At 39.5% G+C, this 110614-nt stretch overlaps 3 protein-coding genes and 1 non-coding gene across 8 annotated transcripts in view; all 4 read right to left on the minus strand.

Moving 5' to 3' along the window:
- Positions 1 to 56, minus strand: part of LOC131220343 (polygalacturonase inhibitor-like) — a 1132-nt gene extending 1076 nt beyond the window's left edge. Inside the window, exon 1 of the mRNA XM_058215292.1 lies at positions 1 to 56. This exon is cut by the window's left edge and continues 1076 nt beyond it. Coding sequence (XP_058071275.1) covers positions 1 to 14 — 14 coding nt within the window. The 5' untranslated portion in view covers positions 15 to 56.
- A 5457-nt stretch (positions 57 to 5513) lies between these two features.
- On the minus strand, positions 5514 to 65569 carry LOC131220350 (clustered mitochondria protein). 5 transcript variants are annotated; one of them, XM_058215304.1, is made up of 29 exons: positions 65413 to 65569; positions 64813 to 65088; positions 58488 to 58549; positions 54581 to 54770; positions 54353 to 54484; positions 53604 to 53760; positions 52239 to 52432; positions 52034 to 52135; positions 42939 to 43074; positions 42635 to 42763; positions 41684 to 42092; positions 39558 to 39662; positions 35616 to 35734; positions 33004 to 33112; positions 32778 to 32918; positions 29679 to 29813; positions 29411 to 29581; positions 29243 to 29329; positions 27994 to 28128; positions 24599 to 24754; positions 24443 to 24511; positions 14450 to 14608; positions 14257 to 14313; positions 14134 to 14174; positions 8187 to 8306; positions 7771 to 8080; positions 7576 to 7683; positions 7361 to 7432; positions 5514 to 6558 (listed from the first exon to the last, which is right to left on the minus strand). In XM_058215304.1, the coding sequence occupies exons 2-29, from the start codon at positions 65078 to 65080 to the stop codon at positions 6097 to 6099; spliced, it is 4335 nt and encodes a 1444-aa protein (XP_058071287.1). In that variant the 5' UTR covers positions 65081 to 65088; positions 65413 to 65569; the 3' UTR covers positions 5514 to 6096. The 5 variants fall into 5 exon arrangements, with proteins under 5 accessions (XP_058071287.1, XP_058071293.1, XP_058071304.1 ...); XM_058215310.1 differs by lacking the exon at positions 65413 to 65569 and adding an exon at positions 65247 to 65265; XM_058215321.1 differs by lacking the exon at positions 65413 to 65569 and adding an exon at positions 65192 to 65216 and having other exon boundaries at positions 32823 to 32918.
- A 13611-nt stretch (positions 65570 to 79180) lies between these two features.
- Positions 79181 to 79288, minus strand: LOC131223111 (small nucleolar RNA R71). Its single transcript, XR_009160295.1, has one exon. It is a non-coding gene; the product is annotated as a small nucleolar RNA R71 (small nucleolar RNA).
- Positions 79289 to 93280: 13992 nt separating this feature from the next.
- Positions 93281 to 94033, minus strand: LOC131249732 (uncharacterized). The gene has a single exon (XM_058250502.1). The coding sequence runs from the start codon at positions 94031 to 94033 to the stop codon at positions 93281 to 93283; it is 753 nt and encodes a 250-aa protein (XP_058106485.1).
- Positions 94034 to 110614: the final 16581 nt, after the last annotated feature.

The following is a 110614-nucleotide window of genomic DNA, read 5'->3' on the forward strand; positions in this document are numbered from 1 at the left end:
CGAACTGCATCCATAACTGAGTATGAGCTTGGATAGAGAGAGAGAGAGAGAGTTGAAAGATGAAGTGAATTTATGGGAGGGATGGGTGGGCCGCACGTGATCTCTTTGACGTTTGACCATGTGAAAGATGCCGAGCTTCCGCGGCGCACGTACTTGGGACGCGGTTTTCTGACTGAGTAAATTCTGTGGGGTCCACTGTTATGCGTGTGTGACATGCAGTCCGTCCATCGTTTGTGCTGGCTCTATGTTAGTACGTTACCCGAAAATTAAGTAGATTTGAGATTAAATGAGGTACACAAAACAGTTAAACAGTCGGGATTAGATATCGACCGTTGAAACTATCTTGAGATCCACTAAAGCTTTGGATCAAGCTGATATTTACTTCTTTTTTCTTTTTCTTTTTAAAATCCTAAGTCCTGTTGGGACTCACCTTATGAACGGGGTGGATGGTGACGGGACCCAAGGGGATCCAATGGTGGGCGTCGCTGTTTCAAAGGTTCCCTTTAGCCCACTGAGTTTTGGATTGGGCTGACAGCTGACTTTTTGGCTAATCCTTACAGTTACAGGCGCATCTGAGGATCGGAGTACCGTTGAAATCACGTCCCGTGGGACTCCGCAGCTGCTTGTTTTAGTTAGCGGGTTAGGTGTTACCCGTTTTTTCAGCACACACGTCCCATGGGGCTATCTTGATGATTTGCTGTATATCCACGCCGTCCATCCTTTTTTTTCAGTACATTTTAATACGTGGTACGAAAAATTAAGCAAATCCAAATTTCATATGGACCACACCACAGGTAACAATGGTGATTGAATCGACCACCATTAAAAACTTCCTAAGGCCCACCTTAATGTTTATTTTCCATCCAACCTGTTGATAAAGTCAACATAACTGGATGAAGGGAAAATACAATAATCAGATTGATCCAAAACTTTTGTGGCCCATAAAAAGTTTTTGATGGTCATTTGCCACTGTTTCAAATGGTGTGGTCCACCTGAGATTTATATCTGCCTACAATTTTTAATCATGTCCTAAACGGATCTGGAAAAATGGATGGAATGCGTGGATATTCAGCTCATTCATCAAGGTGGGCCCCACATGGTCATGTGTTACCCGGGTTAACCCTAATCCGCTCCCCTTTGTTTCATGGGTTCCATGCGACAACAATTGTAGGAAATTCGCTTTCCCACCTACGGTGGGGTCCATCCGATGATATATCACTGCACATAAATGTATTTACGGACTCGGATGGCTCATTTTTAGTGGACCCTTTCCTCGATGGTCACGATTAGAAGAATAACATTTGCCGGATAATGCTGTGATCTTTCGATTTTGATGGTGGACCATGAGAGCAATCTAATGGGCCCACTGTCTAAAATGAACGTCTAAGATTATCTGGGCAGTGCAGTTCTTATATCATGACCACGTGTCGTCATATACAAGTAGCCCCACCGGATGGATGACCAGGCCCAAGAACAGCCAAGGAGGTCAGTGGGAGTGGATAAAATACATAAATCACGTTCAATTCACACTCTTTCCTATGGTGTGGTCCACTTAGCTTGAAATATATTCCAATTTTGGGCTCTAGTACTAAAATTATCGGATAAAATGGATGGACGGAGTCGATAAAATACATAAATCACGGTGGGCCCACAGAGTTTACTCACTACGCAATCCGCTTACTCAGTGAGTATGAACCTCCATGGGTTAGTCTCGACGAACTAGAAAGTCGTGGTTGAATTACAGGTGGCAATTATCTCGCAGAATGGATTGGCTGCTCCCTCTGCCACCTGCCCCGTGGCTGGTGGTCGGTGCTCTGTGGGCCCCACCATGATGTATGTGTTTCATCCATGCCGTTCATCCGTTTTTAAAGATCATTTTATGGATTTATACCAAAACTTAGAGGAATATAAATGTCATATGAACCACACGACAGGAAAATAATAGTGATTGGATATCTACAATTAAAATCCTCGTAAGGCGCACTGTACTATTTATTTGACATCCAATCTGCTGATTAGGTCATACAGACCTAGATGAAGGGAAAAAATAAATATCAGCTTGATCCAAAACTTTTATGGCCCCCAAAAAGTTTTTAATGGTCGATGCTCATTCAACACAGTTTCCTGTAATTTGGTTCACTTGAGATTGGGATATATTTCATTTTTGGTCTCATACCCTAAAATGATCTAGACAAATAAATGGACGGCATGGATGAAACAAATACATCATTGTGTGGCCCACAGGGCACCGACCCACCACCCATTGGCTGGTGGCAGGGGGCGTAGCCAATCCGTTTCCCATGCGCGTTGTCTCGTGGCCCGCCGTCCGCAGGTATTGTCGTTTTCCATCCTGCGTCGGTCGGGGAAGCGGATTGGGTGGTGTACCACACACCAGCTATATAGCTGCTGTAGATACGTGTCGCGCGGTCCCCACGGCGTGAACTGAGAGGTTTCAAGAGATATTTTATATCCTTCACATTTGCGTGGCCCATAGGAGCTATTATCAAGGTGATACTTTGTATGGACATTCAAATAAGGGTAACCATCTGATGGACGGAGTGGATTTATATATACAACACGGTGGGCGAAGCAGAGCTGGGTTATTTTACCAAAGGTGTTTTCGACGATTCCGGTCCGTTGTGCTGGACTTGAGGAACGCTCCTCTCGCACGTGGGAGTTCACTTCAGGGTTTGCTTGTCGTGCACATTGAGCAAGATCCGAGCCGCTCATCAAGCGGATCATGTGGTGGGGTACACATGTGCGTTGAGTACGACCATTAGGAAATCAGATTGCTTACTGGGTAACTTAGTACGGTTTATCATACTGAGTAAACTATGTTGGGCCTACCACGAATGTATGGGGCTTATCAGTGCCGTCCATCCGTTTTTTGAGCTCATTTTAGAAGTTGGGTCCAAAATTGAAGCATATCCAAAGTTCATGTGGACCCCACCACAGAATCGGTGGTGGATAATGATATGTACCGTCGAAACCTGCAGCGATGTTTAACCGATTCATATGGTCACACAGACATGGATGGAGGAATAGAAAAAAAACAAAAAAACAAGGTTCATCCAAAACTTCTGTGGATAAGACACATAACTCATGGTGGGCCCCACTTACCTATTTGGCCCATGGATTTCTTCTCTCACAGCCTGGCATGCCTAATGATTAGATCTACCTATTTTGTTGTTTATAGTATACAATCATGCAACTGGGGAAGGTGCTTTAGCTGAGAGAGAGAGAGAGAGAAGCCAGCGGCCACGCATTCAGACTCCAATTTTGACCGTCCACTGTTGACTATGTGCTTCGCTGGCCCCACACGCACCTTTATAGACAGCACGTGCGGCTACCTCGTCGTGTGGAACATCTAGACCGTACATAAAGTGGATTTCACGGTCCAGATAAACAGGCGTGTCTTTCATTGCTGGCCTGCCTGATGAGGTGAACGAGCCTGATTTTTCGTGTCATCCGGACAGTTGGTCTGAACTTGCGCCGGGGCTATCAGTGGGCTGGTTTTTCCAGGACAAGGTTTGTCAAAGCCCAACCCACAAAGTGGAACTTGGACGAAGCCTGTCCTTGGACGAACAAGAGGTTTTTTTTATTTTTATTACAATGGCCTTAAATTTTAACCATTACAAGGTTTTGGCCCCCAACTTCTTAACTCTTATTTATTTATTTATTTTTAGCATTTGGTCAACTTTTGGTACTTTTTTTTAAGGCCGAAAAGCCTTTTGTAAGAGCTGATGTTATTGTTTTTCTTTTTGTAGGGGGGCCCACTACCCATCGACTGTTAGAACCATGGCCCCTGGGGCCACGACCAACCTCCGAGGATCATCCAATGTCCATTCTCCTCCTTCAATGACCTTTTCGTGCTTTCTTGGGACCAAAATGCCCTTAGGCAATAACTAGTGTTATTTTTTATTTGGAGGGGGGCCACCACGCACCAACCTTTAAAACCGTTACTTGTGAAGCCACAGCCAACCCCCGGTGACCATTCATCATCCATTATCTTCCTTGATGACCTCCAGCGACTGTGCCAAGAAAACATCCTTACCATCATCCTTGTGGTGACATTTTTCATTTTTCAGCTTTATTTTCCATCTCCTACATTCTTCATTTGAGACATTGGGATTGCATCTAGGATCTTTGGATCACACGTGTGGGACACTAAGATCGCACGTGGGGCACTTTTTTAGAAAAATGGTCATAACTCCCTTGTTACAAGTTTGATTTTAGTGATCTTTTACTTATTGAAAAAATAATTTGAAAATTTTTTTAATGGATTTCAAATCATTTCATTTAGACACCATTCAACTGCCCAAAAGTAGACCCAAAGTCCATCATGGCATGAATTGATCCATTTTAGGTGTAATCCAGGCCAAAATGGACTTTGAGCTCAATTTTAAGCTATCAAATGGTGTCTGAATGAGATGACTCTAAGTTCATTTGAAAGTTAATCAAATTATATTTCCAATGAGCACAAAATCACCTTATTCAAAGTTGTAATGAAGAAATTATGACCATTTTCATGGAATTACTCTCGTTCTTATCATGTGTGATACATGCTATGATAAATTTTAGACTCACTTTTGAACTATCAAATAGTGTTCAAATGAGATAATTTTAAATCTATTTGAAATTTTATCAAATTATCTTTCCAACAAGTATAAAATCAATCTAATTAAACCTGTAACGAGTGAGTTGTAACCGTGTCTCAGGTACAATCCTAGTATCCCCAAGTGCAATCCCCCCTATTTATCTTCTTCTTCAACCTTGACTCCTTCCCCAACAAGGATATCTTTATCAATTTTATAAACAAGTTAGCCAAACACATCTATTTGTTTACCTACAAACAAATTACCACTTAAAAGCCAGACAAAATAGCATGTAAACAGTTTATACCTAAAACTCTTATAAGGTATAAAGTGTTTACAACTAAAAACTATTTCATTAATAGTTAGGAGATTGAATGGCCCACATTGAATATACCAGAAAAGGTCTTATCATTAATATAGATCATGCACCACGTGAGACCAAGTTGATGGACATACTTGTCAAAAAGAAATAAACAATTTGATCAAATGATCCTCAACATTTCATTAATAGTTTGGAGAATGCTGGCTCATCATGTCCAACCCATCTTTAATGGCCCATCTCTACTAAGGATTATTTTGAAAAGATTATCCTAACCATCGTGATGTAGAATGAGCGATTTGTACTGATTATAATATTAGAAAAGGTTGAATCATCTAGCACATGGCCCATCTCTGATGGCCCATCCTTGACAAGAAACACTTTGATTGGAATATATGCTAATTATGTGATCAATGGCCTGGAGAATGGTCAGTCCATATTGGTTATGGCAGAAGGTCTGACCATCATGGGCATCCCACCTCTGATGGCCCATCCCTCTCAAAATCACTTTCATGTGGATCCTAACCATCGTGATCAACGAATAGGATAACAAAATGAAAATAAGCAAATTCATGGTTAAGTTAAATAAAAATTGATGAGCGAAAATTTAAATGTGATTTTTTCATGAAAATCACTCTCTTTAATTTTAATTTCCACCAAAAAGTGAACTCAAAAAACAATGAAAGCTCTTCAACAAGTGTGGGCTGATATGCGCCGGACAATATACCGAGTGTAACTTCTTTCAACAAAGCATGCTCCCATATACATGGTGCAGTCACCTAACTTACCTTCATTTTATAGTTTTATTTCATCAAGGAACCAAGGCCCACCTTTGAGCATCTAACTAATCAGCATATTAGCTGATTATTCACAGATTATACCTAGACTTTGGATGTGTTGATGGTTCTTCCTAGGATCCTAACCATACAAGTATGACCAAAATCGTAAGATCTTCCCCCACCTTTTGCAGCTCCCCGTTCTCATTAATCCTATGAAAAGGCCATGTTAGGATGATTGCAAAACCAGCAATATAAATAAGGAAATGACCGCACACCACTCAACTCGACCCAAACTACCCTCCAATTGGCAGTAATTCGCGAACGACTGTAGCACAATCCTAAAAACTTCCACTGGCATCCAAAACTCAGCTGCCTACTTGTGGTTTCTTTTGCGACATTGAATTCAAGCTGCGGCCTTTGCTTTCACTTTCTGCTTCTTTGAATCCAAGGAGGCTAAACCAGTGCCCAATCCAACAGGGGCCGGGTCTTCCTTGCACTCAGCAGATCCATTTTCTTTACCACTTTCCATCCCATTCATGGTGGGGCCATTAGTTTCTTTCTTTGATTCATCCACTTGTGCGTCACTTGGAGCTTCTGGCATCACCCCGGGGTTGAAGATGTTGAGGAGCTGTGCAAACGGTGGCAAACCTTGCACGGGAGTCCCAAGTGGGCGTACACGGAGACCTCTTGCTGCTGCTTTCTTCCTGATCTCGGCTGCTCTTCGGGTGGCCCGCTCGTCGACTCCCCTTCCCCGAGCAAGGGTTTCACCAATTATCGCTGCATTAACGGATTTGTTAACTGATGACCCAGCATTTCCAGATCCTCCAGCTGCAGCCTGGAATGCCTGTACAAGGTCCGGGTGCGCCTGTCAGGCAAAGTATTAAAAAACATCCAGAAGCCTGCATAAACTTATTCCAGAAAGAAATGAAAATTTATTGAAGCATGGGAATAGCTGACCATCAATTGACCTCATTGTTTAGCTCCCTCAGATCTTAGAAGGGGTCGTCAATCTGTTTCCCCAAAACAGATTCCCAGTGAAAGGGATTCTGCCTGTAATGTTTGGGTACTGGGAAATCTATTCTCAGGAATCCTTTTTTTGTGTTTAGATACTGGGAAAGAGTTCTTAGGAGAGGAGAGGCCTCCTTCCAAAAATATGACCGTTGAATGGGAATCCATTTACCAAAATTTGATAACATATCTTAAAGATGGGAATCATAAATGGGACAAAATTTGGGAATCGGATTCCATGGGAATTCATTTCACAACCTTTCCTAGGATCTGAACACAAATTCAACGGCTTGCTAATGGAATAATTTCCCAGGAGCTGGATTTCCAGGAGCCAAATGACCCCTGCTGGTGTCCCACAAATCAACATATGGTTCAATATGTAGGCAAATGGTTCTGTCTTGAACCAACCGAACATTTAGGGTGTGGTGTGGAAACAAACCCAGAAAGATGGATATCAGTTTTCAACCTTTCCGCCTGAAATTACAATTTTGCTTGTTTCAAGTGCCAGTTGAAAGGAATGAAATTTACATTTGCAGAAAAGCATTAAGCACACCCACAGTTCTGGAGGCATTTTGAAACGTGGAAAGTATTCAAAGAGTACTCTGGATGTGGCATTGGAGGAAGAAAAAAATAACAATAAACCCAGGATGTGAAAATACCCTCAAAATATCTATAGCCTTCTGAGTAGAAGCTGCATTCACTGCTTGCCCTTTCTGTTTCTGCGCAATTACCTGCCCCAGAGAAATTTCCCCACATCAGTAATCATGCATTTACACAACGTGCATCAGTGCTGATTATTTTATATATACCAGTATGCAAAAACATGGATTGGACCTCGTTAAACACCCATGGTTTTACTATCGCATGCATTTACCTGCTGCTCACGCATTTGAAATGTCTTTATCCAATTTTGTGAGTCCCGCGTCCTTGAATCCTCCTCCCCGAGTTGCTTGACAAGTATATCATATGTTTTCTTTTCATGCTGCCACAGCCACACAGTGAGTACCAGACATAACTGCCCAATTCATGAATCTGCACAAAGCTGTACCAGACGATTCCATGAACAAACCTGGAGAGAGAGCTTGTATGTGCTCATACAGTTGAAAGCAATTGCAAGGGCATGGTAGCAAACTGCAGTTTGAATGTGTTCCTGGCCAAGAAGCCGCTCATTCTTTGTCAAGGCCTCTTGAAGATAACGCAAAGCGACATTCATCCTTCCAATATCCTGATACATCATTGCTACATTTATGAAAGTTGCAGCAACATCGGGATGATCTGGCCCACATGATAAACCTAGTAGGAGTAATGTACGGGACATGTGCCGTAGTGCAAGCTCCGTTTGGTTGAGGCCATGGTAGAAAAGAGCCATGTTGCCGTAACTGCAATAACATGTTTGCAGGTAAAGAAGCACATGGACGACAGCCAATATCAGTTCATTGCCAGATGACGAAAGGAAAGAATAAAAGAGTGACGATGAGTTCATACCTGTGAGCAGTGTCAGGATGATCCAAACCAAGACAACGCTCATTTATGATCAGTTCTTTATGCTGTTGCATTATGGCTCCTGCCATGTCTCCCGCATGATATAGAACCATAGCTAGATATCTGCAATTTAAGAAGAATGGAAACAACAAAAAATGTGACTATTGAAACTTGAAAGTAATGTCATTCAAAGAGACTTATGGTGGATCCTTTTGAATGTTTCGGGGGCGGTACGTTCAAAATTCAGGGTGTATCACTGACTGATATAGATAGAAATCGGGAGGAGCTGATAATTATGCTGGCAAGCTGCCAAAATTATTCCGCTATTGGATCCCTCCACATTTAGGTTGGCCAAAGTTGATTGTGGATGGCTGCTCTCTTGGAATTCAGGGCCCTTGAGCATTGAGGATGTGATTAGAGATGATCAAGGAAATATCAAGCTTGCCTTTTTGGGTGCCATGTTGTTTTGGGGTCTCTTGTTGGGTGTGACTGGAAGCTGTCACGATGGGCTTGAATATGTCTAAAGATGCTTTTGGCTCCTGAGATCCTCTCACTAAGGCAGGAGACCACAAATGTGCTATTTCTTTGGCTAATGGATCTTCTGATGTTCCTTGATTTCTTTTGTGTAAATGAAATTAGAGGGCGGATTGTTCTGTCCTAAGTTTCTTTTAAGTTTGTCCCAAGAGGGTTACACCATGGCAGATGACCTGGCCAAAAGTGGTGTGGGCCAGGCGTTCCTTGCTTGTAGCAGATTCTTATCCATTGCCTTAGGGTATGTTTGGATTGGAGGAATCCTTGGTATGGGATAGGAAATCTCAATCATTATGTAATTATTATTTGCCAAAGGCACTATACAAACATGGAATCCATTTTCAGTAGTCGTGTTTGGATAACATGTGGAAATTGCACATTCCTCGTCACCTCGTTTCTTATGCTTGAGAATTCAAACTATATAAGAGGCCAATGATAACTTGATGGAATCAACTATTTTCTTTGCTATCCACACAATACAAAAGGTCAAATCAACGGACAACTTTTTCCATTTCCCTGGATTTCCATGGTTTGCCTCATGCCCAAACATGCCCTTAATGGATAGATTCCCCTTTTCCTTTAATAAAATTATTGTTGCTTGGTAAAATTTTGGGATAATGACCAAATGTCCCCTCAATTATACTTCTCGACCAGCTGCTCATTCCTTCTATTTTCCTTCCAACTTAGTTCCCAAGTTTAACAAGTAACCTTGTCTACCACCTACTTACAATAGAACAGCAATCGGGTGTTCACATTGAGGTTTGCCAGAAATAGAATACATCCTGAAATATTGTAATATGACAAGTCGGGACTTTAATTTTTGAATCCGAGGTCACTTACTATGATGCATACAGTTTGTGTGATGGGATGGAGGTTGAATAAAAGCTATTAAATTGGATTATTTCAAACCTCGAAAATTTGGCTCTTTTGCAGTTAATATGGACTCACATGACCTTTACATGATCAAAGGATTGAAATGCTCAATCTCAGATTTTATTTTTCTTTGGCTATCCCCCATCCAAGTTGAGCCCTATCACATGAACAGTTGAAAAGAATAAATTTCTGATTTTGGGATGTATTCTAGCAACAGGGCATATGAGGTTTGCTGATTTCACATGAGTGTTGAGCACTGTCCCTATAAACGCAGGCATACAAGCCAATAAGGAACACGTGTGAGATCTGAGCAACACTAAGATCTTCCAACTAAAAGATCAGGCAGCTTTACTCCTTGGGTGAGACATCATAGAGATTAAATAGGCATCTGTTTGCTTTTGTGAGCTGTGGCCCACCTGAGATATGAGATGTTCTAAGATGTGTTTCCTACCAAATGGAAAGCTCGTATCTGCTACACATGTTCCATGTTGGCACACATGCCTGTGGATGGGTAGGGCCTACAGATCCACACGCATGTGTAAAAATAAATTGAGGCTTCCTCCTTCAGCCCGTGGCATACAAATCAGTAAATTCGAGGACTGCCTAGCCTGACTACGTGTAATCATACAGAGGGCATGACTTGGGCATAGTGGAAGGAACATGCATCAATCCACCCTGACCATAAAGTAGACTGCCGCATTTTTGCCATGGATCCTAAAACTCAGTCCAAGACATAGGTGGGTCACACCACAAGGAATGGTATAAAACCATGCATAAATCCTCTAAATTCACATGGTATGCCCGCTTTAGTGTTGAAATGTCCTGATTTTTTAGGCTTCCCTTCATCCTAGCAGGGTGCGTCAGATGAATAGATTGGATGGCATGTACATACCACAGTGGATCCCACACACAATTTGGAGATTTCAATGTGGGCGTCCCATCTCAATTGTTCCCCATGGTGTAGCCCACCTGGTTTTTTAATCAGCCTAACTTTTGGGCTCCAGCCCAAACACGAGTGGCACACCTGATGGACAAGGTTGATCTCATCCGCATGAAGTTGTTCAATCCACATCAGCAAAAGTCACTCCCCCGTATGACTAACAAAGCCATGCAAGCCTTTTTGCAAAACCAAAGCAAAATAAAATTAATATCATAGTTACTAGGGAGCAGATGAGGTTATTTACTGAACGTGGGGAGTGGGTTGGAAAGGAAGTAGAAAGAGGGGGCTGGTGGTCTCGAAAATATAGGCGAGGGACAGTCATATCCTTAACCCAAATATTTTCTTTTTCATTGGCTTACAAAAAAATACTACTAGAAATGAACTTAAAATAGGTCATTAGAAGTAATATTGATAGTAAAGAACTTGAACATATCAACGCATATAACTGGTGGGACCAACTCTCAAGCGCACAAAGAATGCAATACAGTACATAAAGATTCCTGTACATAATCAAACAGTTAGGGTGCATTTGGAAAACCCCTAATTTGCAATTTAGATGCATTTTAGCCCAATACTATTATTTTATTTTTTTGAAAGATCACGAGAATTGTATTAAAAGAAGAGAAAATTGAAGTTACATGGTTTGGATGGTGCAATACCATTAGCTTGAAATACCATTTAAGGCCTTCAAAATGTTGTTTGTCAGTTTCTACTCCCAAGTGTAAACTAAAATTGAAATGTGGGCAACATTCTCATGTGGTTGACTAATTAGGATCCTCAAATGAAAGTTATTCTTGAGGCACAAGCAACCAAAAATGGGGTCCATATGATGAACCACCATTTTCTTGGCTATTGATCAAATGGTTCAGATCGTCCAAAAAAAAGGTGACTATTTAGAACGAGCAAGCAGAGGTGGGATGATTCAACCAAATGGTCACAGGAGCTGATTTATCAAAGATCTAATGGATCCAACCATTTGAGTTGTCTTGATTGATGATTTGGACCAGACCAACAGTCCGATGATAAATTTGACGAGATCAATGATCAGCTTGTGCTTTTAGGCAATGGGATCAATCAAGGGACCATATAATTTAGAGTTTAACTATTTCAAGTCATTTTTAGGGTTATATTTGGTCATGAATTAATTAATAAATTTCCTTTGTATTTTCACCACTTTCATGTGGGCAACTTTTGGGAACCAAACAATGTCAGAATGACATGAAGTTGGTCCTCTTTGATAGCCTATTGGGTTAGCTTTCAAACATGCCCAAAGATTAAGCAATTTTGATATTGCTTGAGTGACTTATGGCCCATTTACGTAATAGAATTGTGACGAATATTAGGGGTATTTTAGTATTTGTCTTCTATGTTCGGGCTTGTCTCTTTGTTAAGCACATATAAGGCATCCCTTTGAACGTGTAATGCAATTTTTTAACACAAAGAAATAAAAAGTTGGGTTCCCATTGTTTGGTGTGTGCTTTCAGAAGAAGATTTGGAGAGGGGGTTTTCGTGCTCTAGCATTTGGCAAAAGAAATATTAGAGTTCCCTACAATCCTGTTAATCTTCTTTTGATCCATTTGCACCCATCTCGGGTTTTATTTTGGGGCATCCATCATAAACAGTCAAGATTTACGATTCTAACGTTTCTGTATTAATCTACATGGGCCATCCATTTTAGTGACCATTGATCGGATGCTAGAATCACCAATCAAAGTGATTCTTGTTCATTGATCGAATAGTCTTAACGACCCATTCAAAGTGTTTATTGAGAGTTACGTTATTTGAAGAGGGTTCCATATGATGGGTGGTCCGGGTCAATGATAAGAACTTTTCCACTCAACCATTTTAGACCATCTATTTACCTAGCCACTAATAGGGTAGTTAGAATCAATTGATCAAAGTGGTTCCTGGGAGTTATAGTCAACTAAAGGTAGTGCCCAAATGATAGACTGTCTAGATCAATGATCAAACCTTTTTTCAAGAAAATTAATATAGGCCATCCATTTTCCTATCCATTGATTGGATGGTTAGAATCACCCAATGAAGTGATTCTTGAGAGCTATGCTCAGTCAAGGTGTGTCTACAAGATAGACAGTTAGATTTTTTTAGCATAATCAATCTCGACCGTCCATTTTCTTGAACTCGGATCAAATGGTTGTGATCACCTAATCATAGCAGTTGTCGGTATTAACGTCAATCAAATGCGAGGCGTGCTTGATAGACAGTTGAGATTTTATTTTTTTTAGAAAGTTAATCTAGGCCACACATTTTCCTGCACATTGACTGGATGGTCGGAATCACCAGATCAAAGTGAACTTCAAAATTATAATCAATCAAATGTAGGGCCCACGTGATAAACAATCAAGATCAATGAATGGACCATTTTTTTAGTATAATCAATCTGGAAAATTTGTTTTCTTGGCCATTGATCGAAGTTTGAATCATCTGATCAAAGTGGCTCTTAAGACTTGTGGTCAATCAAAAGTCAGCCTACATTATAGACGGTATGGATTGATGCTTAGATTTTTATTTTAATCAATCTGGACCATCTATTTTCTTGGACATTGATCAAATGGTCAGCATCATCTGGTTAAAGTGGTTCTTGAGAGTTATTGGTAATCAAGTGTCGGGCCTACATGACAGACAGTCCAGGCCAATGATCAGACAATTTCCGATATGTTACTTTTGGTCCAACCATTACTTAGACGGTTAAAATCACCTCATCAGAGGTGTTCTTGAGTTATGGTCAATAACAGGTGGAATGTACATGATAGAAGGTTTACACCAATGATCAGACCTTTAACATACTTTCCATTTTCCTGGCATAGATCAAAAGGTTAGAATCATCTGTTCAAAGCGTTTCTTAAATCCATTTTATTGGCCAATTTGATCGGATGGTTGGTATGAATCTCCATACGTCATGTGCATCTAATGCTACTTTTGACTCTGAAAAAGTTGACAAATCTACCTGCCAAACACATGCAAAGACCAAATTGGAATCTGGTGATGCGTTGGCAAAAAGTGCAGTTTGCAATTGACTTTCAATTGCAAAGTTGTTAAATACTATTTGAAACTCAAATAGTATTTAGTAAAATTGTGTCCAATACATAATGAGTTCATACTGATAGTTATTACTTATTATGCATAGAGACCAACAACTCCAATACTAATTACTGTTAAGTGAGATAAACTCATTTTTAGGTGTCTACAAAACAGGGCCTTAGGAGTTGGGAATAAACAGTAATGTTCAAAGAACTGTAGTGATCAGACAAAAAATTGGTATCAAATAGGAGAAGTGGGAGATGAACCAAATCAATTGTCACAGAACCCTCATACCATCAAGTATGAGATATCCCCGTCAGTACACCAAATTGTTTTCATAAGACTCCCCAACACATCTCTTGTGAGTTCTTATTACTTGATTTTGCTGGTGCCAAATGTCATACTGTTTTTATAATGGGAAGTATCAACTTCATAACACATGCACGAAGCAGATGGATTGAAGGCAAATCAATTTACCAATTCAAAAAGTTTAATTAAACACAGGACCTGTGGAAAAGGATTGGAAGTGTATATATGAAATGGCTGAGCAACCAAAATGCTTACCGGCAGCAATTAGCAACCTCTCGATGCATTGGACCAGTAACCTGCAAAACCCATGTAGAACAGGTCATGCTAGTTCAAAAAGTAACTCAAGGAAGGAAGCAAAACATACGGGAAATAACCTACTTGTTGAAGTATAGAAAATGCATCAGAAAATAATGTGTAGGCTTCATTAAGCATTCCCTGAAACACAAGAATGTAATGAAGCATTTATAGCTACATCTATCGATGAAATTATAATTCCAAGCAATGTAGAATCATTATGACTGGAAAATTCAAAATTTTAATCAGGCTAAATACAATAAAGTAGTACACATACCTCCGCCAATCGGACCTTCCCTGTTTCTACAAGATCCCTAGCTTCTGAACATACTGGAACTGAATGCTTCACCACTGGCTGGAGATTCAAAATATCTAAAGCTTGGAAGGGGGCTGCAGCATCAAGGTCATATTTGCGTGCTGCAATGGTTATGCCAACCTGCAAAAACATGCTAGATATAAGCATGATATCTTGTGTTTTTTTTTTTTTTTCATTAAAAAATTATCTTCATTTAAAGAAAAAAACAGACAAGCATTATATAGGTTGTGCGAAAGCATACTACGGCGTGCAGGAGCATCATTACCATTCCAGGCTGTTCTTTTGTAATATCAATTGCAACAATTAGGAAATAATAGTAGCAAAGGAAATGTGTCTAAATGAGAGGATATTTATTTCAAACCAAGAGCATCAGTTCCACATGGGTCTTCCTAGAGATTGATATACTTGTAATGGCCATCAAATACTAACAAAATAAAGAAATACACTAGAGATAGAATATAATTGCATGTGCATGAGATTGTTGTGAAATACACTAGACATAGATTGATATACCTGCATGTGCTTGAGATTGTTTTGAAATACACTAGAGATAGAATATTAGCCACCATTCACAAATGTAACTGAATTGTGAACATTCAGTTTAATCAGGAGTAAGTGACAGAAATTGATAATGTATCCCAATATTTGTAATGAGAAAGTACCCTCAACATGCACTTAATCTCTTTCAAATGAAAATGAATTGTAGACATTCATTTTAATTAGAAGTAGTAAATGACAGAAACTGATGATGTATCCCAAAATTTATAACGAGGAAATACCCTCAACATGCACTTATTCTCTTTCAAGAACCCCCACAGACACAAAAGAAAGAGAAGAAAAGAAAAACTTGCCAGTAACCCACAGATTGCAATTTGGAGATGAGACCTCAATAAGAATGCTTAGGATAATACAAAAAAAAAAAAAGGAAAAAAGAAAAAGGGATAATACAATTTAGTAATTTCCACTATAAAGCATCCAAATATTCCTAATGTAAACCAAAGAAATAATGCACAAAAGGTATAATAACAACAACAATAATAATAATTGTAGATTTGTAAACTAGAAGTAGAAGAAAAAAGTAGAAATAAGTGGAGAGGAAAGAGTTGGGAAAAAAAAAAAAAAAGAGAGAAGAGGATTGTAGGGCTGGACGTCCCCTCTCCTCCTATTTATATTAATAGTAAGCAAGTGAAAAAGATAGAAACACCCTTAAGTAATAAAAGCAAAAATTAAAAAGTCCTAACTTTGAATCATAATCCAATTTGACAAAAGAATAGACAAGAGAGGGTACTAGGTGGGCCGTACAGTACAGCTTTACAACCCACATCCTTATCCATTAGGTGGGTCATATAGTAGTACAGCCCATATTTCTCATGCGTTAACACACCCCCTCAAGTTGGGGCATAGATGTTGTTGATGCGAAGCTTGGAATATGTGCATGTAAACTAACTGTGAGGTAGAGCTTGGTGAATGCATCAGTAAGTTGATGGGCTCGGCCACTAGCAGACCTTAGCTTGAACTCAGCTCGGCTCGGTCCTCGAGCCTGACTGGCCAACTCAGCTCGGTTCGGTCAGCAACTCAGACCAGTTCGAGTCGAGTTTGCCATTGCAGCATTTTCACAAACACCTTGACTGCACCTTCAAAATCTCACTGTATTTGAGACAGCAGCAATGGTTTTACAGGTATTTTATCAAAAACCTTCTAAGCAACATAAAAATCAAGAAAAAAAGGGTGTTGGTTTCATATACATACCTTCCTTGCCACCAGCCACACTTCTTTGAGTCATTTCATCAAACATTTGGTGAGCAACATCAATATCAACGTAACCGAGTCACCGAACTGGTTCGATCCGAGTTCGATTCGAGCTGGTTTTGATTCGAGTCGAGTCGAGTCGAGCTGGGGCCAGCTCGAAATCCGCCCGAACTCATTTTCGAGCTAAAAAAATCAGCTCGACTCGGCTTGAACTCAGCTTCGAACTGAGTTGAATCGAGCTTTTTCGAGTTTAGTCGAGCGAGCTAACCGAGCTAGCTCGGTTCGTGTACACCTCTACCTGAGACTAGACATATGGAGAAGAGACTTCACCACTAGAGACTTTCTCATGCATAAAGTGACAATCCACTTACATATATTTGATTGTTTGCAATGTGGAATGTTGCCTGATTATCACAAAACAATTGCATAGGTAAATTCACCACGAACCCCATTTCCTACTACAAATTTTATTTTTATCCACAATAGCTCATAGGTAGTGCAAGCCATTGCTCCATATTCTGCTTCAACGCTTGATCGGGTCACAACACTCCACTTCTTACTCTTCTACAGAACTAAACTTTCACCCACATACATTTAGTACCCAATAGTTGACTGCCTACCCATCAAAGAATCTATCAGTCTGCATCATAATACCCTTATGACCTAAAGATGAATGTTCCATCCGTACAGAATTCCTTGACTTAGTGCTCCTTTAAGATGCTGCAAAATCCATATAACTGCATCCATATGAAGAACTCTCAGATAGCTCATAAATTGGCTCAGCACACTCACAACAAAAAATATATATGGGCGAGTAATAGTTAAATAGATGAGTTGCCAACCAATCTTCTATACTTCCCTAGGTCTTCAAATACATCTCCTTGACCACGAAAAAATTTGTAATTCCGATCCATTGGTGCATCAACTGGCTTGGTAGTTGGTACCAAGAAGACTTTTCTGTATGAGCAAATCTTAAAACATATTTCCCTTGGGCAAATTAATTCCTTTATTTGATCTGGCAACTTCCATACCCAGAAAATATCAAAGATGACCTAAATCTTTTGCGATAAAATGCCTCTAAAGATACGTCTTCAACTCCTCAATCCCCCTATCATCACTTCTCGTAACGACAATATCGTCAACACATACTATTAACACAATAAGGCATGAGGTACAATTCCATATAAAGACAGAATGATCTGCATGAGTTCGAACAAAGTCATAGTTCATCACAACTTTACTGAATTTGTCAAACCATGCACGTGAAGACTACTTCAACCCATGGATCGTCTTTCTCAATTTACACACCTTGTCTGACTCCCCTTGAGCAACAAATCCAGATGGTTGCTCCATATAGACCTCATCTATGAGATCACCATGAAAAAATATATTTTTAACATCCACATGAAAGAGAGGCCAACTATGATTAACAACCACGAAAATGATAACAAGAATAGAGTTAGCTTAGCTATAGGAGAGTTTCAATATAATCACTACCATGGGTATGAATATATCCCTTGGCAACCAAGCAAGCCTTTAAACGTTCAATAATTCTATCAAGGTAAAACTTAATGGTGTACACCCACCTACAACCAACAACGGGTTCACCAACAGCTAAATTGGTGAGCTCCCAAGTGTTATTTTGATACAGGGCAGTCATTTGCTCGTCCATTACCTACTTCCACTTCTTGTCTAATAATGCTTCTTAATATGATTTCGGAATAGAATAAGAAGCCAATGATAGCACAAATTTTCCAAAAGTGAGAGACAAACATTGAAAGGAAACACATTTTAAGATAGGATAATCGATACATGCACACTTACCTCTTCTCAAGGCAATAAGAACATCAAACCTTTTTGGAGAAATCATTGAATCACTTGGCTCGGAAAAAGATATGGTTGATGGCACATCATGATTGGTCACACTGCTTGTCCGTTTTCGTCGCGAGTAGACTTTTAGCTAAGGAGCAATGGGAATGGAGGAGTCAACAGGGGTAGGAGAGGATTATGTCTTCTTCAACCACAACAAGTCCAGGCAGTCATGCACAACTTCCACATCAAGAGATTTGTTGTCATGTAAGAAGAACGGAGTGGACCCAAAAAATATAACATTTGCACACACATATTGTCTTCGAAGCAAAGGACTGTAACAATGATAACCTCTTTGTGTCTGTGACTACCTAAGGAAAATACATTAAATGGCTCCTGGATTGAATTTATATCGTGGCACAACCCCAATTGGTGAACAAAACATACACATCCAAAAACTTTTGCAAGCAAATAAAACAACGAAATATCCCGAAGTAAAATTCATTAGGTGATTTATCCGTTAAAACAGTCTGTGGCATTCGATTTATCGAAAAACATGCCATAAGTACTATACCCCAATATCTTTGAGAACATTCATGTGAATTAATAAAGCATGAGTCACCTCAAGCAAGTGATGATTTTTCCATTCTACGACATCGTTTTGTTGTGGGGTGTGAGCACACAACCTCTGACGCAATATACATGTTTCAAAAAACTCTAGACTAAGGGATTGGAACATATATTCCTTAGCACTATCTGAACAAAACACAGACACTGTTAAATTAAACTGATTTTGTACTTCCAAGTCAAAAGTCTTAAAAGTTAAAATAGAGAATAATTAACTCTATTTTTCATCAAGTACATTCGCGAATAATCATCAACAAACATAACAAAATACCTGTACCCTAACCTACAAGAAATTTTGACCGGTCCCCAAACATCTGAATGGACTAAAGAAAAGATAACTAAATTATGTTTTTCCATTCATGGCGGAAAAGTAATACGACGATATTTAAGCAATTCACACACTTCGTGGCGTAAAACTGAGAAAGACAACAAGGGAAAACACCTTTGAGAATCTTTAAGGATGGATGACTGAGATGGCAGTACCACTAATAAAGAGGGATGTTCTTCTGTGTTGCTACACCAACAGCTTCACAATCAAGATTGTATAATCCATCATGGTCATGCCTTCCAATCTTCTTCTTCGTCTTTAGATCTTGGAAAAACGCAATGTGAAGGGTAAAAAGTCATAGAGCAATTAAGAGATATGATGAGTTTACTAATGGACGGAAGACTTTAGGGACATAAAGAACGAAAGGCAATAAAAGGAAAGAACATGAATGGGCAATACCAATACAACATACTTTGGATTGGATACCATCTGTCAAGGTGACAGATGTTCCCGTTAATACTATATTGATGAAGGAAAATGCACTGAACTCACCTGTCCATGGTCAGATGCTCCGGAGTCAATGACCCATGGAGTAGGGAATTTAGATCCTAAACAAGTCATCTGAGGATACAATGTAATCATAGAAGTGGAAGGGGCAGCAAAAGTAGCATTAACGGACTGATTCTATAGATTTTTCAGCAACTTGGAATACTCCTCTTGAATAAGGGTAACCATCTCTGCAGGCATACATGGTTGTTATGTTGTAGAAGTGGAACTAGCCAAATGAGACTCACTACTGTCTCCAATGTGAGATGCTTGAGCTTATAGGTGCACTTCCTAGGATCCCAACATTTTTCAACTACATGATTCGTAAACCAATAATAGGTGTACTTCCTAGGACTACGACTCCTACTTCACTACAATTGCCTTATTTAACCGTGTCGTCGCGACCACCGCCTGTACCTCGTCTAGTACATGATGCCAGAGTAGAGCTATCATTGACTTCACATGTAAACCCCAATGATACACATTGGAGGCATGCATACAACTCGTTTAGAGATGGCACATCCTTACCACCCAAAATTTGTGCATGAACCGGCCTCTACTCAAGCTTTAAACCAGACAAAAATTGACCCACCCAAAACTCCTCACATTGTTGATGTTGCTTTTCAAAATCTGTAGTGAGAGGTTGTTACACATTCAGTTCCTCTCACTTTTCTGTTTCTTTTTTTGAAAGAAGGCAATTTATTGATAGAAAGGTTGAAAGGCCAACAACATACAACATATTACAACACAACTCAATCGCTACAAGAGAAAGAACAATCTCTCAAAGCAAGAGACACCAACGCCCAATCAATTACATCGCTTTTAGCTTACTAAAGACCCCCAAGAATAGTTTCTCCTTCATTCCTTTAAGTTTTGAATAATATTCATCCAAGGAATTCTCTCCTAGTTGAAATCCAAAAAACCTCTTCAAACAATTGATACGTTTAAAAGATGTTTTGGTCAAATAAATACATCTCTCGTAATGCATCCCACACTTCCTTTGCAATATCCAAAAAATCAAATTAACACTGATGGATGATTCCACATTATTCCACAACCATGTCATAATTTGAGCATTCTCCTGGATCCATTGTTCATATGTACTAGAACTCTCATCGTGTTTTGACACAGTCAAGTATTACAATGTTCCTTTTACCATTAAAAATGCTAAAATGGACTTAGACCATTAGAGATAGCTTGTTCCATTTAATTTAACTGAGGTTATTTGAACCCATAAAAAATAAATAGATATATGAATCTAGTTCTCGAATCACTTCTTATTTCTATCTGAGACAAGGGACAAGAATATATATCGTAGGTTATACAAACACAAGCTGACCTTTAGTGACCAACAAACACTCAACTTGTACACTTCATACACTTCATACAGTATGCACACCACACTTGAAGAGAATAACCAGCCCACTCGTCCACATGTAGGCGTAACAGCCGTCGCCAATTTTTTTTTGTCAAAAAAATATGAAAAAATATTGATTAAATCCGGAATATTCTAAGCATTCCAAGTATGCATTCATTTATAAATTGGAACATGTTTATGGTGGTGTAACGGTCCACTCTTTGGTGAGAAGTTGTATCGAATTGGTCTGATTAATTTTTTAACCAGGTAACTTGAATTTGACTACAAAATTCATATATTTAATTTTTTTAAATATGTAATTTATATACTTAACAACTTGATATCATTTCTCCCAATAGTTCTTTAAAAAAAATGAAATTAAATTCAGGTAGATGGCATTACCAATTTGGGGCTGACTTGGAGGACCAATCTATTCTCCAAATCAGCCTCAAATTCTTGTCATTTATTGTCATTATCCCACTTATAAATTGGTGGACATTTATTGGATAGTGAATCATAAAAAAAAAATAAAAATCAAAAGGCCCTATTTTAAAAAATAAAAGCTCACAAATTAACATTTAAAACTATTCAAATAATTTGATTTTGGCATTGTGAGTTAGCAATTGCAGTCCATAATTTAATTGTCAAATTTTAAGTTAATATATGTCTCGTGTACAATTTTTTAAGGCTTGAATTAGGAGGGACTCAGATGTAAAGTGCAGCACACATGTCAAAGTTTTTTGGGCCCCACCTGTGATGAATGTGTTATATCCACAACGTCCATTCATTTTGCCAAATAATTTTAGGGCATGAGCCCAAAAATGAGGCACATCTAAAGCTCAGGTGGATTGCACCATAAAAAACAACAATAATTAAATGTTCACCGTTAAAAATTTATTAGGGGCTAAAAAAGTTTTAGATCAAGCTGACATGTGTGTTTTCCCTTCATCCACGTCAATGTGACCCAATTAATAGGTTAGATTGAAAATAAACATTACAGTGGACTTTAAGAAACTTTTAATGGTGAGCATTCTATAACCACTTTTTCCTATGGTGTGGTCCACCTAAGATTTGGATATTACTAATTTTTTGAATCCTGACCTAAAATGATGTGGCAAAATGGATGGACGATATGGATAAAAAATATATATCATAGTGGGGCCCAATCGGGTCTGATCAGATTGGATGGAGAATAAACGTTACCGTGCGCCCTGCGAATAACCGTGAAAATCATCATCTCTATTGCTATTTTTGGTGTGGTCCAGATGATCTCTGGATATAATTCATTTTTTGGGTGGTGCTTTAAAATGATCTCTGAAAATAGATGAATGGTGTAGATGTAATAAATACATCACTGTGGAGCCCATATAACTTTGATCTCCTTTGAACCGTTTGTACAACTCGGAGCTCGAGGAGTGTCAGCGCTCGTCTTTGCGTGACACGTACCTACAGCAGCAAGCTGCTGCAAATTAAAAAAAAATGGAGCGAGAGGGAAACCGAAAAGAAAAAAAGAGGGACAGAAGAGAAAAGAAAACAGAGTGAAAGGGGGAAAGAAGAGATTGAGAGAGAGAGAGAGAGAAGAAGAAGAAGAACGAAGAAGAAAGTACTTCCGAGAAGAAGAAGAAGAAGAAGAAAGAGAACCCATAAAAAATAAATAGATATATGAATCTAGTTCTCGAATCACTTCTTATTTCTATCTGAGACAAGGGACAAGAATATATATCGTAGGTTATACAAACACAAGCTGACCTTTAGTGACCAACAAACACTCAACTTGTACACTTCATACACTTCATACAGTATGCACACCACACTTGAAGAGAATAACCAGCCCACTCGTCCACATGTTCCAACCAAGCATCAGGGTTGATGTTAAAAACACTGCATCTTACGAAGGCAATCAGCCCACACTTTCATACATCCCATGGGAGGCAATGATCATGAACATTTCATCCCATTTCTCATGCACGAACCATTACAAAGGCCCGACACAACCAAAGAAAAGGAAACCTTAAGTTTCTTAAAAGATTTTCAATACAAGAGGGATGAGATAGCCCAAAAATAAAAGAAAGAACCAAGGATAGGGTAGATCAGAGAAGGATTATATCAGAAACAAGATTTCTTTGATACCATGTAGATTTGTAAACTAGAAGTACAAGAAAGAAGAAGAAATAAGAGAGGAGAGAGTTGTGAATATAAGGAAAGAGGATTGCATGGTTGGACATCCTCTCTCCTCCTGTTTATGTTAATAATAAAACAAGGGGAAAAGACAAAAACACCCTTAAGTAACAAAAGCAAAAATTTCCCTCAAGTCCTAACTCCTAACCAAGAGTCCTAATCCAATTCAACTAAAGAATAGACAATGGAAGGGACTAGGTGCGCCATACAGTACATGAATATCCATTAGGTGGGTTGTACAGTTGTACAGCCCATATTTCTCATGTGTTAACAATGATGATGATGATGATGATGACTATAATAATAGTAATAATAATAATAAAGTAACCTTTTATTGCAAACACTTCCAAGTTACTTGCAGTTGTTATTTTTTCTTAGATCCGCCAATCCCTACTCAGACTTAGTGCAACCAAGAAAACTGAGTTCTAACTTGATTTTTGATAGATGAACACTTTATTGAAATTGTACCTGTTCATATTTGTTACAATGTCCAAACTTCTAATAATTTCAACATTTCAACAAGTTAAATGTCAAATAATTGAAATTTGACCGAACATGTTTAGTAATTGATGCTGAAATGCATGCAGTTTTTTAAATATTTTATACACCACCCAGGCACTATAAATTATTAAGAAAACTCTTTGGATTTAGCATAGATTCATATGTCCATGATGATTTCGAAATATAAAATTTCAACTACTCATTCAAATACAAAAGCAGGACTGGTCCAATAACTCATGATTTTCCTACCCCCACAGGTAAAGGAAAGGTCCTTGCCTTTTGGGCCAGTTGTAGGCGAGGGGGGATTTGTACCCCCGACACCATGGTTCATAGCCACATGCTCTAATCCTCCGAGCTAGTCATAGTCACATAAAATACTGACTTCATGCATAATTTAGTAACAAAAACACAGTCAATATTTTTCCGGCATTTCTCAGCGAGAGACCCTTTCTAACTCAGTTGCATTTAGCATCAGTCATGACAGATTCAGTTTACCCTCAAGCACAGTGTTAAAAGACAAGCATTTATGTATGAAGCATATGTAAGCAGAAAGATACAATAAATATGAAAGATATTGGAATGTCAATGAATGAATAAATCTTGCAGTAGATAATAGTTAAAACTAAATATAAAAGAGCAGGAAAAAAAAAAAAAACAACCATGAAATTTCCAGTTTGTCCTTTTTCTTTTCCAAGAGCTAGGTTTCCAATGATATTAATTTATATGTATGTATGATGTATGTACATACATACGTATGTCTATCTGTATGTATGTATGTATGTGGATATATAAATGGAGAATAAGATAAAATAAAATGCAGCTGCAGACAATTAATGGCAATAATGTTGGCTTCAGAAGATACCAATAGTTTTCCTTTTTTAGATTTATAAGATGCCAATATGAAATGAGATAAAATTACCTTTTGGCATAGATTTCGAATGGCTGAAACTTTTTTTACCCACAACCTTGCATCCTCTGGCAATTCAAACTGCAACAAGAGCTTTATTCAGAACATGAAATAATATATGATACTCACAAAATTTCTCTTAGAAACTCTAACACAGACTGTTTATACCTGATATTTGAATTTTGCAAACTCCTGAATGTCAGACCACAGACTTTCAGACGTGATATGCATGTATGCAGATTGGTTCTTTCTTGTAGATGATCCATGGTTCCACCTCGTCTGCCCCCTGAAAGATTTTCCTGAAGATCGATGACTTCCTTGGTCCTGAAGATTTTTTTTTAATACAAGATCCAGGCATAGTTAAGAGTTAGAGCATGCAAATGTTCCATAGAATATCAGTGAAACTACACGTGTGTCTGCATCTAGGGTTTGCATATATATAGAACACATGTCAATGCACTCAGTGACTACAGAAGCTGGCCTACACACTATCTCCCACCATTGAAAGACAGCCGACAAGCATCTATTACACTTCAAACTTTGAACTTTCAAAAGTCCATTTTGAAATTCATGTTAAGATTCCCAGCCCTGATTGTTGGACAGAGAAGATGTGCGCACTTGAGTATCAGTGTGCACTAAGTGCACCCTCAGTTGAGGACCTGTTTCCATGAAAAGACCAATGTTCCTTGAGATTACTTGGACAAGAACGCATATCTCCAAGTTTTTAACATGGATCCTTTCTGGAATACCCATCGTTACATTGCCACAACTTCCCAAGATTACTTGCTTTATATGCATGTCTCCAAGATTACTTTTTACATGGTAAAACTAAATAGGAAAGGTTGCAGTCTTTATATTAGCCCGGTGGCGGCCTTTGCTTGGTCGGTGGCTAGAAAAAAGTTGCTCACTATAGATGACCTTCAAAAGAGGAAGAAGATGATTCCCAACATTTTGTGTGATGTGTATGCAAGATGCAGAGTTGATTGGCCATCTATTTATCTATTGCCCTTTTGCTAGAGGTGTGTTGGTGAATTTGTTTGAAGCTTTCGAAACACCGTGAGTGATGATTGGGTCTATTAAAGGCTTTCTTCTAGATTGGCATGGGGGTCGGGAAAAGGGGAGGGCACATTGGTGGTTAGCCCTTCTAGCAGGAATCTGGGCTTTCTGGGGAAGAGAAATAATTGGTTTTTCTGGAGTAGGAGTGGGTCAGTGGTGGCAGTTTTTAGAATGGCTCAGTTTGATGTTTTGGGTTGGGCTTCTTATATAAAGATCCTTTACAAGAGTACTTTTTCTTCCTTGCTTTAGCCCTCATGGTTGTATTTCGCCTTAAGAATTCCTCTTTGGCTTTCGCTTTTGCTTCTAATAAAATACATCATCTTTCAAAGAAAAAAAACAAAAAAGAATTTCCTGAACCAGACCAACAACAAATATGCACTTTTTTTCAAATAAAATAATATATTAGAATGCAATCACCAAAAGGCAAAGACAACAGACCCCACCAAGGCAACACAACTAAGGCAATCTCATAATAAGAGGAAACTTTTCCACTCACCCACAAAGTCGACCCTCCTGTACCTTGCAAAATCCTAAGGGCCTGTTTGGAGTGCCGGATTGGATCATAATGTAGTGTAAAAATCAAAACCATTACATCTTTCCCTCGTTTGGATAGAAGCAACAATGAATGTACTTCAGCTGTCGAAGCAGAGGGTTGTCATTTCGTTGTAAATATTGCCATATCTGGCGAATCCCATTTCAGATACATGCCAATTTTCAAGAGCAAGAGAAATGACCATTGCAACATATTGCACCTGGGGGTCCATCTACAGTACCATAAGAACACTCACTGCTTCTGTCTTCTATTTAAACGAGGGAGAAGTGCATTCATGTCTCCTTCGTAGGTTGAGGAGATATTTCTAGCCTCAGCGGTGGAGACGTAAATGGCTACCCATTGGCCACCACCTTGCAGGACCCCACCATCAGCAGGTATGAATTCCCCACTCTATCCGCTGTCCACATATGAGGGTTTTCATCGAACGGATAGTGGATAATGTTACCTGCCTACAGGACGACGAAGGTAGTGAAAGACCCGGCGCCATTAACGGACGGCAAGGTTAGTGCTGTCTCCTCAAGGGGTGGCTAGTTGTAGGTGGATCATCGAAGGACAAAGGTGAAGACTCCGACCCAAATCACTCTAGTTGATGCCATACACGCTTCAGTCATGGCATCCACCCTCCGTAGCTTTTCTAGTAATGCAAAAATCCCTTCTTCCCCCCATTTTTTTAGCTATGATCCTGCAAGTCTTTCATCTTTTTAGTTGGTGAAGGGAGAAATTTCCAGATTCATGGGTTCTACTGTCCAACCGTCAGCACCCTTACACATCTTTTCGGTGTATCTATATTTCATACAACAACAAGGATTCATGCCTTGCTCGACGTACAGATAGACTTGAGTCCAATGCAGTCTTACATGGTGGGCCAGTTTTTTTGGGGTAGCTAATCACACTCCAACACGATAGCAAACCATATGTACGTGAGGCTGTAGGGATCAGAATCTCTTCTCAGCCGTGTACATGAGGTAGAGATATTATAAGGATGAGGAAAGCATGAGATGTAAGTGTAAATTTCCAGTCAATCTAGCAGAGATCAGTATGGCCTACTCTCACATATGGGGATTCGTAGATCGTATACGAATACATTCAGGTTGGATTGGAAGAACACTGTATACTTATTTGTTGATATACCCAAATAAAATACTTGTCATGTGCATACCATATTTAATAGAGGTGGAGCACCACAACAATTTTTTTAACCATTTACAGTGCATTCAAGATCAATTTCCAAACGGTGTGTGGTAGACGGTTACCAAATATCATGTTGAAGAAAGTGGACCATTCCTGCAGCTTACCACGTTCGGATGGATTATGGCCATTTACACTGACAATCCATGGAAAGCGTAATCATTACACATATACACCACAATACAGCACAATCCAGCAATCCAAATAGGCGCTAATCAGAAAGCGAGCAAGAAATCCCTCTACCCCTTCTCGGGCATTCACATTTTTCATCCAATGAACCAAATCACCACAAGGAAGCATGACTTCCAAAACTTCCAATCTCTTTCCCCTCTAGGACCAAACATTATGTCCTTTCAGCATGCAGGTGGGAAACATTGAAACAATTCCCAAATGCTTTAAATCATTTGCAAGCTATTAAATGTTTAAATTCCTTGATGAGTTCTACTGACATTTACGATCTATCAAAGTTTCGGAAACATTCTTCCACAATTTCCTTCCCAAACTCCCTACATTCCCTCAGATTTATAAACATACACACCATTTATTATATGATTCACTTTGGAACACCAACGAGCAGTAGAATGTGCATTAGAATTTCCCATCAAGAGAATGTACCACTCCTTAGAAAGAAGTTCATCATCTTGAAAAAGAAATTATTTGAAGAAAAATGGGAAGGCTCAGGCACCTGAAGACAGCAGGTGAGAGCCAAAACCCAAATACTTGCACAATATTTGAAGAAGAAGAAGAAGACGCTGTACTTGCATACCTTCTTATTGGTTCTTGACTGCATATTGTTAGCACTTCCTTTTGTGCCAGCAGCAAAGCTATGTCCAAGAAAGCAATTAAAGAAGTGTGAAACTGCAGGCCCAAGATCATGATCCTGTGACTCACTCAAAACCTCCTGCATGCCACAATAAGTGAGATTTAACATGATGACCCAATTTACCCACCTCACCACCACGTAACTGTAGTTCACATCTGAACAAATTGGTAAAGGAGATTGCACATTTCAGTTCACAATGCCCTAATTAGATGATAAATTATAACACTTTGAGATTAATTTGCCCAAAATGAAACAAATAACATACAATTCATTGAAAAAAGGGTCTCCAAATCTAAATTGGCACTAGATCAATATTGACAAAAATCTTGACACAGACTATCATTTGGCAGACAGCAAAAATAAAACTCATAGAACTCAAAACTCCATTCTACAAAACAATTGATAAATCATGCCACAACATATCTCACTCTGACTGCATCATCTGGGTTTAAACAGTCAGGTTACCCCACATATTCAAAGCTCTGTTATCTAGGCACAAACATGAGTCTGGATTCAAAACATAAAGGCACGGTTGGACATTCCAAAACCCAAACATGTAAAGGGCAGATAAAATCATTAAATGGCTCAAATGGTTATGTATATGTAAACAGTTGTCCAGAATAAGTGCCTAACGTAATCTGTTTCCAGAAGTAAGACTTGGAACTCCCAGAGAAGTGCAAAACTACTGCTATATACTACAATATCAGGAAGAATGTTGCTATTTTAATACACCTAGAAATGGTGCTGTAGGAAAGAATGAACCAGTACTGATTGCCAGTCATGATTTAGTAGAGAAATGCACAATCTAGGTGGTTAAAGCTTGCCGGATATTGATACCGTTCACACAATGTCACAATCAACTATGAAATGTTTATATAGAAATAGAATACTAAGTTCAAAGCAATAGTGGATGACCAGAGACATCAGCCCATACAGAAATTGAGACAAAAGTTTAATCTATAAAGAATTTCAACCATTCCTGACATATCTGAAAAGATAATTGCTCAACTTTGGAGATTTCGCATAGCCATATGCAGCAGAAATATTGAGAAAATAAAGATTGATGATAGATATAGCAAACAATCACTGCATGGCTGTAAAAGAGAGTCATGCTGAATATGATGCCCATCTGCTTTCCCAACAGAATGGTTTAATACTTTAGTAGTAAACTTCAACTAATCAAACCACATACCTTGAGAATATGTTTCGCAGACCTAACAACAATCTCAGTGACACAAAGATCCCATATGTGAGGTAAATGTTTGGTCATATCAGCTACCTGGAGAACATGGTAAGGATCATAACCATCATATGGTGGTGGACAAACCATTTTCCAAACTCTGAACCAAGAAATGCTTACTTTTCCAATATAACGGACATTTATTCCATGAGCATGGAGTGCTTCAGTTAATGTTTGACCATCCATGGGTGCTACCTCGAGTGTGTAAAGATCTTGGATGAACTTAGGAAGAATGACATCTATAAGATACTTGCCAGCTTTCCTGACACTTGCTTCATCTGCAGCTATCTCCTGGAAAACAGAGAGATAGTGTACATAAGATGAGACTTAAAGGGGGGTTTGCGGTGGTGAACAGACAAGACTATAAAAGATAAGGATGTATACTTACCTCTTGACTGCCAGCCAGCTTGAATTCAGTAAAGACGTTAGGATTCAGCAGCACTTCCTCACATGATTTGTCACTTTCAGCAGGTGTAGAATCACATTTTTGGACAGCCTTAATATGCTCTTCTTCCTTTGTATCCTACATACAAGAACAATATGAAGATATGACACCCAGACTCAATTCTATATGTATACGAAGTGATTATCAACAATATATCTTACTGCATATTGAGCAAGATCACATTGTGCCAATGCCATTGTTATGGTGCACCATGGTGTTCCATAGTGCGCTGTACAGAACTCCTTTCAACTTCTAAGAAGGATCCTCTTTCATGCCATGTGCCATGGCATGTCATGATGCACCAAATGAGATAGATGCAGTGCATGATTTATGTATTTGCGAAAGGGGTCAGTTGTGTGGATGTCGCACCTCATCATCGGTGCCACATGGAATCCCACGCGGCATGGCACCCTGGAGTAGCATGCTATATTATGCATGTTGCAGTTGCAACCTGACATTCACTACTTGACTCATTGTGCAATCCATGTCATGTCAACCTCAAGCTATATGCCGTGGTCTCCCATGGAATGGTACTTCAAGCACCAAACAACTCTAATTTAATCTCCTTCGAGTGCTTAAAGAGTACAAGCTGGTTATGGAAGCAATGTCAAGTAAATTAACCAGTACTGCAACTATTAGAACAGGTAGGGTGAAGGAGACAGCAGATTAAGCTCTCATTAATGATCTCATAGAAACAAACTGGGAATATATATATATATATATATATATATATATGCTCACCTACGCACCTTCTTACGTGAGCACCCGTGCGCACCTTTGCACATGTCTTGGCACAGAATCTGAACGGTCCATGTGATGTGGCACCCCTTGAAACCCCACGAGCCCAACTTTCAGCCCGATACAAAACCTTGGTGGGCCATGGCAAAAGGAAATAGTTTCCTCCCTTGATTCGCATTTCTCTTTGCTATGGCCCACTAGAGTTTTGGATCAGGCTGAAAATTGGGCCCATAGAGTTTCAAGGGGTGTCACGTCACATAGACTGTTCAGATTTTGTGCCTAAGACGTGTGCAAAGGTATGAACGGGTGCTCAAGTAAGAAGGTGCACAGGTGAGAATATATGTATGTGTGTGTGTGTGTGTGGGAATAGTTCTATGCGGTCGAGCTCATGGGAACTTCCCATGAGGTTGAGTTGTGTGGGCCCTACCGTAATGCATGTCAAACATCTACCCAATCAGTCAGATGCACCATTCCATGGTGGGCCTCGGGCTTAAAAATCAAGTCAATACATGAGTTTTGTGGGCCATACCACATACAAAAGTTGAGAGGGGTTATCCTCCCATTAAAACATTCATAATCGTTTTTGGGCCAACCGAGATGTCATTCACAAATCCAGCCCATCCATTATGTGTGTCCCACTTGGATGAGGGGTCAGACCAAGTTTCAGACGTATCCAAATTTCAGGTGGGCACCACCAAGTGCTTTTATATATTTTAAACATGTCTTCATATGATTTTAGATGGTATGGCCCACCTGAGTTCCGTGTATGGCTGATTTTTGAGATATCCCATAACCTAGAAGTGACCCATCAAATGCACGGTGTTAATGTTTGACACACATCATGGTGGGGCCCACACAGCTCGACCTGATGGATATATATATATACATATATATATATATAGGGAAATGGTACTATGAGGTCGAGCTCATGGGAAGTTCCCATCAGGTCGAGCTGTGTGGGCCCCACCATGATGTGTGTCCAACATTAACACCGTGCATTTGATGGGTTGTCAATGCCTAAAACGTACAAAAGTACTTGGTGGGGCCCACTTGAGTTTTGGATGCAACTGGAACTTGATCTGACTCCTCATCCAAGTGGAACACACACAATGGATGGTCTAGATTTATGAACCACATCTTGGTGGGCCCAATAAATGATTATGAATGATTTAATGGAGAGTAACCCCTCTCAACTGTTATCTGTAATGTGGCCCACCCAAGTCATAGATTGAGTTGATTTTTAAGCCCGTGGCCCACCATGGAATGGTGCATCTGACTGATGGGATAGATGTTTAACACACATCATGGTGGGGCCACACAGCTCGACCTCATAGTACCATTTCCCCCATATATATATATATATATATAATTGGGAGCATCCAAGGGCAAGAATTCGCATGCACTTAGTTTTTAATTGCCTAAAACTTTGCATTATTTGACATGGGAAGGGTTTTTAACCAAATAAAGGGGTATCTATGTAAGTTACAAAGACTCCAGCCATTTGCTCAACAAAGTCTTGTTGGGATGTAGCTCTCCCCAAGAAACAAGAGGACAACGTAGATCTTACCCTCATAACTTGAACACCAAATGGAATCCTCTACTATAACATGCATTGTACGAAGTTGGTAGAGATTTGTGGGGCCCACCATGTTGTTTGTCTGACATCCACCCATGTCCATCAGATACAACCCCTCATGGTCACTGTACCCAAAACTCAGGCCACGATATGAGGAACAACAACAAATTATGACTAAAACCTCTATAAGTTCATGTGATGTGACCCACCTGAGTCTTGGATCAATCTGACTTCTGGGAATCTTTTCATCCAGGTGATTAGCACCTGATGAACAGGTTCAATGGGACAGACACACCATTGTGGACCCACACAAAAACCTATGGTTGGCATCCCATTCCAATTGTGCATTGTGGCATGCACACCTGAATTGTGGATTCAGCAGATATTTCACCACAATACCTAAACATCGAGGGCACAACTGATGACAGAGTGGATGCCATGTACATTCACAAATAGGTGAGCCACACACAGATGTTGTAACTGCTGCGCACAATAGGTAGTCGAGACGTTTTTGGTCCTTTTATTTCTTACAACCACTCACACCTTCCATCTCTCCCGTGTCTTGCAAGTGCCTTACTCTAGTTCCACGTGCATTGCACGTGTCACATCACTAGTATAAAAGAAATGCACACGACTTGTAGATTTCTATGCAGCTAAATGAGGTAACTGTCGTCAACGACAAATAATTATAGGTTAAAATTTTTGACAGGACAGAAAAAACATACTACCTGGGAGCAGGAAGCAGTCTCCAACGCGTTTGTCTCAATACTCACCCCTGCATCAGCACTAGTAACATGTTCAGAATCCCGTGTCACTGAGACCTCTCCATCAGTTTTAGACACAGATTTTGACCTCTCTGCAGCTTCAGCCTGACAGATTAACCCATGCTAAAATTAGAAAGGGAACATAAGAAGAAATTCAGAACATGATCTCATGAGAGATTACAAAGACTACCTGGCAAAAAGCAGCAACAAGTTCAGGCCTCAGAACACAAAATCGTGACCTTGGCCCAGTGTAATTTGCATCCCGAGGGGTTACCCGCATCAAGTCCAAAAGATAATGCCTGAGAATAAAGCAGAGGGTTCAAAAAGCTGAGAATGACTATACAATTGTGGTGCTAAAATATCTCTGTATGTCAGGTGAATTCAAACAGTTTAGCACCGGAAACACCAAATCTTGAATTGGTAAGCAGCAAGGAAAACAACACAGCTGACACAAGAGTCCAAAGAGATGAAAGCAAATAATAGTCACTCCATAGGCCTACTTTAACCATCACTGAGAACAGTGTCTGAAGACAGAGATGGAAGAGAATTTCTACAGATCTAAGCTCGAAGGTTTTGGTTGAAGAAACACACTACATAATTTTCAGAAATGCATATTGCAACTTAAAAGAGCTTCACAAGGTATTCTGAGAGTGTTCCATAACTGAGCAATAAAATTTCATTTGAACAAAGATGTAATATAAAAAAAGCCCACCTAATGTGCAGCAATGATTTATTAGTTGATTTCAATGAACTAATCTAAGGGATGAAGTTCGATATCAAGCTATAAGCACAATGATTAGCGTGTTTGTGTGTGTGTGCGTAGAGGATGATTAGTATATATTTTAACCTACGCATTTATCAACATTGTTACTTAAGAATGCATAGGCATTAACTTTTCCTTTCTTTTCTTCTCTTTTTTTCCCAAATGGTGGTGTTTACTTCAACGACAGTTCTGAAGTCCATCATGGTCAGAGAACTTTCCAAGTCAACCCTTGACTCCCTCAAGTAAATTCCATTTTTGTGTGGAACTTGTCAAAAGCTCACAAGATTCACCCTACACAAATAGGCCTTTGACTCATCCAATTTTTGCCAAGTTTTTTTACGTGACTCAATTCCTTGGTAGAGAAATTGGGGGCTGGTTCCAGAGGTTGAGTTAATAGCAATCAACAAAAGGCAACATTGCTAACTCAACTACCATATGAGATGGATACACTCAAGATATTAAAAAGGTCAGGCCTTACTCTCCTTACTACCGAGTCAAAAATAAACTTGTCTAAATCATGCCATTTTAATTGATATTGTAAAAACCCAATACGATCAAGGCAACCTAGTTGAATCGTGACTCAACGAGGTTTTATATATATATATATATATATATATATATATATATATATAGAGAGAGAGAGAGAGAGAGAGAGAGAGAGCTGAATGCTCAGCTGCGCACCAGTTCGCACGGAACTGGTGCGAACTTTTTGAGAACTTATCATACATGATGTGAGTCCAAAATCTGAACGGTCCACGTGATGCAGCACCCCATGAAACCCCCAGGGCCCAACTTTTACTTTGATCCAAAACTTTGGAGGGCCATGAAAGAAGAAAACAGTTTCCTCCCTCGATGTGCATCTCTCTTTGCTATGGCCCACCAGAGTTTTAGATCAAGGTGAAATTTGGTCCTTACGGGTTTCATGGGATGCCGCATCACATGGACCATTTGGATTAGACGCCCATGACAAGTGTGCAAAGGTGCACAGGTGAGCATGCCTCTCTCTCTCTCTCTCTCTCTCTCTCTCTCTCTCTCTCTCTCTCTCTCTCTATATATATATATATAAGTGCCTCATTAATTGGTTTACAATTCAATTTATAACCTCGTTGAGTCAATTTAAAAGGGTAGAAGAATGCAAAATCCCAATTAGTGATGTGCTAATTTACAAAAATCCCTCTTTTATGAATGACTTGATGGGTTTACAGTTCAAAAGATTCTCACGAGTTTAACTTACATAAGATGTTTTAGACTTTTTCATCTAAAATCTAGGTAACTTCTGAGATTTGGGTCATTCTACTGAAGGACATTATTTTTTTGAGTTCAAGTTTTGTTAATGGCTAGGTTTTTTTATATAGTCTGCCAATGAACAATTGACCAACAATGCATGAAAATTACAGCAATGAAAGGAAACCATCAACGAGTTCTGTTGAAGTTCGTAGGGATATTGTTTTGCTATCTTACTTTAGAAAAGCCCCAAATACTTGGTTTCTTAATCAAGACAATTCTAGATTGTGGATTCTGTCCTTCATCAATTTAGGTCTTCCATTGGCAGTAACCAATATATACATACATACATAAATGCATACAACATGCATAAAGCATGATATATATATATATATATATATATATATATATATATATATTGTTGTAATCATGTCAGAATGGCAATAATTATATTTCTTATTTATCAAATGTGAAAGGATCTAACTCTTCAAAGTCAAAACTTTGTCTAGGCAGAGTCATTTCCAAACCTCGTATCAAATATATCATTTGTCTCTGTAGAGTAAGTACACTAAATTCTATGCATTGCATTAACTCACTGGACCTGTACCTGTAGAAATTTCTACTTTATATGTTCTATAGCTCACAGCTATGTAAATTACAATTACTAAGAATATGGAAAGAGATGTAAAATCAGAATATGACCGATTATTGATTAATGCCTAGAAATGGAACTACTGATGCATATTATGACTAACTAACAAAAAACGGGGACAAAAAAATGCATAATAACGCAGTTAGGACAAGTTAGTGATCACCGGTCATCACTGCCAACAATTCCCTTGCATTCCACAGGTGCAGCTAATCTGACGGCATTTCCAGATCCATCTAGGACTGTGTGTTCCTTCAAATGGAGGCGCTTAGCAGCCTCTAGTACCTAAGAGAAACATAAAAGTCGGTTCATCAATCCATGAGATACGCCATCAACTAATAAAAGCAACTACAAATAGAAATTGAACACAATAGAAAGTGGGTGGCCACTATATATGCATTCTGACTTTTTCGTTCTTTTGATAATGGACAGGAATCATTAATAGGCCACAAGAAACACAAAATCAAGAAAAACACTTAAGAGAGCCACAGAGGAACCAAGGGGAAGTGATGCCCTAGACACACCTTCGTCTGGTTTGTAGCAATATCATTCACCTCCTTCATTAATGACAAAAGGAAACATCCAAGAAAAATGTTATTTCCGGAATCTTGTCCTTTTTTCTTTGAATTTTGGACGTGTATAATGGTGTATAAGACCATTCTTTGATAAGAATGTTATATGTCAGTGTAATTTGTTGAAAGTCAACCAAATGGGCCCTAATTGAACATAAATCAAGCATGAATTGGTGAATTAGGGACCATTACATTGAAATACAACAAAAGAAAAAGATAAAAGCATGAAAAGGAAAAGAAAGAAGTGAAGGTTTGCCATTTTTTTCTGATTTTTACTGTAATGGTCCATTCCATTTTGATTCATCGAATCCATTCTTCTTTTGCTTTGATCCCCAAAATAAGGCCAAGTCATTGGGGATGCCTAAGTCAATTACAACTCTTTTTTAAGCTTTGAATAGGGCTTGTGAGCAAGGTTTGAATATCGGTGTCATATCAGCCGATACAGCCATAGCCTATCCATGTTGTCCTGATATGATGCATGATATGGGACCAAAACAACCCACCCTATGGGCCGATATGCCTACAAAGGCCCAGATATGATTTTTTTATTTTTTTATTTTTAACTTGCTTTTCTTTTTCTTTTTTCATTTCAACCATGGAGGAAGCTTAGTAAGTAATTTTAGACTATTGGCTTGAGGCAAGTGGACCGGGGATTGACTATTAGCTTTCTTTGTTGTGATGGTAGTTGAGGCTCTAAGCAAGATGCCAAACAAGAGAAAGATGGAAGGCAAGGTATTCTGTAACAATAATGGTGGTCGTTATTGTTACGGTCTCTCTTTTTCTTTTTCCATTTTTTTTAGGAAAAAAAAAAAAACATGTATTAGCCCCGTAATGGACAGCGTAATAACCATAACGGGGTTGATATGAGTCCTTTTTTCCATAAAGGTCATTATGGCCGTTACGACCGCGTAACACATAACGGTTGGCACCTTACCGTTACGTAACAGCTGATACGGCCCCATAACAACTGTTACGGGGCACACCTTGATGGAAGGTCTTGTTAGAGCATTCAAGATGGATCATATGGATTTGGAATATCCCACTTACACTTTACGGATCATCATCATCATTTAAGCCTTAGAGTTTGGAGATGATAAATTAATTCTATTTAATGTGAATGCTCATTAGGTGACCCATCTGAAATGCATCCTAACGTATATTGAGGAAGTATCCAATCTTTCTTTTTTTCTTGGAAAGGTATCCAGACTTGAAATCAATCTCCCTAAGAGTGAGACAATGAGTGTGAATCTGGAAATCAGTGAGGTAAGCACATTAGTGGAAGTTATGGCCTGCAAAGCGGGCTCCTTTCCTTCTTCTTATCTCAGGATGCCACTTTGTGTCAGCAAGCCATCCAAACCCCTTTGGAACTAGTCATTGAAAGAGTGCACAGCCAAATCAAGGTAATTAGCTCTGGGAGGTTGAATCACTCTAAAAAAGGCTACATTGTCAGCTATGCCCATTTACTTCGTGTCATTGTTTCAATGCCCCAGGCTGTGATTGGTATATTGGAGAAATTGGAAAGGGATTTTCTACGGCAAGACTCTAGTGACATCCAGAAATACCATCATATGGAATGGAAAGAGGCATGAAAATCTTATGATGGATGGGCATGGATAAAAAAGCTCAAGATCATGAATCAAGCATTGATAGGGAGGTGGCCTTGGCATTTCTTCGGGAAGAAGAAAATGCTATTGAGAAAGGAGATTGTTGCAAAGTATGGGGTCCACCATGACGGGTGGAGCACGAACCCATCGTATAATTACAAACTCTCTAGGCTGTGGGGAGGTATTATGTCCCACGGAAATGTCTCTCTCAAGACATTAGATTTGATGCAGGTGACAGGCCGACAGCAGCTTGGTAGATTCCGGGAAGAAAAGCGGAGTTGTGATGAACTGCTTTGCTTGAGCTTCTCTTAGCTTTACAGGCTGTCGACTTCTCACAAGCAAGAGTAGCAGACATACATGGAAGAAATGAACAATACATAGTTTGGACCATCTCTTTTAAAAGAAATCTCAAAGATAAAGAAATGTCCAATCTGATCAATCTTCTGGCACAGCTCAGAATTTCCAAGATAGTCCATGATATGCAATAAAAAGATGTTGGAAATTGCTAAAAGCCAAAGCTTCTCCATTAAATCCTATAATCATCTTTGGAGCTCAGGGAGGAGCGAAGTGGTGAATTTGCCTCCTACAGCTCCCCTCCACCCCTCCTCACTACCGATCACTTCTTGAAGTATAATGAAAATCATTGCCAATGTATGCAGTATGTGCTTAAAGGATGGATAATCCGTGAGCCACTTATTTATTCATTGCTCTTTTGCTTCTTTGGTTTGGGTTTGGTGTCTTGAGCATCCTCATGCTTTTGGGTGATGCCAAAATTCATGTCATGTCATCTCTTCTATATGCTTGGAAAGGGGCACCATTCAGAGGAAAGATCAGAAAGCTATGGAATCTTTCTCTGATAGCTATCATTTTCACTACCAAGAAAGAAAGGAATAATTGCTGTTCTCAAAAAGCTCAAAGCTGGTCCAAGCGGTGATGGATCATTTTAAGTCTCTTGTTGCTTTTTATGTTGAGTCTACCAAGGATTTTGTGGGGCTTTCTGATGTAGAAATATGGAATGTCTTGGATAATCTCCCTTTGTAAGTTGAGCTTTTGCTAAGGCTTGTTGTTCTCTTCTTTATGGTTTTTCCGGATCAATCTTTCCTATAAATCCAAAAAAAAAAAAAAAAAAAAGAAGAAGAAGAAGAAGAAGAAGAAAAAGAAGAAGAAGAATTGAAAATGATCGACTTTTCACTCAAAACTCCAACTTCCAGTTCATTATAATTGTTCATGCCCATACTCGAATACAGGGACAGATGCAACCAAGCAAGATATAGACCTGCATTTTCAAATATGCATAGATAAGACTACATTCGCAAATCATATGACCTGACAGTTATTTAGATAACCATTGTAAAATAAATCAGCACTCCGTATGTGTATTTTTAGAAGATCAAAAGGTAAAACACATCATATGCTTTATTGAAGCAACAATTATGATCTGGGTGAGCACTCAAGTTAGAACAACTACGATTCATCAACTAAACCTACATGCTCCTCACAAGGTAAAGAGGAGCGGGACCTGCTTAACATCTTGAGGTGGTTTCATTGTGTGAACACCATCAACAAATAATGGGATAGGAGTGGTAAAACAGAACACTGCAGTCAGCACAGCACAGAAGATCTGAGGAATAAGCAGACAAAATATTTCACTGATTCCAGTTAAGTGAAACTGGATTTTAATCTTTGGTAAGATTTTCTCTGACTAGACTTTTTTTCATAACTCTGACTTGACATTGATTAATTTATTGTGTCAAATTAGATCTACAAACATTATTGCAGATAATTATCCATTCTTTCACACTTAGGAGTTTGTGATTTGTTTCAGGGTCATTGGCAGAGAAGTATTTGTTAACAAAAAAGAATCCAACAGTTTTGCACACTAACACAAATTAAAAGGCAATGGGGCAAAATAAAGTCTAACAAGTACATCACCTTGGAATGAAATGCTTCATTCCAGCAAATTTTCCTGCCATTGTCGACAGAACCATAAAGAAGAGAGTCTGATTTATCTCCTTGGAGAATACCAGGTATAATGCTCTGAAAAGAAAAGGAAAAAAAAAAAAAAAAAGCATAATTAGATGACGAAGGGGATTCCCCAAACAAATATAGACAGCCATAGCATAAAAGAAAGCAACCAGAGGTCCAGAGCTGCCTAGAAAGTAGAGGATGATGAAATTTATAAGAAAATACCATAAATCTGAGATGCAAAGTTATTCTAGAAGAAACTACATCTGCTCAATTAGTTGATACAGTTAGATAGAAGGGCATTAATCTCAACGATAGTTGTCAAAATCCTACAGTTTACGATTTGAGTCAAATCTTAAGCAAAACTATGTGAATCCCACCTTGAATCCCTTTTTATATATTGAATCCTACAATGTATGATTCAAATCTCGATTTAAGATTCAAATTATACTCACTCTTCTACTTTACGCTTCACTTGGCTTTCCTTTTATGTTTTTAATTGGTGGGAGCTTTAAGAATGGTTTGGAAACTGTGCATTTATTTTAAAATTTTCATTATAAGAGACTAAATGATATATATTCTCTTTAACGTTAAATCGTGGAGCATCTTTTTTATGTTTTCTTACTTTTCAACTAGTTGAAACACCAAATTGATGTATGACTTATCTGGGAATGTTTTTATGGATGGTTACAATCATGCTTAATATGTATTGTGGAATGATGGTTAGAAATCAAAATATCTTTCTTCATCGGTCTACAAAATCAAATGGCACTTTTCCAACATGATTCTACGTTCAAGAAAGGTAAAAGGAACATTAATTATTAAAGGATTCTTGCATGTTTTTTAAGGGAAATTTCTTGAGTGAAAAAAAAAAAAAAGGAAGATAAGAATCCTTTAACACTGTCATGATCTAGTATTACTTGGTGCATTATATTGATAGCAAAAGGATGATAGAAGAGTTTTTTTTTTCTGATTTATCTATATTTTTCAGATTTTTTTTCAATTTTTTAATCAAATCATTAAAAAAATCTTACAATTTACGATAAGATTTGCGATTCGATACAATACAACCCCTATTACATATGATACTACCCCTATTACGATTTGCAATATGATAACAATTTTGACAACATTGATCTCAACCAACCAGGAAATCCTATGACCTTGGCAAGGACGTCCAATATTTCACAAGGTTATTTCTCAGGACCACTGTTCACATTAATCGATGAACATGGGCTCTAATTTCCCTCTGCTTAGCATGTTTCTATTTGCAAGGTTTCTCCTCCAAATCTTCCAATACAGCATTAGTCCATTCAAAGATCATACTGTTTTCCCATCATTGTTTTATGATGTTTAAACTAAGCATGCATCAATTCATAACCAATTTGAATTTCAGCACTGTTGCATTGTTGTGGCCCTACTCAATACTATACACAAGTTTCTTGATTCAAATCCTCATCCTCTTTGCCATCCTCATAGCCTAGTCCCAGCTACTTGGTTCAGCTTTACGGATCTTGGTAATTGAACAGTCCATATCCTTCACAACACCTCAATCGAAAGTCCTTTTAGGTCTTCCTCCCATCATCTTTTCAGGTTCTGCAATCCTAATCAAGTTCCTCTCTTTAAGGAGCCATCTCGGGTCTTCATTAAACATGATCGTACCATCCCATCTGCTCTCCATCACTTCATCTCTTGGACAGACAATTTTCAAATCCTAACTTGTATAAAGCTGACCCCAATCAGTTGGGTAAGGCTTTGACGATGATGATGATGAACTTGGATATGTCAAGATAAAGAAGAGAATACATTATCATAATGACAGTCCAAGCAATGTAGCCAGATGTAACCCCGATGTTCAGTACCCACGTGCAGGCATGCCGCTGGACGTTGTCAATGCATGAGATCCTACTAATTTTGAGTGATTGAAAATAACAGAAACTACTGAAGAATAAACAAAGCAATCAATGAATAGGGCAATTAACAACTGCAGAGACCAAAAGCCATCAAGGAGATGATAGCAAAGAGTTACCCTCTGAGAAAGAGACAAGATACCAAAACCAAAAATAAATAGGCTACAGGATTTACATATGCACCTGTGCTACTACTCTATGTCCCCTGTAATCAATTATTGCCATAGCAAGATTGTATAGACCAGGAACATCAGCTTCCTGGTAAGCTCTGGTTCCTTTCAAATCATTATTTGCAGAAGCGTATGTGGCCTGCTCATTGTCAGCCACCTGTGCCTCAGCAGATGTATCAGAGGCCACATCAGAGACACCATTAAGCTCCTCCACTTTTGAGCCCTCGTATTTCTGCATTTTTGACTCATTGCCAGTCCCATGATTGGAAGCCTTGTCCGATGAATCAGGTAAAGATTCCGCATTCTCACGATGTTCTGCATCCTCTCCGGACTTGAATTTGACACTTGATGCATTTTCTTTGGACATCTGCCCAAGGTCTGCATCCACCGCAAAGCTGAAGAATATATTGTTGTGTACATACCTGAAATGAAATAGAAAATAAATAAAAACACTTCAATCCAACATAAGCTCCATTAGCTCTTTGGGGACTTGAAAAGACAGCCAATAAGCACCTACAGTAACAGTTTTTACTGTTCTAAGCAGGATAAACAGAAATTCTACAGACATGAAAAAACCATCCACTATGCTTCCAACTAACCATAACAAGCCATAATTATTCCAAAATTAAGATCTTTCAGATTATAAGGAAACCCGCTGCATTTCAAGTGTTCTTTCTGGTACTCAATATCTCACCAAATCAAACGGTGAAAAACCATCCAGATCCTCAGACTGTATTTGCATGTTGATATCCATGCAGATAGATTGACTTTTATCTATCGCATTGCACAAACAAAAAGTTCAACATGGACTTAAGAGTGCAAGGACAAGATACTGTCTTACATGCAGCGTGATTGATTGAGCAACGGTTGCTCGAACATTGAGCAATGTCACTGTTCAACTATCCACAGGAAGAAAAGGTGTAGAAATATGTTTGAACTTTCTCAGGGTCATGGTCATACTCACATATGGAAGCACTCCGGATCAGTTGGATTAATGGGGGGTATACATCTGCTGATTACTCCAACTGCACCACTAATTGCAGCATCGACAAAGTCACAAGTTACTTTATAAAGAGCTCTATCACGCAATATCCTGCAACAAGATTGTCATCATAAGTTATAAACAATGTGCTCGGAATACTGCCAGTGCACTAAAAACAAAAAATAAAGACATCAGTAGAACTCACATGAGGTTAAAGAGCATGAAACAGAAATCAGTAAATGGATGCCAAGATGTAATAAATAATAATCGGAATGACCATACACACCTTTCCTGAAGAGACGAATGAGGAAACTCCCGGCAGGACTGTAATTCCTCATTCCAATCTCGCTGCATGCCGATTAGCTCACTGCCATATGAAAGGGCCAGTGCATCTTCTGCTCTAGCCGCATCCCTTTTGTGATCTGAGAACCAATGAGGGCCACAAAAGCTCATTCAAAACATGGAAACAAACAAATCATGGATTTTGCTAACATCCCCACCTTCAAGGGGGCATTAGCAACGTCCACAAACCTTTTAAATGGCACATGGGTGACCTATTGTTGATCTGAACAGTTCATTCATTCATACAGCTAGAAGCAAGCTATGGTGCAAAATTCAAGCCAATCAAGTGAGCCTTAGCTTCTGATCACTAGCATGAAAATGGACCATCAAGATTGACCAGAAAAACAAATAGGTTCAATCATCATCCTGAAGCATCCTGGACCATCAAGATTGACCAGAAAAACAAATAGGTTCAATCATCATCCAGCCCCCCCCCCCCCCTTGTTATTCTAAAGTAACACTTTGATCTGATGGTTCTAGCCATGTGATTTATGGCTCATAAACAATAGATAGTAACAAATTTGCTGCATCAAAGAGTTAGGATCATCCAATCAGCGTGATTCTTGCACAATGGCTTGCTCCTAGTTGTATGAATGAATGAATGGTTTAGATTGACGAAAGGTCACCCAATGTTCCATTTAAAAGGTTTGGGGATGTTAGCAAAACCCATTAATTATATTTACCCATATGAGATATAATAAAGAACCACTTCTGGAAAAATAATAATGTCTTGTTGAACAAACATGAGCTGGGCATGGAGATCTATCAGGACACATGTGAAATTGTCCAAGTTACATTGCCCAAAGGAAAATACAAAAGAGAGAGAAAAAAAAAAAATAGCAGTGTGATAATTGAGAGAGAATTAGGGTCTCTGAAGGGCCAGCTGCAATGTTTTAAATAGCACCAAAATAGTGTAACTCCCAAGTAGCGTACTCTATATGCTATGTAGCTTATGGTATAGGCAGCATATGCTACCGTGGAAGTGCATTTTAAAGCTTAAAAACTTAAAAAGCTTTATATCGTGATACTTTTATGTTAGTTAAGCACAATTTAAAACTTGGTGGTGAGTCATTCTCCTCACGTGTGGCATTGATGTACAGTGATCCAGACCACTCAAGTTGTGGTCCCTACCGAGGCTGGATCATATATATAGAATCATATGTATCAGGCAACTGTGACATCTGCCAAGTGCATTGTTGAAGAGTTACAACCATTTTTAAATTGTGTAAAACTAACACCGTACGCTAACACATAAAAGCAAAGATTTTTCAATTTCCCTCTTTCAAAAGCACTATTCCCTCAACCATTTCTAAATTGTGTAAAACTAACACAGTATACTAACACATAAAAGCAAAGACTTTTCAATTTCCCCCTTTCAAAAGCACTATTCCCCCTCTCACCGAAAGCCATGTTCCCTCTTTCAAAGGCCTTCTTTCGGTTCTCTCAATCAACACAATGGTTGAAGACATATTTAGAGACACAACCCGCCCGATGAGAATATCTCTTGGCTAAATTTTGAGAAGCACTGGAACCCAAACAAAGGAGAATGTTGATTTCTATCCGTATGGTCGTGGAGCTCAAGTTTTATGTCTTTTAAATAAAAAAAAATACACGCGCACACACTCACGCTAGTGGAATTTCACCACCTATGGGTACTCAAACCCTTGACCCGGTGTTGAAATTCCTGAGAGTGTCTACCACTGGAGCAAGAGCAAGGACCCTTAATCTTCAGAAATGATTTTTATGTCTTTTTATTGATTTAAAGCTCAAAAGAGGTAGTATCTTCCCCTTAATCTTCAGAAATGATTTTTATTTCATTTTGGATGTAGATTTAGGAATTTTTTGCCATTTTTTATCATTTTTTTCTTTTTGGGAGGTCAGATCCTATGCAACATCATTCCTACAATCATTTGTTAGCATGGGGCCTATCGTTGGTGTGTATGGCATGCCATCAAACCTATACAGTCCATCATGTGGACCACCGCACTACAGTGGTGGTTTCTGAGTTGTTGTGCATTGTTTTCTATATTGTGGCCCATCTTATGGGTGGATGGCCTTTTTCCCTCTATGGTAGTTGTCTATTGTTTTCTATTTTGTGATCTGGTATCCAACCCATCCAATCAGACATTAGTTGCATAACTCGTACATGTTTAGTCATTTAGTGATACTTGGCCATTTGTCCTTTTTTCACTAAAGCTGAAAAAAAAAAAAATTAACTGTGTACATTTGATGTTATTTGTTTGCTTTTTAATTTGTTAATGTTATTTGTTTTGGATTGAATGTAAGTAGATTGGCTTTCAATAACTTGTTTCAAATATAATTTCACTTGAAAAATGAAGCCTATTTTTCTAGGCCTCATTTACTTCTTTGCTATTTCTATATTTATTTTTACTATTTATCATTTTTCTCTATTATTTTAATTAAACATTAGAAGTATTGTATAGCTTGCACTATGTGCTATAGAGGGGTTAAGACTACGCTATACGCTACACTATTTAAAACACTGGGGCCAGGCCTGGTCCCATCAAAAGCAAACTTTTGAATAGGCCCGGCATGGACAGTTCAACATCTAGGCAACGGTATTTTAGGACCTCCCGATAGCGAGAGGGGAAAGAATGCCTCCCGATAGCGAAGGCGATATCTCAGGAGGTTCACGCGAGCGCAACGACGGTATTTTAGGACCTCACCCAGAATCCGATCCTCATCTCCACAGCGATAATGGAGGAGCATGGGCTCGGGTTCGTTCACGAAAAGGAAAAGCGGTAATCACAGAGAGGAGGAAGGAAACGGCGGCACTTCTCAAGCTGTTCGTCAGAGGCTTCCCTCCGAGATGGCTTCCCATTAATGTATTTAGGGTTTTTAGCAGAGCAGGTGCTGTCATGGATGTGGTAATGCCACAAGATCGTCTCAGCGGCCATTACAGGGGTTTTGCCCTCGTGACGATGAGATCGAAGGAAGAATTAGCTAGGGCGGTAGAGATGCTCCATGGTGAGAGCTTCGGAGGGATGAAAATGCTCATCCAAAGAGCGAGATTCGGACCGGAGCATAGACGTAAATCAGATCTCAAACGGGCTCCTCTTCTGCTACCGTCAGGCCCCCAACGATTTCTCAATCCCGCCCATCCCAGAGCAAGGGATCCTCCTTTAAGGAGGCCCTACTCAAACCCAGAGGTCCCCCAGAGATGCAGGCCCCTCACCAGGCCCCAAGCTCCAGCCGGAATACCGACAAGGTCCGGGACTCGGTAAAGTAAGATGACCCGGCAGAGCAGCAGCAAGATGGAATTGTTCGAGTCAAGCAAGACCTTCTGGAGCGATCCCGCAGTAACCTGAAAGACTCGTTGGTGGTGTCAACCAGAGAAGGATCCTCCATTTCTCAAGTTCAACAATGGATCCTAAAGTGTTGCGGGATTAGTCCTGCCAAATACAGCATCAAGCCTATTGGGTATAATGATCTATGGATCAAGCTATGTCCGGGCCTTCCCGAACATGTTGCTCATAGCAGGCATCTTACATTTAGATGGGTCAGTTCTCAAAATCCATAAGTGGGAGGAATACTCCATTTTTGGCAAGGAGAAGGTTTGGGTTCTCATCTGGGGCATCCCTCTCGATTTATGGTTCTACGAATTCTTCATCGACGCCACATCAGTGCCCGGATCGCTGCTCGAACTAGATACAAAGACGAAAATCGATGAAGAGATGGCCGTCATCAGGGCGCGAGTGCAAAGAAAAAAAGGGGACCCACTTCCTTCACAGATCATCGTCTCCGTCGACAGCAGGACGATTTCTCTCCCAGTCCAACCGGAGCCTGCTGGAGACCCTCTTCCCAGATGGGGAGATTATTGGCGAACTAAGGAATCTCGCCCCGCAGTTTTGACATCCCTCCCATCTCCGAGCGAGGATGAAGGTACACCAGCCTCATGCTCCAGCGAACTACCTCCTAACGTCTCGCGTCAGTCAAGGGTTCGTCGTGATGAAGAGGTCAGATCCTAGCCGTCCAGAGAGATACGGGTCGAAGTCTCTGCTACCATACCTCCAGCCATCCCCGCCACGCAATGCCTCGGCTGTCAGGATGAAGCTCCTGTTGCCACGTTGGCCTTCCTCGAGCCCAGAGAACACATCGATCGCCTCACCTTGATGCATGTCGACGAAAGATAGTCGCGTCTCCAACCTCTGTCGTCACATGTGATCCATCAAGGAGGTACCCCCCGCAATTTATCGCAGAAGGCAGGTAGTAGGTAGGTTCGGTCTAAACCTCTACGGTTCGGAGGAGTCGGGTTCGAGTCCTCGTATACCCAAGGCACATGCGGTTACTACTGTCTTAACCTTAGATGGCGACACGTGCGCTGGCTTGGACGCCTCGGGCACTGATTCTATCGTCGAGCCGTCTCTTAGACTCTTTATCCCAGCCTCGTGCCCTCTACCTTCTCCCATGTTTCTGCCTCAGTCTCTCCCCTTTCCTGTGAAGGAACGAGAGAGAAATGGCCTTGAGAGAGCGCTTAGTCTCCCCTCCCCTCCAGCGGGGGCTTCTGCCTTGGTCTTGGATGACCGCTCATGGTCATCTGAGAACCCCCCTACTCCTACTTCCCCTTCTGTTTCCATTCTTTCTAACCAGGAATGGCCAGATCTGTTGATTGTCTCCCTTTTTCAGGATGGTTCTGGAGACGAAGTCATTGAAGCAAAGCTGTTGCAGATGCGAAGGGGTCAACCTTTGCCTCAGGAGGAAGACAGTGCTATGGAGGCAAAAGACGACTTGAGCAGGACAAAGCTAATCGACTCCATATACAAAAAAAAAAAGAAAAGGATTCGAGATGCTCTAGGGCACGTTAGGAGATCGGTGGGCCTCTCCTTTGGGGATAACTCAGAAGACTCCATCGCTTTGTTCCAGTGCGTGGAATCTCACGGTCGCCCTCTTCCGACTCCAAGGTCTCCCATCCATCGGCAGGTCAGGTCTACAAGCAACAGTGATATCCCCGCGACGATCCAAGATATTCATCCAATGGCTATCCATCAGGGTAAGCGGGGCAGATCGGTTTCCCGATGAAGGTTCTGTCCTGGAACATAAGAGGAGTGGGGTCGAAGCAGAAGAGGAGGCTTATCAAATTCTCATGTGGAAGTCACAACCCGGAAGTTCTCTGCTTACAGGAAACCAAAGTCGGCCAATTCAACGATTCTCTTATGGGGACTCTATGAAAGGTTAGAGATGCAAAATGGGCAGCGCTTGAGGCTTCGGGCAATTCCGGAGGAGTCCTAGTGGCCTGGAATTCAGCCAGATGGTCCTTGATCGATAGCAGGGTGGATCCTACTCAGTATCAGTGATCCTGCAAAACGCTTCCTCCAATCTCCGGTGTCTCATCATGTCGGTCTACGGTCCAAACATGGAAGCCAAAAGACGAGTTCTTAGCCGAGCTCAGTGAGCTTAGACAGAGTTTTTTGGGCCCTCTCTGTATAGCAAGCGATTTCGACATGATCAAATCCTGCGAGGAAAAATCCCACGGCAACAACTCTTCTGCTTCTATGAGGCCATTTTCTTCCTGGATAAATGACCAAGATCTTCTCGACCTTCCGCTTGTGGGTGCCCAATTCACCTGGACCAACGGGAGAGCTGCTCCCTGCTTGTCCAGACTAGACAGGTTCTTGTTGTCGCCGGAGTGGCTCGAAACCTTTTCGTCTGTTTCCCAATCTGCCCTACCTCGCACGACTTCCGATCATTGCCCCATTCTCCTGTCTGCGGAGGAAACTAATTGGGGTCCGACACCTTTTCGGTTCGACCTCTCCTGGCTCAACATAGAAGGCTTTCATCTCCTGGTTGCTAAATGGTGGGGCAGTTTCAAAGTTGAAGGATTCACCGAGTTCAGACTCTGTTCTAAACTCGGGATGCTAAAAGACAAGTTAAAGCAATGGAAATCTGAGGTTCTGGTCAAAAGACATCTCGAACTCGATGAGCTAGTGACCCAAATCTCAAACATTGATTCAGGCATCGAAGACGGGAGGGTTTCTCTGGAGATCCTCTCCAAGCGCATCCACCTGATCCAATCTTTGTCTTCCAGGGTTCTCGAAGATGAGATTTCTTAGAAACAAAAAGCTCGGGCAAAATGGTTAAGGGAGGGAGAAAAAAATACCAAATTCTTCCACAATATTGCAAGTATGAATGCCAGAGCCAACAAGATCAAGAGCATAGTAGTTGAAGGAATCAGAATTGAAGACAGAGAGGTGATAGCTGGAGAAGCAATAGCCCACTTCTGATCTCTCCTTCAGACAGATGGTTGGATCAGACCTCAGCTGGACAATCTCTCTTTTGATTCAATTACGAAAGAAGAGGCTCTGTCGCTCGAATCCCCTTTCTCAGTGGAGGAAGCAAAAGCGGCAGTTCTCGGGTTAGGTGGAGATAAAGCCCCCAGGCCAGACGGGTACCCAATTCTCTTCTTCCAATCGATCTGGGAGATTCTGCAAGAGGATGTTATGGCCTTTATCAATGAGTTCCATGCGAGAGGTCGGATCTCGAAAGGTCTAGGTTCGTGTTTTCTCACTTTGATTCCCAAGTTCTCTAGAGCTGCAGCTTTTAAAGACTTCCGTCCAATATGTCTGCTCGGGGCCCCTTATAAAATTCTAGCTAAGCTCCTCTCGGCCCATCTGCTAAAGGTTATAGACAAGCTCATTTCAACTAATCAGAGTGCCTTCATCCCAGGGAGACAGATCACGAATTGCGCTTTAATCGCCAACGAAGTGCTGCATTCTAGCCATCTGTCTGGTCTGAAGCATCTCTTCTGCAAGCTAGATGTGGAAAAAGCGTACGACCACGTTGAATGGAGTTTCCTGCAATATCTGATGAAGCGGATGGGGTTTAGTGAAAAATGGAGATTGTGGATTGGGGAATGTATTGGATCAGTGCACCTGTCTATTCTCCTTAATGGCTCGCCGAGAGGTTTCTTCCAGAGCTCTAGAGGGCTGAGGCAAGGGGACCCTCTGTCTCCGTTTCTGTTCCTCCTAGTCGAGGAGGCCCTTTCCAGGATGTTTCATCAGGGCCAGCGCTCAGGTATTCTTAAAGGGATTGACATTAAAGATCTCCCTGCCCCTATGTCTCACATTCAGTATGCCGACGACACCCTTGTTTTTAGCGTAGCCTCTCAGGAGTATGTGGACAATCCGCGCACGACACTTCACTGCTTTGAGGCAGTATCAGGACAATCAATAAATCTGCCTACGTCAAAACTCATCGGGGTTAACATGAATCAAGAAGAATCCGAGTGTTGGGCCTCTTCTCTACAATGCGCGGTGGCTTCCCTTCCTCCATTGTCGGTCTCCCCCTGTGCATAGGAGCTCCCCCTACCTGGGAGAAGGTTTTACTCAGGATTGGCTCCTATCTGGCTAAATGAAAGTGTTGATTCCTTTCGTTGGGGGGTAGTCTCACCCTGATCAAAGCAGCCCTCTCCAATCTTCCTCTGTATCTTATGTCTCTTTTTCGCTGTCCCATTTTTGTTGTCAAGTCCATTGACAAACTGAGAAGGGATTTCCTTTGGCATGGGAATTCCGAGAGATCCAAGTTCCACCTGATGGACTGGAAGATAGTCTGCAATCAGCTCCAGCATGGTGGTGCGGGGGTGAAAAATTTGCATCTTATGAATCAAGCATTGTTGGGGAAATGGTCATGGAGATTAGGGGCAGAAGCCGGGAGTCTTTGGAACTCTCTTATCAAGGGCAAATATGGCATATAAGGCCTACGGCTGGTGGACGAAGGAGTCCTCTCGATATCGATCTTTGGTCCTGTGGAGAGGTATCCTTTCCATGAAGGAAACGGTTCTTTCGGCTGTCAGATTTGAGATCGGAAAAGGCGATAAGATCAGATTCTGGGAGGACATATGGCTGGCTGATGCCCCCTGAAAGTCACCTTCCCGAACATTTTTCTGCTTGCTCCCAACAAAAATGTTCTTGTTGCTGACCGTCATTCCTTCTCTGCTGGTCAAGTCATGTGGCATGTGGAGTGTAGGCGCAACCTCCAAGACTAGGAAATTCAGGAATACGTGAATCTCTTGGCCTGCGTTCATAGAGTAGCTCCTGACCCCTTAGCCGCAGGTTCCATTCTGTGGAGTCTGGATAAATCCAGCGTCTTCACGGTTAAATCCTTCTACAGGGCGTTGGAGAATCCTACCATTGTTCATGCATCCCACTTTAATCATATATGGAAGTATTTGGTCCCTCCCAAGATCAGTGTCTTTGGTTGGCTAGTCGGAAATAAGAAAATTTTGACAGTGGATAACCTGCACAAAAGAGGGATGCCCCTACCTAACATCTGCCTATGCTGCATGAGAAACGCAGAGAGGGTCGATCACCTTCTCATTCACTGCCCCTTCATCTACCCAATTTGGGCCGAGTTTTGTTCCCGCTTTAGTGTCAGCTAGTGTTTCCCATCATCGGCAGATCTCCTTCTCAAGGCCTGGCATGGAGTTCGGCTTGATAAGTGCAGAGCTTGCTTGTGGAGAAGGTCGTTCTCGCCGTGTGGTGGGCGGTGTGGAATGAGAGGAATAGCAGATGTTTTCGGGACACCGCTCTCTCCTCCTCCATGGTGGCTTCAAAGGCTAAGGGTTTCATTGTAGAATGGGCGGCCCTAGTGCCTGCTTTGAAGGGTTATGACCTTATTTTTCTAGGTGTCTAGGCTCGGTTGCCGTCTCGGCAGCCCTTTGAAACAACACCTCCCCCCCCCCAACCAAATATTTTTCTCTTCTATCTTTCCCAGCTTAATACATTCGTGGCTTTTCAAAAAAAAAAAAACATCCAGGCCAAAGATAATCGAAGGCCTGGTCTGTTGACAGCCCTAGAGATAATCATGAGCTCTTCTAAAAAGAAACAAATCATGATATCCAAAGAGTACTATGGCCCGTATTATACAGTTCATATGAAATGTCGGTCACCATCCCCATTATTCTGCATTTGCGAGGGTTCTTGTGAGGCTGATGTTTCACAAAAAAATAACAAAAAAGAATTTTAAAAAACAGCAATTTACAGTTCAGCACAGCAAGTATAACTTTTGAGTAACTGCATTTACCCGGTATAGGATATACTCCTAGCCATGAATTAGCTGGCAACAGAGATTGAACATTTTCAAAAGGGTGTGCAGAGGCCTTCCGGTCCAAAATTTCACGAAAACCTTCACAAAAAAATTAATCAGAAGTTAGATGCCAACGAGGATGATTAATATATTCATATTTCATTCCTTCAAAACAGTTAATATATCTGCAAACTTTTTTTACCTTTCTTGAACTTTGAGCTAATCTTTTGCAGGAGACCGATAAGTGTGGTCGCCTCAAAAGTAGGCTTAGCTGGCCTAGGGTCTAGTATATTTCCTGTGCTTGAATTCACATAAAATGTCTTTGTGGTTCCTGTGATGCAAAGCTTATTTCCCTCTAAAGTCACCACATCCAAATAAATCAAATCCCCAACAAGCCTGTAGAAGACGAAAGCATTAAAAAATTGATAAACCTTTTCCTACAAGAACTTTGTAAGAGGCAAACTGTTGCATTCTGCATGGCATATACAGATAAATATCGTGGAGTAGATTCAATGGAAATGATTTCAAATGAGAAAACAGATAAAGTTGTCTAGGGCTTCAAAAAGTCTCTATGAGTAGTAAGAAAGGTGGATTCATTGAAGGTTACGCAGGCTTCAAAAAGCTGTGGAGGGGTTCACAAGACTGGTTAATGATTGGTGGGGTTCCTTTGAAGTGGAAGGTTATGCGGGCTTTATATTAAGTCAGATGCTAAAACTGTTGAAATTGAAAGTAAAAAATCAATGCTTGGAAGAAGGAAGTGTTGGGGGAAAGGGAGGCTTAAGTTGAGGGCATTCTTGCCAAGTTACAAACGCTTGACTTGAAGGCAGAGGAGGGAAAGCTGTCGGAAGAGGAGAAAACTCTTCAAAGAAAGTTAGCACAAGACTACGCATGCCGCATGAAGGAAGAAGAAATCAAGTGGAGACAGTGTCGAATAAAATTTCCGTTGCCTTTCATAAAAAAAACAAAACAAAAAGGTCAATTCATTGAAGAAGTTCAAGTGCATTTTTCATATGAACTGAAATATCAAAAAGTCTGTACCTTAAACTTTCCAAAGGATCACAATAATCCACCAAGTAAAGCAGGCAGGTCAAATAGGTGCAAAGCTCTTGAAGAGAGAACACGTAACACTACTGAAAACATGCCTCTTAACAGAGATATTTAAATAGGACACCAAGTCCAGAAAAATGGATTATAACTAGAAAGAATAATATTTTGTTGCAGGAGTTGAAGCAGTGCAAAGATTAACCTTAAGCATTTTCTCATGGATGGTTCTACTGCACATGCAGCCATTTCTTTTTTATGGTAAGAGACTGTGCTATGATCCAACTTATCAATATGATGATCTGTTCTATACCAACTAACAAAATCAACTTAAAGCTTCAGTGGTACAATAGGATCATCACAAGACAAACCAGGAGATGTGATGAAAAAAAATAGAAACTAGAGCAGCTGAAGTCATCCAAATACAGATGGGAGTCATGTGGTCATAAAGACAACATTAAGATAAAACTAAAACAAGCCATGATGATGATCCTTTAACGTGCAAATGTCTGACAAAAAGAACTACCTCCTGTAACTTGGAGGAGGATTAAATGAAGAAAAAACAATGCTGTCCACGCATTTGATCTCTTTAGATAAAGATGACATCAAATTGCCAAGTGAACCAGTAACATCCTCCAAAAAACCCAGACCGTCAAGCTCCGGGACTTCAGATTTCATGGCATCTGAATAACAGTAAAACCAACACCAAAGCAAATTAATTTTTAAAAAAAATCAAGTGGCCAATGGTAACAATATTTACTATTTCTGAATGGAAATAATCATTTATAACAATTAAAAACACAAGATGCATATTTTGGATGGCAAGCAGAAGAGGAAACCTTTTTTCCTCGATGATTAAGAATTAATGAAGAAACTTAGGCCATGTTTGGAAACCATGGATTCCGTGCTAAATAATGGAAAAGGAAAAGGGTTTACCTTTGATGTGACAAGTGGATTTAACCAAGCAACTACACCTTTCCATAATTTGGCTTGTTGGCACAATTATAACTAGGTGACTATTGTGAAAGTGAGAGGACTATGAGATTGCCACTCGCTATCCAAACAAGAACTCAAAATTGGAATCCATGTTTGAATAGTTATCATGGAAATCATCATTGGATAATTATAGTTTTTTCCTTAGATTCCATGTATCCATAACATGCCCTTAAAACATATCTACATGTGTGTGATGTGCAAAGAGTCTAGATAGACGAAGAATGGCTAGAAATTTTGGCATCATTAGCAATGCAGGAATCAACCCCAAGAATAACAAACCTGTAGGCTTTTGTTGTGTTGTCTCATGTTGCAATGCAAGTGATGTTGATAAAGAGGCATGAAGAGTTGAGAAAGAAAGCAATTCTCTGGCACGGCGGACCTGAGACCTTACAGATCTATCATCATAAAATGCTGCACACACGTATACCTATCAGGGCCACAAATTTTTGACAAATCTTGCTAGTTCAATCAAGGCAAAAGAATACTGTGTATGGGGGCTGAACATACTGGCAACCATCTCCAAAGAACAACCACCAGCAGTAATATCTGCAACTTCAGAAATTTCGTTGTAATCTTCCAGATGATGAACTGAGCCATCCTTTGTGTGCAGTATCAAATCATAACACGTAAAGAAACAGGTCTCCGGAGCATCAAGAAGGAACTGTCTCAAATCCATAACAGAATCTCCTGGATTTAACTGCATACCCAAAGCCAAAATCAATATATTTCAGTAACAGTAGGTACTTCGATGAACATACAAAAAGATGCTGGTTCAGTTGTGCAACAAAGACAGGCTCTAGTAAGGAGGGGAATATTGATTAGGGTCGAAGGGCCTGAAAAGAACATGGTAGAAAGACCTAAAAAGAATCAGATTGAGGTGGCGAGAAGGGATACAAAGGCTTATTGTTTGTTGAGAATGGGGACTTGGAAATGAATGGAAAAATGGGATTCATGAAGCCAACCCCAAATAGCTAAGGGCGATGATGATGATGATAGCAAAAGGATGTTGTGGTGAGCCCACAACCTATTGAATCTAACACATTTTTGCATATAACACTCTGATGTTATATGGAAGTTAATATGATTGGATAACATACCATTCACGGCTCTGAGATTTTTACCAAGTGTACAACTGGTTATTTTTCTTTGGTTCACTAAAATATGCTTCTAAACCAAATGAGGTCGGTACTCCAATTAGTCCTTGTACAATTAGCTTATCCTACAAGGGTTGCATACATGCTGGCCCACTGCAGTGTGTGTATGGCATCCAACCTTTCCAGCAGGGTTGCCCCACCGTGTGTTGGACGCCCCAAAAATAAGCCAATCCAACCATCATCTAGACCAATGTTTTAAGTATCAAGGACATCGGACGACATATCCCACAATACACCTTGTATCCCACTAGTGCAATACGAAACACACAAGTAGTGGGATATATTCCACATGTTCAATCTAGTGAGCATTTTCGATTTTCGATCCTTTTTTTCTATAAATCATGTTAAATCAGTGTTGTTACGAATCCATGGTTTTTCATGTTTTGCATGAAAAAATCATGAATTATGAACTTCAATTTCGAGATTTGGAGGACATGGGCCGAATTGTAAAAATTTGAAAAAAAAATCGAAATTTCTCAATTTCTCACAAATTGGTTGCAATTTTTGTGTCCAAACATAAAATCAAACATGTATGTAACCTAGTCTAGCTATTCTTCTTTTGCTTTTGAATGTATTCCTTGCGTTTCCACACGTCTTCTTACATTGACAAATTATATGATTAAACTTTGAATATACTAGCATCAATTCAGTTAGACAACGCATAGATTAGGACCCCATACAAAGAAAACCTATTATGTGCACTTGTTTTTTGTAATGTTTTGATTTAGAAGTGTGTATTGATGTCTTTTGTAACAATCACTGAAAAATTTGACCAAATTCTCAATGTTTCCCCATGTTTCCAACAACAGCAATGCATTATGCGATACCGATATATCCCATGTGATAACCGATACGTATTTGTATCCCAAGGGTGTGATGCGTAACGCGATACCAATATTTCGAACACTAATCTAGACCACCACGTGAATTTGGAGGTTTTTACATAGTTGGCAATTGTTTTCTATGGTGTGGCCCACCTAGTGATTGGATAGGCCTAATTTTTAGGAATCCCACTATCATGGTGGGGCTCACTAAATGCACAGGTTGGACAGCATACATACAACACAGTGTGCACCACAAGGGAATAGTGAATAAGAAGGTGCCTTTTTATGTAAATACATAGGTGAATAAGTAGGTGATTTACTTTTATACGCACATGAATAACTTTTAACAATCAGGTTAATCACTTGTAGGATTAGCTTATTCTATAAGGAACTGTAGAGGATCTGGCCTCAAATCAAATATGACAAAAAAGGGATGAAGTAGCATGGATGCACCTACCTGAATAAAACCACGCTAAAACAATGGACGCTCATCTGGACTCCTAATATCCAGGGCATTAATAACCTTTGCATCAAACACTTAGAAGAGAGTACTGGTCCAATCGGTCCCGTGGCAGTAACATGGATCCCAAACTCCATACCTCCTTGAAGGGCAAATTTGATAGGATAGCTAAAGGGCCAGCCATGCTTTATGGAACAGAATATCGGGCAATTAAGAAACAGCATGCTCATAGAATAAGCATAGTTGAAATGAGGATGTTGAGACGGATGAGCGGCAAGACAAGGAAGGATATTAGAAATGAATGCATTTGAGGGGACTTAGGAGTAGCACCAATAGGTAATAAGATGAGGAAAAGATGATTTGCCCATGTGCAACGAAGACAAAGAACTGCACTAGTCAGGAGGAGTTGGTTCAAGTTGAAGGCTTTAAAGGGCAAGGGGAGGCCCAAAGGGACATGGGTGTTGAAGGCCTATAGCTTAGCTGAGGATATGATCTATGATAGAGTAGAATGGTGAAACATGATTCATGTAGCTGATACCAAAATGGGATTAGGCTTAGCTGATGGTGGTGCTGGTGATGATTTATGGGCATTTTTTACCGCAACTACTTTTCCCATCCTGGCACCATATCTTACTAAAATCAACCCAGTCGACCAGTCTTGTGGGTCCAAAGTTATGGGGCTATCCAGTTGGTACAGTGGCCTATTTTACTTACAAACTGTTTTTGAGGAACCAAAAAAAATCAAAGAAACCGTTGACCAGTCTTGTGGGTCCAAAGTCCAATCGGGCCACTAAAAATGACATCTGAGTGATCTTGTGGGATTACAAGTCAATAAGATGGCTTTTCATTCAATCAGTAGCATATGGAATCGAATCTTGGGTCCTTTTGTGGAGACCAGATTGTCCTATATCGCAAAAGTTTTACAATCAGCTAACCCAGTCGGATACCAACCTTCCTCTTTTACCCCGCCTTTTGGTCATGGTAGAGGCTGACAATGACAACACTCACATGCCAGAACAGTCCAACCTTGCACTAAACTCGCAGCCCAACAAACACATGCACACCCCAACAAGCAAGCAAGTAAACGAGGGTCATGGAGGGGCAGTTGCCAGACACGTCACCGGGAACAAGGAACTCACATATGGAGTTCCCTCATGTCAGATAATAAACGCAATCACCCAAGTTGGCTTTTAGTCACATAAAGATACCGACCAAAGGTGGAATGGAAATGCCCAAGTAGTTTGCTGCAAGGGATAGTAGGGAGCCCACTGGTACACATTTACTCTTTTATATCATCAACCAAAAGAAAATGCACATTAGGGCCACTCCATGACAAATGCACTACAGTTTTGACACGTGCCCCGCCTCACTTTCTCATTAAAGCCAGCTAATGATGTAGATAAGATCTCTAAGAGAGGACCCAATACATAAAAAACCCAAACATTCCAAGCAATGATTTTCAGTAGAAACAAAAAATTTATCCACTTTCCCCAAGTCCTGATCTATTTTGTTGCCCTGGCAGTCTATCTAGCACACAGTTTTAAACCTTTATACAGTGTCAAACCACTAGGCAAGCACAGGAGACCTACCTTCCAAGTGTTTGGCCAGCATAAGTTCCTGATCCTATTGCAGAGCCTAACCCTACTCATAGCTTGAGTACTCCTCGGTGTTAGTCCACCATTATAGATGCATGCACATGTCTAATCACATGTATGTGTTTAGCAAAGCCTGGAGTTAGAATTTCCAGTTTTCAACTTAAACCAAGTGTGAGAAAATGTCAACTAAACAGACAAAAAAATACATGGCTTCACAATCATTATGAGTCAGTTTAGGCCCTGTCTGCTTAAGATAAGATGCGTGCTAGCAATGGATAAATTTCCACAATATATAACAATTCTACTCATGTTTAGCTCATACTGCCAATTATTTGTTTCAAAGAGATAAATGCCATACCATCATTGATCAAGTCAACTCACCTGTAACTCTAGCTTTTCACCAGATTGTGTTTTGACAGAAACAGGATAGAGATGAAGATCACCTGTTCCCAGAAAACCACAAAAAAATATATATATCAAAAATTATATTTTGATTTACCCATGCCCATAACTTCAACATTTCTAGCCTTCTAGGAGAAAACATAACATTAGACATGACTCCCTCTCATCATCATAGCCTTATCCCAGATATTTGGGTCCAGCAGGCACAGGAGGGAAAGCTAAATTATTCGGGCCCAATCGCAGTTAAGGATTTTCATGATATAGGAGTGCCTGCCCTGATGCAAGGACCCACGTGCCGAAGCGAAGGAAATCGTGGACCACATGCTCCTCCATGTGGTGTCATTACTTTGACCTTTTTGGAATCAGATGAACTCTTAACGGGAGCCTAATGAATTGGTTAATAAATGCCACCTGGTCCATTACAGGTTAGGGGTTATGTGCTCTGGAGTATGATGTCGTATACCATTGTGCAAGGACTACGGAAAGAAAAGAATAGAAGGAATTTTGCAGAAGAAAGCTGCTTTTGTGGACATAATCAAAAGGAAGATATACTTAGTTGGGTTCTTGTTAGATCCGAGTTCTGGGTGACTTCGGACTAAGATTTTCTGCAGAACAGGAATGTTGGCATAGAAGGGAAAGGATAAAAAGAAGGCCAAAGCTAAGTGGAAACTGCCTCGTCCCATTTTTGTTGAAGCTTAATTTCAATGAGTCCTCTACGGGAGGCTTAGAACCAATGTTCTAATAAGGGGACAAACCTCAATCCATATCTGCACAGACAGTTCAATTCAAACCAGATTCAACCATGATACCCATATGCAATCTAAAATAAGCAAGAAATATAATACAACTGGTTTTGAAGGCAATAAGGTGCCTGTGGTGATTAAAATGTCTCTATCTTATGGATGAGGTTGTTAGTTAAACCTTGCTTATGGACCAGCCTGGTTGTATAGAACTAAAGTCAAACCCTGACAGATGTACTAGTTTCATCAAGCAGTTCGAAGAGTCCATTGCTCAAAGGAGATAGCTTTGATACACTAGCAGAGTGTGATGGATGATACTCAGGAACTCAGATATTGCACATGTGGCTATGAGTAACTCAAATTAAACCATCTACATAGCGGGTCCCACTTTAGAGGGTTTATAAAATACTAAATGTACTGAAATGATGCCTAAACTGGTTCAGTAGATGATATAAAACAGACAGTCGACATGAAAAATAAACAAAGTTCAAATTCAACAAACAATTTTTTCAAATGAGAAACTAGCATTATCCAATTAATATTTTGGGATTTTTTTTACAGATAATATTATGGGATTTCATACCTCTTTAATTTGGAATTTACATCCCGGCACCTTTTTTAATTGTTTTTTCATTAAGATACCTCATTCGAGTATTCTGCATTGCGGGACCTTCTAACGGTTGTTAAAGATAAGAAGATTCTCACAATTGATAATCTCAGGCGAAGAGGGATGGTCATCCCAAACATTTGTCTATGCTGCATGCAGGAAGCAGAATCGGTTGACCACCTTCTTCTTATCTGTCTGTTTATCCAATCTGTTTGGGCTGGAATTTTTTGCACTTTCAACGTTTTTTGGTGCCTGCCGGAGAAGATTGACGCTTTGCTCCCAGCGTGGCACGGTGTGTATTTAGGCAAGTCCAAAACTAAGCTTTGGAGGATGGCGCTCTTAGCGGTCTGGTGGTTCATGTGGGAAGAGCGAAACAATCATTGTTTTCGGGACAGGGCTAACTCCGCTGACTTCATTTTGTCTAAGGCCAAAAGTGCCGTTATTGAATGGGCTGCTAATGTCGCTTCTTTTACAAACAGCGATTTCCTTTTTCTAGGCTTTTAGTTTCCGATCTGCCATCTCAGCAGATCGTCTTTGTTCCTGTATTCTGTTTTCTTTTAATAAATTCGTTATCTTTCAAAAAAGAAAGTAGTGGATGGTTTGACAAAAACACCCTTTCATGGGAAAAACTTAACTCACAAATTATTCCACTTGTCATGCGGCATGCATGCATCCAAACCTAAGTTGTTCAAATGGCGGAGCCCGCTGTACATGGATCAATTACTGCGACTGCCAGATTGGAAGCTAACAAATGGACAGTCCATGTTCAACAAACAAATATACTAAGAGGTTAAGAGAGTCCAATGACATACTATTTTATAGAAATCCCTAATATGTTTTAATCATCCAATTACTATTATATTCAAGGTGTCCCATATCGGTATCGGTTGGCGTAACGGTGCCCTCCGAAACCAATACAGATACGGGGGCATAACGGCGATACAGGCGCGTAACGGCGCAAATTATTTTTTTTTGGCCAAAAAAATATGAAAAAATATGGATTAAATCTGGAATATTTTAAGCATTCCAAATATGCATTCATTTATAAATTGGAACATGTTTATGGTGGTGTAACGGTCCACTCTTTGGTGAGAAGTTGTATCGGACTGTCTGATGAATTTATGAACTAGATAACCTGAATTTGACTACAAAATTCATATATTTAATTTTCTAAATATCTAATTTATATACTTAACAATTTGATATCATTTCTCCCAATAGTTCTTTTAAACAATGAAATTAAATTCAAGTAGATCACGTTGCCAATTTGGGACTGACTTGGAGGACCAATCCATGCCCCAAATCAGCCTCAAATTCATGCAATTTATTGGCATTATCCCACTTGTGAATTGGTGGACATTTATTGGATAGTGAATCATGAAAAAAAAAATCAAAAGGCCCTAATTTAAAAAATAAGCGTCCACAAATTAACAATTAAAACTATTCAAACAATTTGATTTTGGCATTCTGAGTTAGCAATTACAGTCCATAATTTAATTGGTAAATTTTAAGTTAATACATGTATCGTGTACAATTTTTTAAGGGCCCGAATTAGGTAGGACTCAGATTGTGAAGTGTAGCACACGAGTGTCAAAGTTTTTTGGACCCCACTCGTAATGAATGTGTTATATCCACACCGTCCATCCATTTTGCCAAATAATTTTAGGGCATAAGCCCAAAAATGAGGCAGATCCAAAGCTCAGGTGGACCGCACCATAAGAAACAATAATAATTAAACGACTATCATTAAAAATTTATCGAGGCTACAAAAGTTTAGATCAAGCTGACATGTGTGTTTTCCCTTCATCCACGTTAGTGTGACCCTATTAACAGGTTAGATGGAAAATAAACATTACAGTGGACCCTAAGAAATTTTTAATGGTGAGCATTCTATAACCACTGTTTCCTATGCTGTGGTCCACCTGAGATTTGGATCTTACTAATTTTTTGAATCATAACCTAAAATGATGTGGCAAAATGGATTGACGGCATGGATAAAATACATACAGCATGGTGGGGCCCATGTGGCACATGTACATTTTATTGAATTGTGCAGCATGCTGCGTAACGCGTACCAATCCATTCATTTGATGCAAGCAAGTCCTGTGGGTCTGATAATGAGGTATGTGTTATATCTAAACCGTCCATTCATTTGACGAGCTCGTCTCAAGGCTTGACACGAAAAATAATACAGATCTAATTATCAAGTGGACCACACTGCAAAAGGTAGTGGGGGATTGAACGTCTACCATTGAAACCCTTTTTGGGATCACAGATCTTTTGGATCAATATGAAATTTGTTTTTCCTCTTCATTCAGGTCTTTTTGACCTTTTGAACAAATTGGATGGAAAATAAACGTTATGGTGGGCCTACGAATTTTTTAACGGTGAAAATCATCATCTCGCTGCTATTTTTGGTGTAGTCCAGATGATCTTTGGATAAGATTCATTTTTTGGCTAATGCTCTAAAATGATATTTAAAAATAGATGAATGGTGTAGATATAATAAATACATCACTGTGGAGCCCATGTAACTTTGATCTCCTTTGAACCGTTCATACAACTCGGAGCTCGAGGACTGCCAGCGCTCGTCTTAGCATGACACGTACCTCCAACTGGTGCATGGTACACCTCCGAAAGAAAAAAAAAAAAAAAAAAAAAAAAAAAGAAGGGAGAGAGGGAAACCGAAAAGAAAAAAGAGGGAAAGAAGAGAAAAAAAAAAAAAAAGAGTGAGAGAGAGAGGAAGAAGAAGCAGCAGGCCACCACGGCTGCAGCCGCAGCCGCAGCCGCAGCCTCAGCTTCCCGAGAAGAAGAAGAAAAGAAAGAAAAAAAAAAGGAAGTATTTGTTTTTTTTTTTCTATTTTTTAAAGGCTGTAACAGCCGTTACGGGTCAGTAACGGCCGTTACGCCCATAACGGGCCCGTAACGGTCGTTACGTGTACAAAAACGGGACTCGGCTAATACGGCCCCGTATCGCGTAACATGTACCACCGTTACCGTTACGTATCGGCCATTACGGCCGATACGTAACCGTTTTGGGACACCCTGATTATATTAGGTTTGTAACCTATCTACACTGGGTTCCATGATTTGGACAATATAATTTTAGTTACATATATGTCATGTCCACAAATGCAATTACCTTCATATCATCCATCACGCTCTACCAAAGTATTGAAGAACTCCTCTTTCCAAAAGAGGTTTCTCATTAACCTGAAACGCTACTTTAGCAAATCCCAGTCCAACCATCCAATGCAGTCCAGGTTCTAAAACATTGCTTAGGTGCATTGAAAAAGGGCATGTGGGATATTGTGATGGTGTTTTGTGGTCATTGTGGCACAGTGCGGCAGGATGAGGGCAACTTGATTGCTTTAAGAGAAGGGATGCAAATATTCTCATCCTCTTACAACAAAAAGCTAATTATGAAGGAAATGCTCGTCTGTCTTGACGTGGGTACTTGCTGATCCTGTGGAGTCACACTCCTTGTATCTTATAGATTTAAGTATTTAGTTCTTTCTTTGGGAGCCTTCTGCTGATTTTTTTTTCTTTTTTTCTTTTTTTCTTTTTTTGAAGTAAGCCTTCTGCTGATTTATTCCGAGGGATGTTGATAATGTGGCCAATAGACTTGCTTGTGAGGAATTGAAAAGTGGGTTTGATGTTCCTTCTTCATAGTAGGAGTTATCTCCTTTCAAGAAAAAAGCAAAAAATTATACATTTTATAATTTTGGAGAGTTAGCGGTGGATGGATATTCCTAAAACACCATTCAATGGGCCAATAGAGTCAAATTCTCCCTTGGCGAATGACTAACGAGATAGAAGTACATGAGACATGATAATGAATGTTTTTTCGGCTGCATTCATTGTCATTAGATATCATGTGCAACAGAGACCAAGAACTATGCCGGTTAGGAGCAAGTTGGTAAAAGTTGAAAGCTCTAGAAGGGCAAGAGGAAGGCCCAAAAGAACATGAGCGCATGTAGTAAGAAAAGAAATGATAACAAATGGTCTTAACTAAAGTCATGGCCCTTGATAGAATGGAATGGCAGAATAGCATTCACATAGCAGACCCCAATTAATTGGGATAAGGCTTAGAAGATGATAATGATTGATTTTCAATCAAATTCAAAGGTAGGATCACCCACCAAGGATTGAATTTATGGATCCCCATCATTGATCGGGCCCAGATTCTGGCTTCTGTGGTTCTGTTTCATTGTTTAGCATTTCCATGTCCTTTTCTTTCTCTTGATAGAAAATTAGTTGGTCGGGGAAAAAAGAAGAATTCACAGGAAAAAGAAAGGCCAGTCATTGGCAAGGCAATAAACCAATTGCTACAAGAAGAGTGCCTACAACAGCATATAATAGTCCACAGATTCCTCAATCACCCCTCTTGAATGGCAATGCACATTTTACTTAGTGATTTTGAATAAAAAAATTTGAGGCAGATCAAAAATAATAAGAAAAAGAAAAGGCAGAACCAATAAACATGACGTCCATATTTATGCATGACTGTATATGTAATAGAAATAATGCTATGACATGTGCGCTTCATGGACTTCTATGAAGTGCATTTCTGGTATACATGCAGCACTTGAATGCGGTGATCAGGATCGTTAACCTGGTGGGCCACCACATGATGGGCCACAGCCCGAAAGGCAAGGGCATCAGACTCTGGTAGCCGTCCTACCAGTGACCATGAATAGGAATGCGTAACTCAAGGAAGAGGAAACACCATGCGCTAAATCAAAATAAATAAATAAAAAACTCCCACCTATTAGCCCATACACATAGTGGCCCACCAGATTAACGTTCTAGATCACCCTACACATCAGTCAAACGTACAATAGGGACAGCACTTCACAGTAGTACTGGAATCAAATGATGGTAGCATTCTAGGATAGATAAATAAGTACACGGCAGGGAAGCAACGAAAGAATCAAATGGGGAAGACCAAGATTACCTTCGGCCTGCTTAGTTCGATTGCCTGAGGTCGCTGATGGCGCATCCGCTGCCTCCGGCTTGGTATCAGCTGACTCAGCTATTGCTGAGGGCTTATCCCCTGAATTAGGAATCTCTACTCCAACCGCATCAGCCTGAGATGATTCGACGGTGCTAGATTTATCTTTCAAGGCTGCCGACGAAGTGAGCGAGTTCGTGGCTGGTTCCGAAGAATTTGTGCCATTCGACCATTTTCCTCTATTTCTTCCTTTGTTGGATTTCCCTGCCATTTCTACCCCTACAAACATAGAAAGAAAACCTCTCAGAGCTCAAGAAATATCATCGAACAGAAGGGCTTCACTGTCATCTTTTATGCGGACGGAATACAGAAATGCAAATACATGTTTCCATCAGAACCGTTCACGAAATCAAGGGCAGGATTGATGACAGATACACCTGATTGTACATCATGGTATGAAGTAAGTAATTTCGATGAAAACCAGGTGCTCTAACAAAAAGCTCGAGAGAGCAGGAGCATGGAACTGAGTGGGGCGCAAGATAGCAGACATATGCATCAAGAAGCTAAGAGGCGCCAGGTGTGAGAGGATGGAAATTAGGTTACCTGGCTTAGCTCGAGGTAGTGAGGAAAAGGGAAGAAACGGTGGCGGCGCTTGGAAATGAAATGAGAGATGATGGGAAGAGAGAGAGCGGGCGTTAGCTAATTTAGAAAAGGAAAATCCATCTCAGCTCTCTCTCTTATAATTTCCCTTTCCCTAGTTTTTAGGGCTACATACCTTTTTCTGAGGAACGGAAATGCTGTGGCGATTCGCGCGAGGAGATGCCCCGCACGTGCTCACGATGTGCCGGATCTTGGCCAGTCATCCGTGGAGGGACCCGTGAAAATGCCATGGCCATAAAAATCAAGAAGTTCCACTCGTGTTCAAGGTGTGGGCTGGATGCTGGACCACCTTTTCTTCCCACTGTCTCTCACACGTGGGATTCGACCCAATGTGAAACATCTAGACGTCTTCTCCAGAGGGGTCCACTGGTTATTTACTTAAAACGACCAGGCTGATGTGATCAGTGAGTTATAGATGTAAATTTCACGTGGACCGCTTGTTATTTTCTTTAAATCTTCCACTTCTACTCCCGGTAATCAAATTAGACTATTTAATGAATGAATCTAGATAGTGAGGCCCTTCTGATGAGTGGCTTGGATCTCTCTCACTTATGTTGCATTGCTACATCTCGTCTTTGTTGCATTCCTTGCGTGGTGCTGCAAAGGTAAATTGATGAATTCGCAAGGGAGATGCTCCGGTGCTCTCAGTACATTATTAGTTATAGTACTCGACTTGAATGGGGCCATTTGTCAGTCCAATTAATCAATCTTAACCGTACCGTGAGTCAAAAGGCATCAATCTTAACCGTCCCTTGAAACAAAAGGCATTTTAGTGGGCTACAATGCAAAAATCACACTGAAAAAATGATCCAATGCATCCTAAATTGGCCTTTTTCTTGTAGCCGTTCTTTTTTTAAGTCATGGATGTGATGGCTAGAACTTCCAAGAAAAAGTGATCCTTTGCAATCATAAAGAATCTATGATCCGCCACAATAATGCATGGATGATATTGTTGATTTGACGTATTTTTGTGTAAATAATCTTGACCATAAATATTAAATTCTTCTGATCAAATGGTTACAATTGTCAGATCCATGAGATATTTGCATGGTATCACATGAAATTAGTGGTGAACCTAATGAACAGCACGGATGGATTGGACTGTAGAAGTGTTCCAATGCAGCTAAGGAGCACTATAACTTATGGATCCGAGCACCGCATATTAGATAAATAAATAAAGTTTGCTAAAGAGAAATAACTTATGTGTTACACGCCTTGAATCCTCAAAGATATTACACGTGATGACATCAGGCCATAAAAAGTATTTCATGCATATCTGGGGTTTTAGGGCTGTTATTTTGATACTCTGGCAGTGAATGATGTTTGATATGCTTGCACTTAGAAATATTGAAAATAAACTGCTAAAGTGCAGAGATTACTTAGTAACAATCACATAATTAAATTGGCTGTAACAGTCCTATCATCTGGCAGATGCTTGTCGGCTGAAATAGGACCAATCGGATATTTTTAATTTCAACCGTCCAATCAATGTACACGAATCCTAATAGCGATATAAATATGATTTTTAGGGTATGTTATACATCTAAACTGGAATTCAGTATTTTGGCCAGTACGGTTTGAATTACTTGCATGCTAGGTTTACAATTTCTCGGTGTATGCATATCACCTATCACACTATGAAGAAGCACCAAAGAACTCCTTCTTAGGGTTTTGCATTAGGGGGCAGGGTTTGATACGCGACGTGAAGCGATCAATGGTAGCTTCGCTGATGTTCTTTGATCCGACGGTTGGGTTTTTAGAAATGTACGGATGGACCGAATTTTGAGCCTCCCAGCCGGGCTCCAACGTGAAAGGCGTTTCTCTTCGTGGCACGTGTCTAAGATCTTGGCCACTCATGAGATGGGCCAATTGCATATCTGAACCTATTTCCTGGCAAGCCCACTCATCAGCCGAAAACGGACGGACAGGAAAACGCGACCACTATTCTGCACGCAATATATGCGGGTGGCCACGTGATAAGTCTATTGGCTTTATTATTGAGCCACGGCATGCATCATGGTGGCCATGTCTGATGGATAGCGATGTCAGGCACGTGAGCCAGACCCGATTAGCGGAAGAAAACCCAAGCATCAGACGTGGCTGACACTAGCGTGCGCACATTTGCATTCCTCGGTGTACTGCAGGACTGGTGAGATTTTTAGCCCAAGTGATCGGATGGGCTGGAGTGATAACTGCAATGAACCTACCAATAAGTAAAAAAAACTCTAGGACTGACCCAACACATCAAATCACACTGTAAAACCATTTAGATTATAATATTCCACTCCACGGACTACATCCATAAAAGCTTATTATCTCCGGTGGCCTTTTCTACTTCATGGCGGCTCTCTCTAGACTGACTATGTAGTTATTGCCTTTCCCATTTATAAGTACAAGGTTCTATTTTATTATTTATATTTTGTCTAATTATTTTCCATATTAGTCTCTTTTCTTTAATACAAAATATGTGTGAAATTAAAGTTGCTTGTCAGGAAACCCTCTGTGATGCATTGCCTCAAAATCTTCTTTATCATAGGGGGACTGTGTTTGTAAAATAAATGAAGGGTCAATGGAATTGAACCAACAACTATGGTCTCCTGCAGGTGTGACCATTGGATGACAAAATGCCAAAGTTGCTTGGATTGAATAGTGCATGAAGAGGCATTTTATAATGCTCATTTGTATAAATAAGGCCCCTGGTTCAGTGATAGAGGGAGATTAGGAACCTCACGGTAGATGGCCCATGCATCAATAATGACTTAAATGAAAATAAGAAAAAAAAAAATCATAGCGAGAAACTATAGCAATGGACAGCTATCCCACACAGAAAAGGCAAATATTTTATGGCTAGAAGATGAAATTTTCTTTTTTACTTTTTTTTTTTTGTTTTTTCTGGTGGGTGTGTCATAGGTGTGAGGGCTGCAGTATCAATGGCTTTGATCACCGACCCTAGGGAATTTTGGAAACCATGAAATGATCTACGAACTCTCTGCCCCAAACCATGTACAGTACCTTTACAGCACCAATCACTTGGGGCCTGTTTGGCCAGGCAGATCCCATGTTATTAGGAGGGATGGGATCGGCAATATCCTGGGATAGGCATGACGAGTCAAACAGATCCGATGAACTTGTCCCGGGGCAATCCCATGGATCAAAAGACAATCCACTGACATCACCATCATTACTTTAAAATTGATCCTATCCCTTGGTTGGATGGATTAGAAGGTAAAATCCCGGGATATGCATGACATGCCAAACAGAACCAGTGAACTCGTCCCGGGATATAAGGGCCTGTTAACGCTTTAATTCCAGTATTCCTAGTTGATATTAATCAGATTCTTCTCCCAGGATATAAGAGCCTGTTTGGCTGGACCGATCCCACTGTATTAGGAGGGATGGGATCGTGATACCTCAGGATATGCATGAGGAGCCAAACAGATCCAGTGAACTTGTCCCGGGATATAAGCAATCCCATGGATCTTAAAACAATCCACTGACATCACCATCATTACCTTAAAATTAATCTCATCCCTTGGTTGGATGGATTGGAAGGTAAAATCTCGAGATATACCTGGCGTGCCAAACAGACCCAGCGAACTTGTCCCGGGATATAGGAATGGCATGGATCTTAAACCAATCCACTGGCACCACCATCATTACCTTAAAATCCATCCCATCCCTCCTAATTCCATGCGATTTGCCTAGCCAAACAGGCCCTCAGAGTGAGATGAAGAACTGAAAACTTCAATACTCTTGGAGGGAGCATGTGGTTGGTGTGAAACCCTATGAAATTACACAGGTGGCAAATATTTAATTAAGTTAACCCGTGCAATCTATGGCTCTCAAATTTGATGGCCTGTGAATCCAAAAATTGTGCTAGTTTGATTTCCTGACTTGTTGATCAGTGCACGCTTTATGGACAGTCGAAATGAAAATAGTCAGTGGTCCTGAATACTGGCATAGCAAAAAAAAATGCAACAATCAAACACTGGGATCTTTTCAATCACTGTATGTGAGTGATTGCCTATCTACATGGAGTTCCTCAACTGGGCAGTTCAATGCTAGGTCCATATACAATTTATTTGTACCTGCATATCAACTACCACACCCTACTGAAGTATTCTAGTGGACAATCCAACAATTCATCTAATGAAGTGTATTGTTTGCCTTAAAAAATATTCAAGATGGAAGAATTTTAAACCTTTTACTAATGGCCCGCAGTATAATGCCAAAAGAGACCTCCACATTCCACCCCAAAAAAGAAGAAGGTAATATTATCAAAGTTTTAAATATTCATGTTGATACAAAAATCTAGTAAGTCTTCTCTAACCTGTCACCTGCACAGGAATGGAATAAAGGAGACCCTGGCTAGAGCCGGGGACCCTCCGATGCTAAATTCAGTGATATAGTCATATAGGAGAGCTTTTGAGTAGTGTTTTCTGCATACCTCCTTAACTTGGAGTTCTCTATATTTATAGGAATAGAGGGTCTCGTCGTACAGGGATTCTCTTCCTGATATTTTAGAGATTTGATTTCATCCGTTTTTTGGTCTCTATCCGAACCCAAGATCTTCGATCGAAGATCTTTTTATGAGATTCTCGGGACAGCGTTTTTGTTCACGTCGTCTTTTCCTTACTCGGCCCAGTTCTGACCGACTCTAATAACGAGCTAGTCTGGGCTAACTTTATAGATCAAGTATCTCACCATCTGTCAGGCGAGATGGAGCCGATCCGTAATCGACATCCTCTCTTACTCCGATAGTCGACCTTATAACCGACCTTAATGGGTTGGTTTTATGGTCAGTCAGGTAGCTTCTAAACTTTAGGCCTTAATCAACCTCTTAGATGTTGCTACCTCGGCTTCTGAGTCAACTTCATGTATCTTGTATACTTTGCCTTTGGCTCGTGACTTTATTCGTCTCAGTCGGGATTTTTATTCCTTACAATCCGAGCTAAGTCTCTCCTCAAGGCATTTAAGTCTCTTGCCTCGGTCAGGCTTATTGCCTCGGAATCCCGGGCCTTGTCAGTAGAGTTGGTCCATTCCATAACCGAGTCTCCGGACTTGTCATATTTCTCCCCAACAGTAAGCCCCCATACTCATTGCATCAACCGTGTTGATGTTAAGGAGTAGAGTTTTGGGTCGGATTAGACCGGAGACAGATATTATGATGGAGCATTTAATGTTTGTATGTCATCCTAAACATGCTTCGATTCGTTGGTCGAGGCCGCACATGCAAGAAGCCATGCTTCGATTCGTTGGTCGATTCATTTCGTCAGCTAATGAACTTCAGACGCGTGATAAGGGCAACTTCTCCATCAGTCAGCCTGCGCCATGTATCGGGTGAGGGAGTCGAAACGACTGTCGATTCGACTCTTCCTTAAATGCCCTTGCCACGTAGCAGGGCTATATAAGGAGAGCGGGATGCTCCTTTCTCATTTTCACGCGCATCCCTTCTCCTCTTGTTTTCATTCTCCCTGTGCTTTCCACCATTTCCACCTTTCTTTATTGATTTTCATCTGCGTTGCGTCCTTTCAGCCATCTCCGATAAGTTTTAGTTCTCTCCATCCCTTTCGTTTTTAATTCTCATAACAATGCAAGGTTCCCAGAGTCCCCGGGAGGGAGTTCCTGGCGATGAGGGCGAAGCGAGACATTCCTAAAATGTCTCGGAATCGCCCTCGCTGCTGGTGGAGATGGCCATTGGTGTCAACGAGGCCTTCCAGTACTCGGAGAGGGCAACTGGGTCTTCGGCGGAGTGCCCTGCTTCTGTGGGTCCCTCTCGCGGAGAGGCGTCTTTGACGACTGCCCCTGGCAGACCTAATCCTCCTGAGGTGGAAATGGGGGAAGAGGATGAGGAGATTGAAGGGGCCCGTGAGTCGGTCCCTATACGGAGATTGGTAAGAGCTGCTGAGTTGGTGGCCGAGGGGGGAGAGGCAGGAGATGAGCAGAAAGGTCCGGTTCCCCTCGGTTTTGACCGAGGCGGATCTGGATAGGATTAGGACCGGGTACCATATCCCGGACTCGGTCATCCTTCGCCTTCTCCTGCCAAGTGAACTACCCGACCGTCCTCCTGCTGGGATGGTCGTAATCTTTCAAGTCGCTTTGCAATGTGGCTTGTGTCTGCCCCTCCAGAGCATTGCTCGGGATCTGCTTTCCCAACTTCAGATTCCGCCTGAGCAAATAGTCCCAAACGGGTGGAGGAACTTGTTCGGATACTCGGTGTTGTGGGCTGAGACAGAACAGCCCCCACTGACTATCGATGAGTTCCTCCATTTTTATCAAGTATGGCCGAATTCACAGCAGCCCGGCTGGTACTTTTTGTGTGCTTGGCGGAATAAGGACGGGCCTTTGATAATCAACCCTCCTACCTCCAACAAGCACTGGAGAGATAGGTGGTTCTGGGCGTGTGGCCACTGGGAGACTGCCGAGCTAAGACTCTTTGAACCTCGCGTTTCTTAGGCGTTCTCTCAAGCAGGTGACTCGGCTCGCACCCTCTTTTTTTCTTTATCTTCTTACACTTGTGTTTTTGCGTTTCGCAGATATCCCTGCACACAGGCCGAAACTAGGAGCCGACGCTTTAGAGCGGATCAAGGATTTGAAGGCGTTGGATCAGGAGGAGCGGTCTTAGAAAACACTTCTCCAGCCGGAGCATCTTCTTCTCTCGGGTTTAGATTCGGCCATAACAGGTAACTTGACTTCTTGATGTCTAGTTGCATCTTCTTTTGAATTTTACTTGACTCATCTTGCTTTTCCTGATGTGGATACGGCTGAGGCAAGGCCTATTATTCGTCCGCCCTCCAAGATGAAAGCTCCTCCACCGTCAGAGACTCGGTCCGAGACTCATCCTCCAAAGAGGCCTAAGACGGTCTCGAAGGCTAAGGAGCAGGCCACACCGGTCGTCCCGACCGTGATCCCGACCATAATAATCCCCAACTTAGAGGAAGGGGTGGAAGTAGCAGACCCAGTGGCTCCCGAGCCTCAGGTGGCGCTCGAGCCCCAAGTGGCCCTTGAGCTAAGACCCGTTGCAGAGCAAGTCCCGTAATAGAGGGAGGAGCAGAGGGGGGAGCCCTCAAAAGGGGAGATGACTCAACAGGAGGTGTTCTTCCAACGGGCTGTGTCGGACATGATCCCTTAGGCGCTTTCTCATGGGAGCGGGAAAGAATCCGCTGCTCTCTTAAAAGCTCCCCAGAGGAGGACTCTCTCTCATGCTGCAAAGATTCTTCTCGAGGTAAGACTCGAACTCCTCACTTGTCTTGTTGTTCCCTTTGATTTCAATCTGACTTTACTTCTTTCTTTTACAGTTTACCCCTTGTTTGCTCAGGGCTAGCGTGGATCTGGCCAAGGCTCAAAATCGAGCGGTGGATGCTGAAGCAGCTCGGAAACGGGCAGCGGAGGCAGAAGCACAACTTGAAGCTACCATGGCTTGGGTTGGCCTACTGTCTGGTGAATTGGGGCTTGCCCGAAAGATCACCGAGGATGCCAAGGTTGAGTGTGCACATGTGGCCTCGCTATTAAAAGAGGCATAGGAGGAGAGTCGGCGAATTCGTCAGGCTCATGCCTCTTCAGAGGACAAGTTGGCTCGGCTTAAGGCTAAGATCGGGCTGCCATTGAGAAGGCTAAAGACGAGGCCAGGGACTAGGTCGTAAAGGCCTTTCTCGAATCTTAAGAGTATCTGGAGGAACAGGACCGCTTATATCAGGGCGACTACACCAAGTGTGTCGGACTTATGAAGGAAGCCTTCCCCGACCTTGATCTCTTGGGATTTGACGAGGGTGCCTTTAGGTCTGAAGGTCCGGAGGCCAAGGCAGCTGGGTTTGCTGATGTTGCGAATGGTCTCAAGGTCGCTTCCGAGGCTGCTCCTGAGGCAGCGCCAAAGGTTACTCCGAGTGGCGGCAACAGCTGAATCCGAGTCACCTCCTGTGTTAGCTCCTGATGAACCTTGGAGCAGGTTTGAAGATGTTAAGCACTTTAAGCACACCAAGCTTCAAGCACTTTAAGTATACCAGGCGGGCTCGAGAGCATCCGCAACTGAGAGGGGACATAGCATTTTGCGGTCGACTCTTTTTGCATTTATCTTTGTGGTTTCATCAATGTAATTTCATAGTAGACACTAATGTAATCCAATGTAAAACGCATACTGATGAATGAATATACTTAGCCTTATTCATTTTACTCAGCTTACATATTTTTCATTCTTTGTTTAACCAAGTCTTCCTGAATGCTCAACGGCGACTTAGGAATAATAGATCTTTATATGCTTGGCATTCCAAGGATGGGGTAATAGTTGCCCGGTTAGGTCTTCCAACCGATACGTTCCAGGTCGGATGGTGTTCGAAACAATATAAGGTCCTTTCCAATTGGGTTTCAATGTGCTCGCACCAACTTCCTTAGTGTTTAGGAACGTTTTTCAGAGGACCATGTCTCCCACTCGGAAGCGTCTAACCTTAACTCGGGCATTGTAGAACCGAGCTACTTGGAGTTGCCAAGTCATCATCCCCAGCTGAGCTTTTTTTCTTTGTTCTTCCACGAGGTCGAGTACGAGAGCTAGCAATTCTTCGTTATTTTCTTCATTAAACGAGCTGACTCGGGCTAAAGGCAACCCGATCTCGACCGGGGTGACGGCTTCCGATCCATACACAAATGGAGAATGGAGTTTCTCCTGTAGTCGTTCGTGTAATAGTTCGGTATGCCCATAGTATTTTAGGAAGCTTTTCGGTCCATGTTGTAACGCCCTAAAAATCGGGAGTCGAGCAAAGCTCAACTCCCGAGTTCCAACGCATCACTTATGCTACATAGATAATGATGTTTAAATGTTGTCCATATTAATGCATTCAAACATGAGTGAGATTATACTAAATCAGTATATCATACTTCAGAGTTAATGTAATTACTCATGTGGAAGACTGAGATAGATATATAAAGTATATAAGTGTTTCACAACCTCCAGAGTATGAGTATGTTACTGGGCTGAATATATACATGTATGGTTCTAAAAATTTACAAAATATCAAAGTGTAAATGTCTAACTAATCTATAAGTCCCTATAATCCCGTCGAATCAGCACGGGGTCTACATAGACCCTGCTGAGAGCTGAACATATGAGAATCTTTCCTCCTCGCCTACGAAGTCCAACTCCGCTGTATAGACTTCGCCATCACCTGCATTTAAACCAGAATCTGAGTGGTGCTTTAAAACACCGTCTCAGGTGGGAATGAGTAGCTAATTCAATGGAACTATAAAGCAAAGTTTAACATGTTATCAATTCAGTCAAGCAGTAATGATAAAGCAATACATCAAATAATCCTAGCTATTCTTATTAATGCAGGGATGATATGTGAAAATGATGCATGCCCTCGCTTGCACTCCCTCAGTAACTTCATCTCACGGTCACGCATAACAAACTCCATAAACGTGCGCTTCCTCGCCAAAGCACATGTAATGCGGTGCATGGTCGTGTTAGCCAAGTAGTTAATTAGGCTTATTCATAGAGCGGATTCGGGAAGCTAAGGTACTTCCCTTTATATCACATACCCAAACAATGATCCATCTAGAGTCGTCAATCCTAGTTAAACACATACGGTAGGCAATTTGTAGGGCATTAGCCCTGGTGAAAAGTAGTGAATAGACAAGTTCAATTGATTATACTTGAGGTCACTCCACCAACGCCCTACCAACTAGAGTGCTATTTTCAAAGGGGGTCGGATCAGACGGTACGCCCCAACCCACGCTGGGACCGTAGCCAGGCTGCGCCGGTGTAGGCCGACAGCTCAAATACAGTATCTCATATCACCGTATTCGGCTCATGAGTTTGGGTTACTCACTGGTTACTACAGGGAAGCTCGTCACCCCAACGTAGGCCAACAGCTCGACCACGGTGTCCTATACCACCATACTCGGCTCATGAGTCTTAGCGGATCATGATACCATGGTTGAAACGGGCTTTTACATTGGTAAGTGGTACCTTAGATTCAAGCAGTATCGTCTGTACATGGTAAACACACAATAGGCCAATTGGTTTATTAGACAAGTTCGACTGGTATGAGCGTACGTTGAATTAATCGATATGGAGCGCATAAGCACTCCACATGGCCTGACCACTGTCGACGTTTATCGTACGACTCGGATTTACTAAACGCATCAAGTGTGGCAAGACTAATTCGACCACTCAAACAAGAATTGTAATTGATTGCTTGGACCACGTAGTAGTCCCAATTATACTTAAATGCAGCATGTGGAGACATGTGATAATCATATGGGCATTTAACAAACAATCCAAGTACAACACTCATTTGAGCATTTTATCAACATATTGAACATGCTATTGAACGTTTCAATTCATCCATAAATTACATAATTGAAATTAAGATTACATGAAGAAAATTATACATGTAGATAAGGTAATTGAGAATTTTATCTCAACACCCTTATTAAGTACAATTCATCAAACAATATCTCATTCAAACATTTTTTTAAACACATAGAACATGTTATTATACATATGCATTTTATACATAAATCACGTAGTTGAAATTGAGACTACATGAAGGAAATTATACATCTAGATAAGGTAGTTGAGAATCCTATCTCAATGCCCTTAATAAATACAATTCATCGGACGATTTCTCATTCTGACATTTTATCAAACATTTAGACTATACCTTACCACATATATGAACTAAATTAGTTATAACATATATTATGATAAATCCTTTCACAAATGAGTTGTCATACATACAACAATCATATATTCTAGGTTAATAGTCATGGCAAGCACAAATCATGATAGCAATTTCATTCAAACATTTCAACAAACACATGGAATGCGTTATATATTCACATAGTTCACACACATGTATTATTTATCGAATACATCGTAACTAAGATCATATGGTGGCAAACAAGTCAGACATAAATCACTAGCTAACATTGAAAGCCTTGAAAACCATAACCTAAACGTTTATAGTCTGCACCTTTCCTTGGTATGCTCGTTTCAAACTAAGTTCGAAACCTACACTTTCATTTACAGAACAACGGCTACCTAAATCATGAAAGACGTTAGCTACTTCGTCGATTCTTCTATTTGGATTCCTAAAATGAAATTAGGGTTAGGATTTCTTATCCAAATCGGAATCGAAACAGGTTGAGTAGCGTAGTAGAGAGGTGAATCGGTGTGAGGAGTTATGGGAAAAGATCCCAGCAACTATCTCCAAGAATCCTTATTCCTTCCTTTCACCTTTCTCTCATTTTTTTTTTTCTCTCATGTATGTGTTGCAAGGTGAATTTAAGAGCTTGGATTGAAAAATGTGTTAAAAAGTAAGAATTTGATGCTCAAAAATCACCAAGGCAAGGGATGGATCTTAGGAGATCAAGATTGAAGAATTCACATGCTAAAGATCCAAGAAAACCAATCGAGGAATGAAGAGAATCGAAGATTTGAAGTGAAGAATCTTAAAATCGTCCTAAAAAAGTGTATTCTGAAGCTGTGAAGTTTATTTTGAAAAACTGCGCAGCAGGAAGTCTATTTTAAACGAACTATACAGCGAGAAGTCTATTTTGAGAAAATACGTATATTTGAGGCGTTTTCTAGGGTTTTCAACTTTGTACGAAAATTGGAGTTCTCTACTTATAAATAGGGCCTCTTAGGGCATTCTAAAACATCATTAGAAGCATTCAAGAGCAATATTTAGGATTTTTTAAAGAGTTTTTAGTTTTATTAAAGCCTTATAAGTTGTTTATTTCCTTTTAGATCTTTTCCATTTGCAATTTTTCTTCTTTCTTTCTTATTGCTTTTTATTTCTAAATTTAATTATGTTTTTCTAAGTTCCCTCTAGCCCAAGCTAGAAGGGAAGCACATGGGTTTATTATTTCTTTAAGATTATGATGATTGATTGTTTTAATGATGAGAAGAATGGTATATGCATGTTATCTATTATTTAGGTTTTGTTTTTTATCCTCTTGTAAGATATCATATGTTTCCATCATATGAGATCCACATTGATGGATAGGCTTACCCTAGATCAATCAGATTTCCTAGATAGGAGATGTTCTCAACCTGTTATATTTCTTTGATATTCATTATCCTATAGATATTGAATACTTAAAATCACTGGCACTTGAGAATATATGTCAATGGTGCAAATCCATTATTTTCTAATCTTTTATATCATTTATTAAATATTTAAACTGTTTTATTTTTCGATTAGGCTGATCATAGTGCTCAGATCCTAGTTTTTTTTATCCAAGTCATCATGATTTTGGAATATTAACTTATGTGTGGAACTTTGAAGCTTGGGTGTTTTTTATTCAGTTGAATTACATCCATTCAAAAATCTCAAAATCAAATCATCAGTTTAGTTTTTATTACTTAATTTGCTTTGCATTTGATTTTTTCTTTCTCGCAATTCATCTCCCTGTGGGATCGACCCTGTATTCACAGGATATTACTTATGAACCTCTACACTTGGAGGCAAGCAATCAAGTTTTTGGCGCCGTTGCCGGGGAGAGACTGAGATAGATCAGATCTATGCAAGATAGCTAAGGTAAGTTTTCTTCTAAACCCTCCAGATTTTCTGTAGATTTTGTTTATTTTTTATTTTTTTATTTTTTCTCTTTCTTCTTTTCTTTTTCTTTGAAAATAAATTCAGTTGGGTCTTTCAAGCACTAACTATGACATAAGGTTGCCCCGCTTGGGATTTTATCACCCAAGTGCTATGGTTGTCCTATAGTTGCTGTTTGATCACAAAGATCATCCGCTGAATCTATTTTCCAGATTAACATAGTTTAATTTCTGCATTAGTTTTACTTTTATTTATTTATTTATTATTATTATTATTATTTTAAATTTTTTTGTGGACTGAACCCTCATGACTGGCTCTTCCACCTGGGTTGTTGATTTATTTTGCTTTGTGGACTGAACCCTCATGGTCGGCTCTGCCACCTGGGTTGTTGATTTATTTTGCTTTATGAACTGAACCCTCATGGTCGGCTCTGCCACCTGAGTTGTTGATTTATTTTGCTTTGTAGACTGAACCCTCATGGTTGGCCCCGCCAACTGGGTTGTTGATTTAAATTTTTATTTTTATTTTAAGTATCATACTTGCGATTTGAATTAGTGGTATTTGTTGTGTGGTGTGGATGATTTGTCCCGTTGGAGTAGGGATCAAAACAATCAACTCTCCTCTGAAGGGGGACTAGTTCCAGGCCTTGATCATTCACTTAGAAGAGGCACTCAACATCACTTGAATTCCATGGCAGACCCAGTTGATAATCAAAATTCAAATTTGCCAGATCTAACTATAAATCAAAATAATCTTCCTCTTGAGGATGAAAATGAAGTTCATAGGAATGTGTTAAATCAACCACGGACTTTACGTGAACGTTTACACCCTAAGAGATCAACTTTACCATCTTGTATAGTGTTCCATGCTCACACAGGGAACATTGATTTTAAACCAGGTGTGATTCAATTAATTCCTAAATTTCATGGCTTAGATTCTAAAAGCCCCTACTTGCACCTCAAGGACTTTGAGGAAGTAATTGCAACGTTACAAGTAAACAATGACAATAGGGATGTACTTAAGCTTAGGTTATTCTCATTTTCTCTAAAAGATTGGGCCAAAACATGGCTTGACTCTCTAAGACCTAATACCATCACTTCATGGCAAGCCTTAAGTAGAGAGTTTTTGAAAAAGTTCTTTCCTAAGCACAAAATAAATGTACAAAAATAAGAAATCGTGTCATTCTCTCAAAAGGGGAATGAACTATTTTTTCAAGCTTGGGAGCGCTTCAAAGACATTCTAATTACTTGTCCACATCATGGTTATGAACCATGGCACGTGATTGATGCTTTCCGAAAGGGGCTCACCATGGATACCCGTCAGTTCATAGAGATGATGTGTGGTGGAACCTTTCTTGATAAGGATCATAATGAGGCTTGGAATTTTCTAGATATGTTAGCAGAGAATACTCAGACATGGGATGTCTCTGCTAAATCAGACCAAACTACACCCATTCCTAAAGAGAAAGCGGGAATGTATGTCCTAAGAGAGGAAGACGACCTTAATGCAAAATTCGCTGCATTGGCTAGAAAGGTCGAAGCCTTGGAAATTAGGAAGGTTGATATAGTTAAAGCAAATACTTCCTTAGGTAATTTTTGTAGCATTTGTGGTGGTACAGACCATTACACAAAGGATTGTCCAATAATCTCAGTTGTACAAAATATCACGCATGAGCATGATCAAGCAAATGCTATAAATAATTACCAAAGGTCAATTATGCAACCATTGGGAAACACGTACAATCCAAATTGGTGTAACCATCCTAATCTTAGTTGGAGGAGTGGACCACAAATTAATGTGCCGAATGCACCTCAAATGCCTCCACAAAATAACTTCTTTGGGGCACCTAACAATGCACCATATGTGCCCCAGTCAAAGCGATCATATGTGGAGGATGCATTGACCACATTCATGAACTCTCAAGCTCAAATGAATTAGTCTCTAATCTAATCAAATCAGGAATTAAAGACAGCTGTGGCTAGGATTGAGACTTAATTAAATGTTAGGGAAAAAGGCATCATTCCTTCTTAACCTGTGTCAAACCCTCGAAACACACATTTCATTGGAGACTCAAATCCAAGTGAGCTACATCATGAACAAGCTAAGGCCATCATTACCTTGAGAAGTGGAAAAGAGGTCGATAACAAGATAATGCAACCGATAGAAATACCGGAGGATGAGCCACTGTCTCAAGAAAATGATGAACCGGCTATGGTTCAAGAGCCGCAACAGCAAAAGGATAAAGAGACTAAGTCATATGAGCCTCCAGTTCCATTCTCATCTAGACTTCGGAATCCAATTGTCCCCATGAAATATCAAGAGGTGTTGGATGTGCTCCAAAAGGTTACTGTCAATATTCCTCTACTTGATGCCATTAGACAAATTCCATCATATACTAAATATCTCAAGAACTTGTGCACTGTAAAGAGAAAATTAAATGTGCACAAAAAGACTTTCCTTACTGAGAAAGTGAGCGCTATCATTCAACAAAGGGTTGTACCCAAATACAAAGACCCGGGAAGTCCCACTATTCCTTGTATTATTGGGAATTTTCAAATTGAACATGCTTTGTTAGATTTGGGTGCAAGTGTCAACTTAGTACCTTATTCGGTTTACAAACAAATGGGGTTAGGCGAGCTTAAACCAACCACGATTACACTCCAACTCGCTGACCGCTCTATTAAGGTACCAAGGAAAATTTTAGAGGACGTGCTAGTCCAAGTGGAGAAATTCTACTTCCCTGTAGATTTTATTGTACTAGACACTGAACCATGTGTAAATGCTAGCGCTCAAGTTCTCATCATTTTAGGCCGCCCATTCCTAGCAACTTCAAATGCAATCATAAATTGCAGGAATGGAATGATAAACTTGTCTTTTGGTAACATGACTCCAGAGCTAAATATTTTCAATCTATGTAAGCAGCCCATTGATAATAATGAGATTCATGAGTTGAATTTCATGGACTGCTTGATAGAAGAAGAGGAATTAGAACCTAGTCTGATTGATGAATTGATTCAAGTCATTAGAGACTTGAAAAATTATGATTTAGAAAAAGTGCTTGCTGAAATTTCTGATGATAATGAAAACACTACCACTCAGGACATTGGTATGTGTCAATGGAGACCGCGCACTCAAATCCTATCTATCGAGGACTTGCAACCTCTACCATCACCAACCAATGTTTCAAAGCTTGATTTGAAACCACTGCCAAATGAGCTTAAGTATGTATACTTAGGTGAAAATAAAACTTATCCTGTGGTGGTCTCTTCATTTTTAGAGAAGGATCAAGAGATTAAATTGTTGAAAGTTCTAAGGGACCACAAAGGAGCCTTGGGCTGGACTATTTCTGACATCAAGGGTATAAGCCCTTCCATTTGCACCCATCGGATCCACCTCGATGATGATGCCAAACCAATTAGACAACCTCAAAGGCGTCTCAATCCAAACATGATGGAAGTTGTAAAAAATGAGGTGATCAAATTATTGGATGTGGGAATCATCTACCCAATATCCAATAGTGTTTGGGTGAGTCCAACTCAAGTAGTCCCAAAGAAATCAGGAATAACTATTGTGCAAAATTCTAATAATGAACTCATACCAACACGTGTCACCACTGGTTGGCGTGTTTGCATTGACTATAGAAAATTGAACCAAGTCACAAAGAAGGACCATTTCCCTCTACCATTCATTGATCAAGTTTTAGAGAGGGTAGCAGGTCACTCCTTTTATAGTTTTCTTGATGGATATTCTGGATATAACCAAATAGAGATAGCCCTTGAAGACCAAGAGAAAACCACGTTCACTTGTCCATTTGGCACGTTTGCTTTCAAACGGATGCCATTTGGATTGTGTAACGCCCCGGCAACTTTCCAACGGTGTTTGTTAAGTATTTTTTCAAATATAGTTGAGAAGTTTCTTGAGGTTTTCATGGACGACTTCTCTGTATTTGGGAGTAGTTTTGAGGAATGCCTCAACAATTTATCTCTTGTCTTGTCTAGGTGTGAAGAGAAACACCTTGTCTTAAATTGGGAGAAATGTCATTTCATGGTTCAAAAGGGAATTGTTTTGGGCCATGTTATCTCCAAAAATGGAATCGAGGTAGATCGCTCAAAACTCGACATTATAGCTAATCTACCTATCCCCCGAACTGTTAGAGATATTAGATCACTTATAAGGCATGCTGGTTTTTATAGAAGATTCATCAAGGACTTTAGTGTCATTACTATACCCTTGACTAATCTTCTTCAAAAGGATGTTCCATTTAAGTGGACAGATGAGTGTGCACGTGCATTTAATAAAATTAAATCATTCCTTACCACTGCACCTATCATGCGTCCACCAGATTGGACACTTCCTTTTGAACTAATGTGCGATGCAAGTGATTATGCCATAGAGGCTGTTTTGGGCCAAAGGAAAGATAAACGGCCCTACGTTATTCACTATGCGAGTAGAACTCTAAACTCTGCCCAAGTGAACTGCTCAACAATTGAAAAAGAGTTACTTGCAGTAGTTTTTGCTTTGGATAAGTTTAGGTCCTACTTGCTGGGATCCAAAGTGGTCATTTTCACGGATCACTCGGCTTTGAAATATTTGTTATCTAAGAAAGATGCAAAGTCGAGACTTTTGAGATGGATCCTCTTACTCTAAGAATTTGACTTAGAGATAAAAGATAAGAAAGGAGTAGAAAACGTAGTGGCCGATCACCTTTCTAGATTGATGTTAGATGATTCCACTGAGGAGATACATATCCAGGACACTTTCCCTGATGAACAATTATTTGCGATCTCTAAATTACCTTGGTATGCGGATATAGTGAACTATTTTGTAACGAGAAAAATGCCATATCATCGGAAGTCACAAGATAGGAAGTGTTTTGAAACCGATGTTAGGAACTTCTTCTGGGATGACCCGTATTTATATAAATATGGGACTGATCAAATTTTTAGACGTTGTGTCCCAGAGGATGAAGTTCGAAGTGTTATTTCTTTTTGTCACATGGAAGCATGTGGTGGCCATTTTTCTGCTAAGAAAACCACCGCAAAATTCCTTCAATGTGGTTTTTACTGGCCCACCATGTTTAAAGACACCCATGCTTTCTGTGTTGCTTGTGATAGATGTCAAAGGTTGGGAAGAGTGTCCCGGCGCAACATGATGCCTTTATCCCCAATTTTACCATTGGAGATTTTTTATTGTTGGGGTATTGATTTTATGGGTCCATTTCCATCTTCTTTTGGATTTCTTTATATATTGGTTGGTGTGGACTATGTTTCAAAGTGGATTGAGGCAGTTCCAAGTAGGACCAATGACAACAAAGTGGTCATACGATTCCTCAAGGAAAATATTTTTGCTAGATTTGGAACTCCAAAGGCCATCATTAGTGATGGCGGGTCTCACTTTTGCAATAGAACATTTGAGGCTTTCATGAAGAAATATGACATCAAGCATAAAGTGAGCACCCCATATCACCCACAAATGAGTGGGCAAGCTGAGATTTCTAATCGGGAAATCAAACACATTTTAGAGAAAACTATAAGGCCGGATAGGAAGGATTGGTCCCTCAGACTATCCGACGCTTTATGGGCTTATAGAACTGCTTATAAGACCCCGATTGGAATGTCTCCATACAGATTGGTGTGTGGGAAGGCTTGCCACTTGCCTGTGGAATTGGAACATAGAGCCTATTGGGCAATAAAGAAATTAAACTTTGATATGGATCAAGCAAGTAGACAGAGGAAATTAGAGTTAAATGAATTAGAAGAGTTGAGGAGAGACTCCTATGAAAATTCTAAAATCTATAAAGAGAGGTCCAAAGCTTTTCATGACAAAAATATCCTGAGGAAGAATTTTGAACCTTAGCAAAATGTCCTATTGTACAATTCCCGTCTCCAGTTCTTTCCGGGAAAGTTAAGATCAAAATGGACAGGCCCCTTCATTGTGAAGAATGTTTATACTCATGGGGCTGTTGAAATTGAGAATCCATGTAATGACAATGTGTATAAGGTTAATGGTCAGAGATTGAAGCCTTATGTGAAAAATTTTCATTTGCGAGAGGAGTCCGTCCCTCTTCATGAGCCAGAATATTCAGAATGATGCTCCTGGTCTGACGGAGCATTTGTGTAGGATTTGTATCATATTCAATTTTTTTAATGTCACATAGCAGGTGAGTTTTTCATGGCAGGTACTATCCACCCTTTCTTTTATTTTTATTGTTCTTTACATTACATTATCATTACATTGGGGACAATGTAGATTTTAGGTTGGGAGGTGTGAATAGTCATCCATATGAATTTTTTTTTTTTGGGGGGTTTCAGTTTTTTTTTTTTTTTTTTTTTTATTATTATTTTTAGGTTTCAGTTAAGTTTAAGTTTTTTTTTTTTTTAGGTTTATGAAAAAAAAAAAATTCAACATTTTCAAAATAATATTTTTATACATGAATGTGAACATGATATTATACAAATTCCAAAGGCAAAGTTAATATTTAGTCTAGGTTGATAGTAGTCCGAATTCTGACAACTGAAATTTATAAACTTGAGTTCAATTATCTAATCACTAGTTTAAAGTGAGTTGTAATTTGATGTACTGAATTCACAATACACCCTAGCTAACTAAGCGAGGAATATGATATGTGAACTAAAATAACAACTTTTGATTTAAACAAGGTTGAATGAACTAGTACCATTGATATATGTTTAAAAAAGAGAATATTAAAGGAAAAAAAAAAAAGTGATGGAAAAAAGAAAATTTTATTATAGAGCATGAATGCAATGACCATAACAATCGTATCAGTAATCCGGAGTAAGAATACCTAAGTATCCATTACTATTACCATTACAAGTACGATACCTTAGGTTATGAAGCAAACCCGATGGGAATCTTCATCTAAGGGTGGTCCATAATAATGAGAATATGATGATAAAAAAAGAAATGTCATAAAAAAATGAGATAACTAGAGATTTCATATTCTTGGGATGATTGAAAGGAGTTAGGATAGGGAACATGCATATTTCTCAAAGTTAGACTAGTGTCACGAAGCACCTAAGGATATCGGGTTATAACTATTCTAAATTTTGATTAGGTCTCTAAACTCAAGGATGTAATGGATTAAAAAATTAAGATTCTAGCTAACTTCATATCTAGGTAAGTATTGTTTTGTTTTGGAATTCATATGATGAATGGAGGTATAATTGTATAAATTTTATAGTGTTGAAATATTTTTCTTATTATCAATGTTTGTGGGTAACATTTCTGAAAACCCTCACGAGACTATAACTCGTCCACTAGGGGAAACCTAGGGGTTTAAAGGCTTGTTGCATATGCTAAATGCAATCGAGATTACTTGCGAAAGTGGTGTAATTAGAATTTTGTTTTCATTTTAATTTTGTTTCTAGAATTATTTTTTATTCTTATTTTTATTTTTCTTCGCTTATTTTGCTCGGGACTAGCAAAATGCCGGTTGGGGGGTGTGTTGAGACTCAAATATTGCATAATTTTTTCCATTTATATCTTGGTTTTATGAACATAAATCATCTTAATATTCTATTTTACTCATATATGTGTTGCAAAGTAAATTTAAGAGCTTGGATTGAAAAAGGTTTTAAAAAGTAAGAATTTGATGCTCAAAAATCACCAAGCCAAGGGATGGATCTTAGGAGATCAAGATTTAAGAATTCAATACCAAAGATCCAAGAAAACCAATCGAGGAATGAAGAAAATAATCCTGAAATCGTCCTAAAAAAGTGTATTCTGAAGCTGTGAAGTTTATTTTGGAAAACTGCGCAGCAGGAAGTCTGTTTTAAACGAACTATGCAGCAAGAAGTCTATTTTGAAAAAATACGTATATTTGAGGTGTTTTCTAGGGTTTTCAACTTTGTACGAAAGTTGGAGTTCTCTACTTATAAATAGGGCCTCCTAGGGCATTCTAAAACATCATTAGAAGCATTCAAGAGCAATATTTAGAATTTTTTAAATAGTTTTTAGTTTTATTAAAGCTTTATAAGTTGTTTCTTTCCTTTTAGATCTTTTCGATTTGCAATTTTTCTTCTTTCTTTCTTATTGCTTTTTATTTCTAAATTTAATTATGTTTTTCTAAGTTCCCTCTAGCCCAAGCTATAAGGGAAGCACATGGGTTTATTATTTCTTTAAGATTATGATGATTGATTATTTTAATGATGAGAAGAATGGTATATGCATGTTATCTATTATTTAGGTTTTGTTTTTTATCCTCTTGTAAGATCCATATGTTTCCATCATATGAGATCCACATTGATGGATAGGCTTACCCTAGATCAATCAGATTTTCTAGATAGGAGATGTTCTCAACCTGTTATATTTCTATGATATTCATTATCCTATAGATATTGAATACTTAAAATCACTGGCGCTTGAGAATATATGTCAATGGTGCAAATCCATTATTTTCTAATCTTTTATATCATTTATTAAAATATTTAAAGTGTTTTATTTTCCGATTAGGCTGACCATAGTGCTCAGATCCTAGTTGTGTTATCCAAGTCATCATGATTTTGGAACATTAACCTATGTGTGGAACTTTGAAGCTTGGGTGTTTTTTATTCAGTTGAATTACATCCATTCAAAAATCTCAAAATCAAATCATCAGTTTAGTTTTTATTACTTAGTTTGTTTTGCATTTGATTTTTTCTTTCTCGCAATTCATCTCCCTGTGGGATCGACCCTGTATTCACAGGATATTACTTATGAACCTCTGCACTTGGAGGCAAGCAATCATTTATTAGACAAGTTTGACTGGTACGAGCGTACGTTGAATTAATCGATATGGAGCACATAAGCACTCCACATGGCCTAACCACTGTCGACGATAATCGTACGACTCGGATTTACCAAACGCATCAAGTGTGGCAAGACTAATTCGACCACTCAAACAGGAATTGTAACCGATTGCTTGGACTACGTAGTAGTCCCAATTATACTCAAATGCAGCATGTGGAGACATGTGATAATCATATGTGCATTTAACAAACAATCCAAGTACAACACTCATTTAAGCATTTTATCAACATATTGAACATGCTATCAAACGTTTCAATTCATCCATAAATTACATAGTTGAAATTAAGATTACATGAAAGAAATTATACATGTAGATAAGGTAATTGAGAATTTTATCTCAACACTCCTATCAAGTGCAATTCATCAAACAATATCTCATTCAGATATTTTTTCAAACACATAGAGCATGTTATTATACATATGCATTTTATACATAAATCACGTAGTTGAATTTGAGACTACATGAAGGAAATTATACATCTAGATAAGGTAGTTGAGAATTCTATCTCAATGCCCTTAATAAATACAATTCATCGGACGATTTCTCATTCCGACATTTTATCAAACATTTAGACTATACCTTACCACATATATGAACTAAATTAGTTATAATATATATTATGATAAATCCTTTCACAAAGGAGTTGTCATACATACAACAATCATATATTATAGGTTAATAGTCATGGCAAGCACAAATCATGATAGCAATTTCATTCAAACATTTCAACAAACACATGGAATGCGTTATATATTCACATAGTTCACACACATGTATTATTTATCGAATACATCGTAACTAAGATCATATGGTGGCAAACAAATCAGACATAAATCATTAGCTTACATTAAAAGCCTTGGAAACCATAACCTAAACGTTTATAGTCTGCACCTTTCCTCGGTATGCTCGTTTCAAACTAAGTTCGAAACCTACACTTCCATTTACAGAACAACAGCTACCTAAATCATGAAAGACGTTAGTTACTTCGTCAATTCTTCTATTTGGATTCCTAAAATGAAATTAGGGTTAGGATTTCTTATCCAAATCGGAATCGAAATAGGTTGAGTAGCGTAGTAGAGAGGTGAATCGGTGTGAGGAGTAGTGGGAAAAGATCCCAGCAACAATCTCCAAGAATCCTTATTCCTTCCTTTCACCTTTCTCTCATTTTCTCTCTCTCTCTCTCTCTCCTAGGATTTTTAGGAAATTTGTATGGAGTAAGAGAGGGGTGGGTTAAGGTCCTTATATAGGCCCAGAACTGGTCCAAATGGCCCCAGGGCCATGACATACTTAGGTTATAACCAAAAAACAGTAGTTTCAAGCCAACGGAGCTCATCTGGAGGTCCATTACTCGCATACGGTCTGAAGAAAGTTTCCTGACAATGGATCTGTGCCAGGTTAAGGTTTCGATTCGATCGGATTAGTGAACCGATTGTGGAAGACCCGTTTCAGTTCAATAGTCATCGGCACTCGATCAGGGCCACAAGTATACCAATGGGTGCAGGAAAATTTTTCTGATCCAATGGTGCAGTTAGGTTAAAATCTGATGGCATGAAACCTTAAATTTGGTCTGCAAGCGAATGACCCAGTTCACTTAAGTTTGAATTCATTTTCTAAAGATATTTGTGTTTCTCATACACTCCGCTCAAAGCTCAAATTTGTGCGTTTTTGGATATTATTTAGGCTCGATTTTCACAATGGTTGTCAAGCCCAATAACGCGGTCATAACCCTATAGTTTCGCTGTAATCAGACTTTCGACGCGCGGTACAGGTCCGATACGGAGTTTTAATGCGCTCCCGAGGGCAACTGGGTTTTGAGATTAATTCTAAGTTTTTAAAAAATATTAAATTAGTGATTCTAATAGTTTTGGGTCTTGCAGTTTGTATAAAAAGTGGTTCGAGCTAATTCCCTGATTAATTCACTTTAGTACTTAACTAAGTTCCGCCCTAATTATGATCGAATAAGTTCCTAGGGTAGTTCTATGCTCATTTTTGACACTTTTAGTTAGAATGTTATTTTAATTATTTTTATAATAGTTCATCATCGAGTCTCCTCCATTTCTACCAAATTTCATTAGATTTCGTGTTGTAGAAAATTTCTAAAAATTCTATAAGTAACAGCTATCTGGACCAATAATCTTTAGATAATTGTCACATCAACCTAGATTTAATTATATTAAAATTTTTATTTTATTTTTTACTTATTTTTATATGAAACTAAACTTATCAAGCTTTAATTTGGCTTTTGAATCACCTAAATCGGAGTTGTAACAAGGGATATATGACTTTTTCAAAGTCAGACATATATTGTAGAATTTTTCTGCCGAAAACTGGCCCCTATGTCCGTGTGAGACAGTCCGCTGTCCTGTCTAGTGGTGGTTTCGCCACCCGATATTTGAAACGGGCATATATTTAAATCCGGAATGAGTTATGCGACGTGCTATATATGAATTTGAGGCAGGAGAAGCTGATCTATCCAAGTAACCTATTTATTTTGTGAGATTCCATAAAGTTAATAGTCAAAAATCTATTTTATTTATATATTTACTATTTATAATAAATTTTAATTTAAGTATTGTTCTTTATCATTTAAACTTTAAGATTAGTGTTTAATATGAAATCACTTAGAAAATTTTGAAGAATAAGGTGATGAAAGGTGAAATTTTGAAGAAAATGGGTTGAAAGGGGATTTGAGACTTTGGGATTGAGTTATGAGAAGTCAATAAGGTGTTATGATAGACTCATTGTCTAAGGACGTCTAAATTCAAGTTGGCAAAAATCCGAGAAGTTACACATGCTCCTTTAGCTCGGTCGAGTTTAGTTAGGAGCTGCTGTTTAATGATCTTGTTGATTGTCTCAACCTGTCCGTTCGTCTGAGGATGATGAGGAGATCCATAAACATTTCTGATCTCGATATTACTGCACATTTCTTGGTATTGTCTGTTGTCGAACTATTTCCCATTGTCGGTGATAATGGTCTGTGATTTTCTATTCCGTTATTCTAACCAATGGCTCGGCCTCGGCCCATTTTGTAAAATAGTCTACTGCAACAACAACGAACTTGGTTTATCCCTTCCCCAAAGGGAGTGGTCCGATGATGTCGATCCCCCATTGTGCGAATGGCCAAGGGCCGGTCATAGGAGTCAGTTCCTTGAGAAGCTGTCGCGGAACGACGGCGAATCGCTGGCATTTATCGTAACTTTAGACGAGCTTCCGAGCGTCATGCTGTATAGTCGGCCAATAGTATCCTTGTCGTAAGACCTTATGTGCGAGTGATCGCCCTCCTGAGTGATTTTCACAAATCCCTTCGTGGATCTCTCGCAGCATATAATCAGCTTCGTCGGGATTTAAGCGTTGCATCAGAGGAGTAAAGAATCCTTTCTTGTACAACACCCCGTTAAGTATGGTGTACCGAGAGACTCAGATTTTCAACCGTCAGGCCTTGGCACGGTCCTCAGGCAACTTTCCATTGCCAAGATATTGGACAATCGGATTAAGCTAAGTAGGTTCCTAGTCGATTAAATGTACGGTCAAGCTAACCGGGTCATCGATACTCTGCTTAGCAACGTACTCGATTGGAACGGACCTGGGTATGTCGTCTTCATCGGTAAAGGTAAGTTTCGCCAGTAGATTGGCCTTAACATTTTTGGTTCGAGGGATCCGAGTCATAATGCATAGTCGAAAACCATCGATCAACTCTTTGGCTTTTTTTATGTATGCTTTCAGTTGCTCTTTTCGTATTTGATACACACTAGTAACTTGATTGACCGCCAACTGCGAGTCGCTGAATATGTTAAGATGAGTAACACCCAGACTGGATGCGAGTCGGAGGCCGAGCAACAAGGCTTCATATTCCACTGTATTGTTCGAGGCTTGGAATCCAAGTCTTAAGGCATATTACATGTAGGTTTGATCGGGAGTTTTTAAGATGACTCCTGCCCCGCTAGCCTTAGAGTTGGATGAGCCGTCGACATAAAACATCCAGGGGATTGGGTCGAGCGATGACTCGGGAGAATCAGTCGTCGATTGTTAGGTTTCAAGCTCGGTAAGTGAATCGGCTTGTGGTGTAACTTCAGCAATGAAGTCAACCACAGATTACCCTTTTATCGCTATTCTCAGCTTGTACTGAATGTCGAATTCACTAAGCTCGATCGCCCACTTCGTTAGTCAGCCGGAAGCTTCTGGTTTCTGAAGGATCTGATGCAGTGGGAGGTCGGTCATGACGACAATAGTGTAAGCTTGAAAATATGACCGAAGTCGTCGCGAGGAGACAATTAGGACTAGGGTCACCTTCTCCAGAGGCGGATATCTTATTTCTGCCGGTAACAATACTTTGCTGATATAATACACCGATAATTATTTTCCTTCATGCTCACATATCAAAGCCGAGCTTACAGCTGCGTCGGAAACCGCCAGGTACAATAGCAAAGCTTCCTTGGGCTCGAGTTTCGTTAAGACAGGTGGAGATCCGAGGTATGTCTTTAACTGCTGGAACGCTGCCTCACACTCTTCCTTTCACTTTACCGTTTGCCGACCCTTGAGCTGTTTGAAGAACGGGAGGCACTTGTCGGTAGCTCGGGAGAGGAAGTGGTTGAGTGCTGCTACTCATCCAGTCAGCATTTGTATATCCTTAATCATTTTTGGCGATTCCATGTCGAGTAATGCTTTGATTTTCTCTGGATTCGCCTCAAATCCTCGCTGACTGACCAGAAATCCGAGAAATTTACCCGAGCCGACCCCAAAAGCACACTTGCTCGGGTTTAACTTCATCTGGTATTTGAAGAAACATCTATTCTAGGTTGGCAATATGATTGGCCGAGTGTATACTTTTGTCGAGCATGTCATCAATGCATACTTCCATGGTTCGGCCGATCTGTCAAGCAAACATTTTATTCACCAGCCGTGGGTACGTTGCTCTTGCATTCTTTAGACCAAATGGCATCACACGATAATAGTAAAGTCCTCTGTCGATGACAAAGGTAGTCTTAAATTTATCTGATTGATGCATTACAATTTGATTGTACCCAGAATAGGCATCCATAAAACTAAGAAGTTCGTGTCCTGCTGTGCTATCCACCAGTTGAACGATCCTTAGGAAAGGAAAGCTATCCTTTGGGTATATTTTGTTAAGTCGGTATAATCAATATAGACTCGCCACTTCCCATTGACTTTCTTTACAAGGATGATGTTTGCTACCCATTCCAGATAGTAGATCTCCTCGATGAATAGCCTTGGGGAGCTTGCTGACCTCTTCTTCAATGATGGCGTACCTTTCAAGGCTAAGCGGATGTCGCTTCTATCGGATCAATCGGTACGTCAGTTTGATGCTGAGTCGGTGAGTCATCACCGAAGGATCAATCCTGGGCATATCTTCATGACTCCATGCAAATACATCAGCGTATCGTCGGAGTAGTGATATCAGCTTGTCTTTCAAAAGCGACTGTAGAGACAAGCCGATCTGTACTATCTTAGACTCGTCTGTCCTGAACAAGGGTATTGAAATAAGATCTTCTATCGGCTGACCTTGCTCGTATGTCTCAGCCCCAGGGTCCAACGATTTAATCGTGGTTGCCTCGGCCGGAGCTTTCACAGCAGTTGCGTAGCAATGCCGTGAATCCTGTTGATCGCCTTTTACAACTGCTACTCCCGGCTCAGTTAGAAATTTCATGGAGAGATGGCATGTTGATACTACGGCTTGGAAAAGGCTCAGAGAGGGTCGGCCGAGTATAGCGTTGTATAACGATGGTTGGTCGACTATCAAGAAGTCGATCATTACTGTCGCTTGGTGCGGAGAGTTACCAGCAGTGAGTGGCAATGAGATGACTCTTTTGGGGAGCGTTCGTCCACCAGAGAAACCGATCAAGAGGGTGTGAACCGGCCATAACGTTGATCATTTGACACCCATTTTATCAAACGCTTGAGTGAATAGTATATTAGCGAATGACCCTGTATCAACGAGAACGCGAAATACCTTACAGTTCGCTATCATAAGGGTAATGACCAATGCGTCATCGTGCGGATGATAAATGCCTCAAGTGTCTTCGTTGGCGAACGATATACAATATTTTTCTCTTTTCCTTTCCTTCAAAGGCTAAGCTAGTATCAGGATTTCAGACTCGGGCCAACTGATGCTCCTGACATGGTTTTTCCGAGCATTGTTTGAGTCGTCTCCGCCTCGGGGACCACCAACAATGGTTCAAATTTTCTCTGTGGGTTGGTTGTCACCCGAGCGTTCTTCCGTTGTCTCGGTTCTCTCGACGTGCTCTCTGAGATGGCCTTCTCTAATAAGTCACTCGATTTCTTCTTTCAAGTGATAGCAGTCACATGTGTTGTGCCCATGATCGCGATAGTAATAACAATACTTGTTTTTGCTCCGTCGGTTCGGATTGCTTCGGAGCCTATTTGGCCAATTGACGAATCCTTTGCCCTTAATCTCCATCAAAACCTTCTCTTACGGTTTATTGAGCGGGGTATACGCCGAAAACTTGCGGTCTGACCGTTTATCCGACTTACGATCATCACGTGTTCGATCGTCTTCACGTTTCTTTCCACTGGCCGAGTCAACTCCCTTCTTTGCTGACTCTTTGGCCGGAACTTTTGCGTTTTGGGCGGCTTCGTGCATAATCCGAGTTTCCTCGACATCCACATACTTGTCTGACCGGGCTATAAAATCGGCCAGAGTAGTAGGTGGGTTCTTATCCAGGGATGCCAAAAATGGTTTATCTCTGATGCCTTGCATGATCGAGTTGAGCGTTGTTTCTTCCGAATGTTTCCGAACTTGGAGCGATTCGAAATTGAAGCGCTTGATATAGTCTTTCAGCAACTCTCCCTCTTTTTGCACTATGTTGTTCAAGTACACAGGTGGTTTCAGCTTTTTCTTCCCACCAATGAAATTGGTGAGGAAGGCATCACTAAGCTCCGTGAACGAGCTAATGGACTTTGGTTTCAACTGCTTGAACCAAAGTCGAGCTACGTTGGCTAAAGTGAGGGAGAATGCTCGGCACATCACAGTGTCCGAGGCATCGTGTAGTTCCATATATGTTCGAAATGATTCGATGTGCTCGGTTAGATAGCTTTTGCCGGTGAAGGGCGTAATCTGTGGAAGACGGAACCGTTCCGGTAGTCGAGCTTGCATTATCTTTTCTATAAATGGAGATGTTTTTGCCTTGGACTTTATCTGATGTGTATCGCGACCCTGCTTCATATCTGCAATCTCTTCCCGCACTTCTCTCCTAAAGTCCTAAAGGTCAGCTTTCCAGGGTTCGTCACTATCGGCCGTACCTTCAACCGGAGGCCTGTTGCGTCTCTTCCGATCTATTTCATCTCGTAGATCGAAGGCTGACAGTGGGGCGGTCACAGAATGAGTGGGCATAGGCTTGTCGGACCCTGGCGCTGACTCGACTGAGGGACAGATCAAGGAGCAGTGGGTCGAGGGTCGGCGAATTGTTGCTGAGCATTCGCCCAACCACTTCATATTGGGGCGGAACTTGCTGGCGATAGATCTGCTCCAGCATCTACTTTATATAGTTCAGATTGATCCTGAGCTCTTGGACTTCCCTATCTAGCCGACCGTTTCCTCTGTTTCGTTGATTTTGCTTGGTTAAAACGGAGGATGTTGGATGGGGGGCAGGGTCTTGTCGGTTGTCGGGTTGGTTCTAAGCTCCCTGGGCCCAATTCGTACCCGATGGACCTTCTAGTGTTGGTGGTCTAATAATGATCGCAACAGGCTCGTTTTGAGCAGTTTTTCTGATCCTTGCAATTGGAACTCGTTTGAAGCTACTGGATAGAGCCTAGAAAATGAATTTTCGTATCGTTTCCCATAGATGGCGCCAATCTGTTGATACAAAAATCTGGTAAGTCTTCTCCGACTTGTCACCTACACAGGAATGGAACAAAAGAGACCCTGACTAGAGCCGGGGACCCTCCGATACTAAAATCAGTGATATGGTCGTATATGAGAACTTTTGAGTAGGGTTTTCTGCATACCTCTTTAGCTTGGAGTTCTTTATATTTATAGGAATGGAGGGTCCCGTCGTACAAGGATTCTCATCCTAATATCTTGGAGATTTGATTTCATCTGTTTTTAGTGTCTATCCGATCTCGAGATCTTCGGGATTGGAGATCCTTTTACAAGATTATCGGGACAACATTTTCATTAACGCCGTCTTTTCCTTACTTGGCCCAGTTCTGACCGACTCTAATAACGAGCTAGTCTGGGCTAACTTTATAAATCAAGTATCTCACCATCTGTCGAGCGAGATGGAGCCGATCTATAATCGACATCCTCTCTTACTCCATTAGCCAACCTTATAACCGACCTTACTGGGTTGGTTTTATGGTCGGTCAGGTGACTTCTAAACTTTAGGCCTTAATCGACCTTTTAGATGTTGCTGTGTCGGCTTCCGAGTCAACTTAATGTATCTTGTATACTTTGCCTTTGGCTCGTGACTTTATTCTTCTCGATCGGGATTTTTATTCATTACAATCCGAGCTAAGTCTCTCCTTAAGGCATTTAAGTCTCTTGCCTCGGAATCTCGGGCCTTGTCAGTAGAGTTGGTCCATTCCACAATTGGGTCTCTGGACTTGTCATATTTCTCCCCAACAATTCTAATCTATATTTTGATTATTTTTTTTCCTCTGGCATCTGGCCACATGATGAAATCCATTGTACGATCAGTTTAGATCATTTCTACATAAGTCCAACTATATTTCTCAGATAAACCACAATAATAGGTGCGGACATGCATAGGAAACATCCCAAGAGAAACTTATCATTTATACATATAGCTAGAATGGTCCATAGAGCAAGGACTGAAGATCGATCATAGTACGAGTCACTGTTGAAGCGGACTTGACTCGGATTGCGTGGCGTATGTATCGTGTGCTGTTGGAAAAGCTATGTGAGCCCAAACATGATGTATGTGTTTTTTCATGTCGTCCATTCATTTTGTCGGCTCATTTCAGGGTGTGAGTCTAAAACTAAGGCAGATCCAAAGCTCATATGGACCCACCACTAGGAACAATGGTGTTTGAACACCTATCTATCATTAAAAACTTATTAAGAGCTACGGAACTTTTGAATCAAGCAGATATTTGTGTTTACCCCTTCATCCATGTTTGTCTGAACTAATCAACAAGTTGGACAGCAAATAAGCGTTACAGTAGTACCTACCAGGTTTTTAATAGCAGGTGTTCAATCACCACTGTTTTACTATGGTGTGGTTGACATGAGATAAGGATTCACATTTTCCTCATTTTTTGGGCTCATCCCCTCAAATGAGCTGGCACAATGGACAGACGTTGACAAAACACATACATTGTGGTGGGGCCTATAGACCTTTTCTAGCAGCACACGAGTACTAACATCAGTGTTGTGTGTTACACTAAGCAATCCAAGTCCCACTAAAGCTAGGTCTTATACCCTGCATTGGACCGATATCCCATCAAAGCCAGGTCGTTTCCCCTGCATTGGACCTGTATCGAGCTGATACAGTTGCATCCTTATAGTGGACAGAACCGGTTCATATAGAGCAAATCCTGTTGGTTCTGATTTCTGAATGATGGGGACAGATTGTTGTAGTTGGAGAAGGTCGGGACTCAGCGTTATTAGAGACATGGAAGTCCAATAGCATAAAACTGCAATTTGGAAATAAAAAAGTGTGTAACTGCCTGCTATTTGGTAGTTGATGACACGGTTGTGTGTGCAAGGAGATCTTATGTACTTTATTGATTTAATAGTTCTAGACCAGTGTCTTGGATGTACGTACACTCATGTTCAAATGATTTTTCATGATGCCCATAGTGTTGGATTGGCTATTTATGAAAGTGTTGTCGACATTCACAGGCCACCCATAATAAAATTGCATGATATGGTAATGTTTAGGTGTGAAAACCGTTGAAGTTGAAATCTGCAGTGATCAACATCAAGGAATCTTATTCATTTTAATATGAGTCGAAGCAAGTGGACCACATGTTCTGTGTAGGAGTTGCTTGTTGCCAACCACGAAATTTCAAGACACCTGGGTGCAGCCATAGCTGAACTATAACCATGTGCTCGATCCGCAGCAAGGCATGTGATTTTGGATTGTCTTTCATGGCATGCATACATGCCACGCCCATAGAAATTGATGAATTCTCATGACTCAATGGCTAGTAGCAAAATGTGGATGTAGACTATATCTTATAAAAATGCTTGACTTGATTATAAATCCATCCCCTAAAAGCCTTTGGTCTCGATGATCATTGTCTGATTCCATTTACAGTGTATAGTTACAGCACAACAAACAAATGAGCCAATCAGAGTTCCTAGTGGACCAACCCAAGGAGCATAGCACGTCAAACGTTTGACCTGCTCGTAGGCATGCAGCAGGGAACATCTCAATCCTACACCCATTGGTGCTGTTGGCGTACCTCAAAGGATAGGATGGGTGCCTGACCTTCCTAGTTCCCATGTGGGACCAGATGAGGTGTTACCAAGGTAATAAATCTGTTTTCTCAGCTTGCCACAAATTAAAATTTTCTATTATTGTAATCTGTTTGGGCCATATTATTACAAGTTGCATGTAATGTAGAAGTGTTGACAATGTTAGTAATAATGTGGACCAATCATAATTCAAGAAATAAAATTTCTGACTGTGGCAAGTATAAGATCCAAATACCTAGTGATACGGACTGAGGTGTTACTGCTTGCATGGTAGCATATCATTTTGCTGGTAAATGTCATAGGAGAAGGGTAAGAGTATAAACTCGACTTGTGAGAGTTGATGGTACTACGTTGACAGCTTATGCCACGTCAAGAGTAACACTGCGTAGCACCTAAGCCGCTCCCATTGCGGTGGCATATTAGTTTCCGCATGCAATTGAGAAAATGAGCGGATTAAGTGCGGCCCTGACATGGGCCCGGCTTTACGTGTGTATGTTATATTCATGTTGTTCATTTAGTTTTTTCAAATCACTTTAGGCTAAGATAGTTGTTGATGTAAAAATCTATACCACCCTCCATTAAACCTTCAGTGCTCAGAGTGAAACTTGGTCCTGCATAAAGGAATAGACAAATGAGACCCGGGATCGAGTAAGGAACCCTTTGGTGCCTAAGTCGGACTAAGGAAACCGGGACTAAGTAGAATAGAGTAGGAGTGAGGGTGTGAGAGATTGCGTACCTTCTACCGTAGAAATGACCTGTATTTATACTCGAGAGTTATGGTGAATATGTCCGAAAATCTCAACACGGTCATAGTTATCACGCGAGGATTACGCGAGCGCGGTAGTTGGCAGTTATCCAGAGATTGTGCGCTGGGCATAACTCTAGTTGTGCGTTATTGGGGTTATGCATTTCTATCATTGTTGACTAGATTCCCATCCGAGCCGATCTCATGGCTCAGATCTTAACTGCTGACCCGAGCACAGGACCCGATGCCTAGCAAGTTCGGGCCGTGTTAGTAGATTTGGTCTATTCCATATTCTTCAGGTCTTGTCAACTTATCATCTCTTATACGCTGAGTAGGAAAGATCGGGTCGATCAAGGATAAAGGATGGATCGGCTCAGATGTATGACCATTGCTCCGAGGCATTTGCTAGATCGTGCTCTCTGAATCGGGGTCGCGATTCTATAAGAGTTATTGGGTCTGAAGCTTGCCTCACCTTGGGTTCTAATTAGTTCGAGGCCTAACTCATTATGGTTATAGTTAACCGCAATACGGCTCGGCTTGGATTTACCCCTAACAATAGTAAAAGGAAATATATTCAAATCTTAAGCGGACTATATCAAAGGAAAAGGTGGTGATTGGCATTAAAAAATTCTCACAAGCCACATAAGTATTTGATTAAGCTGATATTTCTTATTTATTTTTTATTTATTTATCTGTTCTTTCATCCAAGTTTTTTTTTACCTTATCAAAAGGTAGGATGAAAAATAAACATCAAGGTGGGACTTATGAAGCTTTTAATGGCGGCATTCAATCACAATTGTTTTTTTGTTTGTGTGATTGTTCTTCCCCGTGGTCGTTATTTCTCATGAGAGCCAATAAAAGCAAGATACGTGTAATATATGCAAATTCGCGTGATATTTTTGAAGGTCTTATGAAATATATGGAGAAGATTTCTTGACAGCATTGGTTGAATGTATGGAATAATGCCACGTTGTTATGAAGACGGTCAATCATGGATGAACAATTACAGGACAAATGTTGAAAGGAAAGACAAGGAAAAACAAGTAGTGCTTAACGATCATAGCAACAGTCAAGACGAGTGAAGCATTTAAATGGTAATATTAAGGCTATAAATAGTAAATGAATTAAGCAGAAAATTTATTTTACATACCAATCAAATCAAACCAAATGCTATCTTTCAACTATCATTGTAATTAACAGTCAATGATATTCTTTAGCATAATCCTTTACTTTTATTGCTAAATTACATTTCATAGTGTAATTTTTTACTTTGAGTTTATTGTTTATATTTCATAATATAATTTATAATACCAATCAAGTAGCTGATAATCATAATTGTAATTTGTTTCTACACTCTTATGCTGGATTCAATTCTACTACTTGGGAGAAGTGTTAGTTGTTATTCATGAGCTATTGTAAAAGGCCTAACTCATCATCGGACTATGAACTCCACCCCTGAGTATCACATAAATTTACTTACACATTGATAAACAGTTGACCAATCTCATCAACTTCCTATCGTACACTACGTGTCGCCTATACTGGCGCCTGCAGTCATATTGAATTGCATTTTCAATTAAGACACAACAACATATCTGCAGCCAAAAACAAAGCAGCGATAGCGTAATAGCGTAATCACTACATTTTTTTTTAATACCTGTTTAATGCTTAAAATAAGTTTGGCAAAACGGAGGGACCGATTGGATATACTGCACATATATCAACGTATGCCCCACGGTCAACGCCGGACCGCGTTGGGTACAGCCGGGCCGCACCTAGCGGGCTCTCATTGGTAAATAATCCGCTCCCTGATATTTTCCTTTATGGAAGACTTCAATGCTACGGCAGTTTATGATGGTCGATACACATGCACTCAGAGATTGCACAATTGGCATATGTTCAACCAGAATTAAACCGTTTATACATTTGGCCTCCCATTGGATTGGCTTATCAAAAAAAAATTATAATGAAATAATCTCTTTATTAGTAGATTATCTGATATTTAGATGGAAAACAACCAATGGCTGTAATTCAACAAAATGAAGTATATATTAACTAGTAATTTCCAACTGTACCAACCTTTTGAAACCCACTTGCTTTTTACCTCCAAAGAATAAGCCCCGGCTGTACGGCCCCATATCTCAGGTCGACAATGCCCCTGCTTTCTTTCCGGAAGCAGATCGCCTGGTGCTTGAAGACCAGCGCTGACGCTCCTCGAACTCCGAGTTGTACGAACGGTTCAAAAGATATCAAAGTTACATGGGCCCCACAGTTATGTATTTATTATATCCACAACGTTCATCCATATTTTGAGATCATTTAGGAGCATTATCAAAAAGAAAAAATCATATCCAAAGATCAACTGGACCACACCATAAAGAGCAGCGGAAAAATTGATTTTCACCGTTAAAAATTTTGTAAGGCCCACCATAACATTTATTTTCCATCCAATCCATTCGTAAGGTCACAAAGACCTGGATGAAGAGGAAAAAATTTCATAATGATCCAAAACTTTTGGACCCCTAAAAGGGTTTCAATGGTAGACGTCCAATCCTCCACTGCCTTTTACAGTGTGGTCCACTTGATAGCTACATCTATCTTATTTTTCATCCCAAGCCTTAATACGAGTTCGTCAAATAGATGTACAGTTTGGATATAACAGATACATCATAATGGGACCCACAAAAAGCTGTAGGGATTACAACAGGATAGAGAAAAAAAAATAAAAATAGCTAGTCGGGTCCGTGTCAATAGCTACGGCTTATAGCCATAACTATAACCGTAGTAACTCGGCAATTAATGCACTTTCTTCTTTCTTTTTTTACATGGAGAACTTTATTCTGCCTACATTTTTCTCTAGTACAAATTTATATAAATATGTATATATAAGCATATAAAAAAATTTTCTCACTCTTTTTTTTTTCATTTCTTTCTTTATTCATTTATCAAGAATATCTTCTAAATTAAAATTAGTTACTTGACGTACCATATATGATTTTGGGGTAAGAGAAGCTACTTTAGCCAACCAACCTGGTTATATTCCAAGATTCCATCAGGTCGATGATCGAAAAACTATTTCATTCACTTCACGGTGAATTTCATTCACTTCGCGGTCAATTTTATTCACTTCGCAGTCAATTTCAATCACTTCACGGTCAATTCCCTTCATTTCACCGTCAATTTCATTCATTTCATTCACTTCGCAGTCAATTTCAATCAGTTTGCAGTGAATTTCATTAACTTCACGATCAATTTCATTCACTTCGCAGTCAATTTCAATCACTTCACGGTCAATTCCCTTCATTTCACGGTCAATTCCATGCATTTCACGGTCAATTCCGGCGATTCCCCTTCACTTCACGGTCAATTCAATTCATTTCATGGTCAATTCCCTTCACTTCACGGTCAATTAAATTCATTTCACAGTTAATTCCCTTCACTTCATGGTCAATTCCATGCATTTCACGGTCAATTCAATCCATTTCACCATCAATTCCTATCACTTCACCATCAATTCCATGCATTTCATGGTCAATTTCCTTCACTTCACGGTCATTTCCATTCATTTCACGGTCAATTCCGACGATTCCCCTTCACTTTACGGTCAATTCCATGCATTTCACGGTCAATTCCCTTCACTTCACGGTCATTTCCATTCATTTCACGGTCAATTTCGGCGATTCCCCTTTACTTCATGGTCAATTCCCTGCATTTCACGGTCAATGCCCTTCACTTCGCGGTCATATCCATGCATTTCACGGTCAATTCCCTTGACTTCACGTTCAATTCCATGCATTTCACGGTCAATTTTGACAATTCTGCTTCACTTTACGGTCATTTCCATGCATTTCATGGTCGATTCCCTTCATTTCACGGTCAATTCCATACATTTCATGGTCAATTTCGGCGATTCCGCTTCACTTCATGGTCATTTTCCTTTACTTCATGGTCAATTCCATGCATTTCACGGTCAATTCTGGCAAATCCGCTTCACTTCATGGTCAATTCATGCATTTCACGGTCAACTCCCTTCACTTCACGGTTAATTCCATGCATTTCACGGTCAATTCCCTTCACTTCGCGGTCAATTCGATGGAGTAAAGGGAATTGACTGTGAAGTGCATGGAAATGACCGTGAATCTAAACGGAATCGCCGAAATTGACCGTGAAATGCATGGAAATGACCGTTAAGTGAAGCGAATTGACCGCGAAATGCGTGGAAATGACCGTGAAGTACATCGAAATGACTGTGAATCTAAACGGAATCGCTAGAAATGACCATGAAATGCATAGAAATGACCGTAATATGAAGCGAAATGACCATGAAATGCATGGAAATGGCTGTGAAGTTAAGGGAATTGACCGTGAAGTGCATGAAAATGACTATGAATCTAAACGAAATCGTTGGAATTGACCGCGAAATGGATGAAAATGGCCACGAAGTGATGCGAATTGACCGTGAAATGCATGGAAATGGTCGTGAAGTGAAGGAAATTGACCGTGAAGTGCATAGAAATGACTGTGAATTTAAACAAAATCATCGGAATTGACCGTGAAATGCATGGAAATGACCGTGAAGTGTAGCGAGTCAATTCCCTTCACTTCACGGCCATTTCCATGCATTTCACAGTCATTTCCAGTGATTCCGTTTAGATTCACGGTCATTTCGATGCACTTTCCAATCAATTCCCTTCACTTCACGGTCATTTCCACGCATTTCGCGGTCAATTCGCTTCACTTTATAGTCATTTTCATGCATTTCACAGTCAATTCCAGTGATTCCGTTTATATTCACGGTCATTTTCATGCACTTCACGGTCAATTCCCTTCACTTCACGGCCATTTCCATGCATTTCACGGTCATTTTACTTCACATCACAGTCATTTCCATGCATTTCACGGTCATTTCCAGCGATTCCGTTTAGATTCACGATCATTTCGATGCACTTCACAGTCAATTCCCTTCACTTCATGGTCATTTCCACGCATTTCACGGTCAATTCGCTTCACTTCACGGTCATTTCCATGCATTTCACGGTTAATTCTGCCGATTCCGTTTAGATTCACGGTCATTTCCATGCACTTCACGGTCAATTCCATTCACTTCACGGCCATTTTCATGCATTTCACGGTCATTTTGCTTCACTTCACGGTCATTTCCAGTGATTCCGTTTAGATTCACGGTCATTTCGATGCACTTCACAGTCAATTCCCTTCACACTCACGAAGTGTAGGGAATTGACCATGAAATGCATTGAATCGACCGTGAAGTAAAGGAAATTGACCGTAAAGTGAAGGGGAATCGTCAGAATCGACCGTGAAGTGAAGTAATTTGACCGTGAAGTGAAGCGAATTGACTGTGAAATGCATGGAATTGACCGTGAAGTGAAGCGAATTGACTATGAAATGCATGGAATTAACCGCGAAGTGTATCGAATTGACCGTGAAAGTGAAGGGAATTGACCGTGAAATGAAATGAATTGAATTCATCACGAACTGATTGAAATTGACCGCGAAGTGAATGAAATGGATTTTCGACCATCGACCTGATTGAATCTTAGAAAATAAGTAGGTTGGTTAGCTAAAGCAGCATCTCTTACCCCAAAATCCTACATGGTACGTTAAGTAACTCATTCTGGTTCAAGAGATATGTTTATTAAATAAATAAAAAGAAAGAAAACAAAATTTATATGCTTATATGTACATATTTATATAAATATATATTAGAGAAAAATGTAGGAGAGAAAAAGTTCTCCTTGTAAAATTTTTTTTTAAAAAAAGTTACACAGGTGGGACTGTAATGACCCAAGATTTTGGTACACGTGCGTACACATACATGTATGTACAATTGCCTTCATTAGAGTATACACACAGATCCATACATACATCCACGCATCCATGCACACATGTATCTATCGGCTCATGCAAATTGTGACCATTGATATGTGTGATCGTTTTGTTTAGTGCGAACTATTAATTAATGTCATTAATGATTAGATGATTTTGATAGAATATATATAAGTTTATTTATAATGCACTCTCTCAACTCATATACTTAAGACCACGTGTTTAATTATTAACTAATCCAAATCTAGCTAACATCAACTATTGACTGTGCACTGAGATTAAACTGATCTTAACCACTAGATTATTGTTAAAAAAATAAAATAAAAATCGAGAACAACTCATTTTTTGTGGGAACTAACGCCACCGTTCGCTTGTGTGTAGCCCACCTGAGTTTTGGATCAGCTTCGTTTTTTACCTTATATCCTCTCATGGCCAGGCCGAGATGATGGACGAAGTAGATTTATATCATCGTTAGTGGGACCCACCATATCTTTTAAAAATAATAATAAAATAAAAATAAAAATTTTATCTTCCGCCGCTGCCTAACCCACATTCTCCATTCTTCCTTCCTTTTTGTACGGTAATGGACACCGAACCCTCCCATGAAATGAAACTACCCATATTTCCCATTCTTTCGCCTCATTCCTCACATCCATTAAAAATGAAAGAAAGATATAAACAAAGATTCAATCACATCGAAAGGAGAGAGAAGGAGAGAGAAAACTCTTTAGATAAAGAGAGAGAGAGAGGGGGGGAGAGAGAGAGACTGGAGCAGGGCCGGATCATTAGATTTTTTAGGTAGGTGATAAGTTTATCATTTTCAGTTAATTATGATGATTATTTATTCCAAAATTTTAATAATATTATTATTTTCAGTTGATTATTATATGGGTAATTCTAATTATTTATGAATTTTCTATTTTTATATATTTTTGAGAATTAAAATTTGAAATAAATTTCTTATAAATAGAATTATCAAATTCATTTATACATGATGTTTATATTTTTAAATTTAATATTAATTTATTTTTATTGGTTTATAAAGTTCAATTTTATTCTAACATCAAATCTGAAATTTAGTTTTAGGTATATTAAATTAAATTTGCTAAATTTAGATTTTAATTCTAAGTTAAAATATCTAATTTAAGTTTGTTTAATTATAATAAATATTAATTGCTTTATTTCTGTCATTTTGAAAAGATAGAGAAAAAATTAAATTATACAGAATAAAATTTATAATTTATCTAAGTTTATATTTTAATTTAGTAATTCTTTTTTTTTTAAGATTAAAAATTAAATATAAAGTTTTACTAAATTTTTAAAAAATTAATTAATATGAAATTAAATTATTAAAAAAAGATTAAATTCAGATTAATTTATGAATTTGTTTAAATTAGTAAATTTGAATTCCTTTTAAAATATTTTTAATCAATGAGTATGTTAGTTATTAAATTTAATCGTTTAATTAATTCAAATTATATAAAAAAATCAAGTAAAAGAAAAAAGTAAACCAAAAAATTAAATTCCAGTAATTTATAATACTTAGAATTAATTATATATTTTTTTAATTTAAAATGAAATTAAAATAATAATAGTATCCAAAGTTCACATTAATAACTTCTTTTAACTTATTAAATTTAGATATAAAAATAAATAATTATAAATTTCTAAATTTATATTTAAAATAATTAAATTAAAAATTTTAAGATAGATTAACTTAAATTATTAAATAATAATTTAATTACATTATTAATGTTATATTATAAAAATCAATGTAATATTTTTTTCTATAAATATTAAAAATTCAAATTTTAATTCTAAAATTTTAATGAGTTAATTAATTTAAATTTAAATGAACTTAAGTTTAAGAAATTTTTTCAAAATTTTGGAATTGAAACTAAATTGATTATATTTCTATATTTTGAAATTTTAGTGATTAATGTATATTTAAAACTTTATTAAATTAAAATTTTGATAAAGTATGATATTAAATTTTTAACTTTAAAAAAGGAAAAAAAAATCTTTTCATTGTAGTTCAAAAATTTTGTTTAAATTAAAATTTAATTAATTTGTCGATTAAACTTAAATATACATTCTCAATGAATTATCAAAGATAAATTAAAATTTGTTATAAAATAATCAAGTTATTTCAATATACGTGTGTGTGTGTGTGTGTGTGTGTGTGTGTATTTGTTAAGTTTATGTGATAAATAAAATAAATATTTTAATTTTAGAATTTAGTGAATAAAAATAATATATATTTTTATGCTAAAATTTAACATTATTTAAGTAAAAGATAATAATTAAAGTTATAATTTAAATAAAATTTATTGTACATTATTTCACCGTAATTCCTAAATTAAATAATAGTAAAAAATAATATTTTATTGGTATTTAAATTATTAAAATTTCAACAAAATGATATCTAGAATTATTAATTAGAAATAAAAATTCATATTGTTAATATTTTCGATTGTAAAACAGTAATTCATCTTACACACCATATCAGCCCAACAACACGAACAGTAGAAAATCTTGATTGGAAACAACCATGATAAAATAGACTAACCTTAAATCCAAGCCATTCATCAAATAAACCACTTAGATGTTATTTTCTTTTGGTAGATGGTATCCTGAAACTCAACTTCTCAGGCATCCAACGAGTGTAGACAACAAATTAATGCTATGTGTTGCGTCAGCGAGAGAAACTTGTTGAGAGCGTAAGCATGGGTCAGGTCTAGCATGCGACGCTAAGTAGGTTGTGGGCGTATGGTCTAGTCCAGAAATCGACGGTCCAAATATCAGGTGGGTGATTCTCCTCCATTTATGAACTTTTTGATTTTATGTATTTTTGAAATTTTTTTTTTTTTTGACATAATGACTTTAATTTAATATTGCCAAATTCCTTTATACCTAATATCTACTTTTATAAATTTTAGCATTTACTGAATCTGATTAACTTGTAGAATTGGATTTTAATCTAACTTTAATTTTTGAAATCATGTGTTAAGATTTAGACCTTAAATCTGCGTTAGAGTAATTGGTTTACATTAATATTAATTAATTTGATTCTAAATTTTATTTTATCTTTTTTTAAAAGAAAAAAAAAGGTAAAGAAAATAGCTTGATGTTTCAGTAAATTTCAGAAATTGATTTTTTACGGCATCGAATTTCTACACATTTTGTATAGAACTTGCATTGTTGTATGAGGATTTAAACAATTAAAATTTTCACGACTGATTTTGGAATAATTCATGACATGCATTCATCTCTACTGAGTACAGAATTGTGAAAAAAAAAAAGAAAAATTAGAAAATGATTGTGATATTAACAAGTAGGGTAACCGTGTCCCTTGGGTGAAAGACTCCACAGCCAGCAAGTAGGGCAATCGTGTCCTTTGGGTGAGAGACCCTAAAGCTAATAAGTAGGGTAATCATGTCCCTTGGGTGAAATACCCTATAATCCGTTGGATCATTCGAAGTCTCATTTGTGTACGACGTATGAATACAATTATGTGCGCGGACATATGTCGGAGGTACAACTGGAGCAGTAGTCTGACCAGCTAACATATAAATGAGTTCCTCACCACGAGGTACCAGTGTGTAGGCATTAATGCAACGTGACCATACACATAGGTACAGTGTTGTAAGATGTGATGATTATTTAATTTTATTATTGAATTCATGATATTGTAGCATCCAGTACGTCTTTATAATTCCAGTATCGCATTCATGTCATATTTAATATTTAATATTTTGATTCATGTTTTGAATTTCAAGAAAGTACTTTTATTATTTATTTGTTTGATATAAATTTAGAAATTTCAGATTTGGTTGGATAAAATCTCACGAGAGGTTGTGCTCATACCCAAAATAATAATGTTTCAGGGCATCAAAGTTCAGTCAAGGGCAAAGTGGAGTGAAGATCCAATCATCAATTTACTTATCTTTTATTTGTACCGATGGAAAAAAAAATGTATAATGAGAATTTAGAAGTGAGTTTAGGCTGTAATAGTTAAAGATTGTATTTGATGAACGTTGTTATTATAATGAGATTAATTAAGTGTGATTGTGAATGTTTAATATTCAATCATGACCTGGGATTCGGAGTTGAGTCTGGCCAACTCGGTTACTGAAATTTGGGGCGTGATAGGGACACCGAGTCGGGGTCGACCGGGTTTGGACCCGGTTGACCCCAAGTCACTGTCTCATTGACCCGATCGACCGGGTTGACCTGATCAACCCCGACTCGCCGTCTACCCTCTTGCAATCGGCGGGTTATGGCTACGGTTATATCTATGGTTATGGCTATGTTTATAATCCGTAGCTAAAGGGAACCAAGGCTTTCGCATATCAAAAAGCAGAAAAAGCAGGGGCATTTTCGACCTGAGAAATGGGGCCATATAGTTGGGGCTTATTCTTGGGATCTCAAAATAAGTGTGCTTATTTTTGAGACTAGGCCATAAATGGGTTGTACAATAGGAAATTTCCCTATATTAACTGTAAAGCATATATTAAAATGATAAAATCATTCAGTTAATATCATTTCATGTTTATAACCTATTTACAACATCTTCAATTGTCTTGGACGGTTATTATTTATTATTCTGATGCCACTTGTACCAGTGGAGGTGCCTCTATATCGTCTATCAACCCCAGGTCACACATATTTGAGAAAAAGATGGGCATGCGCGTGACGATTTTACTCTGTTTTTTAGCACATGGCATCTTCGCAACGAATGGACTAGATCCATCCGATCCCTCCCTCGAAAAAACTTTGTTATTCCGTCAGGGTGATGGATGATACACAGGCACTTAGAAATTGAACAGTGATGTATGTATAAATCAACTAAAGCTGTCCAGAATGTGTTTCGATGTATCAGGAACCAAACATTACATTTATTTTCTTACCTGGTTCTCAGATTGGTGGACATCTATTTTGGACGGATAAAAATGAACATACAATGGTATTATTTTAATTGACAACTGTCCATGAATCAGAGGTTACAATTTCTCAACGAATCAGATTTCAGATCTGTGACTTGACGACACTGGGTCCACATATTATTCGTTTAATCAGAGTTAACGTATGCCACGTGTACAATTCCTGAGTGTAGGCTGCCTGAGCATTATGCGAGCGAGAGATGATATGGTAGAGCGCGAAGAACCGTAATACGGTAAAGCCATCTATCCATTAGACATGTGGCAGGATGATGTATATATCGGGTCCACCCACATACTTGCATCAAGATGGATGGCATTAATTGTAAAAATACAATCTATGACATAATCCTATCCACATTTGTGTGTGTATATATATATGTGTGTGTGTGTGCACGTGGGAAAAGGTTCCATGCGGTCGAGCTGATGGAAACTTCCCATGAGGTCTAGTTGTATAGGCCCACTATGATGTGTGTCGATCATCTACCCCATCAGTCAAATGTACTATTCCATGGTGGGCCTCGAGCTTTTATTTTTTATTTTTTATTTTTATTTTTTACGCATGCACACACACCCCCACACACTCACACTTCACTGGAATTTCATCACCTATGAATACTTGAACTCTTGACCGAGTGTTGAAACTCTCGATAGTACCACCGGAGCAAGAGCAAGGATCCTGGTGGGCCTTAGAGCTTAAAAATGAAGTCAAATTGTGACTTACATGCAAAAGTTGAGGAGTTACCCTCCATTAAAACATTTATAATCATTTGTTGGGCCAACTGAGATGCGGTTCACAAATTCATCCCATCTATTATGTGTGTCCCACTTGAATGAGGGGTCGGACCAAGTTTCAGACGCATCCAAAATTCCGGTGGGCCTAACCAAGTACTTTTATATGTTTTAGGCATGTCTTCACATAATTTTAGATGGTATGGTCCACTTGAGTTTTGTATGAGGTTGATTTTTGGGATATCCCATAATTTAAAGGGGACCCATTAAATGCACCGTGTTGATGTTCGACATCCATCACGGTGGGGCCAACACAGCTCGATGTGTGTCGAACATCAACACAGTGCATTTGATGGGTCCCCTTTAAATTATGGGATATCCTAAAAATCCGCTGCATATGAAACAAGTGGGCCATACCATCTAAAACCATGTGAAGACATAACTAAAACATATGAAAGCACTTGGTGGGGCCCACAAAAAATGTGGATGCATCTGAAACTTGGTTTGACCCCTCATCCAAGTGGGACACACATAAAGGATGGGTTGGATTTGTGAACCACACCTCGGTGGGCTTAAAAAATGATTAAGAATGTTTTAATGGAAAGATAACACCTCTTAACTTTTGTACGTGGTGTGGCCTACAAAAGTCATCAATTGACTGGATTTTTAAGCATGAGGTCCACCATGGAATGGTGCATCTGACTGATGGGGTTGATGTTCGACACGCATCACGGTGGGAACCGTTAAGCTTGACCTCATGGGGAGTTCCCATGAGGCCCATCCAGATGTGGTTCACAAATCCGGCCCATCCATTATGTGTGTCTCACTTGGACGAGGAGTCAAAGGCATTCAAGTTTCAGGTGAGCTCCATCAAGTGCTTTTTTATGTTTTAGGCATATCTTCACGTGATTTTAGATGGTATGGCCTACCCGAATTCCGTATACGGCTGATTTTTGGATATCCCATAATTAAAAAGGGATCCATTGAATGCACGATGTTGATGTTTGACATGCATCATGGTGGGGCCATACAGCTCGACCTCATTGGGTAATACATTTCCATATAACCCGCCCTATATGTGTGTGTGTGTATATATGC

The sequence above is a fragment of the Magnolia sinica genome, chromosome 1, assembly GCF_029962835.1.
Source record: "Magnolia sinica isolate HGM2019 chromosome 1, MsV1, whole genome shotgun sequence".
Lineage (NCBI taxonomy): Eukaryota > Viridiplantae > Streptophyta > Magnoliopsida > Magnoliales > Magnoliaceae > Magnolia > Magnolia sinica.

Coding starts and splice junctions, on each gene's coding strand:
- LOC131220350 (XM_058215298.1), bottom strand. Junction 58,550..64,812: donor TCGAACTAAGCAGGCCGAAG/GTAATCTTGGTC, acceptor TTCTGGGAACAG/GTGATCTTCATCTCTATCCT. Junction 24,755..27,993: donor AGTCAAGAACCAATAAGAAG/GTATGCAAGTAC, acceptor AAAAATCTTCAG/GACCAAGGAAGTCATCGATC.
- LOC131249732 (XM_058250502.1), bottom strand. CDS start 94,033: ATGAAGCAGGGTCGCGATACACATCAGATAAAGTCCAAGGCAAAAACA.